This window comes from Neoarius graeffei, chromosome 4 (genome assembly GCF_027579695.1).
Source record: "Neoarius graeffei isolate fNeoGra1 chromosome 4, fNeoGra1.pri, whole genome shotgun sequence".
NCBI classification, from domain to species: Eukaryota; Metazoa; Chordata; class Actinopteri; order Siluriformes; family Ariidae; genus Neoarius; species Neoarius graeffei.
This window is the reverse complement of record NC_083572.1, coordinates 65,152,053-65,257,344: the sequence shown is the minus strand read 5'-3', so window position 1 is coordinate 65,257,344 and position 105,292 is coordinate 65,152,053. Positions and strand designations below refer to the sequence as shown.

At 41.0% G+C, this 105,292-nt stretch overlaps 3 protein-coding genes across 4 annotated transcripts in view; 2 read left to right on the top strand and 1 right to left on the bottom strand.

Moving 5' to 3' along the window:
- Positions 1–4,515, top strand: part of txnrd3 (thioredoxin reductase 3) — a 22,417-nt gene extending 17,902 nt beyond the window's left edge. The window contains exons 13-16 of the mRNA XM_060919492.1: positions 1,911–2,018; positions 2,113–2,208; positions 2,683–2,817; positions 2,956–4,515. Of these exons, the coding sequence (XP_060775475.1) occupies positions 1,911–2,018; positions 2,113–2,208; positions 2,683–2,817; positions 2,956–3,018 (402 nt within the window). The 3' untranslated portion in view covers positions 3,019–4,515. The remainder of the gene's footprint in view (positions 1–1,910; positions 2,019–2,112; positions 2,209–2,682; positions 2,818–2,955) is intronic.
- A 28,237-nt stretch (positions 4,516–32,752) lies between these two features.
- LOC132884446 (carbohydrate sulfotransferase 11-like) lies at positions 32,753–70,484 on the top strand. Of its 2 annotated transcripts, XM_060918288.1 has the most exons (3): positions 32,753–33,042; positions 62,486–62,562; positions 69,493–70,484. In XM_060918288.1, the coding sequence occupies exons 1-3, from the start codon at positions 32,943–32,945 to the stop codon at positions 70,333–70,335; spliced, it is 1,020 nt and encodes a 339-aa protein (XP_060774271.1). In that variant the 5' UTR covers positions 32,753–32,942; the 3' UTR covers positions 70,336–70,484. The 2 variants fall into 2 exon arrangements, with proteins under 2 accessions (XP_060774271.1, XP_060774270.1); XM_060918287.1 differs by lacking the exon at positions 62,486–62,562 and having other exon boundaries at positions 32,753–33,036.
- A 3,241-nt stretch (positions 70,485–73,725) lies between these two features.
- LOC132884444 (solute carrier family 41 member 1-like) lies at positions 73,726–97,083 on the bottom strand. The gene is made up of 10 exons (XM_060918286.1): positions 96,976–97,083; positions 91,155–91,262; positions 90,081–90,152; positions 89,839–89,983; positions 85,839–85,985; positions 83,509–83,653; positions 79,083–79,162; positions 76,236–76,370; positions 75,958–76,106; positions 73,726–74,051 (listed from the first exon to the last, which is right to left on the bottom strand). Exons 1-10 carry the CDS (start codon positions 97,078–97,080, stop codon positions 73,902–73,904), a joined length of 1,236 nt encoding a protein of 411 aa, XP_060774269.1. The 5' UTR covers positions 97,081–97,083; the 3' UTR covers positions 73,726–73,901.
- Between the last annotated feature and the right edge of the window lie 8,209 nt (positions 97,084–105,292).

Sequence of the window (105,292 nt, the reverse complement as noted above, 5' to 3'; positions counted from 1 at the left end):
ACAACAACATTTGTACAGTTTTCAGAATTTAAATAGACTTTTATAGAATTGATCAAGCTAATGGTGGATTTGGTAGGGACCTGGATGTTGATCTGTTAGCCTGATTAAATAAAACAGTTTCTATAACTGATTTATAACTTAAACCATCCTGTATTACAAGATTATAAGATTGTTCTGGAAATTTCCAGTAATTTGACCCCTTCGGTCTCATTAATCTGCTGCCCACGTTAATCAGATTGTGTGAGTTCCGCCGCCGCCACAAAAACCACATCGCCAGGTCTCGCCTCATCTCCATAGCAAACTGCACTGGTGTTTCTGCACCTTGAGCCAGTGCTGAGAGAAGCTGCAGAATTCAGCTGGCTATAAACAATCTAAATAAATATTTATAAAAATGTAGAAAAAGTTTAATATGACGAAATAAATATGTGCAAATTATTAAGCCTGAATGAAGAGTTTGGTAATACAGCGGCCGTATCCCAAATGACTGCCTACTGAAGCTCGAGTGCACTATATAGAGTTTAAAAATCCATTACTTCCTAGTAACATGTAGTGCACTTATATAGAAATTAGAGAGACATTTAGGAGTCAACCCTCGTTACCAGGCTACACGTTTTCATTTCAGTTCAGAAACAAAAACACACACGAGACCTCACACTTTAACCAGATAATTAAACAAACAAACAAAAAAGAAATCATTAAACATGAAGAGTGCGCTTTTTTTTTTTTTTTGTTTACGTATTACGTAGATGTGCTTATTACGTGTCAATTTGCGCATGCGGGACACTTTTGGGTCGTTTTCCGTTCATATTGGAGATCGCATACAAGTCTCATATAATTGGTAATGTGAACGGCCTAACAAAAAAATCGGATTTCACAACAAATCGGATATGGGTCGTTTCAGGTTGCAGTCTGAACGTAGTGTTATATTACTCTGTACGGAATTCAAAGTATTCAGGCAGTTTAGGAACAAATTTAGTTTTATTTAAGTGTTGTGTGCGTGTGTGTGCGTGCCCCCCCCCCCCCCCCCCCCCCCCCCCGCCCTTTTTTTTTTTTTAATTTTTTTTTAAATAAATGTTATAACCTACGGAGTTTAAAATAAGCATATATTCATTTGCATGGAAATTTTGACTTCAGACTATTCCTTACTAAATATACAGTACCAGCCAAAAGTTTGAACACGTCTTCTAATTGAATGAATTAATTTGTTTGATTTAAGACACTTCATCTCGTAAAGTAATGATGGACTGTCATTTCTCTGCTTAGTTGAGCGTGTCTCAACATATGGATTACTACAGTTGTGCTGTTTACTGTTTGATCTCAAACGCATTAAGAAGGCAAGAAATTGCACTAATTACCTTTTGACGAGGCACCTGTTAATTGAAAAGCATTCCAGGTGACGACCTCATGAAGCTGGTTAAGATAATGCCAGTAGTGTGCAAAGCGTCAAGGGAAACAGTGGTTACTTTGAAGAATCTAAAATATGAAACTTTTTTAAACCACATGACATGGAACATAGAGGATTATTTTGTAGTTTTGATGTCTTCGTTATTGTTCTACAATGTAGAAAATGGCCAAAATACAGAACCTATGAAATGTGTAGGGGTGTCCAAACTTTTTGCCTGGTACTGTCCTTACAATTAGATGCTAAATAAATCTATAAGCCAGATAAATATTTTTCTTGTGACCATAATGGAGCAATCAAAAACATGCCAAATTGATGCAACTTGAGCTAAAGTTAGCCATCATGGCTGATTTTATGTTACATTAAGCATGAAAACTGCAAATTGTGACTGTAACTATCCAACTTTATTTGTCTTTTTGTAATGTTCTCTGTGGGGTTTTTTTTTTTCCCCTCCCTTAAAATAAGATTTCATAAGATGACTGCCTGTGTGTGTATTCTATATTTGCAGTGTGACTATGTGAATGTTCCTACTACTGTGTTCACACCTCTGGAGTATGGCAGTTGTGGTCTTTCTGAGGAAAAGGCCATAGAGCTTCATGGAGAGGGAAACCTGGAGGTGTGTTAAATTTCTCTCTAACTCGATTTTTAAGGAAACTGTTCACTGTATAATGTATAAATGACTGACTAAGAGTCTACTCTGTGGTATGCAGATTTTTCACAGTCTGTTTTGGCCTCTGGAGTACACCATACCCAGCAGGGACAACAACAGGTGCTATGCCAAGATCATCTGCAACAAGTTGGACAATGTGAGTGTAACATATTTTCCTTTTTCACCTAGACATTTTTTATTCTGAGTGGCAATTTTGGTGAGGGGCATGTGTTCATATGCACAATAGTAGTTTTCAGTGAGAAGCCAGTGAAGCTGTTGTCAGTCACTAAAGCGAACATGGTATGTGGTTGATCAAGAGCCTACTTCTAAAAATGTCATGGCACTGTTAACATGAAAACCACAAATGTATCCAGCTTAGGAAATTAGTTAATGATGTTTTTGCTTATTACTGCAGAGGTTTTGGCTTTTTTTTTTTTTTTTAAATATAAAAGCTATCTGAAATCATTTGCCATGATCAACGCATTAATTTTCAGTGAACATGTTTGTAGCAAGTTACAGAAGTTCAAATAGTCATATTGACAATATCTTTTCACACAATCTGTGAGGTTTGAGTTTGAGCCCATAAAGCACTAGCAGAAGTGCTGATTTTGTATATTTGTGTTTTGGTTAGGATCGTGTCATTGGTTTTCACTACCTGGGGCCTAACGCTGGAGAGGTGACTCAGGGCTTTGGTGCTGCCATGAAATGTGGAGTCACAAAGGAGCAGTTAGACAGCACCATTGGGATACACCCTACCTGTGCTGAGGTGTGTGTGTGTGTGTGTGTGTGAGAGAGAGAGAGACTGACTGATGATAAAGCTCAAAACTACAGCTTTGGCTTACTTTTTCTCTTCGTGATATGGGCTTTAAAATTAGAGTTTAATAATTGTCTAATCTCTTCCCAGATCTTCACCACGATGGAAGTCACCAAGAGGTCAGGTGGTGACATCGTCCAATCTGGTTGCTGAGGTTAAACCCTGCTTGTTTAATAGGCTGTCCTAAAACTGTATGAGCTGGTTCACACTAGTTTATACTGGCCTCATCCATCCTTTAAGCAGTTTCTCAGCTTTTTCCTCTGTGCATTCAAAACAAGCTTGTCCACCAGATCCCTGTCTTTTGAGCTTTTGAGCTCCACTCAAGGCTAAACCAAGTATCCAAAGAGATGATCAACTACAAAACAATAAGAGGGCTTGTGCTTTTATCCCATTCTAGCTTAGAGTGCACTCAAGTTTAATTATACTAAAGAAATGTGGGTTAGCTGTGGCCTTGGGGGGTCTAGGTTTGTAGATGTTCTTTAAATGTAACTGCTGGATACCACTTGAAGCTTCTAGGGTTCCTCTTTAGGAGCAAGTGTTTTAGTGGTTGCATTTAAGAAAGTCCTCATTCTGTGGTCCTTCAGGACTGAGCTTAACCTGCTACAGAGGAAAGAAGCGAAAATGCTATAGGACAGCCTGTTAAACAGCGGGGTTACTCTGCTGCTCCAAATCCTCCAAGTTTTAAGTCAGAATTGCACTAGGGAGGACGCATGCTTTTGTGCTCACACTCCCAAGTGCTGTGTGACGTTTTAGCTCTTAACCTGAATTCTGAGGTGGGCTAAGACTGATAAGTCTGTGCTTAGTCTTAAGAGGTAAACACGCTTTCTTGTACAAACACTCGTCCAGCAACCTCAGCTCCAGGCTCACAAGAAGGACTTGGGGCTATCGATTTCCCAAAAATACTGCAGTGCTGCACAATCATGACTGTTAGAACAGGGTCTCTGAGCACATATGATGAATACATGGAAAGACCAGGTAGAATTACTTTAATGATTTAATGCACTGTAGCCTAGGATATCAATATCCATTAATGCTAAACACGTTTGTTAAACATTTTTTGGGAACTCAGGCCAGATTTACTTTAAAAATTTGTGGTATGTGGTCTACATTGTCTTCTGTTTGTTTTTGTCATTTATTTGTTCTTGTATCATTTACAGACATTCCATCCATTGACCATTTAATGATTTTAGTTGTTTTTGTTCTTTTTTTTTTTTTTTTTTTCACTTCAATGTCTAATTGGAAAGTTCTTCTAAACAGCCAGTCATGAGGGAATAAATTATGGTCTTGCTAAAGCTCAAAACAAAACTGGTTTATAGTTTGACAAAATATTAGGTGTCAAACAGAATTAAATGGAAGTGTGTGTGTGTGAGAAATTCTTGTCCCTGGTTTTGATTTAAATGCACCCAACTTTTCAATCTAATTTGCTTTTTATTTGAAAGTTGTTCAGATCCTAGCCAAATGCCTTTCAGCTTGAGCTCTCTGTTTGAGATATATTAGACACCAACTGGTTGCTGTGGACTCTTATGAAATGTAAAACCCTGCTGATGTATTGTTACTTAGCAACAATGCCTGGTAAATGTACAAACCACTGTTTCCATGATATTTGTTTTTGGAGTAATTGAAAACTTTAATAAAGCTATGTACACTGAACCTGATTGCATGGACCTTTTTTTTTAAAGCACATTAACAGTGTAGAGAACAACATCTGAAATACCCAGCTATCTAGGTTTAAAGTGCCATTCCACCATTGGATGTATTCTTTGGCATACAATACAATATATTTTGACAACATATATAAACGGCATCGCTAGACAGAGAAATCTTTTAGCTTCAAAATGATATATCAAACATAATTTTTTGACAACGACAAGTATATTAATTTTGCGACCAAAGTCACCTACCCTTTTAATTTCCGCGCGTGATGTCATCGGCAGGTTCCCCTTCTTGTGTACCGTGTGACGTGGCACACATTATCAGCAATGGCGGATAGAACGCGATAAAAATAATACCAATAAATCTAGCTAACTGAAAGATTAACTCAATTTTTCGCAATTTTTTTTGGCCCCCATATACGAGGAGAAATGATTCTCACTTTGGGGGTTTCCTGGTCTAAAAATAGACCGACACGTGGTACACAAGAAGGGGAACCTGCTGATGACATCATGTTTCACTACCGCGCGGAAATTAGAAGGGTAGGGGACTTTGGTCGCAAAATTAATATACTTGTCGTTGTCAAATTATGTTTATATCATTTTGAAGCTAAAATATTTCTCTGTCTAGTCATGTTGTCATAAAATATATTATATTTTATGCCAAAGAATACATCCAATGGTGGAATGGCACTTTAACAAAGATTGTCTCCTCCCCCCCCCCCCCCCCCCCCTTTTTTTTTTTTTTTAAAGCCATATCTTTGTTAGTATAATAACTGTTGGGGGGGACAGAAGGCAAATAGGCTAAGGAAATTTGGGTTTCAGCACTGAGTAAAGGGGAAGCTGGTGAACTGTTAAAACTGACATCCCTGCTTCTGACAGTATTAAGACAAGTTTCTTATAAGGAAGTTCAGTTCTTCCTCTCCTGACTAAGCCCATGCCTGCTTGGGGCCAAGTGTGGCCTGATTCATGTTCTTTGTGGCCCAAGTATTTGAATACAACAACTGGCAAAAAGTATGGGATCCCCACACTTGGATGTTCACCCAGGTTTTTTCACTTTATAGCAAATAAGCAAATCCGATATGTGATTTGAGACCTGAATTGTCAAGTCAACTTCATTGTCAAATATGCTATACATGCTCGACATACAGCACAGATGAAATATCAGTCCTCTCTGACCCCCGGTGCAAACAGGCAATGCAATAAATAAAAATAGAATAATTGAAAAAAACAAACAGTATAAACACTCTAGATAGGAACTAGATAACACAATATAAACAGTATAAACACTAGATAAGAACAAGACAGACTAAACACTCAGACGATACAGTGTAAACACTAGATATGAACTAGACGTAGACTAAACACTCATACACACACACACTAGAATTCTTTGAGATATGCACTCCTTCTCTAACAAACTGGTTCCAACTTTCTCATATAGTGGTTGACTGATGAGCTTTGCATGATGTAGGCTTGTCATGCACCTTTTTATTTTCAATTTCCACCATAAATTTTCAATCTGAGATACGGATTGTTTGTTTTCTGACCATGTTAAGTTGATGTGCCTTTCCTGAAGAAAACCTTTAACAGTCTTTTCTCTGTGGCAAGATGCATGTTCACCCTGAAAAGTAACTTCAGACCTATTTTCTATCGCTGTATTGAGAAGTGTTAAAGTTCAGTGTATGCCTGTCCGTTGACTGAGGTAATGATTGCCATCTCCCCTGGTCCTCTACCTGATCTGCAACCCCATGTCATAAATGAGTGGTGAAATTTGATTTTCTTCAGGTAGTCATCTTTATATGGTTCGTTAGAATGGAACCAGACACAAGTTTCCAGTGTCCTCTCCTTGACCAATGCAGATTTGTAGTTCATCGCTGAATATCACTTTTTTTTATCCAGTTATCCACACTCCATGATTCTCTCTTTAGCCTGCTGTAACCTTGTTTTCTTCTGTTTAGGTGTTCATGCTGTTTGTTGTTGTTTTTGACTTTTCTGTATCTCATCTCATTATCTCTAGCCGCTTTATCCTGTTCTACAGGGTCGCAGGCAAGCTGGAGCCTATCCCAGCTGACTACGGGCAAAAGGCGGGGTACACCCTGGACAAGTCGCCAGGTCATCACAGGGCTGACACATAGACACAGACAACCACACTCACATTCACACCTACGGTCAATTTAGAGTCACCAGTTAACCTAACCTGCATGTCTTTGGACTGTGGGGGAAACCGGAGCACCCGGAGGAAACCCACGGGGAGAACATGCAAACTCCGCACAGAAAGGCCCTCGTTGGCCACGGGGCTCGAACCCGGACCTTCTTGCTGTGAGACGACAGCGCTAACCACTACACCACCGTGCCGCCTCACTTTTCTGTATATGAATCCCATTTCATTCAGTGGATTTCTTAGTTCTTTCACAAACATTGACTTCTGTTTCCACCAATTTGTTTTTCCATTTTCAAGGCATATTGCTTTGAGTTTTCTAAACTGACACTTTGACATCTTCCTTGGTCTACCCATATGTTTTCCTTTTACAACCTTCCCATTTTGTTTATACTTGCACCAAATTTTAGACACAGCTAACTGGGAATTACCCACATCTTTTGCCACACTCTGTGTTGGAGTTCATTCTTAAGAGTTTTATAATCCTTTCCATTATTTCAATTGACCAGTCTCTTGTTGGAGCAATGTTTCCTTTCAGTTAGCCAAGTCTAACAACTTAGGTTTGTAAGTGCTCTCTTTTCACTGCAGACTAATTTCTAGATTTGTGCTGGTATTTGTTTTAGAAATGCAAATTACAAGGTGATTTCCATAATTTTATCCCCCCCCCCCCCCCCCCCCCCCATGATTTGGGGGAAAAATGCCAGTTATATAAAATATTAAATTAATTTATTTGAGCTATGTTTCATGAAACCATAATGTTCAGGTAATAGATATAGTGTGATTTATTTGCTACAAAGTAAAAAAACTGTGTGAACATCCTCGAAGTGTGGTGATTCTAAGTTCATCATTTTTGCCAAGGGTGATGAATATCCCCTTGGATATTCATCATAAAACTTCATAAAATAAAACAGTATTTTATTTAGAACATGAGGATCAATTGTAGATAGCATATAACAGAGTAGGGATTGTCGCCTAGTGGACAATGGTTTAGGTGCAGACTTGGCAATGTGTTTCAGTGGATTAAGATGAGCGTGGGGAAAAAATTGACTAGCAAAGCTGATAAATATGGAAGAAACTGACCATTGTTCATCAATTCAAGGGTGGTGGTTTTTACATCAGACATTTCAGCTTCTGTAGAGGATCCATGGATTCTCCACACTCTGGTCAGCTTAGTGAAGTGACATCACTGCGACATTTAAAAAAAATCAAGTCAAGTTTATTTGTATAGCGCTTTTAACAAGAGATATTGTCGCAAAGCAGCTTTACAGAATTTTAATGACTTAAAACATGAGCTAATTTTATCCCTAGTCTATCCCCAATGAGCAAGCCTGTGGCAAGGAAAAACTCCCTCAGACAACACAAGGAAGAAACCTCGAGAGGAACCAGACTCAAAAGGGAACCCATCCTCATTTGGGTGACAACAGACAGCATGACTATAACATTAACAGTTTTAACATGAAGTCAGTTTCGTTGATGTTATAAACTCTTCACTGATGAGAACTTGAGTGCGAAACTGTTCATGACAACTGCAGTCCTAAAGTTAGCAAGTCAACTGTAGTCCTCAGCCATAAAAGCATTACTGTAAGTGTCCAGAGCGTCTTCCAAGTGCGACTTTCGACTGTTCATATGGGGCCGTCCTACACAGGAGCGATGTCATGAGACTTCAACCAGACACAGGGCATCAGGATGGATCAGGCAGGTCCGAGGAGCAGAGGAGGTCAGCACCTCGATCTCAGGATTGGCATGTAACTCAGAGGGACAGATGGGGGCGGGGGGGAACACAGGTTGTTAGCCCAATGTCACCTCAATAAGTAGGAACAGTATGCAGTATACAAAATCACTGTTTTGTCAAGGGTTTTAAGAAGAAACGTATGTTTTATTCTCTGGTTCAAGTTCAAAACAAATGTTTCATCTGTTTATAGTCCATGATTGTAGTCAAATGTAGTAACATGAAGTGCTACTGTGAATCAAAACAAAACTACCTCACACTGATGCATCTTAATTATAGCCATTAATTAATAGCTCATCATTAATTATCTATTAATATGTAACTGTTGTCTCCACTTGGAATTTTGTAAGCGAGGAATTTTATGTGGTTGGAACTTCACGAATTTTAGCTGACCTGGAGGATTAGTTAACAGAAGTATGCTCATCATAAATACAGCCTTTTGTGACCATGAATGAATATTAATGTACCTCGAATTGTACTAACAGATCCAAAACACTTCAATTCCAGAACAGTAACAAAGCAGCCCACACCTGTCCCTGTGAAGTAGGTTCCGTGTTCATTGATAAACATCAGAGAAGACCTGGCAGTCTAATAATATCTCACCTCCTTTTAATCTGCTCTTATTCAATGGGTTAATTGTGACCGTACTTACAGGCTTGAAGATCAGACGTGGTTTCACTGGTGTGAAGCCTTTGTGTCCCTGTGTGTTTGTGTTCTCCATTTTTCCTATCTATGTGGTCATTAAATATTCCCACATGGACAGGGAAATGGAGAAACCTTGACTTTGTGAGGATACTTTACTGTTATCAATTTTATTCTCGCCAACCAGTGATGGTGGGTGTCTTGTAAGAAGGGAGGCTAAAATTTAATATCTATCAGATTGATTGACAGTGGAAATACTAAGGTTGCGATGTGTTATGTCACAAGGTCTCATCAGTGGTATAATATTAATAATAGTGTGTAAACTGTTACACACAGAGACACTTATAGCTGGAGATGGGCAGCAGCAATCATGATTTCTATTGTTTGTTTTTTTTTGTGTATGCGCGCGCGCGTTTTAATTTCATAATCCTTCCATAATAATTTATATTACATATAAATAATTTTGTTCAAATAAAAAAAACCCCACTAAGATTACAATTCTGTCATCTGTCCTTTTGTGCATTTTTAAAAAATTATTATTCTATCTAGTATCTACCTTTAGATACTAGGTTGGCAGTTTATCACTGGGCTGAAACTTGTAACTCAGAATTTCATATTTCTGAGTAGGAAAAAACAAAGAAAATCCCCCTTCAACATGAAATTCCTACCTGGAGTCTTGACAGCCTCCTCGGCCCTAAGTTCAGAACACAGAATTTGATGTGAAATCAACATGGCTGCTCACAGCATCAGAAATAGCACTTCTTTATTTTTAACAGAGTTATACTGTATACAGCTTATCCATTGTGGGTCGTGACTCATTGATTTGCCTGGGGCATGAAAGCTAGCCCATATGGTACAATTCCACAGAAGAGTTGAAAAAGTTTATGCTAGCACCTCTCTGTTTTAGCCAGCATTAACTTTTTCAACAGTTTGTGCCACAGTAGCTCTGCTGTGGGATTGGATCATATGAACTAGCTTTCGTGCCCCGTGTGAATCAATGAGCCTTTGAACTAGCTCATGATCCTGTCGCTGTTTCACTGGTTGTCCTTCCTTGGAACACTTTTGGTAGGTACTAACCCCTGCATACTGGGAACACGCCACAGGATGTGCCATTTTGGAGATGCTCAGACCCATCCATCAAGCCATCACAATTTAGCCCTTGTCAAAGTCACTCAGATCCTTGCCCATTTTTCCTGCTTCCAACACATCAACTTCAAGAACTGACTGTTCTCTTGCTGCCTGATATATCCCACCCCTTGACAGGTGCCACTGTAACAACATAATCAATATCATTCACTTCACCTGTCAGTGGTCATAATGTTATGGTGTTATGTGTATAAAACTACCATAATAGTCATTCAGAGTATACACTTATAATGACTTCTTGTATTTGAATTTTCCAGCTTTGTGCAACAACGGTCTTACAGTAATGTTATTCTGTCTTATGATTGTCTCATCTCATCTCATTATCTCTAGCCGCTTTTATCCTTCTACAGGGTCGCAGGCAAGCTGGAGCCTATCCCAGCTGACTATGGGCGAAAGGCGGGGTACACCCTGGACAAGTCGCCAGGTCATCACAGGGCTGACACATAGACACAGACAACCATTCACACTCACATTCACACCTACGGTCAATTTAGAGTCACCAGTTAACCTAACCTGCATGTCTTTGGACTGTGGGGGAAACCGGAGCACCCGGAGGAAACCCACGCGGACATGGGGAGAACATGCAAACTCCACACAGAAAGGCCCTCGCCGGCCCCGGGGCTCGAACCCGGACCTTCTTGCTGTGAGACGACAGCACTAACCACTACACCACTGTGCCGCCCTGTCTTATGATTGTGAAATATGTAAATAAAAAGCAGCTGATAGCCACAATCTTTGTAGCTTGAGTCACATATTTCCTATAATGTGTGCCTCGTCGATCTTTTCACTGAACCTTCCCTGCCCTCAGTTTGTGTGCGTGCGCGTGTGGGTTTTTTTTTAAATAAATGGTAAGGAAATAATACTCTGGCTTTTTTTTTTCTTTTTTTCTTTGTCATTCCCTTTTACAGTCTTTTTCTTATCACTCCCACAGCACTCCCCTGCCAGTCCCACACTCAGATTACTGGATGCTTTGTCATCATGAAAAGTGCAGTTTGAGTTACCAGCATCATAAAACTCTAGAAGGATTTATAATAATAATAATGGCAGCACGGTGGTGTAGTGGTTAGCGCTGTCGCCTCACAGCAAGAAGGTCTGGGTTCAAGCCCCGTGGCCGGCGAGGGCCTTTCTGTGTGGAGTTTGCATGTTCTCCCCGTGTCCGCGTGGGTTTCCCCCACAGTCCAAAGACATGCAGGTTAGGTTAACTGATGACTCTAAATTGACCGTAGGTGTGAATGTGAGTGTGAATGGTTGTCTGTGTCTATGTGTCAGCCCTGTGATGACCTGGCGACTTGTCCAGGGTGTACCCCGCCTTTCGCCCGTAGTCAGCTGGGATAGGCTCCAGCTTGCCTGTGACCCTGTAGAACAGGATAAAGCGGCTACAGATGATGAGATGAGATAATAATAATAATAATGGTGGCACGGTGGTGTAGTGGTTAGCGCTGTCGCCTCACAGCAAGAAGGTCCGGGTTCGAGCCCCGTGGCCGGCGAGGGCCTTTCTGTGTGGAGTTTGCATGTTCTCCCCATGTCTGCGTGGGTTTCCTCCGGGTGCTCCGGTTTCCCCCACAGTCCAAAGACATGCAGGTTAGGTTAACTGGTGACTCTAAATTGACCGTAGGTGTGAATGTGAGTGTGAATGGTTGTCTGTGTCAGCCCTGTGATGACCTGGCGACTTGTCCAGGGTGTACCCTGCCTTTCGCCCGTAGTCAGCTGGGATAGGCTCCAGCTTGCCTGCGACCCTGTAGAACAGGATAAAGCGGCTAGAGATAATGAGATGAGATGAGACTCAATATAAATATGGACTACTTTTTTTTCTTTCTGATGAGGAGTGTGCAGACACTAATAGACCAGACAGATATTTTAATATGACAAAGACAAAAGCTATGTGTGCTTTATATATACACAAGAGTAATATGTTCATTCACAGCCCAAAGTCAACCGAAAGTGTGAAGTTCCTTTTAATTTGAGGAATTTGCACAATGACAGTGCAGTTTGAACGTTAACCAGGATGAGTGATGAAAGACTGATTAATAGTGAGTGTGGGATTATTTCCCAATATTTCAACTCTATAGAAGGTTAGAACTTTTTTTCCCCCTCTGGGTTTGAGTTGGCTCACAGATTTCTATTATATTCATTCAGTCCTGATCCAGTTCAGCATGATCATCTGTCTCCACCTGCTGATACAGACTGGCAGTGTCTCTTCAAATCACAAGTAACTATGAACATTACAAAACATTCATTGTGTTTTGCTATCTATCCTTTATCAATTTTATTAGCATTCAGAAGTGTTTTAGACAATACGTTAATTAGACATACAAGTACAATGTTGTTTAAAAAAAACAGAATGGTATTGTCATCCAGTAAGGAAGTTCAATAGGGAAGTCTGATTATGGTTAATAAATGTCTGTGACTCACGTCTCACCAGATACTTTCCTTGTTTGCACTGTGGTTGGTTAAAAAAAATACTTTGGTTACAGTATTCATCTCATCTCATTATCTCTAGCCGCTTTATCCTTCTACAGGGTCGCAGGCAAGCTGGAGCCCATCCCAGCTGACTACGGGCGAAAGGCGGGGTACACCCTGGACAAGTCGCCAGGTCATCACAGGGCTGACACATAGACACAGACAACCATTCACACTCACATTCACACCTACGGTCAATTTAGAGTCACCAGTTAACCTAACCTGCATGTCTTTGGACTGTGGGGGAAACCGGAGCACCCGGAGGAAACCCACGCGGACACGGGGAGAACATGCAAACTCCACACAGAAAGGCCCTCGCCGGCCCCGGGGCTCGAATCCAGGACCTTCTTGCTGTGAGGCGACAGCGCTAACCACTACACCACCGTGCCTCCGGTTACAGTATTGTGATAGTTAATTAAAAGAAATCTGATGGACCAGTTATTAATAATTCCTGTTTTGAGAGAAAGCGCCATTGTTCTGGGGCATCTTGATGTTACCAAATCTAGGATGAAATGCTATATTTCTTTACACCTGACACACTATGTAGTCTGTATTAGTAATTAATTAGTAATTACTCATATAATTTTCTAATGGAAAAAGAACAAATGTTATTCAGGATGAATAAAATCACATTCCTAATTATACTGTATGTGCATACATAAAAAAATAATAAAATGCTAATATAAAAAAGACAATTTCTTACATTGGCCTGTGCTGCTCGTATCCTCTGTATGTATGTGTTCCACTATATTCCCACTATATAGCTTCAATCTTTCGGTATAACTTTCAACATGTAAAACAAGTGTTGTAGTCAAGTCTCGAGTTCCCAGAGTTCAAGTCCAAGTCATTAAAGAAAATTTTGAGTCGAGTCTGAGAACAAGACTCCAACCATACCATTTGACGGTGGCTGTTGCGGCCTTTACAGTATGTGAAACTGTCTCTGCTATTGTGTTGGACTAACATTACTGCTTGACTGCCCCATTTTAATGAATAGGCTACAGATAAAAAGCTTGTTCATTGCTCAACAAGCTCCACTATCAACAGGGCAAATAACATGAGAGAGGGTTAACACTAGCTAGTTCATCGGTCAGCAAACAAGCCCCGCGATCAACAGGGCAATGAACACAGCATGTCACTTCCTTCTCTGGGTGGAGTCTTGCCAAATGATGATTGAAGTTCAAGACTGTCCCCGTCGTCTCCTCGATAGTTCTTCTACATATGGAACACACAGCAGTGCATTTTTTCCCACTGCACGAGAAGTCTGTATAAGCAAAGTGGGCAGTCCTAGGGGCTTCTCTCCAGGCATTTTAGCACCATTAATGTTAGCTTGTTCGTGAACATGATGTATGAACAGGTGAATGTGCATTCTCTTGCACGAAATTAGTATAAAAGTTAATGTAGATATAAATACCTTATGTCAAATTATGATGGCATGTTACAAAAAATAAAGAAAATATCCGAGTCCTCGTTTCCAATTTACGAGTCCAAGTCCGAGTCAAGTCACGAGTCCTTAAAATTAGGGCATGAGTCGGACTCGAGTACTACAAGCCTGTGTAAAACTCATGCTCAAGATTTACATCAATCCATGTCGGACTAGCATTAGGGATTTTGTAAGCCCATAGATTCAACAAGGTTTCATTTATTTATTCTTTTTCAGTAAGTGGCTTATCCTGGCCAGAATCACAGTGGATCTGGAGCCTATCCCAGGAACACGGCACAAGGAACTGTGGTTATTTCATAGTTGTCAATCCATCTGAAACCCACATGGACAAAGGGTGAAAATGGGATATCTTCTGCACACTTTTCTAGCCACAACCAGGTTGCAATTTGACTGGCTCTACTCACATGATGACAAGACACACACAACCTTTCATGCTCTTTTCTTGCAAGCTAACTTCCTTAGCATTCTGGTTATAACCAAGCAGGTATTCGGGCCCGATGGCACTTGTAACATATGTTACTTATTAAGTGATTCAGCTCTGAAGTCAGGAACAGTATTATCTCTCATCTCATCTCATCTCATTATCTCTAGCCGCTTTATCCTGTTCTACAGGGTTGCAGGCAAGCTGGAGCCTATCCCAGCTGACTACGGGCGAAAGGTGGGGTACACCCTGGACAAGTCGCCAGGTCATCACAGGGCTGACACATAGACACAGACAACCATTCACACTCACATTCACACCTACGGTCAATTTAGAGTCACCAGTTAACCTAACCTGCATGTCTTTGGACTGTGGGGGAAACCGGAGCACCCGGAGGAAACCCACGCGGACATGGGGAGAACATGCAAACTCCACACAGAAAGGCCCTCGCCGGCCATGGGGCTCGAACCCGGACCTTCTTGCTGTGAGGCGACAGTGCTAACCACTACACCACCGTGCCGCCACAGTATTATCTGATGCTATAAAATGATGGATTCACACAATTCTGCAAAGTTTCACTCTTTTACTCCAACTGTCTTGACTTTTTAAACATTTGGAATTTCTGATTGATTTTGGTATCACCATTTCAGATTATGCAATCATAGTGGCAAAAATTATTGCCATGTCTTGGTTGTGAGACTGGCAACATTACAGGTTTGACTCTAACAAATCATCATTCACGTCCTGGCATGTTGCTGGGGAGCAGAGTCAAGAAATTGTCAAACATGGCTACAGGTGGAATGTCAAGGAACACATCATAGCAGTGGTCAAACTAGGCAAGAAAATTAAAAAAAAATCTGACATGCCAAATTTTTTTGGTGTGTCATGGGGCATTCCAGATTCCATATCGCTGTTGTTCAGTTATGTCTACAAGGCCGGTTCATCGTTCCTGATGTTTATATTCAGGCCTGATGCTGGAAATTTGTCAGCCACGAAAAAAATCATGTCAAAATCGGGCTGAATTTGTGTCGTCTGATCCTTGCATTAGTCTGCTCTATCAGAATAGTTTCGATTGCTGAAGGCAGCACTTCTTTCATTCCTTATTCTTTAAAGTGGACATATAGTGAAAACTCACTTTTCAGTGCTTGTGCACCAACCCACAAACTCTGAAATAAGACATCTAGTCAGTTTCTTTTGAGCTGCCTATTTCATAAAACAAGTGCCTCAACAAGTTGTTCAAGCTCTTCCCTCTCTGTCACAAAGGGAAGCAAATTAGACTTATGCTGACCCCTCATCTGAGTATCTCCATTCATGGCTTGAGAACTGCCTTTGTAATATTTATGAGGAAAGTGCTACCTGATTGGTTGGTAGAAGAGGGGGTGGGGTGAGCAGTGGCTCATTATCATTTAAAGGAACAGACACTCAAATCAGCCGTTTTGAACAACACTTTTTAGACAGGGTGAGAAGGGAGCTGTGGTGCTTTATCCTTGTGGTATTTTGACCAAAGTCTGTCACAAACATTTCATTAAGACCTCAGGGAACTGTGTCAACTTGTGGAAATGGAGTATGATATGTCACCTTTAATGAGGCAACACAGCTGGTTTTGGAGTGGCAATGATTTCTTAGATCTTTTTTTTCCCCAGCTTTACTTAATGTAGTAACTTCTCATTGTTTCTTGTTGACAGAATAGATTCCACAGGCTATTTCCACAGGTAAGACTAAAGTAGTGAATCTAGTGCTTGCACCATAACATCCACTGACCCAGATACTTGATACACACTCATTGTTAAAATGTTCAGGACAGCAACATGTTAAGAATTAAGCACAAACAGCTTCCTCGCAGGGTTTTCCAGTGCTTTGTGGAAGTGTGAACCATTTGATCCATTTGGATGTCGAAAGTCCATACTTCAAACCTTGTAGTGAAGTTTTTTAATCATAACGAAAAGCAAGTGTGCAGCACATTTTAAAATTGCATAGGCCTATTTTTTTTTGTCATTCTTGTGTTTGTCAGTTGTCTATGAAAGCCTGCTTCTGCCAACATAATAATGAGAAGGTTTCTGTGACTTAAGTTCTCAGAATAATCTCATAATGATGACGTAATTTTCTCATAATTATGACTTTCTATCTCAATAATGAGATCCTGATTTTCAATCTCATAATAATGAGATCCTATCTTACAATATTGGAATAGTATCTCGTAATTATGAGAAGGTTTCTCATAACTATGACAAAGAATCTCACAAAGTCATAGGCCTAATTACGAGATACTAATTATGACTCCATTTTTTTCAGGTGGTGGAAACTGGTTTCTATAGTTGTCACTAGGTGGCAGCAGAGCATTAAGAAACCTTTGAAAACTACTCTAAAGGCTCCAATACTGTGATATGACTATATTGCTGCAAGTCTGACTCTGACAGCTTTATGAGTAGAGTGGTCAGCATAAGAAAGAAAAGTAACTCGATCAGACAAGCTTGAGATTTACTGCATCTAGAGTGTGTGTGAGAAAACGGGAGAGAGGGGAAAATCTGTGCTAGAGAGATCCAGGGAAAGGGAGGAGGCAGCTGGGTTTAGTGATCTAATCCCCTGGAGCCAGTGGGCAAATGTTAACACACACACAAAATGAGCACACAGAACCAAATACCAACTCATGATGAAATGGAGGTTCTTCTTTAACCTTCATATTTCTATTTTTATTATAAATTAGTTGCCATTTAAAAATTAGTTCAAACTATGATCTGCAGTTGTCATTAATAACTAACTATAAATGTTTTCCCCCCAAATGTAGAAAGGCTTCTAAGAAGTTTGAGGAAGGGACAAAGCTTGAATAAAAATATTGAATGAAATGGAATTATCTTGTTAATATACTGTAACAACTGTCAGAAACTCTGGCCCACACGTGGGAATGAATGACGACTCAAACCTGGCCCACATGTAAACAAGAGCCACACACAAAAACACAGCCATAATTCTACCAGGATTCAAATCAGAAAATACCAGCCAAATCAAAAAATTTCATATGGCTCACATCTATCCAGCCAGATCAATTCATCAACACAGCCATATAGTATACAGAAGTGAGCTATGTGACAAGAAAAAAGGCTATATGGCCCATATGCATATTGATTATATAGCTGATTTCTTGCCCTTCGTTGGCACACACACATACACACACACACACACACACACACACACACACACACGATGATGATAGATGATACACCACAGCCAGTAGCCGGGGAAGTACATCTACATTTCATCTTCAGTTGAGGCAGTGTAAAATTTGGTGAGTTATATAAGAAAATGAAAAAAGACATCATTGATTATTTACTGTTTAGACATTTTTGGTCAAAATTTGGAGAAAGTGTTTTACATTACCAAATTCCAGCTCTTAGGGGGAAAATAAACTATAGCCCTAAGAAAATTCTTTCCTGACAACAAATGAAGTGATTAAAAATGAACACAAACATGTTTACATACATTTATGTTTTATATAAACATCCCTTTGCATGACTGAATGTCAGCAAGAAGGTCCTGGGTTCGAACCCAGCGGCCGACGAGGGCCTTTCTGTGTGGAGTTTGCATGTTCTCCCCATGTCTGCATGGGTTTCATCCAGGTGCTCCGGTTTCCCCCACAGTCCAAAGACATGCAGGTTAGGCTAACTGGTGGCTCTAAATTGACCATAGGTGTGAGTGTGAAAGTTTGTTTGTCTCGATGTATCAGCCCTGTGATGATCTGGTACCCCGCCTCTCACCCATAGTCAGCTGTGATAGGCTCCAGCTTGCCTGCGACACTGTACAAGATAAGTGGCTACAGATAATGGATGGATGGATTTTTGCATAATAGTCCTAACTTGCAATGAACATACATGAAAAATGCCAAAATAAAATAACTTTTGACTGATTGAGCAAACTATTAAATGGATGATTCGGCAACTGAAGTGCCATTTAGTCAGTGACATTTTTAAAAATTAAATTTTAAAAAAGTTCTTTTAAGTTAAAAAAAAGTTAACCCATCTCAAGCAACAATGTATCTTTTATAATATCAAGGAATTTTCCCCCAACAATGGCTACATTTTGCTCTTAAGTGAGTAGAAGTATTTTTAAGCACAGTATTAACAAATACACAGAATGTGGTTAACTAGCATCCATGCTGATGTCATGATGACATTAAGGATGTTCTACTTATTTACTTAAAATTACGTTGTTGTTTTTTCTTCATTAAAAATTTACTTTCAGGGGCAGAACGTTGGTGCAGTGGTTCGTCAAGTCAAGTTTATTTTTATGGCGCTTTTAACAATAGATATTGTCACAAAGCAGCTTTACAGAATTTTAGTGACTTTAAACATGAGCTAATTTTATCCCTAGTCTGTCCCTAGTCTATCCCCAATGAGCAAGCCTGTGGTGATGGTGGCAAGGAAAAACTCCCTCAGACAACATAAGGAAGAAACCTCGAGAGGAACCAGACTTGAAAGGGAACCCATCCTCATTTGGGTGATAACAGATAGCATGATTATAACAGTTTTAACATGGAGTCTGTTTCGTTGATGTTATAAACTCTTCATTGATGGAAACTTGAGTGCAAAACTGTTCATGACAACTGCAGTCCTAAAGTTAGCAAATCAACTGTAGTCCTCAGCCATAAAAGCATTACTGTAAGTGTCCAGAGCCATCTTCCAAGTGCGACTTTCGACTGTCCATATGGGGCCGTCCTCCACAGAAGCAATGTGATGAGACTCCAGCCAGACACAGGGCATCAGGATGGATCAGGCAGGTCCAAGGAGCAGAAGAGGTCAGTGTATCAATCTCAGGATTGACATGTAACTAAGAGAGAGAGAGAGAGAGAGAGAGAGAGAAAACACAGGTTGTTAGGAATGCCCAGTGTCACCTGATGAGTAAGAACAGTATACATTTTGTGCTGAGTGCATGCAGGGATTCCGGCAAAACTAACTATGACAGCATAACTAAAAAGGGAAAGCCAGAAGGTAACACAGGCATGCAGGTGCCCCAGGACATAAAGCAGCCAACCACTACACTGTCAACAAACTCGAGTGAGCAAGTGAGTGGGGGGCCGACAGCGTCCATGCATCCCAGTTTACCAAAACACTCTATGCCTGAGGACCCTCCAGATCTACTCCTTTACCTAATAAAATTAACAAAAGGCTTGACTAAACAGATATGTTTTCAGCCTAGAGTTAAATGCTGAGACTGTGTCTGATTCCCGAACACTACTTGGAAGGCTGTTCCATAACTGTGGGGCTTTGTAAGAAAAGGCTCTGCCCCCTGATGTAGCCTTTACTATATGAGGTACCAGCAGATAGCCTGCACCTTTTAGGTACACTGCTCAGGTACTGTGGCACAAGACCATTCAGTGCTTTAAAGGTCAATAGTAGTATTTTATAAACAATACGAAATTTGATTGGGAGCCAATACAGTGTGGATAAGACAGGGATGATGTGGTCATATTTTCTAGTACTAGTAAGGACTTTTGCTGCTGCATTTTGAACTAACTGGAGCTTGTTTATGCACTTATTGGAACATCCAGACAGTAAGGCATTACAATAATCCAACCTGGAGGTAACAACAGCATGAACTAGTTTTTCTGCATTGTTTAGGGACATTAAATTTCTTATCTTAGCAATATTTCTGAGATGAAAGAAAGTTATCCTGTCATGTTATCAGTATGAGTTTCAAATGAAAGACTAGGGTCAACGATCACCCCAAGGTCTTTTACAGCTGCACATGAAGAAATAGAACGGCCATCCAGAGTTACTGTGTAATCAGAAAACTTACTTTGAGCTGCATGTGGTCCTAGTACAAGTACTTTTGTCTTGTCAGAGTTAAGCAGAAGGAAGTTCATGAGCATCCAGTGTCTAATGTCCTTTACACATTCCTCAATTCTATTAAGCTGGTGTGTCTCATCTAGTTTTGCAGAAACATACAACTGTGTCATCAGCATAACAGTGGAAATTAATTCCATGCTTACAAATAATATCACCCAGAGGTAACATACTAGTGCATCTCAAAAAATTAGAATATTGTGAAAAAGTTCAATGTTTTCCATCAGTTATTTAAGAAAGTGAAAATGTTATATATTATAGACTCATTACACATAAACTAAAATGTTTCAAGCATACACTGAGTGCAGAATTATTAGGCAAGTGAGTATTTTGACCACAACATCCTTTTAATGCATGTTGTTCCACTCCAAGCTGTTTAGGCTTGAAAGCCTACTACCAATTAAGTATATCAGGTGCTGTGCATCTGTGTAATGAGAGGGGGTGTGGTCTAATGACATCAACACCCTATATCAGGTGTGCATAATTATTAGGCAACCTCTTTTCCTCTGGCAAAATGGGTCAGAAGAGAGATCTGACAGACTTTGAAAAGTCTAAAATTGTGAGATGTCTTGCAGACGGATGCAGCACTCTTGAAATTGCGAAGATGTTGAAACGTGATCACCGAACAATCAAGCGTTTCATTGCAAATAGTCAACAGGGTCGAAAGAAGCGTGTGGAAAAAAAAGGCGCAAAATAACTGCACATGATCTGCGGAAAATCAAGTGTGAAGCTAACAAGCAGCCATTAGCATCCAGTTCTGCCATATTCCAGAGTTGCAACATTCCTGGAGTGTCAAAGAGTACAAGGTGTGCAATACTGAGGGACATGGCCAAGGTAAGGAAGGCTGAAAAACGACCACCACTGAGTAAGGCACACAAGATAAAACGTCAAGACTGGGCCAAGAAATATCTTAAGACTGATTTTTCTAAGGTGCTGTGGTCTGATGAGATGAGAGTGACTCTTGATGGGCCAGATGGATGGGCCTGTGGCTGGATCAGTAATGGGCACAGAGCTCCACTCCGACTCAGACGCCAGCAAGGTGGAGGTGGAGTACTGCTATGGGCAGGTATCATCAAAGACGAGCTTGTTGGACCTTTTCGAGTTGAGGATGGACTCAAACTCAACTCCCAGACCTACTGCCAGTTCCTGGAAGAAACCTTCTTCAAGCAGTGGTATAGGAAAAAGTCAGCATCTTTCAAGAAGAACATGATTTTCATGCAGGATAATGCTCCATCTCATGCGTCCAAATACTCCACTGCGTGGCTAGCCAGTAAAGGTCTGAAAGGTGAAAAAATAATGACATGGCCCCCTTGTTCACCTGACCTAAACCCCATAGAGAACCTGTGGTCCATTATAAAACGTGAGGTCTACAAAGAGGGAAAACAGTACACCTCTCTGAACAGCGTCTGGGAGGCCGTGGTTGCTGCTGCACACAATGTTGGTCGTGAACAGATAAAGAAATTGACAGAATCTATGGATGGAAGGCTTTTGAGTGTCCTCATGAAGAAGGGTGGCTATATTGGTCACTGATTTGTTTTTGTTTTGTGTTTGAATGTCAGATATGTTTATTTGCAAATCTGGAGTTGTCATATCAGTGTACCTGGTGAAAATAAATAAGTGAAATGGCTACATATTTGGTTTTTATTAAGTTGCCTAATAATTCTGCACAGTGAAAGTTACCTGAACACATACATATTCTCCTAAAATGGCCAAAACTAAAAACGCCCCACTCTAACTTCCATACATATTCAGCTTTGATATTTATGAGTCTTTTTGGTTGATTGAGAACATAGTTGTTGTTCAATAATAAAACTAATCCTCAAAAATACAACTTGCCTAATAATTCTGCACTCCGTGTATTTCTATTTTAATTTTAATCAGTATGGCATAAAAGTACAAAAACATAAAAAACCCATCTCAAAATATTAGAATATTTCATTTCGAGTTTGAGTAAAACAGTATGAACACAGTGTATCTCTCGGTCTAGTTCAGTACACACAACCACAATCATGGGGAAGACTGCTGACTTGACTGTTGTCCAGAAGATGATCACTGATGCCCTCCACAAGGAGGGTAAGCCACAAAAGGTCATTGCTGAAAAGGGTGGCTGGAAAAGGTGCACAAGCAACAGGGATGGCCACAGTCTTGAGAGAATTGCCAAGAAAAGTTGATTCAAGAACTTGGGAGAGCTTCATAAGGAGTGGACTGAGGCTGGTGTCAGTGTATCAAGACCCATCACAAACAGACATCTTCAAGAAAGGGGATACAACTTTCACATTCCTAATATCAAGCTACTCCTGAGCCAATGTCAGAAGTGTCTTATCTGGGCTAAGGAGAGAAAGAAATGGACTGTTGCTCAGTGGTCCAAAGTCCTCTTTTCAGATGAAAGTACATTTTGCATTTAATTTGGAAATCATGGTTCTAGAGTCTGGAGGAAGAGTAGAGAGGCACAGAATCCAAGGTGTTTGAAGCCCAGTGTTAAGTTTCCACAGTCTGTGATGATTTGGGGTGCCATGTCATCTGCTGGTGTTGGTCCATTGTATTTTATCAAGTCCAAAGTCAACACAGCCATCTACCAGGAGATTTTAGAGCACTTCATGCTTCCATCTGCTGACAAGCTTTTTGGAGATGCTGATTTCCTTTTCCAGCAGGACTTAGCACCTACCCACAATGCCAAAACTACTACCAAATGGTTTGCTGACCATGATATTACTGTGTTTGACTGGCCAGCCAACTTGCCTGACCTGAACCCCATAGAGAATCTATGGGGTATTGTCAAGAGGAAGATGAGAAACACCCGACCCAAAAATACAGATACACTGAAGGCCACTATCAAAGCAACCTGGGCTTCAATAACACCTCAGCAGTGCCACAGACTGATCACCTCCATGCCACACCGCATTGATACAGTAATTCATGGTGAAGGAGCCCCAACCAAGTATTGAGTGTATAAATGAATATACTTTTCAGAAGTTGGACATTTCTGTATTGTAAATCCTTTTTTTGATTGATCTTAAGAAATATTCTAATAATTTGAGATACTGAATTTCTGAATTTCATGAGCTATAAGCCATAATCATCAAAATTAAAACAAAAAAAGGCTTTAAATATTTCATTTTACTTGTAATGAATATAGAATATATGAAAGTTTACCTTTTTGAATTAAATTATGAAAAAAAGGAACTTTTTCATGGTATTCTAATTTTTTGAGATGCACTAGTATATAAAGAAAAAAAAACAGTGGGCCTAAGACAGAACCTTGTGGAACACCAAACTTTACCTTAGCATGTCGAGAAAAATCACCATTTACATCAACATACTGATAGCGATCAGTTAAATAAGAGCTGAGCCAGGAGAGGGCCGTTCCCTTAACTCCCACAACATTTTCTAGTCTGTCCAGGAGAATGGAATGATCAACGGTATCAAATGCTGCACTAAGGTCAAGCAATACAAGCAGTGAGACACAGCCCTGATCAGATGCCAACAATAGGTCATTTACTACTTTAACCAGTGCTGTCTCAGTGCTATGATGAGGTCTAAATCCTGACTGATACATTTCATGGATGTTATTCCTATGTAAATGTGAGCATAACTGCCGTGCGACAACTTTTCTAGGATCTTGGCGATAAAGGGGAGGTTTGATATTGGCCGATAATTGGACAGCTGACAGGGATCAAGGTCAGGTTTTTTAATCAGGGGTTTGATAACTGCTAGTTTAAAGGATTTGGGTACATAGCCAATCCTAAGGGAGCAATTTATTATTTTTTAGAAGCAGTTCAATTACTTTAGGTATTATCTGTTTGAATAGTCGTGTAGGTAAGGGATCTAGTAGACAAGCTGAGGATTTTGATGCAGAGATTAATGAAATTGGTTCCAATTCTCTAAGGGGAGTAAAACATTCTAATTGTTGATCTGATACAGTTATATTGTTAACTACAAGGTTACTTAAATTGTCTGGCCTTAAATTAGTAGTTTGATTTTTTTGTCGGATATTTTCAATTTTATCATTGAAAAAAATTCATGATGTCATTGCTACTACATATTGCAGGTGTGCATGTGTCTATAGTGGTCTTTTTCCTGGTTAATTTTGCTACAGTATTAAATAGGAATCTAGGATTATTTTTGTTATCTGTCCTCCCTAATAGAAGATATGTTGATCTAGCAGCATTAAAAGCTTTTCTATACTTCAAGAAGCTCTCCTTCCAAGCTAATTTGAACACCATTTACGTTCCAATTTTCGAGTGCTCTGTTTTGAAGTGTGAGTGTAATTGTTATACCAGGATGCTAATTTTTTCTCTCTAATCATTTTTCTTTGAAGTGGAGCTACATTATCTAAAGTATAGCAGAACGTTGACTCTAAGCATTCAGTTGCCTGATCAAGTTCTGCTGGGGCTGACAGTGATCCAAATAAAGTTGATAATTCTAGGAGATTATTTATAAAACTTTGTGCAGTAGTTGACGTAAATGCATGTTTAACACAGTAGCGTGGTAAGGTGCATATATTATTGGTTAGCACCGTCACCTCGCAGTAAGCAGGTTCTGGGTTCAAACCTGCCAGTTGACCAAGGCCTTTCTGTGTGGAATTTGCATGTTCTCCTTGTACCTGTGTGGGTTTCCCCCAGGTGCTCTGGTTTCCTCCCACAGTCCAAAGGCATCATTTGTCCGTAAGGTGTGAGTGTGAATGGCTGTCTGTCTCTCTGTGTTAGCTCTGCTTGGTGATAGCCAGACTGGCGACCTCTCCAGGGTGTAACCTGCCTTTCACCCAAAGACAGCTGGGATTGCAGTGTAGAAAGTGAATGATTGGATGACTGACTGAATGAATGAATTTACGAATGTACTTTTCTTCTTTCCACAATCTTCATAAAAAGTTTAAGCTTCCTGTGGTGACTTGTGAAATATTGCTAATATTTCTTAGGGTTTTAATACTTATTATGTAAGAGGGTCAATTGAACTTTATGTGACACAATTAAAATGTATAGTTTACATAACCTATAATTGATAGATCATGGAAAATTGTGTTTCAAGAATGAGATGTTAAAAACAACATTTTTGAAGTATTTTATCTTTAGTTTAGTAGTGGGCTGGGACAGGCCAAATGGCTATTTCAAGAAGAAGAAGAAGAAGAAGAAACCTTTATTTGGTCACACATACACTCAAGCACAGCAAAATTCCTCCTCTGCATTTAACTCATCTGAAGCAGTGAACACACGCATGCATGCAAAAGTGAGCAATGAGCACACACACATACCCAGAGCAGTGGGCAGCTATGCTACAGTGCCTGGGGAGCAGTTGGGGGTTAGGTGCCTTGCTCAAGGGCACTTCAACTATGATACAGAGGGAGGGAAAAGTGCTGTTCATTCACTCAACTCCCCTCACGTTTTTCCTGCAGGTCCCAGGAATCGAACCGGTAGCGACCCTTTGGGCCCAAGGCTACGTCTCTAACCTTCAGGCCATTAATATTGCAAGTATTTTAGGTAATTTTGTTGGGGGAAGCCATAGTCTAATGGTTAGAGACACAGCTTTAGGACGAAAAGGTCATGGATTTGATTCATTAGACCAGCAGGAATGGCTGAAGTGCCCTTGAGCAAGGCACCTAATTCCCAATTCCAGCCAGCTCTGCAGGCTGCACTGGGTAAGTTGTATGTTGCTCTGGAAAAAGACTGTCTGCTAAATGCCATTAATGTTGGTTTACGGTTATTTAGCACAAATCCAAAGTCTTTTAGCACATGTTCTAAAGTCTCTTACAACTTACAAATGAGTGTTTGTGGTTTATTGATTTGATAATTTCATGTGAAATAACGTTTTTTAGTGGTTGATAGCATTGAACAAAAAACAGAAATATTGAAATCAAATATAAACATGCTGCAACAAAGTGAATTTTCCTGTAAACTAGCCACAGCTTCAAGATTTGTCTTGATGATCAAACAACCCTTACATCTTAGCATAATCTCTTCTTCTTCATCTTCGTCTTGCTTCACGATTGCCGTATTATAAACAATTGATATATTGAGGAAGAGGGTTTTTTGCTGCTCTTGTGCCTTCTCCTGAAGCTGTCGTGCACAGAAAATCATGTTGATTGTTCCTCACAAGGCACGGAACCCGCACTGGGATTCGGGCAAGATGGTTTCTGCAACCTCGTGAAGGCAATTGAGGATTATTCTAACCAGGATTTTTCTAGCAATTGAGAGTAGGGATATCCCTTTGTAGTTGCCGCAGATGTTTCGGTCCCCTTTCTTGAAAATGGTGACAATCAGTGCATTTTTCAGATCGTTCGGTACATGGTTTGCTTCCCACATTTGGAGCATCAGATTGAACAGGCGAGTCTTGAGGCCAATTCCACCGTGGTCCAGCAGCTCGACCAGGATGTTGTCGGGTCCTGCGGCCTTTCCCTGGTGTATCTGCTTAAAAGCAGTTTGAAACTTGATAAATAAGGGTGGAATGGACAGCCAGGGTCTAGGAGGGTGCTGGGGCACGTTCCGGAGAAAGTCCTCTGCCGCAGATGTGTTGCGGTTGAGCAGCGTGTTGAAATGTTCCTTCCATCGGTTCAGAATGTCCTGGCTCTCTGTCAGAAGCGTGGTGTTGTCCCCTGATAGAAGAGTTCCTGTGCATGTTCTCTTGGGCCCACAGATTGCCTTGGTGCCTGCATAAAAGTTTCGATAGTCTCTCGTGTCAGCGTAGTGCTGGAACTCAGCTGCCTTTTCTTGCTACCAGTTGTTTTGGATTTCGCGGAGCCTCATCTGGGATCAGCTTTTCAGTTGTTGGTAACGGGTCTTCTTTTCGGTGGAGGTGGGATCTAGTTTGTGCATGATCTTGGCTTTCCGTTTTTCATCCATGATCGCGGTGATCTTGGCGTCATTGCAGTCAAACCAGTCTTGGTGTTTCTGCTGGTGGAAGCCAATGATCTCTTTGGCTGCTTCGTTGATAGCGGTGCGGAGAGTGGTCCACTCTTCCTCAATCGAACCTTGGTCCGCCAGGTTTGGGTTAAGGCAGTGTTGTACAGCTTGTCTGTAGGCTTCCGACATGGCTGGATGGCACAGTTTGCCTACGTTGTACTTCCTTCATGGCGGGGCATTGTTTTGCTGATATTTTGGTTTATGGCATAACGGCAGCTTGAGTTTCGAAACAAGCAGTTGATGGTATGTCCAGCAGTCGTCGGCACCTGGCATGCATCTGGTGACGAGGACATCCTTTTTGTGCTGTTGTCAGACGATGATGTAGTCAAGGATGTGCCACAGTTTGGATTGAGGATGCCTCCAAGTAGTTTTCAAGCGGTTCGGCATACAGAACTGTGTGTTAGTAATAAATAGTTCGTGCTCTGCACACAAACAAAGAAGGCCATTGGCATTGCAATTTCCGACGCCTTCCTTCCCAAGGGTGTTTTGCCACAGGTGGTAGTCCTTCCCCACCCTTGCGTTGAAATTGCCCAGGAGAAGTAGGCGGTCTCTGGCTGGAACACAGGAGATAATCTCGTTCAGTTGTTGGTAGAATGATTTTTTGTCATCTTCTTCTGCATCTAAGGTTGGGGCATAGGCTGAGATAACAGTGGCAAAGTGGTTCCCAGGGAGAGGTAATCGTAGCATTATGAGACGTTCATTGATACCTTTGGTTGCCAGATTGTAATCCTTTACCAGTAGGCTTTTGATGGCGAAGCCAACTCCATGGTCATGGCGTTCCTCAGGGACTTTCGCTTTCCAGAAGAAAGTGTATCCAGCTCCAACCTCCCTTTGCCAGACAGCCGGGTTTCACTCAAAGCGGCAATGTCGATTTCGAATCTGGCGAGTTCTCTTGTGACCAGTGCCATTCTTCGTTGGGGGCGGTCCGAGTCCTTGTGATCTAGGAGTGTTCGGACGTTCCAAGATCCAACAGTAAGGTGAGAGGTCTGAGATTTTCTTTTTGAATTTCGCCCACAGAGAGGGTGTCCCGTTGGGTGCGGTACCCCAGCCAGGCTCAGATATGGCTTCCGATTTTTAGCCCACATTTTCTAGGGCCTTACCCATTAGGGGTGGGCAGCGGTGTTCCTAAAAAGGCCTGCCCAATCACAGATGCAGGGCCGAATCCCTGTGTAAGCTCTGTTCACAGGGAAGATGACCATCACACATCTGCCGCCAGCGTGCAGGTCCGGACTAAGAGCTTCCAGTTCCACCAAACCTGCTCCCACCGTCCTTATCCCATCGCCGCTGGACTTGTTTCTGGAAGGAGGCCATTGGCGTGAGTTTGTTTAAGGTGGACAACAGCTTGTTGGGATGTAGTCCACACTCTTGGCCCTCAGATCCTGAGTCTGTGGCACCACTAGGGGAGACAAACAGATAGTTTCTGAGAGTTGCATCGAGCTGCCACACACCCGGTCTGTCGAGTGGCGCCTTTTGTAGCCAGCCCGAAATGGCATAGCCATCCTCCGCCATTGCAGCCGTTGAGTGTAAGACACATCCTCCACCTGCTCCGCCGTTGGGGTCCTCTAAAGACAGCAAGGGCAACAGGCTTATTTGATGGCGGTCTGCACTCGCCATGTCGCAGACCAGTCACAGGGCATATGTGGCTTTTAATGTGAGAAGTATGCCAACCCTTTACACACCACGCCCTGGTAGTGTCTGTCGCTGTTGGTCTGTGACTGCTTATTCGTCAGGAACGTAGTCCCGCTTATTTCGCAGCTAGCCTCCATATCTGGAGGCCATTCCACTATCTGCCACCAGTGGACGCGTGTAATGGCGGTTACAGCTCCGTGCACCCAAACATTTTGGTTGTTTTGTCATTCCTGAACATTTATATTGCACTTTTATTTAATTGCCATTTGTTCAAGGATATTTAGAAGTTTATTTCGTTTGTTTACATATCACAACTGTTGGTTACTTTTTAGTCAGCAAAACACATGTTTTCAAGCAGGGCAAGAGACATAAGCCCCCGGTTAATTAATTCAGAAAATGCGTGATTATTGACAGTCAGTTGAATTTGTGATATGATTAGAAGTGACTGAAGTTATCTGTGAAGGTGCCCACAATTCAAGGTTTGTTATGGCTTAACTATCCATCCTGTGCAGAGTTGCAGGCAAACTGGAGCCTATCCCAGTTGACTATGGGTGAGAGGTGATGTACACCCTGGATAAGTTGCCAGGTCATTACAGGGCTGACACAAGGAGACAAAAAAAAACATTCACACTCACACCTATTGTCAATTTAGAGCCACCAATTAGCCTAAACTGCATGTCTTTGGGGGAAACTGGCGCACCCAGAGGAAACCCACGCATACTTGAGGAGAACATGCAAATCCCACACAAAAAGGCCCTTGTCAGCCACTCGAACCCAGGACCCTCTTGCTGTGAGACAACAGTACTAACCATTAGACCACCGTGCCGCCCCTATGGTTTAACTACAAATATCCAAAGACACCAAAGAATCAGATTTTCTGTTCACATTTCAGGGATCTACAGTTGATCCTTAACATGGACAGCAGCATGTCCTCTCTGTGTCTGCATGGATTTCCTCCGGGTGTTCCGGTTTCCCCCACAGTCCAAAGACATGCAGGTTAGGTTAATTGGTGGTTCTAAATTGACTGTAGGTGTGAATGGTTGTTTGTCTCTGTGTCAGCCCTGCGATAACCTGGCGGCTTGTCCAGGGTGTACCCCACGTCTGGCCCATAGTCAGCTGGGATAGGCTCCAGCTTGCTTGCAATCCTGTAGAACAGGGTAAGCGGCTACAGATAATGGATGGATGTACATAGGTTGTTGAGAAAGGCACAATATGCTTAAAATGTCGTTTACTCCTTTTTAAAAAAAATGCATATTTGTAAATGTAATATCAGTGGGAAACCACCGGCTCCCTAATATCAGAGTCACACCATACTCCAGTCACTGAAATGGAGAGGAAGGTAAGGCTAGGCTGCTAGCCAGGAAAAGTTAGGGTAGTATCTCACTGGGCTGCGACAGCCTGCGACTAGTTGGAGACACAACAACTGCGATAAAATATGCGAATTAGTGACAGTTTTCACTTGGAATTGCACTGAATTGATATTCGCATATTTATCGCAATTGTTGTGTCTCCAACTAGTCGCAGCCCAGTGAGATACACTCGCACTTCCTGTCTCACGGAAACTGACTTGAGAAGAGTTCGTGACGGCTTTGCGACACCAGCGACGCATTTGTGGCTATTTTGAGAGAAATTTTGTCGCACTAATTTTTTGAACATGTTCAAAATCTCAGCGACGAAGGAGTGACACTTTGCGACGAAATTGAGAAGCCCCGCGAATGTTTCAAGACACTTTTGAAACTCTCTCGCAAATGATGTTCGCAATTTGTCGCAAGCTGTCGCAGCCCAGTGAGATACTGGCTTTACCCTGACAGGATTTCGAAGTGGAATTTTAGCTGTAATATGTTCACAACTGCTGCCTGATTACAGTAAACCTAACAATTCATACATGTTTAACTGCCAAGACAACTCCAAACTAAATTCCTATCGGACTACTGATGGAAATGTGCTTTTTGTGTGCGCTTTACATCGGACCACTCAGTCCTGCCTGCCAGTTTCTCACTGACTTCCATAAACCTTTTTTTTTTATTATTAATTATTTATTTAACAAACAAAGAGGTACAATGTCTGTCAGTTCTCAACAATGCAAGGGAACAAACAAAAACAACAAACAACAAAAACAAAAAAAACAGAGGAAGTCTATTATATGAGTTTTGAGTCCTTTAGGGTTTTCAAAGTCCTCACTGCTTTCTTGTTCTTAACATACTCCAACAGGCTGCAATAGTGCTTCAGTTCAACAGAAAATTTTTTAAAGCAAGGTTTGGAATCAGACCATTTTGCTTTATGCATATGGAATTTTCCTAAAAGTATTAGAAGCTGAATTATGTAGTGAATGTTGGTATCCACACCATGAAATACAAAATATAACATTACATCAAAAACATTAATAATGACATTGTATCCTGTTTCTCTGTTTATAAAGTTTTGCATATCTGTCCAAAACATATTTGAATACGTACAGTGAAAAAACAAATGAAATATAATTTCTTCTGTTGAACTACAAAAAGTACAAGCGTATTCATCATTTATCTTTAATTTTTTTTAACACATCTTTGACTGGATAGATCTCATCTCATCTCATTATCTCTAGCCGCTTTATCCTGTTCTACAAGGTCGCAGGCAAGCTGGAGCCTATCCCAGCTGATTACGGGCGAAAGGCGGGATACACCCTGGACAAGTCGCCAGGTCATCACAGGGCTGACACATAGACACAGACAACCATTCACACTCACATTCACACCTACGCTCAATTTAGAGTCACCAGTTAACCTAACCTGCATGTTTTTGGACTGTGGGGGAAACCGGAGCACCCGGAGGAAACCCACACGGACACGGGGAGAACATGCAAACTCCACACAGAAAGGCCCTCGCCGGCCATGCGGCTCGAACCTGGACCTTCTTGGTGTGAGGCGACAGCGCTAACTACTACACCACAGTGCTGCCCCGACTAGATAGATACGATGTAACATTTTGAAAGAAACTTCTTTTACCTTGTTATTGATACAGTATTTGTTAATAACACAACAAGCCTTATTCCACTGTAAATCACCCACAATCTCATCTCATTATCTCTAGCTGCTTTATCCTGTTCTACAGGGTCGCAGGCAAGCTGGAGCCTATCCCAGCTGACTACGGGCGAAAGGCGGGGTACACCCTGGACAAGTCGCCAGGTCATCACAGGGCTGACACACAGACAACCATTCACACTCACGGTCAATTTAGAGTCACCAGTTAACCTAACCTGCATGTCTTTGGACTGTGGGGGAAACCGGAGCACCCGGAGGAAACCCACGCGGACAACATGCACGGGGCTCGAACCCGGACCTTCTTGCTGTGAGGCGACGTGCTAACCACTACACCACCGTGCCGCCTGGCGTGGATACTGACAAAACAAAACAAAAAAAAAGAGACCCTTCACCGAGTCGGAAACTATTAAAGACTGCATGCTGGCGGTTGTTGACAAAATGATTGTTGACCAAAAAAATGAAAGACAACGTGTCCTCATCTATTAAAAAAAGTACCAATTTTCATTATATTTCATAATAAAGGAAAAGAATAATGTACCTTATTTTATTTCATATATTATGTACCTTAGTATAGTATATTTTAATTGCCTTTAGCTGATATCAGTTTTATGTCAGTTGTCTGTCCGGCCCTCACAAATTTTGTAATTTTCTAGTTTGGCCCCCCTGCAAATGTATTTGAATAGCCCTGCAGTGAATAGTCGACGGCAGCACGCGACCAGCGGAAGTCCCAGTTGCCATGTCAGGCTTTGGTCAACTCCCACTTTCCCCTTCCTGGGAGCCTCCAGCTGATTAGTTGGCAGCTGTTTGGTGAGAAGCGGCTCGCCCGCCTCCAGCGCGTTCACATTCGGACCTTTTTTGCTCCAGACAGGTTCGGTACACACACAGAGTGATGAAGAAGTGGCCGAGTGAAAGGCGACAGTTATCTTTCCAGGAGAGCCGTGTGGGTTTGTTGTGCGACTCGGGAAGCTCAGCGGCGCACTGAGAGAAGCGCAGAGTCTTCAGCCAGTCTTTATCTATGAAGTACAGACTCCCAGACACACAGCAACATGAGGAAACCCAAAGTCAACCGCATGGTGCTTGCTATGTGCCTGGGCTCCTTCATTATGCTCATATTTTACTTTCAGACTTACTTGAAACCAGGTGAGTGTTTTTACGAGCTGCTCTGCTCTGAGTCGGCTCTTTTCTGCTCTTCGATTCCGCTATTTTGTGATTCTATGCTATTCTGTTCTGTATCGATTCCTTTCAGTTCAATTCAGTTTTCTTTCCTCACAAAGCAACTGAAACACGAGATCCTGAGTGATGCCATGATTATGCTGAGGCCAAATTATCCAGGTTTTCACTAAAGATGCCATTGTTTTTGCATTCAGCTATGTTTCAGTGAATGGACTCGAGGACCCTGTATGCTTCTTAAGATTAAAATTCATATGCCGCTTTTCCACTACAAACGCGGCTGAGCCGTGCCGTGCTGAGTCGAGCTGAGTGGGGCTGTTGGAGTTGCATTTCGACTACAACCGCGCTGAACCGTGCTGGCTGGAAGTGGGTGGACACATTGGGTGGAGTTAGCGAAAGTGGGTGGACGTCACGTGATGTCGTTAAGCAGCGCAAACAGTGACATCAGTGACGGTGGCGGAACAAGTCAGAGCCGGGCCGGGGCAAATGACCGGGCCCTTTATTAAAGCTTATCATAACATCATTTTAGGCTACAAAATGTCCGCAACTGCGGTGTTTACCAATTTCAACACTACCGGGTGCAACTATGTTATTTAGTACATCAAGTCCTTCAAACGAACATGTAACTCAGAAACAAAAAACATTAGGATACTGTACATGGCTCATAATAAAACATCAATAGCCTATACTGCGCACATTATTTGAAGGGCATACGAATGAGCGCTCAGAGGTTGCAACGGTGACAGGAAGAGTCAGAAATAAAAGGAGGGCGGTGCAAACCTCACTGAATGCACTGTGTTTACCAATTTCAACACTACGGGGTGCAACTATGTTATTTTGTACATTAAGTCCTTCAAACGAACATGTAACTCAGAAACAAAAAAACATTAGGCGACATACTGTACATGGCTCATAATAAAACATCAATAGCCTACTGCGCGCATTATTTGAAGGGCATACGGCGAGCCTTGCGCTCCGCGAACTCGTCCACGATGCTCTGTATGTCACTGATTCAGTGATCTTTTAAGCGGTAGTCTCACGACCCGAATAGTAAACAATAAACATGGAGGACATGGAGTCGTTAGTGTTGCTGGTCTTGGTGCTGTGGCTTGTTGTCACCGACAACGCCAACAGATACTGGCAAGAGCGTATAGATGAGGCGAGGCGCATAAGGCTTCAGAAATTCTCGTAATTCGTAATTCTCCTTCTTCCGGTTTTGCGGTGTTTACAGATCCCAGCGCGCTCGCGGGGCGTGTGTGGGCATGTGAGGACACTCCTCCTCACCAATCAGTGCACAGGGGAGTGTCTGCTCATGCCCCTAGCCTCACTCGGCACGGTTTGGCTCGCTTCAGCCCCACTCCAAAACGGTGCGAGTTTTAGGGGCTAAGCAGGGCTGAAACGAGCTGAATCGTGCTGGTTTTTGGTAGTCGAAACGCGAGCCGTGTCGGGCTGAAGTGAGCTGAAAAAGGGTAGTGGAAAAGGGCCAATATAGAATTAGTGCCTCCTTCTTCTCACTTCTATGTGGAGTTAACATGGTTCGGTTGAGCCAACAGGAATAAGGGCCCAATAGTGGCAGCTTGGTGGTGCTGGGGCTCAAACCCCCAACCCTCTGATCAAGAACCTCAATCTGTTGAGCCGCCCTAATATGAAAAAAAGGGTAAAAATATATTGAAAGTTACTTGATACTGTGTGGGTCATTTATTGGACTTATTCTTTTTTTCTACTCATGTTACTGGTGGCACAGTGGTGTAGTGGTTAGCACTGTTGCCTCACGGCAAGAAGGTTCTGGGTTCGAACCTAGTGGCCGACGAGGGCCTTTCTGTGTGGAGTTTGCATGTTTCCCCCACAGTCCAAAGACCTGCAGGTTAGGCTAATTGGTGGCTCTAAACTGACCATAGGTGTGAATGGTTGTTTGTCTCTGTGTCAGTCCTGCGATGACCTGGCGGCTTGTCCAGGGTGTACCCTGCCTCTCACCCATAGTCAGCTGGGATAGGCTCCAGCTTGCCTGCGACCCTGTAGAACAGGATAAGCAGCTACAGATACAGAGTGGCATATTGGCGGTATGGTGGTGTAGTGATTAGCACTGTCGCCTCACAGCAAGAAGGTTCTGAGTTCGAACCCAGCGGCCGACGAGGGCCTTTCTGTGTGGGGTTTGCATGTTCTCCCCGTGTCTGCGTGGCTCTAAATTGACCATGAGTGTGAATGGTTGTTTGTGTCTCTGTGTGTGTCAGCCCTGTGATGAGCTGGCGACTTGTCCAGGGTGTACCCTGCCTCTCGCCTGTGGTCAGCTGGGATAGGCTCCAGCTTGCCCCCCGCACGGGTTACAGATAAAACAAACATTTGGCATATTGCGGCATATATGAGATTGTATACAAAGTTATTTGTTTGATAGACATGGATGTTCTCCCAAGATCAGTGGAATGAAATAGACTGAATTAAAACTAGACACTGCCAACACATCAGTGGAACGTTTCCCATGTGGAAATTCCTGAGATGAGGTTGGAGCGCCGTTTAATGAGCCTGGTGTGGCTTGTGTGTGTGTGAGGGAGAGAGAGAAGCACTGTGAAAGTGAGCTAGTTGATACGCCCATTAATTCAATTTTGAACTCTATCAACACTTCTGTCTCAACTCTTCTCTCCCTCCTCTCAACCCTCACCCTTCTGCAGTATCGTTTCTCACAACGAGAGCTTTCAGATATGGCTAAAAATGTTCAGATTTGCCAGTAGGACAATTATGTAGTCAAAATTATGACTTAGATGCCTGTGAAGACAGATGCTTTGTAACAGTTTATGGATTTAACCCATTTACATGATCAGGAATGAAGATTTGTAATATTAATTTGATTTTACCACCACGGAGTCTGATCTCGCGCCATCTTGGCTTTTAGTGAATTGATGATTCTGGTGCCCACCACGTCAACACGCATTGCTCACTTTTTCATAAATCCCAAAAAAAGTCTGAGTTTTGCTGATGCCACTCCACCCCACTACACTGAGACTAATTCATTCATGTACTGTCATTAACACAACCAACATACAGTATGCTTTGGATCATTGTCCTGCTGGAAGATCCAATGATAACCCATTGTTAGTTTCCTGGCAGAGGCAGCCAGATTTTGATTTAAAATGTCCTGGAATTTCATGGAGTCCATGCTGCCATTTACCCTAACAAGGTTTCCAGAGCCTTTGGAGGAAAAACAGCCCTACAACATCAGACTTTCCACCATATTTTACAGTTGGGATCAAGTTCTTTTCATCATAGCCATCTTTCTTTTTACACCAAACCCACCTTGAGTGTTTATTGCTGAAAAGCTCCATTTTTGTTCCATCAGACCAGAGAACACGGTTCTAGTCAAAGTTGTAGTAGCATTTAACAAACTTCAGGCGCTTACGTTTGTGGTTAACTGACAGAAAAGGCTTTTTTTTTTTCTGGTAAAGCTTCTAAATAATCTGTTGGCATGGAGGCGGCATCTGATGGTGGTTTTGGAGACTTGGAAACCCCAAGACTTAACTTTTTCTTGTAATTCATCAACAGTGATTCTTAGGGATGTTTTTGCCTCTCTTAACATCCTCCTCACTGTATATGGGGGCAAAATAAACTTGGATCCTCTTCCACGCAAGTTTGTAACAGTTCCAGTTGGTGTCCACTTTTTTATTATTGCCCAAAAAGTAAAAATGAACATTTTCAGGAGAGTAGCTATTTTTAATAACCATTCCCTGACTTATGAAGGTCGACACACTTCTCCCTCATTTGGTTTGTGTTCTCTTATCTTTCCCATGTTGACGAATGACTACGGGAATTTGGCCTCTGTGTCACCTCATATTTGTTCCTCAGTTAATCAGGAAGTCATGGATTACAGCTTGAAAGTTCCTACACACTCCAATCAACTCAAAAATACTGTACAATTTAAATGGGAAACATGCTTCAGTTACAATGTGTTCATCATTTCCAGGGTGCCAATAATAGTGGCGTATGTGTTTTACTTAAAAATGATTATTTCTTGATGAGGGATTTGTTTTTCTCTGAATAAATTTATTTCAGTTAAAGGTTGCATTTTCAGCGGTACAGTGGTGTAGTGGTTAGCGCTGTTGCCTCACAGCAAGAGGGTCCTGGGTTTGAGCCCAGTGGCTGGCAGGGGCCTTTCTGTGTGGAGTTTGCATGTTCTCCCCGTGTCTGTGTGGGTTTCCCCCACAGTCCAAAGACATGCAGGTTAGGTTAACTGGTGGCTCTAAATTGACCGTAGGTGTTAATGAGTGTGAATGGTTGTTTCTCTGTCAGCCCTGTGATGACCTGGTGACTTGTCCAGGGTGTACCCTGCCTCTCGCCCATAGTCAGCTGGGATAGGCTCCAGCTTGCCCCCCGCGACCCTGTAGGATAAGCGGCTACAGATAATGGATGGATGGGTTGCCTTTTCCAATCGTATTTTTTCAGGTTGAGATGAAGCAACTTCACCAAAAACTGGATTTTTCTCAAACCCTTTTTTAAAAGCTAATATCTATCTATCTATCTATCTATCTATCTATCTATCTATCTATCTATCTATCTATCTATCTATCTATCTATCTAACTGTGTGTGTGTAATATATATAATTAGTACCAGTCAAAAATTTGAACGTACTTTCTAATTCAATGGTTTTTCTTTACTTTTATTAATTAAAAGATGCTTCCAGTCTTAAAGTAATGATGGATGTCGTTTCTCTGTACTTAGTTGAGCAGCTCTTGACATATGAATTACTACAGTTGTGGAATAGGGCTATTTACTGTTTTTTAATTATTTACTGTTTGATGGTCTGAAACGCATGAGGCATTTGGCCAGCCCCCCCACACCTCATGACATTACCCCATGCACAATCGTACTGCAAACTGTATATTTATTGCTATTGTGCTGTAATGGTGCTGTGTGGGAATGGGAGCAAAGCAGTCAAGTAAAAATCTTAATCTGTCCCCTGGTGACCTAGTAACATCAGTAATAATCTTTTGCCAGGGCTCCAGTGGGAATTGGAACCATTGTTTAACATGTGACCGGTCGTGACTTTGCTGGTGATGACATAAACGATGATGCAGTGATATTGTGATGGAACTACTGACACTTACAAAGTGCCTCAATGTAAAGTGACCGGTAGCAAATTCAAAACAACAGGGAAGGAAAACATCTGCATATAGAGATCTTGCAGTCACGTGACCGGAAAGTACACAGCCGCCATCTTGTCGGTCAACAGCACAGCTGAATATTGCTACACTCGTGTACAGAATGGATCAATTTCAACTGACGGACTACACGGCTCATTTTTCTAATGAACAGATAACTAGATATATGTCTAAAATAAACGATCTACAGATTAGTGACCCTTATGGCTTTCCGGACGGAGTTTTCACGACCGTGTCAGTGGATATTGAACTGCCAGAGGTGGAATACCCAGACGTGTATAATTACCTCATCAACTTTCCCTCGCTGTTCAGTGGTGAAGCACTGCCTGCTTATAAATCTCTGGACAGTTATCTTTACAGAAATTCAGGATTTGTCAGCGACTCAGATGTGGCATCTTGTAAACAAGAAAATGATCCTCACTGGATGGGTAAGTCACTTAAGTATTGAGTATAGCACTGACCAGCCGATTATAGAATAGAATAAGGTAATTCCAGCTGTAATTCCAAATCGTCCGTCTTGTTTACCTGGCGTTGGAGAGGTAGAGGCTTAGCAGTGGAGATTTGAGTAGCTGTTTTCTGAGCTTAGTCAACAGGCCGGCTCTGCAGCCTCACTTTTGCTTCTGCTCCCGGCACCGCCTCCTTCGCTTTGCTTCCAATAACAATCCACGGAGACCCCACTGGTCTCGCTATCTCGTCCGGAATTTTTTTTTTTCTCGTCCGGAATGTTGTGCATGCGATGGAAATCGCTACAAACCGTCATTTTCTGCTGGAAACCAATGTCCAGTAAGTCCATACGGTTGTAGTGGATATTGTAGTCCGGTACAGACGAACAACACGCAAAAATACACACAAAAAACATAAAAAACGTGCACAGGTAGGGAGAGCTTGTAGCCGCAGCCGTTGTAGTAGAATTGTATATAGTAGGGTTTTCCAGAAGAAAAGGTAGAAGTAAAAGCAGAAGTAGAACCAGAAGTAGAAGTAGTAGGCGGAAATATGGCTTTTGACCGACAAGATGGCGTCTGTCACAATCTGGATTGGCTGTGACGTCACATGCAAGTGCTCCATATGGCTGGAAATTGGAATTAATTATATGTCATATCCGGTCTCCCATGTTTTACACGTCGTGCGGAGGTTTGTGTTCCATAGTATCCCATTAAATATAGTCAGCATGAAATCTGTTGCATTACCATTACTGAAGACTGACTGGGAATGAAAATTTATCTATCCCGTGTAGTTTTTACCTGATACACTAATGGGTTTTGTATGTGAAAGGGGTTCATGTAGTTGACCAAGCCTGAAGGAACAAGTGATCTGTGAAGGTGTTGGATATGATAAAACTGATTTTAATACAGGTCTTCAGTAGCGTTTCTTCAGAACAGAGGATCAGCTGCAAAGGATCAGGAAGGGAAATATAAAGGCAGATATTCACTGAGTAGAGATTAATTTGTCAAATTTGAGCTAAGTGCATTCACATTTTGACAAAATTGTACTTGCTGCCAAAAGACAGACCAAGCTAACCAAACTGGTACATGGAAATACTTTATGAATTCCTAACTGCAAATGCAATATTGAAGACTAGTTTTTCAGGAATTAAAAAAAAGTTTTTAAATCAGTTTAGTAAAGTAATACAGGATCCTTTAGAACTAGTATATATGTGAGTAACCAGCACCAGCTGTTCTGCCAGCTCTACCTTGCCCCAAACATCTTGGCCAATCTAGTCAACCAGCACTTGGCAGCTTGGCCTGTAGTTTATCAGCTGATAACTTGTCTGACCGATCTGAAATTTATACAGAATGTTCAATAAGAGAATTTTACTAATTTCTGGAAACAAGCAAAAAATTACCTACCAATAGAAGGCAATTTAAAACTTGAAATCAGTAAAATAAAAAATGTTATATTTATTACAATGTGATAATGTGAAACCACTACATAAATGTGACTATATTCAGGATATTTTCAGTTGTTAATATGGCATTTTGCCATGTAGGAAGAAGCAAGAACATCAGCTGTGAACTTTCCTCAGTTATTTCCTATCTTCCTTAATTTATAAATGGACTAACATCTGAAATTAGCATTAAAATATTTTTATAACATGTATAGCATGACATGTTCTGTGAAATATAAAATGTTGGCTATACACACAAGCTTTTAGGCACCTTTTGAATATTCTCAGTGCTTCTGAGCTGAACTCCGTCCCTTCATAACTGGCCTTTTCATCCACCCCTTTTTCTGAACAAGAGCACTGTGTGGTGGGAAATGTTATTATTAGTCTGTGCTGTCTAATGCTTTGTCCACCTGGTAAATAACTTTTGTTTAGATGAATGTAATATAGCTGACGGATTTGTGTTCTTACTTTATTTTGTACTTTATTTTAGCTAGATGTTGATAAAAGTATTTTTATTTCAGCATTATGTCATTTTTTTGGATGCAGGAAATAAAATTAAAAAAAGAGAAAATCCTAATTTGAGAGGCAGAAAAATGTTTAACAGTGAAATCAAACATGTTTTATGGCCTTCTTTGTTGTCGACATTAAAAATAAACTGACATTTGGAGAAAATTCAGAAATTTCTTGGTACCCCTTACTGGATATAGAGCAGCCCTGTGCCCTTCACTAGCTGTACACGTCTGCAGAGGTCCTTCATTCCCTGAAGGTCTCCATACAGAACGCCCTTCATAGCCAGCACAGGGACCCACATTATCCCCTCAAACTCCCTGAAGAGAGAAAGAGAGAGTGAGAGAGCAGGATGTTAGTGGGGGGAGGCCACAGTGAAGCTGAAGCTAGAATTCTCTCTCTGTGAATAAACTGGGGCTCAGTGAACATAGCGACGATTTCTAACATCAACTAAAAGATGCAGCTATATCAATTGCCATGTACAGATGTCGAGGAATGTTATTTCAGCTAAAGTGAAATTCTCAAGGGAAATAATGCTGCAGTAGTTCATCCTCTCTTGTACGCACACTGCTGCTATTCAGCATCAAAAAATTCTTGCTTGTCCTGTGTGTTTGTTTCTCTGCCGCAGCACTGGATACTGCTTGATCAGGGAATTTGTTTATAGTGTCGACAGTGATGTATAAAATCTACTTGTGGAAGGATTCAGAAAGGGATGTTATGCACAACTTTCACTTTTTGTGCGAGAAAGACAACACAATGCACACAGTGAAGGTTCACAGTAACCCAGACAACTTGGCACCAAAAAGGCAAATGATCTGATCCCAAGAAAGTGTCACAGGTCAAAAGCCTGATGTAGAAAGGTTTATAGGCCCGTGATGGATTTGGATGAAGGGGAGCTGACCGACTGAAATGCTCTAATATGGTGAGCTGGTTATCAGTGGATGCTGTGAATTCACACAGTGACCATGCTGTGCAGTTAGAGTTCACATATTCGCTCTTTTACTCCATTTTATATTATTATTGGAATACTGTGGACTAAAGATGTTTTGTTGTCCTCATGTGGTTTAAAGCCATGCAATAATAATAATCTGGTATCTGCAAATGAAATTCGCAAGCCAGCCTGCTTATTTAAAACCCATGATTCAACCTGCACCCACAATCAACCACAAGGAGATTACTTCACTCATACGTCATGACGGGTTTAAACATAATACATTCACAGTCGGGCGGCACGGTGGTGTAGTGGTTAGCGCTGTTGCCTCACAGCAAGAAGGTCCTGGGTTCGAGCCCCGTGGCCGGCGAGGGCCTTTCTGTGTGGAGTTTGCATGTTCTCCCCGTGTCCGCGTGGGTTTCCTCCAGGTGCTCCGGTTTCCCCCACAGTCCAAAGACATGCAGGTTAGGTTAACTGGTGACTCTAAATTGACCGTAGGTGTGAATGTGAGTGTGAATGGTTGTCTGTGTCTATGTGTCAGCCCTGTGATGACCTGGCGACTTGTCCAGGGTGTACCCCGCCTTTCGCCCGTAGTCAGCTGGGATAGGCTCCAGCTTGCCTGTGACCCTGTAGAAGGATAAAGCGGCTAGAGATGATGAGATGAGATGACATTCACAGTCTTGGATTTATCACTTTTCTCTAGGTTGCTTTTTCTGTCATCCATTGGTTTAACATTGGTTACTGTTAAGTCAGTGCTTTCACATTTTATTTATTTGTTTTTCTCATTTTCGTTTGTCACATCTGACCTGCTCCTGCTTTTATATTGCCATGAGCCCAGAAATGTTATACAATGCTGTTATATGTTCTATACATTTACTGTGCAAAAGTCTTAGGCCCCCTATTTTTTTTTTCGTACAAACTGTTATAGATTTCTATTTTATGACTTTATCGAGTCAGTGCAAAAACATGTTAGAGTTTCAAACGTTCATTTTCCAGCACAAAATGAAGTGTTAGAGGGGGAAAAAAGTTTGTATCTGAGCAGCATATTCCATAAGAGACCACTTTTCAGATTAAAAAAGAAAACATAATGAAGACTACTGGGTTTTGCTGCAAAATTAAGAAGGAAGTGTGACACTTCTTAAGTGTCCAGAAGAACTATGGCTGGTTCTGTAAGATGCTCAGTAAAGCCTACAGCTAATTTCTTTATAAAACTGCACTCATTGTACCTGACATTACTATATATATATATATATATATATATATATATATATATATATATATATATATATATATATAATATGAGTGATTCCATGCTTATGGGTACTGAAATGGGGACATGAACTTATTCATTATTCACCTAAAACCATTTCTTTTTTTACCATCAGGTCACAAAACATGTAATCTTTAATGAATGATATGTTGAAAGATAACTTTAATTTTCTGAGATGTAATAAAAACATATTTTTATGCCAAAGTCAAGCCTATGAGTTCCAAAATGATGTCTGTTACATTACTTCTGTTATGATTGTCCATCTCGCGTCTGTTACAAATTAATTACAATCTAGCTATATACCATGTTAATCTTATTGAAAGAATGTGTATGTTTATTCTACTACACACGTTTATTAATTATATTTCCTAAAACATCACCTTCCTATGTTTCAAAAAGTAATTCTACATTGTTAAAATTGAGAATATATATGTCCACAACACTTCTGTTACGTTCTGACTTTGGCATATAAATATGTTTTTATTACATCTCAGAAAATTAAAGTTATCTTTTAACATATCATTCATTAAAGATTACATGTTTTGTGACCTGATGGTAAAAAAAAGAAATGGTTTTAGGTGAATTTTTAAAAATAAGTTCATGTCCCCATTTCAGTACCCATAAGCGTGGAATCACTCATTTTTATATATATATATATATATATATATATATATATATATATATATATATATATATATATATATATAATTTTTTTTTTAAAGCAAAGGGTCATCTCACACCAAATATTGACTTTGTTTCATTCATTATGGCAGTAATAAGGTGGCTATGTGTAACACTCACCCTTTCTGTGTCTCATTTTTTCTTAATCCATTACAACTAGTACCTTTTAATGGATAACCTCTGAGTTTTTAACTCAAAATTCGGAGGCTCTAATTATGGATACTTATCCTTTTGAGTATCCTTTGTGCAGTGTAGTGCTTTTTGATTGTTTGCCTTACAGGATAAGATGATGCTTTCCAGATGTTCAGACTCTGTGCACTTGGGTGGAGGCTGCATTTTCAGACTGTATTAAGAGTCTTTTTTTTTTTTAAATATGATGTACAGTACCAGTCAAAAGTTTGGACACCCCTACTCATTCATAGGTTTTTCTGTATTTTGCCTATTTTCTACGTTGTAGAACAATACTCAGGGATGAGAGTTTTCCGCTTTTTCTGAGCAAAAATCGATATTATGCCAAATCCATTGATGTTTTTTTTTCATTGAGGGGGGTTGGGGTATGTTCCTTCGTGATACTCAAGCGTACGACGATGTTACATGTTTACATTTTCGCCATCTTTAGTCTCGCCAAGTCTCGCGGTAGAATACATGTTATCTACAATGTAATTGGCCAAAACATCGCTGGCGAGAGCATGATAGCCAATCATAACAGTTCTTACAAGAGTGTGGGAGAGAACAAAAGCCAATCATAACAGTTCTTACAAAAGTACCCGCATCTGTTCTATTTTATCGAAACTTGCACATGTTCATCGTCGCTGCGCTTCAAAAATACGTTTCTCTTTCGTATCGGCTTTTTTACTCAAAATGCCGAATACAATTGACAAGCGAGACAAAGCGAAGGTACGTGAAATCAATGCTGGTATAAAAAACAGAGAGAGGACTGACAAGCTTTTGTCTTTGGCCAAAAAGCTGAAGAAGTCAAAATGATAAAATGAGAAGTGACTGTGAACTATAAATAATTGTATAAAGTGTACATAGACAATGTCCCATAAACTTAGCATTCGTTTGATTTAATACATTGAACATGTATATGATGGTCAGTAAATCTGAATTAATGCTGACAGTTTTGAAAACTTAAATATTTCAAAAGACTTTGAAATCATATGCAACTAATGAGGACATAGGGTGACTGACCTTTTCTCCCTAAGAAATTTTATTTAATATATAAACATTTTGATAATTAATAAAACTTACGTTTAATGTGAATTTAGTTTGTCATTTTTGTTGATCATAAATTATAACCATACCCTTGAATGTAGAATGTGATTTTATTTTGAATTCAAACAATACTCCTGTTGATTTGAAACATTTTCATGTAAATATATAAAAAAAGACAGATTTTTTTTATCTACTACAGCTCAGATTGCAGGAAAAGTGGTTTGTAAGGCCTTATTTTTCAAAAATTTTCTGGGGGGGTATCCCTCCCAGACCCCCGGCTTCGGGCGCCATCTTGTTTTCTGCTTTTTTGGTGACCACCCACTCTCATCCCTGATACTGATGACATCACAACTATGAAATAACTTTTGGAACATGTACGGAATTATGTTGTAAATAAAATTAAAAAAAATTGTTAAATGTTTCATATTTTAGTTTTTTTCAAAGTAGCCACCGTTTACCCTGATGACACTTTGCACACTATTGGCATTATCTTAACCAGCTTCATGAGGTAGTCACCTGGAATGATTTTCAATTAACAGGTGCCTCGTCAAAAGTTAGTGCAATTTCTTGCCTTCTTAAAGGGATAGTTCGGGTTTTTTGACATGAATCTGTATGGCATCCCTATCAGTAGTGTCGTGCAAACACACTGACTTACCCCTGACAGCATCCTGTGAGTCCAGTTCTTGTCCAGTTTTGGTCCAGACGAAAGTAGTCCGGCAAGTTTGTTGGGGTCACGAAAGTAAAACGTTTTTCGTCTCAAAACAGTATGTGTTCAAAAGAGTGATATATTTGCATCACAAAACCGTTGTCAAATAAAAAGTCAGACCTCGAAATCGCTTGGCACTATTTTCTCTCCCTTCTTATCACTGCGCGCTGCCGCCAGGTGACAGCGAAACGCAGACCCACTAAGCTGGTGGGAGACCAAGGCTGCACTCTATCCACGGCTTACACACGTGATGGCACGGAGGATGTGTATAGTGGCAGCATCTGTCCCCCCAGAGAGGATCTTTTCAAAAGCAGGACAGATTATAACTGAGAGGAGAAATAGAATCAGAATTAACTAGTTAATTGCAGCAATTAAAGGAATAGGTAGGAAAAGGAAGGCGCAAAGACACCGCGCAGCGCCTGAAAACGGGTTTTCAGGCGCTGCGCACCCGTTTTCAGGCGCTGCGCAGTGTCTTTGCGCCTGCAGCGGTGCTTTGCCTGTGCTGTGGCTGAAAATAGTTCCAGATATAAATTGGTCTAGTAAATCCCTTTGTGTTAATTTGCATTGATATGTGTACTCGATGTGAATGTACAAGTCATGAGAAATAATTATAAAAAATCTTCCGAAAGAGCCGGCTCCTTATAGTAAGAAGAGCCAAAAGAGCCGAAATTCCCATCACTAGTAAACAATGAATGAAACAGCCGTGGCTGTCACCTGGCGGCAGTGCGCAGTGATAAGAAGGGAGAGAAAATAGTGCCAAGCGATTTCGAGGTCTGACTTTTTATTTGACAACGGTTTTGTGATGCAAATATATCACTCTTTTGAACACATACTGTTTTGAGACGAAAAACGTTTTACTTTCGTGACCCCAACAAACCTGCCGGACTACTTTCGTCTGGACCAAAACTGGACAAGAACTGGACTCACAGGATGCTGTCAGGGGTAAGTCAGTGTGTTTGCACGACACTATTGATGGGGATGCCATACAGATTCATGTCAAAAATCCCGAACTATCCCTTTAATGTGACTGAGCTCAAATAATAAAAATACAGTCTTATGGGCAGCACGGTGGTGTAGTGATTAGCACTGTTGCCTCACAGCAAGAAGGTTCTGGGTTCGAACCTCACGGCTGACTGGGACCTTTCTGTGTGGAGTTTGCATGTTCTCCCCGTGTCTGTGCGGGTTTCCTCCGGGTGCTCCAGTTTCCCCCACAGTCCAAAGACATGCAGTTAGGCTAACCAGTTACTCTAAGGCTACATCCACACGACAACGGCAATGAGATGTTATTTAAAAAAAATATAGCGTCCAAATGGGCAACGATCAGTAAAGTATCAGGTCCATATGGCAACGCAACGCTTGCTGAAAATGATGCAATACACATGCCACACCTCTAGGGGCACTGTAAAACGGTCCCTTCGGAGACACCAGAACAATAGAAGAAGTAAGGACGCATGCGCATAAACTATTATGCGCGAGACTTCATATTAGCCACAAAGTCAGGAAAATCTGTTCGTAAAATTACGTTATAATGACCAAATACAATGAAAAGTATTTTTCCAGTCTCACCTGTGAAAGGTAGTCCCATGTGATCTCGTTTGGACGGTAAACCTGTTGGTACAATTAAACGCAGCACATGAATGAGGCATCTTTATTCTCCGCTTTGACCTATCCAATATGGCGGCGAGGATGACGTATGATTCTACGTGGAAGGCGGCGTCTTTAATGGTCCGGAATAAATTGAATGCTACACGTTGATGGATTAATTTGTTCTTCTACGCCCTTTTTGAGGAATGTATTGTAGGACTTAAACCAACATCTGAAGAGGTGAGATCTCTCCTTTTTTTTTTTTTTCCCTATTTTTGCTGGCGGGATTGACTCTGCCCTAAGGGCTATTTTCTCTCTCTCTCACTCACTTTGCACCATTACACAATAAATATTCACAGTGAAAATATTTTGTAAGCGCGTTTCATGAACCAAGTTATAGGATTTGTTGACAACTCGCATCGAGTTTGTTACACTTCTACCCAGCGTGAAGCACTGACAGTCATGTGGTTGTGACGTCATCGTAAACAAATCCGTTCTACTCATCCAGACGACTTCGCAACGGCAACGTTGCCAGATCTTTCCACTCTGGAACTCGTTCTCAAAAGATTGCGTTTTGGGGCACCCAAAACGCCAGTGCCGTGTGGACGCCAGGCCTAAACGATAAACAATTGTATTGGATTCACCTGAATCCATTGCCGTGTGGACAGGGCCTAAATTGTCCATTGATCAGGCTTGAAGAGAGATGAGCTCCGTCAAGTTAAATGCCCTAAACACATCAATGATGGACTACTAAAATGTTATCAGTGGTGCCCTTGCTGGCTATGGGGAAAAGAAGAAGAAATGGCCCTATTCCACAACTGTAGTAATCCGTTTTATGTCAAGAACTGCTCAACTAAGCAAAGAGAAATGACAGTCCATCATGAAGTGTCAGTTAATAGAAATAAAGAAAAAACATTGCATTTCAAGATGTGTCCAAACTTTTGACTAGTGCTGTAAACTAGCCACTCTAGTAGGAACATATTTACACTTGCACATCCATGTAATTTATCCAATCTGCCAGTCATGTGGCAGAATGGGGGGGGAAAAAGAGATCTCAGTGACCTTTAATTGTGGCATGATAGACTGGTTTGAGTATTTCTATAACCACTGATTTCCTGGGGTTTTCACACACAACAATCTCTAGAGTTTCCAAAGAATAGGGCAAAAACCAGAAACATCCAGTGAGTGGCAGTTCTGCAGGTGGAAATGCCTTGTTGCTGAGAAAGGTCAGAGGAAAATGACCTGACTGGTTCCACCTGATGGGAAAGTTATGATAACTCCAAATAACCATTCTTTACAACCATGGTGAGTAGAAACACCTCTCAGAAACCAGGTTCCACTCCTGTTAGCCAAGGACATGAATCTGATGCTACAGTGGGCACAGGCTCACTATCAACACCTGAAGATTGGAAAAATGTCTTGTCTGACGAATCTCGATTTTTGCTGCAAAATGCAGATTGTAGGGTCAGAATTTGGCATGAATCCATGGACCCAACCTACCTTGTGTCAACAGTTTACAATGGTGGTGGTAGTGTAATGGTGTGAGGAATGTTTTCATGGCACAGACTGAGCCACTTAAAACCACTGAGCATTGTTGGAATCTTACAGCCTATGTCAGTATTGCTGCTGACCACATTCGTCCCTTAGTGGCCATAATATAGGTGAGTGTATTTGCAGGTGCTATGCCACATGCATAAGGAGGTATGGTGTGTTGATTTGGAGCTGTGGATGTCATTTTTAAATGACACCTTGAGAGTATTTTTCTCACTATGTGTTTCAGGCCATCATTGGTGTGGACAGGGTGAGTGGGTTCAGCGTTCACAGACAAGTGAAGTACTACTTTGCCAAGTCTCACTGGAGCGTGGAGAGACGTGCGCGCACGCACGCACGCACGCACGATTTTTCTCCTAAGCCACTTTCCTAACTTTGACGTTCTCTTGGCCACTTCACATTTTCTCACACTTGCTCAGTTTCCAAAAACTCATTCGTTATGATGAATTATTTAGTACGTACCTGTACAGTATACTGATTTATATAGCAATGAGTATGCTAATACATTTTTGAAACATGAAAAAAGTTTAAGTAATTTGGAATTATTGCTGTGGAAACTTTGAAATCATTTATGACCATAGTTCATAGAAACGTAAACATTTTGGATGATAAATTGGCTGGTGGTTTCCAAAGGTCAGTATAAATTTAGTGTGCATTGCTTTGCTAAACCATCTGTTCTTCCCACGCACATGTGAAGATATCTAGCATAGATCTCATAGGGTTAGAAACTTGGCTTTTTTTTTAAAACGTATTTTGTGTAACAGGTAAACGTTTTGTAAAGAACTGAGGAATTTTATTCTATAGCAGCTTTTGTAGGTGTCATGGTTTCAGTCTTTTCATCCAACAAATTTCAAATTTTCTACTAATACAATCCTTGAATGAATTAATGTTGAGAAATGTGTGGGGTTTTTTTGGTTCACTGACACATTTTTATTTTGTTTACATTTTAGAGACAACATTGTAAATATGTGGAAATTGCTGGTGAAGTTACAACAGCATAGGAGAAAAAATAAATCAGCGATTTTTAAATATAAGGGATAGCACTCAGGTTTTCCTGTCAGCTCCTAAATACAAACAAGAGCTTCTTTTCTCACTCACCATTTTCCAACAGTGCCCAATGTCACACTAATGAGAAATCCAATGGAGAAAGTAATGGTGACCACAAACATTAGCCACAAAGTACCAGAATGCAATGCAGGTATGCAACGAAGTTGTGCTGAGTTACAGCAGAGACTTGGCTCAGCTGGTTAGTGATCCACAAGATGACAAGAATGATGGCACAGATGGTGGTATTAGCATGAAAGTTGAACCTTTGGAATCCTATCTGTGTGAGCAGAATGTATAGATGAGGAGATGAGAGAGCTGGACTGACTAAAGAGTTAAAGCACTTGCTGCGTCTTTTTTTTCTTTTTTTTTAAGGTCGAGATGGAGGAGCTAAAAATAAGCATATCAGACACTCGCTGGCCGTGCTGTGAAAATTATATATGCAGATGCTCATCTAAGTTTCCAAATCTGTCATTGCTTAACTCTTGAATATTTTTTTTATCGTGAGTACTATAATTAAAAAGCGTATAATCTCTGCTTTCCAAAGAAATGTATCTTAAGGTCTGTTCAGTACTTTGGAAGTAACCGCAGGTTGAAGTTGGTACAACAGAGTACACACTCTGCTCGCGGGACATCGGGGAAACTGCCAGTGCTTTTTGAGTCATGGGAAAGTGGTCAGGCGCCCCCCCCCCCCCCCCCCCCCCGATCGGTTTCCGACTGGATTACTCGTCAATATCAATTGTATAACTTTTATAGGGATGTTCTCTCACCCTCACTGTTTCTGATGAAGTATTCAGCAAAATTTTCCATCAGCTAGTTTTGATGTTAGGTTTCACGGGAGACTTTGAAGTGAGTTTTCATAGCTTTACCTATTTTTTTTTTTAAATCAAACTGATTCATGTAAATAAATAACTATTTTAGAATATAATTGTAGCAGTTTTGATGAAAAATAGAGATCTTAGTGGCCAGAATGATATTTTAAAAACCAGAAGTCAGAAACGTGTCAATTTCAATTCAATTAATTGTTATTGTTTATTGGATGTGGCTCTCTCTTTTTTCGAGGTTTGCCTTGAAAGCTGTGAATATTAATTGAAATAATCATTTATATTCTTTCATATAAACATTAGTAGGGCCTACAGAGAAATACAAAGGCCTACAGAGCACAAACGGGGTATTAGAAATAATCTTATTACTTTTTTATTGTGTACCGATTTAATGGTTTACCTCATAAGCATAATTAATTAATACTAATTCCTAATTTGGAAAATTTTGTTTTTACTAATTTTTCAAACTTTGTGTTCAGTATGCAACCATCTATGTGCCTGCCAATTTCCACGTAAATATCTTGAAAACTAGAAAAGATATTAAGAAAAAACATTTGATCTCATTGGTTAATGAGGCCCATTTTGGACCATGTGATCCTCATATACAGAATATTACAGCAGTTTTCTAAAAATTAAGCCTTTTTAAAATCTTTGATTTGTGACATCTCAAGAACGGATAGACATTTTAATTCTATAAAAAGTATGATGATCTGCATTCAATTCTGAATTCAATGAGAGCCGTTTCAAGCAATTTGGATTGAATTTGAATTTTCACCTGATATGCCAACTAAAAATGACACAGCAACACGTTGATGAATGAAGTTTAAAAAAATGGGGAAAAAGTCAACTTTAGAATTTGATTAAAAAGTACATTTTGGATGCCATTAAAGATTAATTATTCAAGGTGGATTTTCCTTTAAGTATACATCCATCCATTATCTGTAGCTGCTTATCCTGTGCAGGGTCGCGGCCAAGCTGGAGCCTATCTCAGCTGACTATGGGTGAGAGGCGGGGTACACCCTGGACAAGTCGCCAGATCGTCGCAGGGCTTACACAGAGACAAACAACCATTCACACCTGTGGTCAATTTAGAGCCACCAATTAGCCTAACCTGCATGTCTTTGGACTACGCACCCGGAGGAAACCCACACAGACACGGGGGGAACATGCAAACTCCACACAGAAAGGCCCCCCATCATCCACTGGGCTCGAACCCAGAACCTTCTTACTGTGAGGTGGCAGTCCTAACCACTACACCACTGTGATGCCCCTTTTAATTATACAGTTTTGCCAAATTTTATCATAGATTTGACTGAGCACAAAGTTTTTCTAATACAATGAAGAGCATTTTGGTGTCTGAGACCTCCAGCCGTGCGCGTGCTCAGTACGAGTGTGGTAGATTCAGGGTCAATGTAGAGCCAAGCATGGAAAGGACTCCATTTTGGTATTCATCAAAATTCAATCTACTCTCCGCCCCATAAAATACTCCCTGTAAGCATACAGTACCTGACACAGACACAAATACAGGCTGGTATGGAAGGAATGGAGGCAGCGTTTCATTTTTGAAAAATCGCTGGTTGAAAGTATATGCTTGGCAGTGAGTGGCCAGTCAAGCCAAACTCTCCCAGAATACATCTTGTTTCAGAGTCAGGATTTTTCTTGAGGTCGCACTGGGTCTGGATGATTAAAGTCTCTGAACTATGAGAAACCTAATATTAGGTTGGCACCTGGATATCAGTATGAATACAGACCTTGTTTTCCTCTCTTATCTATCCTCAGTTCCTTATTCGATCTTAATAGACTCATTCTAAAACACTTGAACTACTGTATTTCACTATAAACACAGCCTGCACTAGTAACCTTTTTAATGTTTGCAGCCAGATTTTCGACAGCTAACTACAGATACATTATCAGGTTCTATCCTAGCTGTTTAGTTTGACATTTTCAACACACTGAATGATGCCTGGAAGTCATGTATTCGTAGGTAAATCTTTTACAGTAACCCCTGAACATCCGTATTCACTATGTTTTTAGTCAACGGGATTGCCCTTAACTAGGGTAAATCACAAGAGCCTGTTAATAACACTGAGCATTTTTCAATCCAGTACAAGAGTAACCTGCACACAGCTCATATCAGCATGAGTCCTCATGGACACTTGCGTTAAATGTATTACAGAAAAGGGACCTCATCATATTCAATTATTTTAATATCTGAGGAAAAAAAACCCTTTGCAGTTTTTAATGATAAAGATTTGTGTATATACTATAAGTAAACTGTATGTATTATAGATCAATACATATTTAACCCAAACTTGTGCTCTTCATTAACCCAAATGCGATGTGACTGATGTGCCTGATCATGATATCTGTCACAAGGGGAAATGGTGAAAGGGGTTGAGCTTTCTTGGCAGCTAAGATGATTAAAAAAAAAAAAGAAACATTGTTTGCAAGATCTTAACCCTCTATGGTACGCGTTATGATCGCAGTGGGTAAAATTTTTTTAAATGTTTTTCCTGCTTAAAAATGGACACTTAAATCAGTAAACATTTATTTGAATTTATTTATTAAAAAAAAAAGTTGCCTCAAAGCAACATTGTACCATAACAGATAAAACTAAACATGAATCCACAAACTTTCTACGGCAAGCTGAATAGAACTAGCCAGTTGATGAAAGTGAGGATGAGGAGGTGTCATATAGTGATGAGGTTACTCCTCATCCTCACCTTCAACTGGCAGTGCCACCTCTATTCAGCTTGGCATAGAAAGTTTGTGGATTCATCTCTTGCATTAAAAATTGGCAGATATATATTATGTGATTTTGGACCTTCTTACAGATACATTAGAAACTCTTATTCATGGCAAATACATGTACATAATTTAAAAATCTTCATATCGCTTCATAATTCAAACTGTATCCTGACTCATTTTGCCTGGTATGGCCTTATGCGATTCTGTTATGGTACAATGTTGCCTCAGGGCAACATGCAGTTTCTTGTAATTTTCTGATATACGATGTAAAATTCTTGAAAATACATCTTTACTTATCAATGAAAGATGGTGATTTTGTAGAGAACTGGAGGAAAACTGGTGAAAAAGACACTTTTGGTCAGAGAAAATATGGCACGTGCTGAAAGAGGAAGCAAAATGGCTGCCTGTGGATCATGTGACCACTTTTACATTTTCACTGGTTAGTACTGGGGTGTCCAGCTCTTAGTGGAATTGACCAATATAAGGGATGTCTCATTTTCTTTAAACAAGGTAAAATAATCTATGTTGCCTGAAGGCAACACGGTACCATAGAGGGTTAAGTTGAATAAGACCTTACTCCCAATAGAGATCTTGCAGTCACGTGACCGGAAAGTACACAGCCGCCATCTTGTCGGTCAACAGCACAGCTGAATACTGCTGCACTCGTGTACAGAATGGATCAATTTCAACCGACGGACTACACGGCTCATTTTTCTAATGAACAGATAACTAGATATATGTCTAAAATAAACGATCTACAGATTAGTGACCCTTATGGCTTTCCGGACGGAGTTTTCACGACCGGATTTTGAACTACCAGCGGAATACCCAGACGTGTATAATTACCTCATTAACTTTCCCTCGCTGTTCAGTGGTGAAGCACTGCGTGCTTATAAATCTCTGGACAGTTATCTTTACAGAAATTCAGGATTTGTCAGCGACTCAGATGTGGCATCTTGTAAACAAGAAAATGATCCTCACTGGATGGGTAAGTCACTTAAGTATTGAGTATAGCACTGACCAGCCGATTATAGAATAAGGTAATTCCAGCTGTAATTCCAAATCGTCCGTCTTGTTTACCTGGCGTTGGAGAGGTAGAGGCTTAGCAGTGGAGATTTGAGTGGCTGTTTTCTGAGCTTAGTCAACAGGCCGGCTCTGCCTGCAGCCTCGCTTTTGCTTCCGCTCCCGGCGCCGCCTCCTTCGCTTTGCTTCCGATAACAATCCACGGAGACCCCGCTGGTCTCGCTATCTCGTCCGGAATTTTTTTTTTTTTTTTCCTCGTCCGGAATGTTGTGCATGCGATGGAAATCGCTACAAACCGTCATTTTCTGCTGGAAACCAATGTCCAGTAAGTCCATACGGTTGTAGTGGATATTGAAGTCCGGTACAAATGAACAACATGCAAAAATACACACAAAAAACATAAAAAAACGTGCACAGGTAGGGAGAGCTTGTAGCCGCAGCCGTTGTAGTAGAATTGTATATAGTAGGTTTTTCCAGAAGAAAAGGTAGAAGCAGAAGTAGAAGGCGGAAATATGGCGTTTGACCGACAAGATGGCATCTGTCACAATCTGGATCGGCTGTGACGTCACATGCAAGTGCTCCATTGAGGCTTTATTTCCATGAAGATATTAATTTAAGAAAAATTCATTTCACAACTGCAGCGCGGTGTTCATTCTTGTACAGTGAAATGAGCATGAGTATCAACACAGTGGCTCCAGCAGAGGCTAACCTTCACCGAGACTTAGTGCATTTACATTCGGGGATCCTTTGGAGTACGTTGTGCATGTGCTTGGGACCCAGTCATTATGGGAAACGCCTGATACTGATTTGAGCGTAATCAGCACGCACTGTAAGGACACAGAGGCTTTGAAGTATTATCATTGTCACATTTGTTTCTAGCCATGTTTATGACTCTGCTTTCGGTTTCATCTGTGTTTGGTTTTTGTAACTATCATGCCTACTAATAAACACACTTCTTGCACTTGGATCTGTCTACCACCGCATACCTGATGGAATACTTCACAAAGTCTCTGTGAAAACAGCACCCTGCAGGAAATAAGCCATTGGCCGGGAAATATGACCAACCCTGATTTAAGAGTACTTATCAATATACTTGCACTCAATTTAAACTAAAATGATAGAATTAAAACAGATAATCGTGCTTATTTTGTGCAAGTGGGTATGACCTGTACAGTAGATGATCTACATGAAAATAAATACTGGCCAAACTAGAACAATAGCCTCTCTGTTTATTTGCATCCCTCCCTGCCATTTCTGCCTAAGGCTATGGTCTTTCTTTCATTTAGGCTCCTGAGGCTAATTTACTCAGTTTATTTTCCTTTGTTGAGATTGAGCTCTCACACTCAGTATCAAACATGTCTAGACTTCGGCGTCGATCTACTCTGGGACATTTCCATTGAAAATCTGACAGTCACAGAGTTCATCCCAGATATCAATGTCAGCTTTTCAACAAAAACAGACAAGACGATGAGAGGTTTTTTTTGTGTTTTATATATATATAATTTTTTTTTCTTTCGCTCTTGCAAACCATCATAAAATGCTATAAGGGGTCCACGCAAATGGCACTGTGCACAGACGTGTAAAAATGATCACCCGCTATCAACACTCACAGGTGAAATGTTTATCCACAACCTTTGACTTGACGGTTTGTACAGTTCACTGCTGCATTTGCAGGCATTTTTCTTGTAATTTCTCTCACCAACTACAGTGGTGCTTGAAAGTTTGTGAACCCTTTAGAATTTTCTATATTTCTGCATAAATATGACCCAAAACATCATCAGATTTTCACACAAGTCCTAAAAGTAAATAAAGAGAACCCAGCTAAACAAATGAGACAAAAATATTATACTTGGTCATTTATTTATTGAGGAAAATTGATCCAATATTACATATCTGTGAGTGGCAAAAGTATGTGAACCTCTAGGATTAGCAGTTAATTTGAAGGTGAAATTAGAGTTAGGTGTTTTCAATCAATGGGATGACAATCAGGTGTGAGTGGGCACCCTGTTTTATTTAAAGAAAAGGGATCTATCAAAGTCTGATCTTCACAACACGTTTGTGGAAGTGTATCATGGCACTAACAAAGGAGATTTCTGAGGACCTCAGAAAACGCGTTGTTGATGCTCATCAGGCTGGAAAACGTTACAAAACCATCTCTAAAGAGTTTGGACTCCACCAATCCACAGTCAGACAGATTGTGTACAAATGGAGAAAATTCAAGACCATTGTTACCCTCCCCAGGAGTGGTCGACCAACAAAGATCACTCCAAGAGCAAGGGTGTAGCAGTCGGTGAGGTCACAAAGGACCCCAGGGTAACTTCTAAGCAACCGAAGGCCTCTCTCACATTGGCTAATGTTCAGGAGTCCACCATCAGGAGAACACTGAACAACAATGGTGTGCATGGCAGGGTTGTAAGGAGAAAGCCACTGCTCTCCAAAAAACTTGCTGCTTGTCTGCAGTTTGCTAAAGATCACGTGGACAAGCCAGAAGGCTATTGGAAAAATGTTTTGTGGATGGATGAGACCAAAATAGAACTTTTTGGTTTAAATGAGAAGCGTTATGTTTGCAGAAAGGAAAACGCTGCATTCCAGCATAAGAACCTTATCCCATCTGTGAAACGTGGTGGTGGTAGTAGTATCGTGTTTTGGGCCTGTTTTGCTGCATCTGGGCCAGGATGGTTTGCCATCATTGATGGAGCAATGAATTCTGAATTATACCAGCGAATTCTAAAGGAAAATGTCAGGACATCTGTCCATGAACTGAATTTCAAAAGACGGTGGGTCATGCAGCAAGACAATGACCCTAAGCACACAATTCATTCTACCAAAGAATGGTTAAAGATGAAATAAAGGTAATGTTTTGGAATGGCCAAGTCAAAGTCCTGACCTTAATCCAATTGAAATGTTGTGGAAGGACCTGAAGCGAGCAGTTCATGTGAGGAAACCCACCAACATCCCAGAGTTGAAGCTGTTCTGTACGGATGAATGGGCTAAAATTCCTCCAAGCTGGTGTGCAGGACTGATCAACAGTTACCGGAAACGTTTAGTTGCAGTTGTTGCTGCACAAGGGGGTCACACCAGATACTGAAAGCAAAGGTTCACATACTTTTGCCACTCACAGACATGTAATATTGGATCATTTTCCTCAATAAATAAATGACCAAGTATAATATTTTGTCTCATTTGTTTAACTGGGTTCTCTTTATCTACTTTTAGGACTTGTGTGAAAATCTGATGATGTCTTAGCTCATATTTATGCAGAAATATAGAAAATTCTAAAGGGTTCACAAACTTTCAAGCACCACTGTACGTAAATAACTTGTCCGGTTTTGTGTAGCTTCCAGTAGCCTAAATGATCGTTCCACTCCGCGATCAGTGGTAAGATTAGGGTGACCAGACGTCCCGGTTTTACCGGGACAGTCCCGATTTGGGGTTGTGTGTCCCGAGTCCCGACAAAAGTCTGTCGGGACACGGATATGTCCTGGTTTTCGCCACTCGCGACGTTTGCGACTGAGCAGCGTGGGAATCATTAGCGGAGAAATGTCTGCATTTACTATTTTGATGAATTGACAGGAATCGCAAACTTTCCTGGTTACTGCCCCCTGGCCCTGTGGCATGGGTGTTTATTTAGCCACATTATTCCAGACAACAGAACGGGTTGCCATGCAACAATAAAATAAACATTAACTGGCGCGAATGTTCTTTGTCTAGCAGCTAGCAGCAGTAATGCCGCAGCAGAAAAGAAAATGTACCTTTTCCAAAGATTTACAGGGCACCTACCCATGGATTAAAGTTTTCTGTCGTGTGACGGATTTCCGTCAACTGAACTCTCCCAAGGCCAAATGTGAGGTCGGTGCTGATCCGAGGAGAATTAAAATGACGGGTGGTTGGGTAGAGATTGGGTTATAACACTGTGTTGCAACACCATCAACTATCAGCAGGGTTTATTTAACTTTTTTTGTTTTTGAGCCATGCTTTGTGTCGTTCATTTCCTATGTTTGATCATGTTTAAACGTTCGCTGTCTACGGTGCGGCATTAAAAAAAAAACATGCACTGTCAAAATTGGCAAAATACATTCCCTTGTGCTTGTGTCTGACCATTTCTGTTTTGTATTAAATCTTGCCAAAATGACTTAGTTCAAAGTTGGACCTAGAAATAGAGCATGTTAAGAAAAAATAAAGCCCGGAAAGCCCGCTCCTCTGCTTCAGCCAGACTTGAAGACCCGACGGTGCAATGCTTGCAGACTGTCAGAAGTAATTAGACCTAAATGTATAGCTACCAAATCAGCAGACGCCCCAACAATTATTTTCGTTAGGCCAGTGTGTAAGGTATGTTAGAACCGTGCCTTATAGCCTACGTTATATCACAATTTAAAGGACGTTTGAGGAGTTGGAGGCTGCGAGCGCAATGATGTTCCGACACGCGCTAAACTTTATTCCCTGAAAATCATACACCAGCGTTCAATGCCCCAAACAGTCAAAATGTCTAGAAGACTACGGTTAAATAATAATCATAGCCTACTAAGTTAAATTACGTCAAAACATCTGTTTCTGGCCTATGAAATCTCATCTCATTATCTCTAGCCGCTTTATCCTTCTCCAGGGTCACAGGCAAGCTGGAGCCTATCCCAGCTGACTACGGGTGAAAGGCGGGGTACACCCTGGACAAGTTGCCAGGTCATCACAGGGCTGACACATAGACACAGACAACCATTCACACTCACATTCACACCTACGGTCAATTTAGAGTCACCAGTTAACCTAACCTGCATGTCTTTGGACTGTGGGGGAAACCGGAGCACCCGGAGGAAACCCACGTGGACACAGGGAGAACATGCAAACTCCACACAGAAAGGCCCTCGCCGGCCCCGGGGCTCAAACCCAGGACCTTCTTGCTGGGAGGCGACAGCGCTAACCACTACACCACCGTGCCGCCGGCCTATGAAATGATGGAGGAAAATGAGAACGAACGCAAAGTAGATAGCAGCCAACTTCACGCGATCTTTTAGGTAACTTAACACTCGTGTTGGCCACAATATTTCTCTTAATAAAATCTTGAATTGTTTTTGAAGTCGTATTCAACACAAAGTAAGGTCAAAATTTAATTTTAATGTAAGCGAAGATCCAAACTTTTTTCTATATTGACGTCAAGCATAGAGGAGCATGTCATTCTGCTTTCGGTTTCGGCAGCATGGATGCGCTTTACATGAAAGAAGGCACTGATGTGTCTGCCATCTATAAAGGTGTAAAAAACAAGTGGAGGTGGGCTTGGCTGTACGAAATGGGTGAAAATGGAAAGCCATTTAGTTCATGGTGCAAAAAACTAAACATTCCAGGCGCTTGCATTTGTGTGGTTTGCCACAAAAAAAAATATACGGAAGCAATAGAAAGAGTGCAATAAATTGAATATATTAATCCATTAATTAATTGATAGTTATCAGTTCTAAGTTAATCTCAGAATTTCATCGAAATCCATCCATAAACCCCCCCCCGTAAATTTTCAGTCAAGTGTGTGTGTGTGTGTGTGTATATATATAATATAATTTTTTTTTTTTTTTGCTTTAATCCATGCACCTACCCCTTCCTCCGAGAGGTGCAGAACAATGCGCACGAAGCCTACTGCACACACTGTAAGTGTTCCTTCTCCGTAGCCCACGGTGGTAACGCCGATATACAGGATCACATTAAAACTGGAAAAGATTCACTCTTGTAAATATACGTAGGCTAATGCATTTTGTTTAGGGTGGGTGGATTGACAGTCGCCTTAGCTTTGTTCCTGTGCTTTGTTCTTGTACTGAGTTGGGTAGCCTATGTTGCAAATGCTGTGTGCTCCTGTGGGGGCTTTCCTCGGGCTGTCACCCCTCTCCTCCTTTACTGCTGTTTTGTTTGAGTGTATGTTCTCAAATCACTTCTCTTTTTTGTTTCTGTTTAACATACCATTCTGACAGTTTGGTCATATTGCTGTGTTGAACAGCTTGTTGCACCTTCCATTAAAGTGTTCACTTTTGTACACCATCTTGCTTTATTCATTCAGTTGTGGGGAATGGTTAGTAAGGTTGATTCTGACCTAGGCTATGTTGAGGTCACATATCTACTTTTTAAGTTCATGCTATAGTGCATACAATTTTAGAGATATAGCCTACATGTGCATATGCATTCTTCTTGGTGTTCTCACAAAGAGGTGAAATAAATCAGTTTAAATTTGGCCTATGGACATAGCCTGGCCTATTCTCAGCCATTACAAAATCTGTTGTCTGACCATAATTTAACTGATCTGTATACCACTATGCTACTAGATAACAAAATGCCTGTTTGTTTTATTTCATGTGAGATGTTGATAAATGTGAGCTTCAACAAAATACCTCTCTGAGTGTCATCTCATCTTATCTCATTATCTCTAGCCGCTTTATCCTTCTACAGGGTCGCAGGCAAGCTGGAGCCTATCCCAGCTGACTATGGGCGAAAGGCGGGGTACACCCTGGACAAGTCGCCAGGTCATCACAGGGCTGACACATAGACACAGACAACCATTCACACTCACATTCACACCTACGGTCAATTTAGAGTCACCAGTTAACCTAACCTGCATGTCTTTGGACTGTGGGGGAAACCGGAGCACCCGGAGGAAACCCACGCGGACACGGGGAGAACATGCAAACTCCACACAGAAAGGCCCTCGCCGGACCCGGGGTTCGAACCCAGGACCTTCTTGCTGTGAGGCGACAGCGCTAACCACTACACCACCGTGCCGCCCTCTGAGTGTCATGTTTACGCAAAAAAAAGTGTGCGTGCATGAGCATGGTTGCGTGCAAAATGTCCCGGTTTCAGACTAGGGAAATCTGGTCACCCTAGGTAAGATGGAGGCTAGATGGCTTCACTCTGAGCTCTCCAGATTTTTACGTAGAGCTCAGTGGTTTAAAATGGTCTGGTCTGGTCCAAGCTCCTTTATTCTCTCTCTCTGTGTCTCTCTCTCTCTCCAGTGTACGCAGTGTAAAGGATCTTTCTGTAAAGAAATAACAGAATTTTCTTTCTTGGTGGGTCTACTTGAGCTTGCCATCATGTGAAAGCTCCGGTCTTACGAGTAGCAGTGAGTGACAGCTGCAAATATGAAAGTCCATAGAAAACTGTCCAATCATGTGAGGGGGGGAAATAATAAGAAAACTTAAAACAATTCCAATTGGCTGCTAATGAAAGAGCATCTGGGGTGCACTTTGCTGTGCCTCAGGCCAAAGTTTGAATCCGCCAATTAAAATGCAGACCCAGGTCACCTGATCTCCAAAAGTTTGTGTAGTCACATAGACATCCATTTGGCCAGCACTCCAGCAGGCAGAAGTATACAGGAAGTGTAGGTGTTCACACAATTTTAAATAAATACAGCTTAAAAACGGGTTAAAGTAGTTAGATGGATACAGGATGAAGTAGGATGAGTAAACAAATTTGACTTAAATTAGTTAAGCAAAGGTATTTTATTATGTTTAATATCACGTAGTCTGGGGCGGCACGGTGGTGTAGTGGTTAGCGCTGTCGCCTCACAGCAAGAAGGTCCTGGGTTCGAGCCCCGGGGCCGGCGAGGGCCTTTCTGTGCGGAGTTTGCATGTTCTCCCCGTGTCCGCGTGGGTTTCCTCCGGGTGCTCCGGTTTCCCCCACAGTCCAAAGACATGCAGGTTAGGTTAACTGGTGACTCTAAATTGGGCGTAGGTGTGAATGTGAGTGTGAATGGTTGTCTGTGTCTATGTGTCAGCCCTGTGATGACCTGGCGACTTGTCCAGGGTGTATCCCGCCTTTCGCCCGTAGTCAGCTGGGATAGGCTCCAGCTTGCCAGCGACCCTGTAGAAGGATAAAGCGGCTAGAGATGATATGAGATCACGTAGTCTTTCTTATCTGGATAATCGGAAGGGGGGTGGAGCTCCACCACTGATGTGGATGTAGCCTACAACTTTTGACGTGTGTCTCTCTCTCTCTCTCTCTCTCTCTCTGGTTGTGTTTCTCTGTGGGTGTGTTGTGAGAGTCAGAGAGTGACTGTGGTATACCCTCATGGAGCACACATTCAGACAGTGGTAGTTATTGTCTGTAGTGTGCTAAGAGAAACAGAATTTGCTTTTGATTTATGCGAAGTTAATATTGTGTAAGCCACTCTGTGGATGAATGCTTTTAAATGAGGGTGGGTTTATTTTTGTGCATCAGTCTTTCCATTCCAACCTTTTACTTTCTCCTGCTTTCTGGTCTATTTTAGCACGAGTATTATTTGTGTATAAAGTTTTGTTGTGTTTTGTTTTTTTGTTCTGCCTTTCTTTGTCATCAGCACAGGACAGTGGGCAGGCTAGAGGACCCAGGAAGTCTGTGAGGAGTCCACTCCAAGCCCTTTATACTACTGACCCCGTGAGTATCAATCACAGAGCACAGCGATCTGACGTGGCACTTTATCATCTGCCACACAGAGCCTTATTAAATTCAAGAGACATTCAACAAGGACATTAAATCTGCTGCTATCTAAATTGGGTCTGTGAAAAATGTATTCACTTTACTAATGCAAAAGCCACACAGAGAAGGGGAATAGCAATATCCGACTCAGAGATGAATCGTTATTTTGAACTGATTCTTTTCAATGAATGAGTTGAACAAAACTTTCTGTGGCATCTGTGTAATTTCAGTGTTCTTCATTTAAGAATTCTAACAATTATTTAATCCCTTTTTTTTTTAACACAACAGAGTCTATTAGAACAACTAATTTTGAATTTGCTTATATCATCTATCTGAATGAAAGTTTTTAGCCTACTGGCTTGGCTTCCTTTTTGTGCTATGTACATACCAGTCTACTGATTGGTAACTTGACCGTTGACTGGCCACTTCAAAACGAGCCGATCTGAGCTGAAAATGCACACAGGACAGGTTGAACAGTTAGTTAGTCAGTAAACTACATGTCAATGATTTTTATATCCGCTATATTTGACTAAATAAACTAGAGAACCTACCTGTAAAAGTGCCAATTCCAAGATCCACAAACATCACAAAGAAGCTGACTCGTTGTACTTGTTTTCTGTCACGTTTTACTTGAAATCTTCTGAGAAATACAAACTGGAGACAATTCTATAAAGTCCTGTAAGGTTATGAGAGTTTGTTTATAACAGTGCCCAGCTACTAAGCTATTGTAGCCTGTTACAGTTTAAACATTTAGACTACGTGTAAGCACAAACTTTAGTCTTTTGTTCTTTTTTAAAAAAAAATAAATTTGTTGTTTTAAAAATGTTAGTTAGGAACGTTTTATATACCGCTTATCCAGTGCGGCTCATGGGTGGGCTAGAGCCAATCCCAGCTGACCTTGGGTGAGAGACAGGGTACACCCTGAACAGGTTGCTAGTCTATCACAGGGCTAACGCAGAGGGACAGACAGCCATTCACACTTGCACCTATGGGCAATTTAGGCCAAGTTTACATTAGACAGTATCTGTCTCGTTTTCTTCGCGGATGCACTGTCCGTTTACATTAAAACGCCTGGAAACGCCGGGAAACGGGAATCCGCCAGGGTCCACGTATTCAATCTAGATCGTGTCTGGTCCGGTGCTGTGTAAACATTGAGAATACACGGATACGCTGTGCTGAGCTCTAGCTGGCATTGTCATTGGACAACGTCACTGTGACATCCACCTTCCTGATTCGCTGCCGTTGGTCATGTGACGCGACTGCTGAAAAACGGCGCGGACTTCCGCCTTGTATCACCTTTCATTAAAGAGTATAAAAGTATGAAAATACTGCAAATACTGATGCAAATACTGCCCATTGTGTAGATATGATTGTCTTTAGGCTTGCCATCCTTCCACTTGCAAGTGGTAAGTGATATGCGCTGGGATCACACACACAGCGGCTCAGTCCTGAATCGTGGCTCGTGCACTTCACTCGCGCGCTCTGTGAGCTGCGCAGGGCCGGAGTGCGCACCCTCCAGAGGGCACTTGCTGTTCAGGGCGGAGTGATTTGGAGCGCAGGATGCCTGCGGAGCCGAGCGTATCCGTGTATTGGTGTTGCTGTGTGCACGCGAATCGTGTATTGGTGTTGCTGTGTGCACACTAATCGTTTTAAAAACGTTAATCTGATGATCCGCTGATACGGTCTAATGTAAACCCCACCTTAGAGTAGCCAGTTGACTTAATCCACATGTCTTTGGACTGTGGGAGGAAACCAGAGCACCCAGAGGAAACCTATGCAGGCACAAGGAGAACATGCAAACTCCACACAGAAAGGCCCAAGTCAACTAGCAGGTTCGAACCCAGAACCTTGTTGTTGTGACCACAGAACCACCATGCTGCTGACAGTTAGGAACAAGAAGAGCGTTGCAGGTCTTATTGCCTTTAAAGTATTTTGCTAGTTATAGGGACTCAAAAATGACACAGAAGTGTAATTTATAACATTACATCACAGGCATTTAGCAGATACCCTTATCCAGAGTGACCCACAACATGCCCAGAGCAGCCTGGGGAACAGTTAGGGGTTAGGTGCCTTACTCAAGGGCACTTCAGCCGTTCCTGCTAGTCCAGGGAATCAAACTAATGTCCTTTTGGGCCAAAAGCTGCTTCTGTAACCTTTAGGCCATGGCTTCCCCTGGATGTATTTTCCTTAAGTTGATATAGACCCTTTTCAGTCATGTGACCTTCGTAAACGCGACTGCCATTTTGGACATGTAGTGGACTTCGGCTCGAATCGGTTTGAATGCGAGGAAGGTGACAAACATAAAAGAAAAAGGAGCGAGATGCAGAAAACTGTATTTACTAGTTTACTGTAATTATGATCTGGCAGCTATTTACGCCGGAGCCAACGTCCGAGCTTGCCGGAGCGCGCGCGCTCCGGCCGGCCGCAAGCTAGCGCGCTCCGGAACCTCGGACGTTGGCTCCAGCAGCTATTTACACTGGATCCGGTGTAAATAGCTGCCAGATCATAATTACAGTAAACTAGAATGGAATGTTAAAAGCAATGTAATGCCTTTTCTGGCTAATTTTATTCGTCTTGCCTCCAACAAAGTGGTCACTACACAAGCGTTGGTATGCCGCTGTCCATCTTCTCCGTCGGTCAGCATCTACCGGGATCCGATAAAATGATAACCCTTGCCTTGTTTGTTGATGGTTACTACATCCAGGTGCACAACAATATAGTGGCATGATGGAAGTCTTGCTGAAAATAAACACTTTCTTTGCTGCCGTTCCTCAGTGTTGGCTGTGGTAAACTACTGGTAGTACATGTCCAAAATGGCGGCCGCGTTTGTCGTGACGTCACGTGAAAAGGGTCCATACTTCCTTAAGTATATTTACGTATAACAATGAGACATTTGATGTGCCTCTTCTTTTCAAATTATTTATATATATATATATATTTGTGCTGTTTTTTTTTGTGGGTGTTTTATATGTTTAGCATGTGTTCACATTTCATTTTTAACATTTTGGAATTCTATTTTTTTATACATTAAATTGTAAAATTTAGGTGTGCAAGCTTTTGCACTTAGTGATTTTTAATCAGTTTTAATTGCAGCTTTTTTCGTGCTTTCCATCTTTATAATGCATTGCCCTAAATCTGAAAAAGATCTGATCTCTGTAATGTTCATTAACGTCAATCATGTCATTGATTTTTCTAGGTTTTAATGTAATTCCTAAAGCTGGCTTGGCTCCTTCCTCTCCTCTCTCTTTATCTGGACTGATTCATTTGGGTGGGAGCTATGCTGCGTTCTCAAGTTTCTCACTAATGGCTAATAATCGTCCTTTAACAGCGAGCTCATCTGTATGTTCAGGCCAGATGGCGTGTGAGGAAATGCTTTTTCCACGTGGCCACATCCCCCACCCCACCCCCACCTTCACATAGGGAATGAACGGTTCTTTCACATCAGAGCACACCCTGTTGAGAGGCTAAAAAATTGATGCATGACTGTGTGTAAGGTTCACTGAAACAGCATGTGTGTGTGTAAGGGTTTAGTAGGCTCCAAATAGCCAGTAAGAAAAAGAGCGAGCTTGAAGAGAAAGCATAAACTGTTTTGACTTAAACACCAACTTAGGGAAAATACATGCACTTCAAACGGTTAAGCATATCTCCTATATAATGACAGACACTGTTGATTTTCACTTTGTTGCTGTTATTCTCTATAATTTATAGATTCGGCTCCTACATAAAGACTTGTGGTGAAGTTATAACTGGGTAAAAGCTGAGCTTCCTGCTAAGTTTGGAATTTCCCTGCAATTAAGATCTTCACCACATTTTAGCTTGTGAAATGTTTTCAGTTTACTGCAACACAGACAGCTGCACAGTAAATAACAGCCTCAGGATCGTATTCTTTTCTTTGCTTACGACAGACAGGTAAATACGTGCCCCCGGTGTGCATCTGGTACGGAGAAAAAGCACATCTGACTCAGTGGGTAAACGGAAAATTACTAAGCGTATGACTTGAATTTGAAGACATTGGTGCCAAGTACTATATCATGATGTTGAGAGAGAGAGAGAGGGAGAGAGAGCTTTCTCTGCTGTCTGAGCTGCCACAGATTTTAGAGCTAAACAATCTGATGCACTCACTCAATACACATAAATTACCTTGACAAGTGACATACTATGCAAACTGAATATGAAAGATTTGACCAGCAATTTAGCACAGATAGAAGAGATACACAAATGCAGCTGAGGTCACGGGAGTCTGACTATTACTCTGCAAGAAATTTCAACTGGGTTAAACTTAGAAATGAAAGTTCACCTGCTGCCTTAAAAACCCAACTTGAAGACAACCCTTGTTTTGACACAGTAAGTTAAGGTATGCAAGGTGTTTAACAAATAATCATTTGTTAATTTGTAAAGTTGATACTCTGAGTAAAAACAACTTGGTACACTGATCAACCATAACCTTAGGACCAATGACCAGTGAAGTGAATAACATCCATCCATTATCTGTAGCCGCTTTATCCTGTTCTACAGGGTCACAGGCAAGCTGGAGCCTATCCCAGCTGACTACGGGTGAAAGGCGGGGTACACCCTGGACAAGTTGCCAGGTCATCACAGGGCTGACACATGGAGACAGACAACCATTCACACTCACATTCACACCTACGGTCAATTTAGAGTCACCAGTTAACCTAACCTGCATGTCTTTGGACTGTGGGGGAAACCAGAGGAAACCCACACGGGGAGAACATGCAAACTCCACACAGAAAGACCCTCGTCGGCCGCTGGGCTTGAACCCAGGACCTTCTTGCTGTGAGGCGACAGTGCTAACCACTACATCACTGTGCCATCAGTGAATAACCTTGATTATCTCATTACAGTGACACCTGTCAAGGGGTGGGATATATCAGGCGGCTCTGAGCATCTCCAAAATGACATCCTGTGGGGTGTTCCCAGTATGCAGTGGTTAGTACCTACCAAAAGTGGTCCAAGGAAGGACAACGGGTGAAACAGCGACAGGATCATGGGTGTTGAAGGCTTATTGAGTCACATGGGGCACAAAGGCTAACCCATATGGTCCAATCCCACAGAAGAGCAACTGTAGCACAACTTGCTGAAAAAGTTAATGCTGGCTAAAACAGAAAGGTGTTGCTGGTTCACCGGTTGCTGCCTGATATATCCCACCCATTGACATGTGCCATTGTATTGAGATAATCAATGTTATTGATTGGTGTATGTTGCATTATCTATTCAAGAAACATTCAATTTCTCACTATTTCAGCTCACACTTTCAAGATAACTTCAGCTATATTCATATCAGTTACAATTTTACATTTAATGTTTTTAATTTGTTTCTAATTAGATTTATTTCTTATCTTGACTAATAATGGCAAGTTTGCAAGGGTGCCCCCCCCCCCCCCCCCCCCCCAATTTCACACTGAATCAAGCAACTTCTCCATGTTTCCTTTTTCCTTTTTCAACTTATAACTTAGACATGAGTTAAATGAATATTGATGACTCTGACCAAGCTCCCAAGCAGTCATGACTTCGTTTAATTTCTGGAAACTTACAAATTGAGTTCAATATCCAAACTTTGTATTGACAGTTGGAGTTACAGAGAAGAAATAAGTTCACAACTTAATGGAGCTATCTATTTTTTTTAACACTGTATACAGCTGAAACCCAAAAAGCTGAAAAAAAGACTATAAGTAGTTATAAATTTAGTATTAATGATATTCAGAAAGGTAAATACATGTATTGAAATTGATATTAATTTTTCTTCTCTGTTCTCCTAAAATGCATTATTTGATTATTTCTGACCACTTAATGACCTTACTGTATGGATTCATCCATCCAGCCATCCATTATCTGTCGCCACTTATCCTGCGCAGGGTTGTGTGCAAGCTGGAGCCTATCCCAGCTGACTATGGGTGAGAGGCGGGGTACACCCTGGACAAGTCGCTAGGTCATCACAGGGCTTCATTGTTTTGTTTTTGATGTTCAAAGGATTTGCTCAAAATACTTAATGTTATAATAAAGATTTAACTCCTCATGAGCTTCATATGAATAATTAAATCTGCACAAATTGCAACGAATAATAGTTTATCTAGTTAGAGTAATAATTTAAAATGTACTATATGTACAAAAATTTGTGGACGCCTGACCCTCACACCCATATGTGCTTGCTGAACATCCCAGTGTAGATTTAGTCCCCTTTAGCTGTTATAATAAACTCCACTCTCCTGAGAAGGTGTTCCACTAGATTTTGGAGAGTGGCTTTGGGGGATGTGTGTTTTTATTTAGCCACATGAGCATTAGAGAGATCAGGCACTGATATCGGGTGAGGAGGCCTGGGATGCAGTCAGTATTCCAGTTCATGCCAAAGGTGTTCAGTGGGGTTGAGGTCAGGGCTCTGTGCAGGCCAGTTTTCTTCCAAACCAACCTTGGTAAACCATGAACTTGCTTTGTGTACAGGGACATTGTCATGCTGGAACAGGTTTGGGTTCCTTCACTCTATCCATCCATACATCCATTATCCGTAACCACTTATCCTGTGCAGGGTTGTGGGCAAGCTGGAGCCTATCCCAGCTGACTATGGGTGAGAGGCGAGGTACACCCTGGACAAGTTGCCAGGTCATCGCAGGGCTATTGTAATGCTGCAGCATGTAAAGACATCTTGTATAATTGTGGCCTTCCAACTTTATGGCAACAGTTTTGGGGAAGATGCATATGAGTGTGATGGTCAGGTGGCCACACAGTTTTGGCAGTATAGTGTATTTTATTTTAGAACAACTGAGGTGCCAAGATTTATAATAGTACAAGGGTATTGCTTTCAAAATTTCATAGATGGCTAAAAATCGTTATTGACATGATTATGGAAATATTACCTCCCTCTTTCTCTTACAGACGGAATTGTCTCCACTTCAGCTGATGCATCAAAGACGGCGTGACCTCCTGGAGGATGTGTGCCACTCTTACACTCACAAACGTCGTGTCCTGATCCCAGAGGACCTTAAGCACCTGATCGTGGATGATCGCCATGGTCTGCTTTACTGCTACGTGCCCAAAGTCGCTTGTACAAATTGGAAGCGCGTTCTGATGGTCCTGACAAGTGATTCTCAAAGAGACCCCCTTCAGATTCCGGCCAATGAGGCGCATGTCCCAGGCACCTTGCGCACACTATCCGAGTACTCCATCTCTGAAATCAACCAGCGTCTGCGCACCTACTTAAAGTTTGTGTTTGTACGTGAACCCTTCGAGCGGCTTGTGTCAGCGTACCGCAACAAGTTCACACGCAGCTACAACACAGCCTTTCACAAGCGCTATGGCACCAAGATAATCCAGCGGCACCGTGCTGAGGCAAGTCCCGAGGCGCTAGAGCGTGGAGATGATGTTTCATTCTCCGAGTTTGTGCGCTACCTGGTGGATCCAGGCACACAGCGTGAAGAGCCCTTCAACGAGCACTGGGAGCGTGTGTACTCTCTCTGTCACCCCTGCCTCATACACTACAACATTCTAGGCAAGTACGAGACGCTGCAGCAGGACTCCAGCTACGTGCTCAAACTGGCCGGTGTCGACGGCAAGGTCACGTTTCCCAACTCGGCCAAAAGCACGCGCACCACAGCAGACATGGTCACCAGCTACTTTAAGGATATCAGCTCAGCCTATCAGAAAAAGCTGTACAATCTCTACAAGATGGACTTTCTACTTTTTAATTATTCCATGCCTGCCTACCTGAAGTTCACATAAGGCCTGGTGCCTTTTACGAATATTTAGACACTTAAAAAAAGTTTTATTTTCATTCACACAAGTTCATCTGTGAGTACTGAAACTGTTTCAGTGGTTATTGTATGGTATGTTTATTGCTGAATGCAGTGGAACTGCAGCAGTTATCAATTTGCACAAACATCTCAATTTCAATGATATATAGAAGTTCCTATTCTCTCAATCATCTTAGTGTGCCTTTTTTTTGGGTGAATCATTTCCAGTTGAGAGTATGCTGTGCGCATTTTGGCTGCTGCTTCTCACCGGAGCTTTTTATTTTTCTTTTTTTCTCTTTGTTTTTCTTTTTGTATAATTTGATTTTTTTTTTTTTTAAATGTTTTTTGTCTGCTGGTTGTGGTGTAGCTCCGGACCCAGTTTTGGCATCGGTTCCCTTCAGACCTTGGTCTGCCATGGGTGATGCCTGTGCTCTTCGCTATGGACTGCAGTGAGCTTGTTGCTCTTTTAACATCAGGGTTGTCCAGTGCACTGTGCAGCGGTGCTTCTGTGCTTGGCGCGGTGTCCCGAGCAATGTTGCCGAGTGGCGTCGCGGTGGCTGTGCAGGTGGTTTGGGACACACCAGCACTCTGTGTGGTGGTGCTTCTGTGCTCGCTTTGTGGAGCCATGGTGTGGTGTTCTGAGCGATATTGCCTGGCGGTGTCGTAGCAGTTGTGCAGGCGGTGTGGGATTTATCTTCGTGCTCTTTTTGGTGGGACTGTGGCTAGCTACACCATTGGAATTACATCCTGACCCTCTTTTGGTGGACCCCCTCCAAATTGTAAAGTGACCTTGGGTGTGAGAGAGGCACTATATAAATTGAATTATTATTATTTTGAAGCGCTTGGTCCCGTCTCAGACATAAAAGACTCTGGATTTTATTTCAAGACCACAACGCTGGGGATCTCACTAAATTGCCTATGCATTGTCTGATTTGTTTGTTAACATCATTACTGTGATTGGATGTAAAACTTCCTGTGTCAAATGCAACCAATAATGTGACTCCTTGCTAATTAAATTTTTGTTACTGTTAAAGGTCGTCACCTCTTCTCACCCCACTTCACACAGATTGGTCTGGTCCTGATCTTAACTCGGTCTCGCCCTGCTTTGGTCTTGGTCTTGACCTGGTCTCAACCCCTCAAAGGCTTGGTCTTGTTTTGATACACTCTGGTCTTGGTCATGACTTGATCTCGGATTAGGTGGTCTTGACTACAACACTAGAATTGAGAATTATATAACTGAGAGAGAATTGAGATTTTATTGCAGACAAAAAGAGGGATTTACATTGGGCATCTATCAGGATGTCTGAGAGAAGGCCATGCTCTTTTCCTTCTTATTACCTAGTGATTACTCCACAGAGGACCGACACCTGAGAAGGTAGAGTTAAGGACTTGATTGAATCAGACCATTTGAGTTGAAGGTGATGCGTGCTTTCTTCAACACGCTACTGATTTTATCCATCATGGACAAAGTGTACTGCTTTCTGCTTGTGCCTTGAGGACAAGGATTGTAAGGAATCAGAAACTGTGATGGAGAACAGTCACTGTTTGACAGGACAGTATAGAAACATGAAATTTGCAGTTATTTATTATGTCATTTAAACTTGGAGTATCTCTCTACTTCACATAGTTTAGATTCAGCATTCGACAGCTCTGTTATTACAGGTAAACTCAAATAAAGCACAAAATCTGATCTCTCTTTGCCCTCTTTTGGGTCTGAACTGTTTGTGTGTGTGTGTGTGTGTGCGCGTGTGTATATTATGTGTGGTTTTTTTTTTTTTTTGACAATTTTACACACCAAATACTCAGACGTATTTCATGCAGATTAGTGTCAGCATTATTTTTAGTAAACTGAAAATCTAAATATATACAAAACATTAGAAGATAAAATGCATCTTTTGAGATGTAGGACATGGATGCAGAATGGTGCAGCGGGTACTGTTGGTGCCCCACAGGCCCAGGGTCAGGGTTTCAGTCTGCAACTCTGGTTACTGAGTGGGTGACATTTAACTTGTTTCCCTGTGTGTGTATGTACTCTATATTCCCCCCCCCCCCCCCCCCTTCTAAAAACACACCAGTAAGTGTGGCTATTCTAAATCACTCCGAGGTGTGTTTTTTCCTGTCCAGCATGTATTCTGCATTGCATCCTGTGTTCTCAGAATAGGCTCCAGACCCACCAGTATTTGTTACAGACAATAATATAATGGTTCAATTACTCTAAATTAAAGAAGGACCTTTTGAGTTTTCAGGGACTTGACTGTGTAGACAGCTATGTACAAACTATTTGTAACCTGAGGCAGATACCAAGCCTGATGGGAAAATTGAAGTGCAGCAGTGCAAAAATATATTAGTGCAGCTGTGGGCTAAGATTCATCAGATATAAAGCCAGCTGGGTTCATGATTACCATTTCAGTACATTTTAAGACTGTTAATACAGCTTTTATTGGATAGCTACACTGTAAGGCTATGCCTTTTGAGACTGTGGAAGACATTGCAGCATATAGGACAAATACATTGAAGTATAAAATATGCAGTGTCATTACTTTTGCATAGTATACGACAATTAAATTTGTACAATTAATAAATACATCATAGTGCACAGAAGTAGCTTGAGTTTTGAAATCATAAGGTTAACACTAAAGGCCACATTCATTACAAACATTTACCTGTATAATGTAAAAGGCTGCACTGTTTTATCAAGTTATCAGGCTACATCCTCGCAATAACCAAAGGAACTGGTACAACACAGAATAAAGCATCTATTTTGCTCACAGCATAGCCTGGTAGGACGAGTTTACATGTAAGACATGTTAACACCATATGATGCATTATTGCCTTTGTTACTTTGGTGAAAGAACTATGTCACTTTTGTGATTCGTTTGCAATAAATGGCCTCCACAAAACACAGCACATGACAATAATACAATGCTATCCATAAATAATTGGATGATTGACAATTCATCTTCATGCTGGATTTAAAATTAAACCGTGACATTCAAGTTAAAGTACAGACATTCCCCTTCAATTAATTCTCAAACTTTTTACAGCCAGAAATTCTTAACTGTAAAATCAATTCTCTGAACCCCTTAGTACAGATTTCTTTTATCAATATGTAAATGTGTATAGTAATATTTACTGAGTAAGAGAGGCTGCGATTTCTATATAGTTTGCCTAATAAATGCCATTAACTCTGGCATTTGACCATTTAACCTAATTTTGCATGGAAGTACAGAAACAAATCAACACATCCTATAACACTGGACTGTATGTATGCCATGTGCCATTTGTACTCATATAGGCATACTTGTGTATTTAGGAGAAGCACCTACAAATTTCCACTAAAGCAATCAACTATGAAAAAAAAATTATTGAACTGTGGACATGGAATTCTACATAAAGAATTCAAGTGGTCTATGAACAGGGAAAGTCTAATTGGTCTAATACATCTGTCATGATGTTTCACCAAAATAAAATGAAAAAGTATGAAACTTTTTTTTCTTATTTCTGTTTAACTTGTGTATATTACATGTCGTAATCAGAACAGAACCAGATCTGATCTCAGGTTACTCTGAAAGTGAGGGCGAGGAGGCTGGTGCCCAGCAGATCCCCCAGTGCAGTCAGGTAGGGGATGGAGTAATTATCAGGATCCAGACCATGTCGCCAGATCAGCCACACCAACACGTCTGCCACATACAGCAGTATTAGTACCTGTAGTGAAAGGAAATGAAACAGAAGAGAGCTGTGAGGCTCAAGTTTGCATATGAGTCAGATTTGGAGCTGGGTGTGAGCCAGCCTTAGTAATAACAGCTTTATTACTCTTGGTATAGTATACTATACTAGGGATAGTAGGTACTACATATACAAATCAAACAGTGAACGACACTTTCTTCAGAATCGTTGGGCACATTCAATTCTCCCATCAACATTTGAAAATCTGACTGAAAGCCATGCTTGTACCCAGGTCTGATGTTCATCCAAAGTGATAAACTGTCCTGAGATAGACTGTAATTACAGCTTGAAGACGCTGCTACAGTTTTCAGCCAAGCAATGTCCTGTTGTCAATTTTTTTTTTTAATTTCCCCCAATTTGGTCTTGCCAATTCCCACCCACTAGCTAACACTATCAAGACATCTACCAAATGGGGAAAGTGGGGCAAACACATGCATCATCTGAGATAAGCGAACCCAACCTTTGTATCTTTTCGAACTGCTGCTTATGTCAAGTCACAAGGCAGCATAAACTCGGAGGAAAGTCCCCACTGTTCTGCATTCATGAGCTCACAGGCACCAGTCACTGTTATTGACAATGGAGAAAGTATTAGATCCTGCCCACCCCGAGAGCATGGCCAGATTTGCCCTCTTGACTCCTGAACTTGTATGGCTTTGGCATCATCAGAATTTGAACTTCTTGTCTTCTAATGACAGTCAGCCAAAAGACACTTTTCTCAAAAAAATTTTTTTATAGCTAACAGTGATGCACAGTGACAGAAACCACAAGGAAAGGCTAATTTTTAATATTTTGAGACAGCTTAAAGCATGCATATAAGCTAGTTAGCAACATTAGCTTGAGTGTAAAGCAATGACTGTAAAAAAGGGAAAAAAAAGGTAGGTGTGGCTCCATGCCCTACAGTTCTATAGAAATGAAGCCAGAATTCCTCTGTGAGACAGACAAGAGTTGAAATCAGGTACACCTACTCATTTGATAGTCCTGCCCCCTTCTCCCAATACCAAACTCCAGTGCATTGCCAAGGCTGTCAATCACTTCATTCCCAATTGTATCCACGCTTTATTATGATACAGTAGAATAACATTTTAAAAATTAATTTCTGGGGGAAAATAAAATGTGCCGATATCAGCATAGGAAAAACTTAACTGCTCAAAGTAGACACTTTAGATGGAAAGACAGTTTCAATGAGAAATGTGACATGGAAAAATAGGCTGTTTTGTAACAGAAACACATGGGGATGGACAGAGCTAAACATTATACTGCAGCCAGCAGGGGCACGAGACCTATAGATGCCTCAAGTTTAGTCTCGTTGATGTGAACTAAAGAAGCAAACTTCAGATACCATCATGGAGAAGAAAAAATTTCAACAGACTGTTCTTTTAACGATGAGCAAATAACTCATCAACCACTGCAACGTTCTTCAAAGGGTAGCCTCAGTTGAATGTCTCGTCTCATCTCATCTCATTATCTCTAGCCGCTTTATCCTTCTACAGGGTCGCAGGCAAGCCGGAGCCCATCCCAGCTGACTACGGGCGAAAGGCAGGGTACACCCTGGACAAGTCGCCAGGTCATCACAGGGCTGACACATAGACACAGACAACCATTCATACTCACATTCACACCTACGGCCAATTTAGAGTCACCAGTTAACCTAACCTGCATGTCTTTGGACTGTGGGGGAAACCGGAGCACCCGGAGAAAACCCACGCGGACACGGGGAGAACATGCAAACTCCGCACAGAAAGGCCCTCGCCAGCCCCGGGGCTCGAACCCAGGACCTTCTTGCTGTGAGGCGACAGCGCTAACCACTACACCACCGTGCCGCCCTCAGTTGAATGTGTGTTTTTTTTTTTAAAGTGTGTATGTTTGTGCTCCAGTGGCCCCAGACCTGCAGTAATGCAGCACACAAGTAGCAGCAGACAAAAGCATATGTCATGGCAGTGTGTCCACCCTGGAGCAACTGGACTGTATAAAGGAAGAGCAGGTGACCAGGAACCACCAGCAGCAAAAGAACTCTAGCAGATCTGGAGTTCACTGCTGAACACAGACACAGAGATACACAATTAGCATCTTTAATAATCCCATTTCCTGACTTTGGCTTGTGATTGATAACTTGTAAATAAGCCTAGAGGTTGTCAAACACTCTGCGTTTGACTGGCCTCTGACCTGAGGAGCAGAAAGTCATGCCAGGATGAGGGCAGCACGTTTTAATGTGTTGGGATGTGATTCCAGGAACACTGATGCAGTGCAGGTAGGTGGCGATGCGGCTGGCCTGAATGCCCACCAGGTTCCCACCTACACCTATAACAGAGGGAGCAATGATTATCTACTGCCAGACAAACTCTAAATCCTGTTCAGATAAATCCTGAACATTATCCCATTTCAAAGATTTTAACTCTTTAAGGTTGAATAAAATTGTAAAGAAAAGTAGTTGTTCTGTTTTCTGACCTGAAACTAGATCCCTCTGGTTCCAAGACATATTTTGTATTTCCTGGTCCAATATATCTGATCCAACTAATCTGCTAATTAACAAGCCCTGAGTTGGCAAAGATGTGTTACAGCAGTAAAATTACAAACTATGCAAGCTTTAAGCAAATTACAACCATTACCTGCATTAGCCATGTGACGGTGGGTTTGTGTGTGAACTCCAAGCTAATCCTAGGTTTTTTAAAATTGCATGTACCCCATTCCAAAAAAGAGTGACAAAATTTGTCATTCGCATAGCTTCAATATTTAAAAGCATGTGGAAGTACAAGCATTTTAAAGTGCTGCATTGTGTACATTTCTGAAGATGATCTTGAAGGCTGCAGGCTAGGAAATAAAGCTTACTTAAAGTGGATAATTAAAGCATAGAAAGAACAACCGAGCTAACTTTTTTTTTTTAACACGATTGTGTACAACTGTTTCTCCTGGCATTTTATAATCTTGGTATATCAGTGTTGGTATACCTGCCTCAGAGACAATGGACAATAATATTAACACTGAGTTGATCAAATCAAAAGGGAAAGAAAGGGAGAAATAGTGTGTGTGCAATCGAGAAAGAGAGATGAAAAATTAAAGAAATGGAAAATGAGAGCTAGAAAACAAGACAGAGGATAGAGAATCAACGCAATGAGCTAGATCAGTGAATAAGAGGAAGTGGTGGAAAGAAATTTACATGGTGAAAAATGGGAGAAGGATGTGGGCACAGTGTATTACAATAAGTATCTTGGCAAGCAAAAATATTTAAATAATATTGGCTGGCTTTGAGTGGTCTATCAGATGTATTCCATTCAGCTAGCAGGATATTGAACAAGTCAAAGACGAGTTCAGTATCATGCTAGCTGAATGGAATATATCTGATAAACCATGGAAAAAAAGCTATAATTTATTATTATTATGACACATACACATTCCTTTCAAGTGTTCGTGTCTTTCTCTTTCAAAATTCTCTCAAAATCTCCCATATTGAATGAAGCAAACCTGGCAGCCATGTTTGTTTACAAATTGTCACAGTCACTTGCTAGCACAGAAGTTTTACGTTTCCGACGTGTGACATCATGTTGTCTTGACAACCATGCAATATCGTAAACCATATTCAACGCTCATTCTCCATTGGGTAGAGTGATGTAATACATGTAGGATAAGCGATATGCTAACAATATTGCATGCTATTAAAACCAAATGAATGGAACCCGCTAGAAAGGAACAGAATACATGTTTTTATTCCATCGAAAAAGTGTCCTGTATATATATTTTTTAATATCCCACAAGCCGAGTGGATCAATTAAAAAAAAAGTTTAAAATAAAAATAGGTTGAGGTCCAGACTGTTGGATGGCATGGCTATATGCAGAATACAAAGTATTATGGCAATATATTTAAAGCTGTTAGAGTGAGAGTAATCGCAAATTAGTAACTATGGAAGTAAACAAGAAAAGAATGTATGATCATAGTTTGCAGGGTTTAGTGTTTATGGAGCAATGGAGATGTGCTACAGCTATTGGTTCTGTAGGCTTGTGAAGACTGAAATAGATAGAAAAATCACTGAACCATCACTTGATAATTACCATCCCTGTGTCCAAAATCACTCACTTGTTCACTACTCCCTATATAGGGAATCACTATATAGAGGACTATATAGTGAGCTCATTGGTAAAATGAAAAAAAAAAAAACACTTTGGGACACTACTCCACCGCAACGTAATTTACGTCATTACTGTTGCACAATTAAAACGTGCCAGATGAGTCGGCTGGTGGGTTTTCAAAATAATAAATACATGCATGTGTTTTTGTGATAAATACATATCATACTGCGCGTATTTCCCACATTAATCAATACAAAGTACTTTGTGTCTGCTGCATCTTTCAGTTCTTTTAAATCAAGGCTGAATACTTTCTTCTTTGCTGCTTCCTTTTATTAAATCAAATTTGAGGCTTTTGATTTGATTTCTTTCAGCGCAACCGCAATGCATGATGGGATATATTGCTTGGTTAGTGACCATCAGTTGTACACTCCGTTTCACAATGCATTCTGGGATACTTTGAGTGCACTATATAGAGTGTAATAATTCTCACGATACATTCGGACAGCACTACAAAATGGCGTCCTCACTATATAGTGAGTAGGGAGTGATTTCGGACACAGGGCATGATTTCCAACCTGACATAATAACTGAAAGGAAACAACCTAATAATCCCAAACTTGTGAAAATTCCCAGAATCTATGCCTCTGTATACACACTGTAAACTGGATCATGCAAACAAATAATGTTTGACGACTTTCATTTTGCACCTGAGAGTTAAATTAAAAGAAAGATAAAGCATCACCTGGAATTTAATCTCATTATTGTTAATAGTTATCGATGAAATAATAGATTTCAGGTGTCAGCATGCATCTTTAATCAGTTATCTCCTTTTACATTGACCAGGCTCTGCTTGGACATTTTACTCGTTTTCTTTTCTTTTTTTTTTTACAAAATTATGTTTACACTACAGTGCTTACAGGAAAAGTAGCCCAGAGCTGGTGCACCTACCATTAATGATGGGTGTGAACACAGCCATGCCTTCAAACTGAGGGTCACTTACAGTCTTATCCAGGATCAATCCTCCTGCACTGTGAACACACCACAGAACCACAAGTTTACCCAGACAGCCTGGTTTCTGAGTCATCTCAGATTTGCACAGTTTAACAATGTGCTCATGACTTATGGATAATCAACAGCTTCATTGGGCCTCCTTTATAGAAAATGGAGAAAGAAAAGGAGTTTCTCAGAGGCAGATGTGGAAGTAATTTTGACCTATGTCTACACAAATAAAAATTTTATTTAGCAGCATAACAGCACTTGAAAAGAAAAAATCTAGAGATAAATTACAGAAAATGTGAAATAGGTTTGAATTGTGTAAGTGAAAAGGAAATTGTTTGTCATGAAACAGCTATGTTTCATTTTTTGAGTGCCTTGGTAACTGTCAGCTAGACGTCTCTTACACACTTCAAGCTCCAATTTTCGATATTTAACATTTCTTTAATTAATGGCATTAATAGAAAACAACTATACAACATCCCTTGGAAAATGTAGACTTTTCTTAACATATTTAACCAAGCAAATATTTCACCCCTGTGATACAGTGCTGACAGATAAAGGTGATGTACTCGAATAAACAGCAAGGAAAATTCGTTCTTTCAGTCATTTATTCAACAAAAATATCAATAGATGTAATATTCTTCTGTGGAGAAAGTAAGTACACCCTTGGCTTCAGGAACTAGTATTGCCCCTTTAACAGAAATAACTTCTTGTAGGCATTTTGCATAATTGTCCACCAGTCTCGGACATTGGCTTGTTGCAATTTTTGACCACTCTTCCATCAAAATTCCTTCAGTTGCAAGATGTTTGAGGGTTTTCTTGCATGCACTGCCCTTTTCAAATCTCCCTATGACATTTCAGTGGAGTTCAAATCTGGGCTTTGACGAGGCCATTCCATAACTCTCCATTTCTTCTTTTTGAGCTGTTCCTTGGTGGATTTGCTCGTGTGCTTAAGATCATTATCTTGTTGAAAGGTCCACCTCTGGTTCAACTTCATTTTTTTTTTTTAACAGATGGCCTCACATTATCTTCAAGCACTCTTTGATATGATTCAGAGTTCATAGTTGAATCAATGAATGCAAGCTTCCCAGTCCCTGAGGCAGCAAAGCAACCCCAAACCATAGCATTTCCACCACCATACTTCACAGTTGGTATGAGGTTCTTCTCCTGAAAAGCCATCTTTAGTTTGCTCCACATGTGTACTCTTACTGTGGCCAAACAACTCTACCTTTGATTTGTCTGTCCAGACCATGTTATTCCAAAAGGCCTGGTCTTTGCCTACATGTTCATTGGCAAGCTACAGTCTTGCTTTAACATTCCTTTTGGACAGCAAAAGCTTTTTCCTGGCACTCCTTCCATGCAGGTCAAATTTGTCCAATCTCTTTCTGATTGTAGATGTAGGCACTTTCACACCAACAGTTGCAAGAGTTACCTGCAGATTCAGTGATGAAATGTTGGGATTTTTGGAGACTTCTTTTAGCATCAAATGGTCTGCTCTTAGGCTGAATTTGCTGGGATGGCCAGTCCTGAACAAACTGGCAGTTGTTTGAAAACCACACCACTTGTAAATGATTTTCCTTATAGTGGAATGATTTATTTCTAATAACTTGGAGATCTTTTGACATCCCTTGCCAGATTCATAGACATCCACAACCTTTTTTTTTCTGAGGCCTTTAGAGAGCTCTTTAGATCTTGGCATGATGACACCACACACTTTAATAGCAAAGAGAACAACGGACCCTTGATGTCGGGTTTAAATAAGACTAGTTCCACCTGAAACACCTCCACCGGCAGGTGGAGCTCCTAATCTGAAACACCTGAAACACATGGCTGAAGTGCCTTTAAGTAAGGCACCGAACCCCTAACTGCTCTCCAGGCTGCTCTGGGTTTATTAAACGTCGCTCTGGATAAGAGCATCTGCTAAATGCCATTAATGTAATGTAATGTAATGATTCTAATTTTATGAACTTGAAAGTGTGATAAATGTACACTGTAAAAAATGTCCGTAGAATTAACAGGGAATTTATGTAAAATCATGACATAAAAAAACTGTAAATACAAAAACAATGAAGCAGTGTGTAATTTACATCAATATACTGTAAAACTCCTCACCAAATACCACTGTTAATTTAACAGTAAGAATATGTTGAATTGATCATATTTTTTTGTAGAATTTACAAATTGTTGTAGTTTAAACACAGACAAACTGTAATACTAAAACAGAATGTGATAGTTAAAATTACATAATTGCCCTGTTAAAAAAAATACAAAAACGGCCACTGTCGTGGCTCAGTCGACTAAGGCGCCATACTGTGAATCTGGGGACCCGGGTTCGATTCTGACCCAAGGTCATTTCCCAGTCTCTCTCTAGCTCATTTCCTGTCTCTACACTGTCCTATTCAATAAAGGTGAAAAAAGCCCCCCCAAAAAAATATCTGTCTAGTAGATCATTGAAACCAGCATACAAAAATCCCGTTGTTCTTACGGAAAAAAACTGGCAGCTGGAGTCACCAGAAAAAATCCGTAAAATATACAGCAAAACGGTAATTGCTTTTACGGTACAGCTTGTACATTTTACAGTTAAATCCAGCATATAAAACACTGGACTTCTGTTATATTTGCTACTTTAAACTGTAAAATGTACATGCTGTGCTGTAAAAGCAATTACTGTTTTGCTGTATATTTTACGGATTTTTTCTGGTGACTCCAGCTGCCAGTTTTTTTCCGTAAAAACAACGGGATTTTTTTTACAGTGTAAAGGTGTACTTACTTTTTTTGACTGATTTTCTTTTATTAAAATTATGAAAATGAAGAGAAAATGTCAATTTTATGTGCCATTTGTTGGCGTATATCACCTTTATCTGGAGGCATTGTATCAAAGAGAGTGAAATATTCACTTGTTCAAATATTTTGAGAAAAGTCTACAATTTCCATGAAATGTACTTATTTTTTCATTTTTTCACATCACACACACACACACACACACACACACACACATATATATACATACATATATACACACACACACACACACACACATATACATATATATATATATATATATATATATATATATATATAGAGAGAGAGAGAGAGAGAGAGAGAGAGAGAGAGAGAGAGAGAATCACATCACTCACTGAACACTTTATTAGGAACACCTCTACACCAATTCATTCATGCAGTTATCTAAAATCAGCCAATCATGTGGCAGCAGTGAAATGCATACTGTGATTTTAACGGTGGCACAGTCATTGGTGCCAAATCGGCTGTTTTGAGTATTTCTATAACTGCTGATTCTCATGGGATTTTCAGGTCCAATAGTCTCTAGAATTTACTCAGAATGGTGCAATAAAGAAAAAAACAAAGTGAGCGGCAGTTCTGTGGATGGAAACGCCTTGTTGATGAGAGGTCAACAGAGAATGGTCAGATTGATTCAGGCTGACAGAAAAGCTTCAATATCTCAGATATACAATTGTGCTGAGCAGAAAGGTATCTCAGAATGCACTACATATTAAATCTTGAGGCAGATGGACTACAACAGCAGAAGACCATGTCGAGTTCCATTTCTGTCAGCCAAGAACAGAAAGCTGAGGCTGCAGTGGGCACAGACTCACCAAAACTGTACAGCTGAAGACTGGAAAAACATAGCCTGGTCTGACTAATTTCTATTTCTGCTGAGGGACACAGATGGAGGAGTCAGAATTCAGAACCAGCAGCATGACTCCATGGACCCAAACTGCCTTGTATCCAGGCTGGTGGGGGTATTGTAATGGTGTGGGGCATGCTTTCTTGGCACACTTTGGACCCTTTAATACCAATCAATGATAGCTTAAATGCACAGCCTATTTGAGCCTTGTTGCTGACTATGTGCATCCCTTCATGACCACAACTCTTCTAATGGATGCTTCCAGCATGATAATGCACTGTCACAAAGCAAAAGTCATTTCAATCTGGTTTCATGAACATGACAATGAGTTCAATGTTCTTCAGTGACCTTCCCAGTCACCAGACCTGACTCCAGTAGAACTCTTTGGGATGTGGCAGAACAGGAGATTCACAGCATGAAAGTGCACCTCAAAAATCTGTTTTAGAAAAATGTTCCTAATAAAGTGCTCAGAGAGTGTGTACACACACACACACACACACACACACACACACACACACACACACATTTATATTACCGAGTTTCCTTATATGTAAATTTACACAAAGTCCTGGGAGGATGCTAACATTTGTTTTCAAACCAGGCAGAAATTCCTGCATGTCAATGTTCTCTGTAATTTCACTTTTGAAAGATTTGTGCCTAAATTTATTTGTATACAACTGAAAAATTATCCATTTTGTTGGGAAATAGAAATCATTCTTCTTGAATTGTTACCTGCTGATTAGCATAGCAATGATAACAGGTTGCCAGCCTGACTTCAGCACCTCTCTGATTGGTGGACTGCGGCGAGCAATGATCACCCAGAGAGGGATGAGCAAGAGGAACACAATGCATACAAGTAGAAGTAAATCCCACATCTCTGCAAGAGGGGAACAGGAAATTGTCAGTTACAAAGACAGTTAACAAACAGCTCAACCTGTCATCATCTTCATTATCATGTTCTTCTCCCTCGTCCAGCACTGTTGCCAGGTTGGGGTCCATGTGGACCCTACTGACCCACATGTCATATTAATTGGAGCATAGTTTTACATCGGATGCCCTTCCTGCCACAACCCTCCCATTTCTGGGCTTGGGGAAACAACCATTCACACACACATTCACACCTATGGACAATTTAGAGTAGCCAGTTAACCTAACTGCATGTCTTTGGACTATGGGGGAAACTGGAGCATCCGGAGGAAACCTACACAGACAGAAGAACATGCAAACTCCACACAGTAAGGCCCCTGTCGACCACTGGGCTCGAACCCAGAGCCTTGTTGCAAACAGCTCAACCTATATGCCTTATAATTCTAAACATAATGTGTTGTGAGCTGTATAACCATGTCCTATCTCCCTGTGACATAAACACAGTCGTGAAAGTTTCCAAAACCCTGTAAACCTTCAGTGTTAGTGTGTTGCAAAGGAATGGCTCATACCAGCTAACCTGTAATAATATTGTCATCCTCTGCTGTCCTCTAGTGGTAAATTAACAGTAACACTGCATTACTTAGTAAAACACTCCGAGGTTTGTCATGTTAATTCTTTAAAAAGTCGTACCATATTGTTCAATTATTCACTACTACTAATTATTTGGTAACTATCACAAACTAACAGAAAAAAATATATAGTTAAGACACCAAGAAAGTTAAGTGTGAGCATGTGAATGATTCAGGGAGTTCATAAGGGGTTAATTCATTTTAAAGCATTAACCTTCTGAATCTCTTTGGAAAGACAAGTCACCCAAGTGTGGCACTAATGGATAATATCAAATCTGTCACCACATGTCAGTAAGAGTCACCTCCATACATTCCCATTCCTGACAGTGGAGCAGCCACTAATATTTTTTTAAACATGCATCAGTCAGGGCGGCACGGTGGTGTAGTGATTAGAGCTGTCGCCTCACAGCAAGAAGGTCCTGGGTTCGAGCCCCGGGGCCGGCGAGGGCCTTTCTGTGTGGAGTTTGCATGTTGTCCGCGTGGGTTTCCTCCGGGTGCTCCGGTTTCCCCCACAGTCCAAAGACATGCAGGTTAGGTTAACTGGTGACTCTAAATTGACCGTAGGTGTGAATGTGAGTGTGAATGGTTGTCTGTGTGTCAGCCCTGTGATGACCTGGCGACTTGTCCAGGGTGTACCCCGCCTTTCGCCCGTAGTCAGCTGGGATAGGCTCCAGCTTGCCTGTGACCCTGTAGTAGGATAAAGCGGCTTGAGATAATGAGATGAGATGCATCAGTCAGTGATTTCTATTTTTGCAGCCAGCTGAATGGACATGGTTGGTTTTATTATGGAAATCAATGTTGCACCAAGCTCAGATGCCCAGTTAAAGGGCAAACACAAATCTGGAGTCAAAGTCAGGAGCCAAGCCTGCATTAATATATATTAGCAAGACAATAAAACCACAGCTATCACTAATGGCTTTATCAGTCCTGGCAGTTATGGAACATGGCTAGGCTATCAGATGAAATCATAAACTGATTGACTGATGGAATAACCATTTTTTAAGCTAAATTAATTTGTAAAAAGCCTGGTTTTCTTTTCATTGCTACAGAGCTTTACTATCAAAGCAAGACAGTTCTTTACACTGGCTGTCTGATTGTCTGGCAGGTAGGCCTAGAACATTCTTAGATCAGTCAAAGTCAAAGTCCTTCCTGCACCATGCATGGCGCGTTTGGCGGCACCAATCTCCGTTTCGAAGCCCTTGGCCTCTCGCCTATATTACATAGCTAGGGTTACAGTGGGGGGCTAGTCCTCTGGTAACCGCGAGAGTTTGACTCCCTACTTGCATCTGTATTGCAGAGTGCCTTGCCAGATGACAGTAGGCACCATTTTTATAATGGTCTTTGGTATGACCCAACCATGAGTAGAACTCGTGATCTCCCAATCGAGAGGCAGACACGCTAACCACTAGGCCACTCGCCGGTATCAGGAGGTTGATAATTTTACTCCATGGATGAGTCACTGATCTTGTGTCACATTGTAGCTGAAACAAGGATAAATGCTCACTTTGATCTAGCAGTCAAACTCAAGTGATGGCCCTGGAGGACAACAGGTGACTAAGCAGATACCTCTAAACTGGAAGAAGAAGCTGCCGATCCCTGCGAGCAGTGAGAGGGTGATGAGGTCACCGAGGCTGGCAGCTATGGGGGTCGCTACATTATCAGGGTTAATGCCCATCTTTCGAGATCCAGTGATCACCCCCGCCACCAGCAGCCCTATACACATAGAAAAGTAACTGAATCTATGTTCTATATAAAGTATGACATGATATTTTCATATGAGACATATGAAATATGAGATGACTTAAGAGTCACTAAAAGCTGACTGTAAAAACAGCACTCTCTGTACCAGAGGAGAACCGTCAGGGCCTTCGAGGCCTTCAGAGAAAGCCCAAACATATAAGCATTTCAAATGTTATATTTAATTTCTTTCATTCTTTCATAATTTCATTATAATTATTCTCTTGTAATTTGGCCTTATTTTCTATCAAATTTGTTTCAGAAATGAAAGGGTTACTGTCCTGAAAAAATTGAGTTATCCAATGAAATTTTTTTTGTTGTTGTCTCTAGTCTGAGAAGAGTTTAGAGCTGGCTCACTCATTAGTTAGGACTTCATTGCCAGGACAGAAGGCCATGGCAGTGTATGTTTATGTAAAAAGTGACAGATGAATTAACCAATCAAATTTTGATTTATAGTGGGAGGGGCCAAAAATTGATCACCCTTTTTCAAAGGCCAACACGAGCTTAACCACGAGTCTAACCACGAGTCAGCGCCATCAGCACAGGCTAACAACCGAGGAACTAAGATTTCTGTCTCCAGACTCTTCTTCCACACACACTCACCACAGTATTTTTCACTCATTTCCCTGTGTAATTTACTTAGTTACAGTGGTGCTTGAAAGTTTGTGAACCCTTTAGAATTTTCTATATTTCTGCATAAATATGACCTAAAACATCATCAGATTTTCACACAAGTCCTAAAAGTAGATAAAGAGAACCCAGTTAAACAAATGAGACAAAAATATTATACTTGGCCATTTATTTATTGAGGAAAATGATCCAATGTTATGTATCTGTGAGTGGCAAAAGTATGTGAACCTCTAGGATTAGCAGTTAATTTGAAGGCAAGGCAAGGCAAGTTTATTTATATAGCACATTTCATACACAATGGCAGTTCAATGTGCTTTACAGAAGCAAAAACAAAAACAGTAAACAATAGAGAAATAAAATTACATAAAATAATTTTATTTTTAATCTAAAACAATTAATTAAAAGAATTAAAAGAAAATAATAAGAATTAAACAACAGTAGAAATAAAATAATAAAATGCCAAAAAGAAAAAAGGAGAAAAAGAAAAAGAAACCAGCGGAATAAAATAGAATAAAATTAAAGTAAATTTAAAACATGCAGAGAAAGTAAAGATTATAAAAAATGTAAAAATATTAATTATTTAACAGAAAGCATCTGAAAACAGCTTGGTCTTTAACCTAGATTTGAAGCTGCCAACAGCAGGAGCATTTTTAATGTCCTCTGGCAGTTGGTTCCATAGATGTACTGCATAGTAGCTAAAAGCTGCTTCACCACACTTTGTTTTAACAAAGGTGAAATTAGAGTCAGGTGTTTTCAATCAATGAGATGACATTCAGGTGTGAGTGGGCACCCTGTTTTATTTAAAGAACAGGGATCTATCAAAGTCTGATCTTCACAACACATGTTTGTGGAAGTGTATCATGGCACAAACAAAGGAGATTTCTGAGGACCTCAGAAAAAGCGTTGTTGATGCTCATCAGACTGGAAAAGTTTACAAAACCATCTCTGAAGAGTTTGGACTCCACCAATCCACAGTCAGATATATTGTTTACAAATGGAGGAAGTTCAAGACCATTGTTACCCTCCCCAGGAGTGGTCGACCAACAAAAGATCACTTCAAGAGCAAGGCGTGTAATAGTCGGCGAGGTCACAAAGGACCCCAGGGTAACTTCTAAGCAAACGAAGGCCTCTCTCACATTGGCTAATTTTCACGAGTCCACCATCAGGAGAACACTGAACAATGGTGTGCTTGGCAGGGTTGCAAATAGAAAGCCACTGCTCTCCAAAAAGTACATTGCTGCTCATCTGCAGTTTACTAAAGATCACGTGGGCAAGCCAGAAGGCTATTGGAAAAATGTTTTGTGGATGGATGAGACCAAAATAGAACTTTTTGGTTTAAATGAGAAGTGTTATGTTTGGAGAAAGGAAAACACTGCATTCTAGCACAAGAACTATATCCCATCCATGGAACATGGTGGTGGTAGTATCATGGTTTGGGCCTGTTTTGCTGCATCTGGGTCAGGATGGCTTGCCATCATTGATGGAACAATGAATTCTGAATTATAACAGCAAATTCTAAAGGAAAATGTCAGGACATCTGTCCATGAACTGAATCTCAAGAGAAGGTGGGTCATGCAGCAAGACAATGACCCTAAGCACACAAGTAATTCTACCAAAGAATGGTTAAAGAAGAATAAAGTTAATGTTTTGAAATGGCCAAGTCAAAGTCCTGACCTTAATCCAATCGAAACGTTGTGGAAGGACCTGAAGTGAGCAGTTCATGTGAGGAAACCCACCAACATCCCAGAGTTGAAGCTGTTCTGTACGGAGGAATGGACTAAAATTCCTCCAAGCCGGTGTGCAGGACTGATCAACAGTTACCGGAAACATTTAGTTGCAGTTATTACTGCACAAGGGGGTCACACCAGATACTGAAAGCAAAGGTTCACATACTTTTGCCACTCACAGATACACTACCGTTCAAAAGTTTGGGGTCACCCAGACAATTTTGTGTTTTCCATGAAAAGTCACACTTTTATTTACCACCATAAGTTGTAAAATGATTAGAAAATATAGTCAAGACATTTTTCTGGCCATTTTGAGCATTTAATCAACCCCACAAATGTGATGCTCCAGAAACTCATCTCATCTCATTATCTCTAGCCGCTTTATCCTTCTACAGGGTCGCAGGAGCCTATCCCAGCTGACTACGGGCGAAAGGCGGGGTACACCCTGGACAAGTCGCCAGGTCATCACAGGGCTGACACATAGACACAGACAACCATTCACACTCACATTCACACCTACGGTCAATTTAGAGTCACCAGTTAACCTAACCTGCATGTCTTTGGACTGTGGGGGAAACCGGAGCACCCGGAGGAAACCCACGCGGACATGGGGAGAACATGCAAACTCCACACAGAAAGGCCCTCGCCGGCCCCGGGGCTCGAACCCAGGACCTTCTTGCTGTGAGGCGACAGCGCTAACCACTACACCACCGTGCCGCCCGCTCCAGAAACTCAATCTGCTCAAAGGAAGGTCAGTTTTATAGCTTCTCTAAAGAGCTCAACTGTTTTCAGCTGTGCTAACATGATTGTACAAGGGTTTTCTAATCATCCATTAGCCTTCTGAGGCAATGAGCAAACACATTGTACCATTAGAACACTGGAGTGATAGTTGCTGGAAATGGGCCTCTATACACCTATGTAGATATTGCACCAAAAACCAGACACTTGCAGCTAGAATAGTCATTTACCACATTAGCAATGTATAGTGTATTTCTGATTAGTTTAAAGTGATCTTCATTGAAAAGAACAGTGCTTTTCTTTCAAAAATAAGGAAATTTCAAAGTGACCCCAAACTTTTGAACGGTAGTGTATGTTATATTGGATCATTTTCCTCAATAAATAAATGACCAAGTATAACATTTTTGTTTCATTTGTTTAACTGGGTTCTCTTTATCTATTTTTAGGACTTGTGTGAAAATCTGATGATGTTTTAGGTTATATATCTATGCAGAAATATAGAAAATTCTAAAGGGTTCACAAACTTTCAAGCATTGACAACTACACAAAATGGAGCGACCTGGCACCCTGCCACTAATCCTTTACAAAATCCTTTGCCCTGTTGCTTTTTTGGTGTGTCTGGCTAAGTTTTGACTGAGCTCAAGTCCCAGCTCCAATAGTAACAGTTTGCCACTGCTCTGTAGCTACCCATCTCTTAGTCCATGAAAGAAGATTAAAAGACACTATGAGCTGACCTAAAGTGAGAGCAGAGATGAAAGCTGTAGTCACACTGCTAGCAGACAGTACAACAGCCTGATGAAGATCCACACTACCCTTAATCAAGCCCCCGAAGCTTATTGCAGCCAGCACAGCCAAAAAACCCACCACTGTGGCCTGCACCTGAGAGAGAGAATGGGTGGAGGGATGGGTTGTCAGTTACAGATGAGGTCAGAAAATGAACATGTGTTTATGTGTGTGAGTGTCCAGTTAGAAAGACCTGGACTAAAGCTAGATTGGTGTACACCGTCAATGTCTGCTGCTTGGGATTGTCTAGCTGGCCGGTGTTGGCCTGGATGAAGGAGATAAACAGGAAATAAGAGTTAACTCATAAGTTAATTTTTGTATCTTTTCTCATATACCATCAAATATGAAATATATGTTATGTGCATTTGTGTTGAATTCCAGCTTGGGTTATAAACTGACTTCAGAACATGAAATATCTCAAACAGAAATAATTATACCATTTTTGCTTGTTTTTAAAAAAAAAATTATATATATCTTAGCAAGTAAAAATCTCTTGAATGCAGTATGGATATTTATTTGATTTTCATAGGATTTCATTTATCATGAGAATATTATAATGCAAATATATTATTATTATTCAGGGCGGCACAGTGGTGTAGTGGTTAGCGCCGTCACCTCACAGCAAGAAGGTCCAGGTTCGAGCCCCGTGGCCGGCGAGGGCCTTTCTGTGTGGAGTTTGCATTTTCTTCCCGTTTCCTCCGGGTGCTCCGGTTTCCCCCACAGTCCAAAGGCATGCAGGTTAGGTTAACTGGTGACTCTAAATTGACCGTAGGTGTGAATGTGAATGGTTGTCTGTGTCTATGTGTCAGCCCTGTGATGACCTGGCGACTTGTCCAGGGTGTACCCCGCCTTTCGCCCGTAGTCAGCTGGGATAGGCTCCAGCTTGCCTGCGACCCTGTAGAACAGGATAAAGCGGCTAGAGATAATGAGATGAGATATTATTATTCAGGCTTTTAGACACAAATTTCAAGGTTTGATTTTCTTTTTTTTTGATTGGCAGATAAATTTTGCTTCTTTCTAGAAATAAATGCTTAAAATTAGAAAAATAGTCCTGTTTTACTGGCTTATCATTTCAAGCTTGAAATTACTACAAATGACTGGTTTAACAAATCATATTTGGTTTAGTCATCTTATAATAGGAAATACAAGATATATTGGACTGCATTCAAGATACTTTCACTTGCTAAGTTCACTTTGCAGTGTATTTGCTTGTTTGTTTATTAAACCAATTACATATTTCTTGTGCTGTGTAGGTGTCTGTGCTCACTGCTGTAGATAGTCTGGATGCTAAAGTCATCTCCAAATTTCCCTTTAAGCCCACTAGTGCAGGAACCAAGATAAACACTTCAGAGATTTCTTTAAGCATTTCCCAGTGCTGAAACACACACAGACCAAGAATCAATGCAAAAAAAGGAATAAAATGATTTAACCTGCAGTTTAATCATGCACTTCTATACACATGCACGCACACACTATATTTATGATCATTCCAGCCACCAGACTGAGGTTTGCCAGAAGGTATGGCAGCAGTACATGAGCAGCGATATGTATGGAACTCACTGGAAGGTAGCCACTGGCTGAAATGTATCAGCTTACAGGTGAATCCTCGTAGTTTCTGTCCTACAAATGTCCACTCCAGCTCCAGATGCACAAAAACGATCATAAATTCAGACATACAGCTTGCCCCGGAGCTGTCACAGAGTATATAGTGCACAGCACTGTGTCCTCCAATTCACTCTGAGTTTATGAGAAAATTCTAGAAGGATGAAACATGGAGGACTGTGGTGCCATAAAGGGGAAAAAGAAACATTGTCTTTTGCTGGTGGCATATTTTCAATGATCAGAAAGAACTTTAAAGATCCCAAAACAAATACATTTTCAAAAGAAAGCAATCCAGAAGCTGAAGATGAGATACACTTGTTGATTCCCTGTTCTTTATTCTCTCCCCCCGTCCTGCTGCTCAGCCATTTTCCATCACTTCCTGATTCAATGTCATTGTATTTGAAGGGCAAATTTGGTCTTGATCTGGAGGGGTCATCTCTGTGCATACAAATATACAGGTCTAAACTTAAAATGTATCTCTTTCCCTCTCACACACACACACACACTCTTACACTTCACTCCTTAGCAGCACTGCTACAGATGGACTCCTGTGGAAGCCACTGCGTTGTCGGAGCCTAAAGAGCATTCTGGTGCGCTGGGAGAGAGAGACCCAGAAGGCAGCCAGCTTTTTCTCTGATGAGTGTGTTCTCCGTTGCTCAGCGGTCACATTCTGCAGCAGTAGGTCCCCCCTCATCATCTCTCCCACACAGATACCAGGTGCAGGCAGCTCACAATCCTGCAGATTTTTAAATCAGGCTGCTCCTCAAGTACAGTGTATGTAATGAAGGTCCTTGTATCTGCAGAGTGGGTATCCTCTGATTAGTGATGTATGATGTCTGGGGCAGTCATGAGTCCTAAAGTGCCGCAAGTACAAGAACGCTGGTTGGTGTGGTCCTCCAGAGGCAAGTGACTCACTCACTCTCTCTCTCTCTCTCTCTCTCTCATGAATGGGAGAGAGACAGGCTAGTTCCAGCCTGATATGGTTCTTTCTTCTTCATTTTTTCTGCTCAATCTATTAAAAGCCTCTGCACCTCCTCTCTTTTGAAATTAAATTAATGTCTTCTTGTCCTTCCCTCTCCTCTTCTTTCTACTCCAGACAGATGTTTACCTCCATGCACATACATTATTATCTTAATTCTCATTGTGTATCCTGTACCATATAATCAGTACTTCCCATGGCTGCATTTGATAGACTTCATTTGATAAATAGAGAAAGTGGTTGCCCTCTGTCCCTTAAAATCAGAGGACAACCAAAGGAGAGCCAGTGAGTCAGCAAATGTGTGACTGAGTCATGAGGTCTGAAAATATATGGGCCAATAACTGGCAGGCTTCTCTCCTCCTCTGTAGACATGATGCTGTAATAAGGGATTTCTCTATAATCAAAACAGTTACTTATCATTAGAGAGAAATCATGTATCTCAAAAATTCAATGTGAACACAGCAGCAGTTGATGTGTCTTAAGTGCTCCTATTATAGGCAGGAAGCGTTATGTAATAAGACACTTATTAAAACACTGATGTACCTGGGTAAGGCATTCTTTCACCATCTTCACTCCAGCACGCACATAGTACTCCTAGTAGCTATTCAGACTAGTGACACTTTTCATTTTTATGTCAGCAAATATTTGAACTCATTTGCACCAAATCTGTATTAATCAAATGTCGGTGAGTGCTAATATCTACAAAAATATTTGCATTCTTTAAAAACACTGAGAATATCTACATTTCTAAGATTCATCTATAATTCTGAGGCCTGTAATCAACATACAGTAATTGATATAAAAAAGTACAACTACCAAGTGCTATACTGTCAACTTGAGAACTAGCTTTCATGTGTTCCCATCTACAGGAAAGGGATAAACAGACTCTTTCTGAGGAAGTTCAAGTCCTTTAGTGTTTGCAGCAAGATGTTCTACCAGTCTCTGGTAGCCAGTGCAGTCTTCATCGTAGCAATATGCTGGGGAGGTGGCATCCGAGCTGGAGATGCAAAAAAGCTCAGACTGATCAAGAAGGCTGGCTTGGCCTTGGGATGCTGCATGGACGGTTTTAAGGTCGTGGTGGAAAAGAGGACACTCAAAGTCACAACCATTCTGGACAAAAAACAGCATCCCCTCCATGAACTACTGGTTAAGCAGCAGACCCCCTTGAGTAGAAGACTCATTCAGCTCTGCTGTAGAAAGGAATCAGAGCATTTTTTAACATAGTTACTGGGAGACCAAATGGTCTCCCAGTGGCCAGATTTGGTCTCCTAGTCAATACCAAACCAGCTTCACTGGCAGACCAAATTTTAAACCAAGTTATGTCTTATCATTTGGTTCAATCAGTTGCAATTAATTAACCAAGTACCATGTAAGTATACATTTAACAAGGAAAACGAAGATCTATGCTATAAGATATACACACAAGATCATGTTGGTTAAGAAAAACAAAACTAAAATTTGGTTACTGAGATGGCTGATGTCAGAATCCGATGTCATTACTGTGTAACTTTGAGTGTCTTTGACATAACATTTGTGCTTGGTAATTGCTCTTGATAGCTGTGTAGTCACTGTAGTGTGTTTGTCTGTATGGTGATTGGTGAACCATTTTGCATCACAGAATATGCCGCAGCGGTGCAGCCGCATGGACTCTGGGGCCTGTGATTGTATTGCCCAGACCAGTTGGTCTCCTAGTGGAAAATCCTTAAAAAAATGCTCTGAAAGGAATGGTACAGGAAGTTGTTTGTAGCAGCAGCTCATCACTGTGCAGGGACAGTGTTTTCCTCTGAGCCAGTCTTAGGATAAGCTCTTTGGACAACAGTTGAACATTACACCCCCATCCACTTTTCATATCCATACTTACTTTACTTCTATTATTTTTTCTTTAAATTTTCCTCAGTCACTATCTACACAATACTGTATAACATTATTCAATTTATCACTGTTTACAATGTTTGCACTGCCCTACCACATTAATTCCACTCAAGTCTGTTGCTTATATTTACAATGTTTACACCACACTGCACTACCATATAACACATCACACTCTTACACTGTGTGAGAGATTTTTCTCATTTATAATTACTTTTAATATGCTTCTAACTCGACTCTAAATTGCCCGTAGGTGTGAATGTGAGTGTGAATGGTTGTCTGTGTCTATGTGTCAGCCCTGTGATGACCTGGCGACTTGTCCAGGGTGTACCCTGCCTTTCGCCCGTAGTCAGCTGGGATAGGCTCCAGCTTGCCTGCGACCCTGTAGAAGGATAAAGCGGCTAGAGATAATGAGATGAGATGAGATACTTCTAACTCTTAGTGATGCTCTAATAGGTGAAACTCCTCCTCTATACATCTCTCCATCTCTTTTGTATCTATCCATCTTTTTTTTTTGTAAACAGTATTGGCCATGGTAGCACAGTGGTGTAGTGGTTAGCACTGTCAGCTCACAGCAAGAAGATTCTGGGTTTGAGCCTAGTGGCCAACGGGGGCCTTTCTGTGCGGAGTTTGCATGTCCTCTCTGTGTCTGCATGGATTTCCTCCGGGTGCTCCGGTTTCCCTCACAGACCAAAGACATGCAGGTTAGGCTAATTGGTGTCTCTAAATTGACCGTAGGTGTGAATGTGAGTGTGAATGGTTGTTTGTCTCTGTGTCAGCCCTGCAATGATCTGGCAACTTGTCCAGGGTGTACCCCACCTCTCGCCCATAATCAGCTGGGATAGGCTCCAGCTTGCCTGCGACCCTGCACAGGATAAGCGGCTACAGATAATGGATGGATGGAATATTGTCCATAATGTGGAAAAAAAACAAACAAACAACTGTTCAAAATTTAGAGTTTGGTTATAACAAAACATGCGGATCAACAATTCTAGAGATAGCTAGTTAAGTTAGCAAACTGCTTATGTCATGTAGTCAAGCTGTTCTATAAATATAACTTAAAATACATGAGTAGAAAGTTCATAAAACAGGTAACAGTTATATCTACTGTAAATTATAGATGAAATTAGCTAGGTAATTCACACAAAATTTTGCCTAGATTCCTAGAGTTTGGAAATGACCATCGTAGCATGCTTTATATGGCTAGACAAAAACATACAACATTGATTATATGAAAAACATTAAGTCATTTCAATGCCACATTGGACCATGACCTATAAGCCCATCCTGCTGAAAAACCAGTAGCCAAAACACAGGCCAAGCTGGTCAAATCAGTATCTTTCCTAGCAGTTAAGTCATTTTCCAGCTTCCTTATTAGTTGACTAAATTGATCAATAAATGCCTAAGATTTCCTAATTGGCGGACTGTTGTGTTACTTTAATAAAAATAGCATTTGGTAGTGGTTGACCGCTAGAAATGATGGTATACAATCTTGACCATTTTGGTATGTGTTTTGGTAGCTGGTCAGACTAGCTATACCTTTCAGCAGAGCATGATTATGTATTATCAGTTATATGCTATCGTTCTTTAAAGGAGAACTGAAGGCAATTTTTTTAATTATCAAAAGTCTTTATCTCATTTTATTAAATATAGGAATGCATTTTTGATAGCTATTTTGTCACTGCTATAGCAAGTTATGAATGTTTGAAATATGCTATGCATATGTCAAAGCAATGGCTGTAAACAAGATTTGCTGAGACCTGTGCGAGACATCGTAGGACGGAAGTAAAATGTACAGCGGAAATCAAAGTGACCAACATCTGCTAACGGTGTCAAACGATGCTCTTTCGAATGCTGATGTAATCAAGCCGGAAGTTTTGTTTGTTTTGATAGCAATCAGGAAAGTTTGAAAAAAGTAGGCAGTAATCATTTAAACTCATTTTCATGCAATATTTCATTTGGAAAACAGTTCATTTGGTGGAATAAATGTGACACAAGATGCCGAGTACATGTTTTGCACCTAGTTGTGGTCTGGCTGACACTTCACGTTTCGAAGTCTTGCATAAGCCTCGTGAAGATCGCGCGGATAAGCGACGCCTGCCGTGGACCAAACGAACTAAATTCAACATGGCTAAAAAACGAATAGACCGATAAGTATAATACTTAATTGCAATTAGTTGCCAATACGAGTCATGATAAAGGTTACTAAAATAAAAAACGTAATTGAATAACATGCTAATTAAGAAATAAAATCAAGTTTAAAAATGACTTCAGTTCTCCTTTAAGCAGAGGCAAATTGTTATGAATGGAAACTGTTAATTAGATACTTGAACTTATCAGGGATGGACAATGGGCCTACATTTTGCAAGCTAAACATACAAAAAGCTGTCATCAAAGTTATGCATTAATTTCATGGTGTTTGGCTGCTGGTCCACAGTAGACTGGGTCATACTGTATGTCAGGGTGATCATGACATCTAATGCTGTTGAACCACACTGATATGCATTCGTGTGGTGTCCACGCTGCTAAACTGAGCATTTATGTGTCTTTGCCATAAATATGCATTTCATGGCATGTTAAAACAAGATATAAATGAAACAATATAAACCAAACACATATATCCAATGTCAGCACTAACCTGTATTTCATCCAGCACCATTCCAGCAGTGACCGTTCCTAGTCCAGCAAGCCAGAAAGGAACCAGCACTTGCTGAAAAATGACTGAAGAAGACTCTGCTGTCATTAGACCAATCTTAATATTAAAAAGACCTCAAAGCCTTCAAACCAGCGGTGTCTGAAATTCAGGTCGTTGTAGTATTCAGATAAATGGACGATATTCTTCTAAAAGTTTAGAACCATGTCCAGAGCTTGATCATATAGCTTACAGACTTGCTCAGCTTTTCTTTAGCTTTCACGAATATCTTATTCCATAATGTCAGAATCCTATAATCCATTTATGAGTTTTGGTCAATAAAATACCCTGAGCACAGTATCCATGTGAAATAGACAGCAGCCTTGTGATGAACTGGGAAGAGTTTACAAATGTCCTGTCCATTCCCACACTTATTGGTCAATAATCTTTTTGGCATGATTTACAGTCATGTGAAAAAAAAAAAAAGTACATCCCATGGAAACTGTAGACTTTCCTCAACATTTAAACAAGCAAACATTTCACTCTCTTTGATACAATGCCTACAGATAAAGGTAATATACGCCAACAAATGACACAAAATTGCCATTTTGTTTTAGTCTTTGTTTTAGTCTTTATTTAAATACAAAATAAATAAAAGGCAACACGTGCCAAATTTACAAAAGATAAGGAAAAAAATTATAACATCTAAAAAAAAAGCATAATTATAAACTACTAATAAATGTATAAAATATTAACTATTATATCTATTTAAAAAGACACCTATTTATAAAAACCGATTTAAATCGGTCAGTTCATACTCTAGGAAGTATGTACTGGTGCGCTCTGTCCCTGAGCTGTCTAGTCCTTTTTGGCGGTAATAATTCATTAAGGGCAGTGTCAGTGGTTGTAATCCTATTCCACAACTTCCGATCTCTGTTGTTCAAAATATCCATAAATGAGGTATTTCTTGGAGCAGTACCCAAATTTATGAGCCCTAGCAAATAATTTATCTATTCTACTTAAAATACTTACTATAGAAGGCATTGCCCCAGACCTCTATAGCATATGTAAAAATGGATAATATTAAACTTTGAAAAAGTAAATCTAAGCTGCTAATAGGAAATGTATAATATTTACAGACTCTAAAGATATAGATGACTACTAGCTTTGCTGAGATTTTCAAAATGAGTGTCCCAATTTGGAGGATTCTCCTCAAACGTTACCCCCAACAGTTGTTTATCTTTATGTTTAATGATCGTCAGTGGGTCAGGGGAGGATTTAGTACTCTTCCCCTTAAGTAGGAGTTCCCATGTTTTCTTGAGACTGATCTTCATTTTGTTTTCATCGGCCCACCTTATGAAAGAATGCACTTCTAATTCAGAATCATCAACAGAGCTTTTGCTGGCAGAAATGGGCACACTAAGAGTTATATCATCTGAATATTTAACTAACAGATTCCTAGGGTTGACGGCCTTAACATTATTAATCATGATGGAAAATAGAATGGGCCCGAGGACAGTTCCCTGTGGAACACCTCTATTGATGGATAAATACCTCATTTGAATGCCATCAACTACTACCCTTTGCTTCCTGTTATACAGAAAGCTAATAAGCCAGTTAATTATATCTCATCTCATTATCTCTAGCTGCTTTATCCTGTTCTACAGGGTCGCAGGCAAACTGGAGCCTATCCCAGCTGACTACGGGTGAAAGGCGGGGTACACTCTGGACAAGTCGCCAGGTCATCACAGGGCCAACACATAGACACAGACAACCATTCACACTCACACCTATGGTCAATTTAGAGTCACCAGTTAACCTAACCTGCATGTCTTTGGACTGTGGGGGAAACCGGAGCACCCGGAGGAAACCCCCGCAGACACGGGGAGAACATGCAAACTCCGCATAGAAAGGCCCTCGCCGGCCACGGGGATCAAACCCGGACCCTTTTGCTGTGAGATGACAGCGCTAACCACTACACCACCGTACCGCCCCAGTTAATGATATATGGATTAATATTAACTTGAACTAGTTTTGCGCAAAGGCGGCACGGTGGTGTAGTGGTTAGCGCTGTCGCCTCACAGCAAGAAGGTCCTGGGTTCGAGCCCCGGGGCTGGCGAGGGCCTTTCTGTGCGGAGTTTGCATGTTCTCCCCGTGTCCGCGTGGGTTTCCTCCGGGTGCTCCGGTTTCCCCCACAGTCCAAAGACATGCAGGTTAGGTTAACTGGTGACTCTAAATTGACCGTAGGTGTGAATGTGAGTATGAATGGTTGTCTGTGTCTATGTGTCAGCCCTGCGATGACCTGGCGACTTGTCCAGGGTGTACCCTGCCTTTCACCCGTAGTCAGCTGGGATAGGCTCCAGCTTGCCTGCGACCCTGTAGAAGGATAAAGCGGCTAGAGATAATGAGATGAGATGAATTTTGCGCAAAGGATACTATGCGACACAGAGTCGAAGGCTTTGCTAAAGCCAAAAGAAAAAACTCTCATGAAATCTACATCACCATCCAGCCACTTCAGCCAGAAGTGTTGACACTTAATTAAAGCCATGCTGGAATTATGGCCCTGGTGATAAGCAAATTGATCAGTCAACATAATTATTACATCGACTAGCTAGTTCCTGCTTATAAACTAATCGCTCAAAAAGGCGCATAATAATAGCAGTAATAGAAATAGGCCTAAGCTGGCAACAAGTAGTCAGTGGGGACTCCTTTGGTAAGGGCTTGATATCAGCATGCTTCCACAAGGAAGGCACCTTGTGCTGCCTCAGTGAGCAATTAAACACATCAGCGATGACAGGAGCAAGATCATAAGCATAGTCCTTAAAAGAGCCAATAAGGTAGTTTGTCCAGTCCACAAGCAGTCCTCTTTATCTTGGTAAGAAATTCCATGACAGCATAAACAGATATGTCTGTAAAGATTCTCAGTCATCCAGGTCATAGTAAACTGTGGGTGGTAAAAGAGAGCAACTGGACTTGCTTGAAGATTCTTAAAGATGTTTCACCTCTCATCCGAAAGGCTTCTTCGGATGAGAGGTGAAACGTCTTCAAGAATCTTCAAGCAAGTCCAGTTGCTCTCTTTTACCACCCACAGCATAAACAGATAGTTCAGGAATTCTAGCACTAGGTGAAATGTTGACAGCGACTGGAGGAACGTAGTCAGGCTCGGTGTTGATGTCACAAAAGAACTCTTTAATAGTTTAAATTTAAAAAAGCAAAAATAAGAAAAAGTATGTACACCTTTACATTTATCACACTTTCACGTTCATAAAATTAGAAGCAGGTGTTTCAGATTAGGTGCCATTAAATTAGAAGCTCCTGCCAGTGCAAGTACAGGTGGAACCCGCTTATTTAAACCTGAAACCTAGGGTCTGGTGTTCTCTTTGCTATTAATGTGTGTGGTGTCATGCCAAGATCTAAAGAGCTAAGGACCTCAGAAAAAGGTTGTGGATGTCTATGAATCTGGCAAGGGATTTCAAAAGATCTCCACGTTATTAGAAATAAGTCATTCCACTGTAAGGAAACTCATCTACAAAGTGGTGTAGATTTAAAACAACTGCCAATTTGTCCAGGACCGGCCGCTCCAACAAATTCAGCCCAAGAGCAGACAGTTTGATGCTAAAAGAAGTCTCCAGGAACTCCAAAACTTCATCAGTGGGTCTGCAGTTAACTCTTGCAGCTGTTGGTGTGAAAATGTATGCATCTACAATCAGAAAGAAATTGGACAAATTTGACCTGCATGGGAGATATGCTAGGAACGGTAAAACAAGCCTACAGTTTCCCAATGAACATATAAGCAAAGACCAAAGGCTTTTAGAATAATGTGCTCTGGACAGATGAATCAAAAGGTAGGAGTTGTTTGACCACAGTAATAGCACGTGTGGCGCAGACCAAAGAGGGCTTTTCAGGAGAAGAACCTCATACCAACTGTGAAGCATAGTGGTGGAAATGTTATGGTTTAGGGTTGCTTCGCTGCCTCAGGGACTGGGAAGCTTACATTCATATTATATTTCATATATTCTATATTCATTCCATGTAAAGTGAAACATTTCAAGCCTTTTTGTTGTAAATTTTGATGATCATGGCTTATAGCTCAAAAAGCAGAAATCCAGTATCTCAAATTATTAGAATATTTCCTAAAATCAATCAAAAAAAGGATTTACAATACAGAAATGTACACCTTCTACAAAGTACAACCCCAATTCCAAAAAAGTTGGGATAAAGTACAAATTGTAAATAAAAACGGAATGCAATAATTTACAAATCTCAAAAACTGATATTGTATTTCACAATAGAACATAGGCAACATATCAAATGTTGAAAGTGAGACATTTTGAAATTTCATGCCAAATATTGGCTCATTTGAAATTTCATGACAGCAACACATCTCAAAAAAGTTGGGACAGGGGCAATAAGAGGCTGGAAAAGTTAAAAGGTACAAGAAAGGAACAGCCGGAGGACCAAATTGCAACTCATTAGGTCAACTGGCAATAGGTCATTAACATGACTGGGTATAAAAAGAGCATCTTGGAGTGGCAGCGGCTCTCAGAAGTAAAGATGAGAAGTGGATCACCAATCCCCCCAATTCTGCGCCGACAAATAGTGGAGCAATATCAGAAAGGAGTTCGACAGTGTAAAATTGCAAAGAGTTCGAACATATCATCTACAGTGCATAAGATCATCAAAAGATTCAGAGAATCTGGAAGAATCTCTGTGCGTAAGGGTCAAGGCCGGAAAACCATACTGGGTGCCCGTGATCTCCGGGCCCTTAGACGGCAATGCATCACATACAGGCATGCTTCTGTATTGGAAATCACAAAATGGGCTCAGGAATATTTCCAGAGAACATTATCTGTGAACACAATTCACCCTTGCCATCCACCGTTGCCAGCTAAAACTCTATAGTTCAAAGAAGAAGCCGTATCTAAACATGATCCAGAAGCGCAGACGTCTTCTCTGGGCCAAGGCTCGTTTAAAATGGACTGTGGCAACGTGGAAAACTGTTCTGTGGTCAGACAAATCAAAATTTGAAGTTCTTTATGGAAATCAGGGACGCCGTGTCATTCAGACTAAAGAGGAGAAGGACAACCCAAGTTGTTATCAGCACTCAGTTCAGAAGCCTGCATCTCTGATGGTATGGGGTTGCATTAGTGCATGTGGCATGGGCAGCTTACACATCTGGAAAGACACCATCAATGCTGAAAGGTATATCCAGGTTCTAGAGCAACATATGCTCCCATCCAGACGACGTCTCTTTCAGGGAAGACCTTGCATTTTCCAACATGACAATGCCAAACCACATACTGCATCAATTACAGCATCATGGCTGCGTAGAAGAAGGGTCCAGGTACTGAACTGGCCAGCCTGCAGTCCAGATCTTTCACCCATAGAAAACATTTGGCGCATCATAAAACAGAAGATACGACAAAAAAGACCTAAGACAGTTAAGCAACTAGAATCCTACATTAGACAAGAATGGGTTAACATTCCTATCCCTAAACTTGAGCAACTTGTCTCCTCAGTCCCCAGACGTTTACAGACTGTTGTAAAGAGAAAAGGGGATGTCTCACAGTGGTAAACATGGCCTTGTCCCAACTTTTTTGAGATGTGTTGTTGTCATGAAATTTAAAATCACCTAATTTTTCTCTTTAAATGATACATTTTCTCAGTTTAAACATTTGATATATGTCATCTATGTTCTATTCTGAATAAAATATGGAATTTTGAAACTTCCACATCATTGCATTCCGTTTTTATTTTCAATTTGTTCTTTGTCCCAACTTTTTTGGAATCGGGGCTGTATGTTCATTTACTGTATATACTCAATACTTGGTTAGGGCTCCTTTACTACAAATTACTGCATCAATGCGGCGTGGCATGGAGGTATCAGCCTGTGGCACTGGTAAGGTGTTACTGAAGCCCAGGTTGCCTTGATATCAGCCTTCAGCTCATCTGTTTCTCATTTTCCTTGACAATGCCCCATAGATTCTCTCTGGGGTTCAGGTCAGGCGAGTTGACTGGCCAATCGAGCACAGTAATATCATGGTCAGCAAACCATTTGGTAGTAGTTTTGGTACTATGGGCAGGTGCTAAGTCCTACTGGAAAAGGAAATTTGCATCTCCATAAAGTTTGTCAGCAGATGGAAGCATGAAGTGCTCTAAATTCTCCTGGTAGACAGCTGCGTTGACTTTGGACTTCTCATCTCATTATCTCTAGCCGCTTTATCCTGTTCTACAGGGTCGCAGGCAAGCTGGAGCCTATCCCAGCTGACTACGGGCAAAAGGCGGGGTACACCCTGGACAAGTCGCCAGGTCATCACAGGGCTGACACAGACAACCATTCACACTCACACCTACGGTCAATTTAGAGTCACCAGTTAACCTAACCTGCATGTCTTTGGACTGTGGGGGAAACCAGAGCACCCGGAGGAAACCCACGCGGACACGGGGAGAACATGCAAACTCCGCACAGAAAGGCCCTCGCCGGCCACAGGGCTCGAACCCGGACCTTCTTGCTGTGAGGCGACAGCGCTAACCACTACACCACCGTGCCGCCTGTAAGGAGTCTAGAATATATAAAATTCTCACTTTCTTAAATAATTGATGGAAAATATTGAACATTTTCATAATGCTCAAATTTTTTTGAGATGCACCTGTACTAGGGTGCATCAGTTGCCCCCTAAAAATGAAAAGTTCCTCCGATCATGATGCATTTTTGTTTTTATGTTCCTTTTGGTAAGAAAACACACTGGGTGAAATATTTTGACAAAATTCAAAAGTTTAATGGTGGCACCAGGAGCTCAAAGTTATGGAAAAAGCTGCTATTTTATGACTTTTATGACAAAATTTCGATCACTTTTCATGAAACATTAAGGCACCTTATAGAGTATACCAAATATCTTAGATACACATTTTTAGTACATATTCTAAATATATTATCAAGCACAGTTTGAGTTTTAGCTGTTCATTGAATCATTGTTCAACTACTTTTAAACAATACAAAATGTATTCTGAATCACATTAATGCTTCTCAATCCCTTGCAAAGGTTCTTAACATGATCTCTGGGTCACAAGAAATCAATAAATGGAGTCCAACATTGTGATTCAAACCTTACGCGAAAACATAAAATGCGCATTTTTTGGCAAAAAATGAACCTCATGGTGCCACCATTAGACTTTTGAATATGGTCAAAACATTTTACAGGATGTCTTTATTGATGAAAAGGAACACCCAAACAAAAATGCATCAGATTTTATGAAAGTGAGGGCAACTGATGCACCCTAACCTGTACAGGCAAGACAACCCTCAAACATCTTATAACTGAAGGAATTTTTGCATGAACGAGAGGTCAAAAATTTCAGCAAGCCGATGTCAGAGACTGGTGGACAATTACGCAAAATGCCTACAAGAAGTTATTTCTGTTAAAAGGTGGTAATACTAGCTTTTGAAGCCAAAGGTGTACTTACTTCCTCCACAGAAGAATATAACCTCTATTGATTTTTTTTATTGAATAAAACGATCGAAAGAGCTAATTTTCCTTGTTTTGTTCAAGTACATCACCTTTATCTATAGGCACTATATCACAGGGGTGAAACTTTTGTTTATTTAAATAATGTTGAGGGGGAAAAAAAAAGTCTATAATTTCCATGGGATGTACTTATTTTTTCACACGACTATATACCAGAGCTTACGGACATCTAGATAACACCATTATTAACAAGAATTACAGGCGCTCTTCAAGAGAACAAGCAAAAAAATTTTATAAAATAAAAATTAGACAAAATTATTTTTCCACAAGTCACCAATTAAAATGACTTATACTTTCTCTACTTCCTCTAACAAAAGCATTAAACTTAAAAATTGAAAAAAAAAATTGAAAAAATAAAAGCCATTTTCTCTCAAAGACATTGTGACAAAATTAATGGCACAACAAAGAATGTTTCAATAAAGACCAGAAAATATCTGGTACAGTTAGACCCCGTCCACACGTAGCCGGGTATCTGCTAAATCGAAGATATTTTTCTACGTTTTGGCCTGTCATCCACATGAAAACTCATCAAAAACGAATATTTAAAAAAACTCCGGGCAAAGTGAAGATTTTTGAAAACTCCGTGTATGCCTTTTCGTGTGGACAGAGATAACCGGAGGTTTGCGTTTTAGAACGTCACAATCTGCGCCAAAAAAATGACAACAAATCTGCCCTGACGTCAAACATGCAACCTTTGTTTACTGCAGAAGCCAGATTAAGCATTGACTTAAGCTAGCCGCACACCACGGCGATCCACGCGGTACCGAACCGACCCATTTCAGAGCCGACTCCCGACA

What these genes read in the sequence shown, in the direction of transcription:
- LOC132884446 (XM_060918288.1), top strand. Translation starts at nt 32,943, where the DNA reads ATGAGGAAACCCAAAGTCAACCGCATGGTGCTTGCTATGTGCCTGGGC. An exon ending in TTACTTGAAACCAGGTGAGT is followed by an intron (nt 33,043 to 62,485) that starts GTTTTTACGAGC and finishes CTTTGTCATCAG; the next exon opens with CACAGGACAGTGGGCAGGCT. An exon ending in CCCTTTATACTACTGACCCC is followed by an intron (nt 62,563 to 69,492) that starts GTGAGTATCAAT and finishes TTTCTCTTACAG; the next exon opens with ACGGAATTGTCTCCACTTCA.
- LOC132884444 (XM_060918286.1), bottom strand. Translation starts at nt 97,080, where the DNA reads ATGACAGCAGAGTCTTCTTCAGTCATTTTTCAGCAAGTGCTGGTTCCT. An exon ending in CATCCAGACTATCTACAGCA is followed by an intron (nt 90,153 to 91,154) that starts GTGAGCACAGAC and finishes TCCTTCATCCAG; the next exon opens with GCCAACACCGGCCAGCTAGA. An exon ending in GTTCACACCCATCATTAATG is followed by an intron (nt 76,371 to 79,082) that starts GTAGGTGCACCA and finishes CCTCTGTTATAG; the next exon opens with GTGTAGGTGGGAACCTGGTG.